The 117,439-nt window shown below is 37.3% G+C and overlaps 13 protein-coding genes, 3 long non-coding RNA genes and 4 pseudogenes across 37 annotated transcripts; 8 read left to right on the top strand and 12 right to left on the bottom strand.

Annotated features, from left to right (window-relative positions):
* Positions 1-6,075: 6,075 nt before the first annotated feature.
* Positions 6,076-6,468, top strand: LOC147944277 (uncharacterized). Its single transcript, XM_087512529.1, has one exon. The coding sequence runs from the start codon at positions 6,076-6,078 to the stop codon at positions 6,466-6,468; it is 393 nt and encodes a 130-aa protein (XP_087368655.1).
* A 1,959-nt stretch (positions 6,469-8,427) lies between these two features.
* On the top strand, positions 8,428-13,714 carry LOC109132898 (putative F-box/LRR-repeat protein At3g18150; annotated as a pseudogene).
* Positions 13,715-36,179: 22,465 nt separating this feature from the next.
* LOC147944278 (small nucleolar RNA R71) lies at positions 36,180-36,279 on the bottom strand (annotated as a pseudogene).
* A 9,098-nt stretch (positions 36,280-45,377) lies between these two features.
* Positions 45,378-47,700, top strand: LOC104787455 (uncharacterized). The gene is made up of 2 exons (XM_087450693.1): positions 45,378-45,708; positions 46,140-47,700. The coding sequence occupies exon 2, from the start codon at positions 46,426-46,428 to the stop codon at positions 47,512-47,514; it is 1,089 nt and encodes a 362-aa protein (XP_087306819.1). The 5' UTR covers positions 45,378-45,708; positions 46,140-46,425; the 3' UTR covers positions 47,515-47,700.
* A 418-nt stretch (positions 47,701-48,118) lies between these two features.
* Positions 48,119-51,534, bottom strand: LOC104787453 (uncharacterized). 4 transcript variants are annotated; one of them, XM_087450691.1, is made up of 4 exons: positions 51,205-51,494; positions 50,198-51,067; positions 48,781-50,104; positions 48,119-48,411 (listed from the first exon to the last, which is right to left on the bottom strand). In XM_087450691.1, the coding sequence occupies exons 2-3, from the start codon at positions 51,051-51,053 to the stop codon at positions 48,807-48,809; spliced, it is 2,154 nt and encodes a 717-aa protein (XP_087306817.1). In that variant the 5' UTR covers positions 51,054-51,067; positions 51,205-51,494; the 3' UTR covers positions 48,119-48,411; positions 48,781-48,806. The 4 variants fall into 4 exon arrangements, with proteins under 4 accessions (XP_087306817.1, XP_087306816.1, XP_010511344.2 ...); XM_087450690.1 differs by having other exon boundaries at positions 48,781-51,067; positions 51,205-51,534; XM_010513042.3 differs by having other exon boundaries at positions 50,198-51,467.
* Positions 51,535-53,493: 1,959 nt separating this feature from the next.
* LOC104787452 (uncharacterized) lies at positions 53,494-56,822 on the top strand. Of its 2 annotated transcripts, XM_087450694.1 has the most exons (4): positions 53,536-53,749; positions 53,899-54,744; positions 54,838-56,161; positions 56,547-56,822. In XM_087450694.1, exons 2-3 carry the CDS (start codon positions 53,913-53,915, stop codon positions 56,133-56,135), a joined length of 2,130 nt encoding a protein of 709 aa, XP_087306820.1. In that variant the 5' UTR covers positions 53,536-53,749; positions 53,899-53,912; the 3' UTR covers positions 56,136-56,161; positions 56,547-56,822. The 2 variants fall into 2 exon arrangements, with proteins under 2 accessions (XP_010511342.2, XP_087306820.1); XM_010513040.3 differs by having other exon boundaries at positions 53,494-53,749; positions 53,899-56,161.
* Positions 56,823-58,639: 1,817 nt separating this feature from the next.
* Positions 58,640-59,786, bottom strand: LOC104787450 (large ribosomal subunit protein eL21z/eL21y). Its single transcript, XM_010513039.3, has 2 exons — positions 59,369-59,786; positions 58,640-59,056 (listed from the first exon to the last, which is right to left on the bottom strand). The coding sequence occupies exons 1-2, from the start codon at positions 59,603-59,605 to the stop codon at positions 58,799-58,801; spliced, it is 495 nt and encodes a 164-aa protein (XP_010511341.1). The 5' UTR covers positions 59,606-59,786; the 3' UTR covers positions 58,640-58,798.
* Positions 59,787-61,881: 2,095 nt separating this feature from the next.
* Positions 61,882-64,486, bottom strand: LOC104787449 (uncharacterized). 7 transcript variants are annotated; one of them, XR_015557462.1, is made up of 5 exons: positions 64,112-64,486; positions 63,916-63,990; positions 63,235-63,357; positions 63,033-63,130; positions 61,882-62,168 (listed from the first exon to the last, which is right to left on the bottom strand). It is a non-coding gene; the product is annotated as an uncharacterized LOC104787449 (long non-coding RNA). The 7 variants fall into 7 exon arrangements; XR_015557466.1 differs by having other exon boundaries at positions 64,117-64,431; XR_767933.3 differs by lacking the exon at positions 61,882-62,168 and adding an exon at positions 62,625-62,884.
* Positions 64,487-65,544: 1,058 nt separating this feature from the next.
* On the top strand, positions 65,545-66,940 carry LOC147944279 (uncharacterized protein At3g43530-like). Its single transcript, XM_087512530.1, has 3 exons — positions 65,545-65,574; positions 65,815-66,563; positions 66,874-66,940. Exons 1-3 carry the CDS (start codon positions 65,545-65,547, stop codon positions 66,938-66,940), a joined length of 846 nt encoding a protein of 281 aa, XP_087368656.1.
* Positions 66,941-69,065: 2,125 nt separating this feature from the next.
* LOC104789499 (uncharacterized) lies at positions 69,066-71,324 on the bottom strand (annotated as a pseudogene).
* Positions 71,325-75,663: 4,339 nt separating this feature from the next.
* On the bottom strand, positions 75,664-76,286 carry LOC147944280 (uncharacterized). The gene is made up of 2 exons (XR_015558559.1): positions 76,149-76,286; positions 75,664-76,036 (listed from the first exon to the last, which is right to left on the bottom strand). It is a non-coding gene; the product is annotated as an uncharacterized LOC147944280 (long non-coding RNA).
* Positions 76,287-76,731: 445 nt separating this feature from the next.
* LOC104787447 (disease resistance protein TAO1) lies at positions 76,732-86,998 on the bottom strand. Of its 2 annotated transcripts, XM_087450687.1 has the most exons (4): positions 79,406-83,841; positions 79,111-79,306; positions 78,712-78,999; positions 76,732-78,488 (listed from the first exon to the last, which is right to left on the bottom strand). In XM_087450687.1, the coding sequence occupies exons 2-4, from the start codon at positions 79,225-79,227 to the stop codon at positions 76,947-76,949; spliced, it is 1,947 nt and encodes a 648-aa protein (XP_087306813.1). In that variant the 5' UTR covers positions 79,228-79,306; positions 79,406-83,841; the 3' UTR covers positions 76,732-76,946. The 2 variants fall into 2 exon arrangements, with proteins under 2 accessions (XP_087306813.1, XP_010511338.1); XM_010513036.3 differs by lacking the exons at positions 79,111-79,306; positions 79,406-83,841 and adding an exon at positions 86,859-86,998.
* LOC104787448 (putative disease resistance protein RPP1) lies at positions 79,411-88,317 on the bottom strand. Of its 4 annotated transcripts, none has more exons than XR_015557469.1 (3): positions 87,655-88,307; positions 87,079-87,539; positions 79,411-79,477 (listed from the first exon to the last, which is right to left on the bottom strand). XR_015557469.1 is itself a non-coding variant. In XM_010513038.3 (2 exons), exons 1-2 carry the CDS (start codon positions 88,173-88,175, stop codon positions 87,561-87,563), a joined length of 537 nt encoding a protein of 178 aa, XP_010511340.1. In that variant the 5' UTR covers positions 88,176-88,317; the 3' UTR covers positions 82,376-87,560. The 4 variants fall into 4 exon arrangements, 2 of the variants coding, with proteins under 2 accessions (XP_010511340.1, XP_010511339.1); XR_015557470.1 differs by having other exon boundaries at positions 87,079-87,576; positions 87,655-88,259; XM_010513038.3 differs by lacking the exon at positions 79,411-79,477 and having other exon boundaries at positions 82,376-87,576; positions 87,655-88,317.
* Positions 88,318-89,411: 1,094 nt separating this feature from the next.
* Positions 89,412-91,365, bottom strand: LOC104789498 (transmembrane emp24 domain-containing protein p24delta4). Its single transcript, XM_087450689.1, has 4 exons — positions 90,903-91,365; positions 89,999-90,211; positions 89,784-89,860; positions 89,412-89,695 (listed from the first exon to the last, which is right to left on the bottom strand). The coding sequence occupies exons 1-4, from the start codon at positions 91,113-91,115 to the stop codon at positions 89,551-89,553; spliced, it is 648 nt and encodes a 215-aa protein (XP_087306815.1). The 5' UTR covers positions 91,116-91,365; the 3' UTR covers positions 89,412-89,550.
* Positions 91,366-93,528: 2,163 nt separating this feature from the next.
* Positions 93,529-94,348, bottom strand: LOC147944281 (uncharacterized). The gene is made up of 2 exons (XR_015557472.1): positions 94,222-94,348; positions 93,529-94,123 (listed from the first exon to the last, which is right to left on the bottom strand). It is a non-coding gene; the product is annotated as an uncharacterized LOC147944281 (long non-coding RNA).
* On the top strand, positions 93,759-95,435 carry LOC104787446 (calcium uniporter protein 2, mitochondrial-like). 3 transcript variants are annotated; one of them, XM_087450702.1, is made up of 3 exons: positions 93,759-93,934; positions 94,212-94,561; positions 94,653-95,435. In XM_087450702.1, coding segments are annotated over exons 1-3 (864 nt in total). In that variant the 5' UTR covers positions 93,759-93,933; the 3' UTR covers positions 95,166-95,435. The 3 variants fall into 3 exon arrangements, with proteins under 3 accessions (XP_087306828.1, XP_087306827.1, XP_010511333.2); XM_087450701.1 differs by having other exon boundaries at positions 93,807-93,934; positions 94,122-94,561; XM_010513031.3 differs by lacking the exon at positions 93,759-93,934 and having other exon boundaries at positions 94,119-94,561.
* A 2,552-nt stretch (positions 95,436-97,987) lies between these two features.
* Positions 97,988-102,431, top strand: LOC104787445 (membrane-bound O-acyltransferase gup1-like). 6 transcript variants are annotated; one of them, XM_087450695.1, is made up of 19 exons: positions 97,988-98,315; positions 98,401-98,459; positions 98,552-98,733; positions 98,850-98,898; positions 99,093-99,196; positions 99,294-99,358; positions 99,459-99,529; positions 99,814-99,873; positions 99,962-100,075; positions 100,265-100,389; positions 100,477-100,528; positions 100,713-100,775; positions 101,030-101,139; positions 101,243-101,335; positions 101,425-101,506; positions 101,763-101,840; positions 101,926-102,001; positions 102,092-102,141; positions 102,246-102,431. In XM_087450695.1, exons 1-19 carry the CDS (start codon positions 98,198-98,200, stop codon positions 102,294-102,296), a joined length of 1,602 nt encoding a protein of 533 aa, XP_087306821.1. In that variant the 5' UTR covers positions 97,988-98,197; the 3' UTR covers positions 102,297-102,431. The 6 variants fall into 6 exon arrangements, with proteins under 6 accessions (XP_087306821.1, XP_087306824.1, XP_087306823.1 ...); XM_087450698.1 differs by having other exon boundaries at positions 99,301-99,358; XM_087450697.1 differs by having other exon boundaries at positions 98,401-98,454.
* An 828-nt stretch (positions 102,432-103,259) lies between these two features.
* On the top strand, positions 103,260-106,077 carry LOC104787442 (pectin acetylesterase 2). The gene is made up of 12 exons (XM_010513029.2): positions 103,260-103,516; positions 103,690-103,945; positions 104,027-104,109; positions 104,182-104,311; positions 104,396-104,469; positions 104,559-104,770; positions 104,864-104,924; positions 105,069-105,122; positions 105,231-105,308; positions 105,403-105,508; positions 105,609-105,754; positions 105,855-106,077. Exons 2-12 carry the CDS (start codon positions 103,723-103,725, stop codon positions 105,963-105,965), a joined length of 1,278 nt encoding a protein of 425 aa, XP_010511331.1. The 5' UTR covers positions 103,260-103,516; positions 103,690-103,722; the 3' UTR covers positions 105,966-106,077.
* A 345-nt stretch (positions 106,078-106,422) lies between these two features.
* LOC104787441 (exosome complex component RRP4 homolog) lies at positions 106,423-108,041 on the bottom strand. The gene is made up of 6 exons (XM_010513026.3): positions 107,780-108,041; positions 107,545-107,692; positions 107,368-107,457; positions 107,214-107,279; positions 107,069-107,137; positions 106,423-106,963 (listed from the first exon to the last, which is right to left on the bottom strand). The coding sequence occupies exons 1-6, from the start codon at positions 107,929-107,931 to the stop codon at positions 106,583-106,585; spliced, it is 906 nt and encodes a 301-aa protein (XP_010511328.1). The 5' UTR covers positions 107,932-108,041; the 3' UTR covers positions 106,423-106,582.
* Positions 108,042-110,920: 2,879 nt separating this feature from the next.
* LOC104789496 (putative F-box protein At1g57580 pseudogene) lies at positions 110,921-112,113 on the bottom strand (annotated as a pseudogene).
* Positions 112,114-117,439: the final 5,326 nt, after the last annotated feature.

The following is a 117,439-nucleotide window of genomic DNA, read 5'->3' on the forward strand; positions in this document are numbered from 1 at the left end:
CCTAAACCCTAAATTTCTAGAACCCAAAAATTCTATTGGTATCCACATGAACATGAACATATGGATTTGATGTTGTCGTTGTATCTTAAACCCTAAATCTCTAGAACCCACAAATTATATTGGTATCAACATGACCATGAACATATGGATTTGATGTTATCGTTGTATCCTAAACCTTAAATCTCTAGAACCCATAAATTCTATTAGTATCCACATGACCATGAACATATGGATTTGATGTTGTCGTTGTATCCTAAACCCTAAATCTCTAGAACTCACAAATTCTATTGGTATCCACATGACCATGAACATATGGATTTGATGTTGTCGTTGTATCTTAAACCTTAAATCTCTAGAACCAACAAATTCTATTGGTATCCACATGACCATGAACATATGAATTTGATGTTGTCGTTGTATTCTTAACCCTAAATCTCTAGAACCCACAAATTCTATTGGTATTCACATGACCATGAATAAATGGATTTGATGTTATCGTTGTATCCTAATGTAGAATAGTTCATCTAAAATATAGTAATATGGATATTAAAATATAGAAAATATAAAATCATAATTTATTGTATAAAAATAAATAGATAATTTTTTGATAATAACTACTTAAAGTGACAATAAAAAAAAAGTAAGAATAAAAGAGAAATAGGAGAGGGAGAGAGAAAGAGAAATAATCAATTGAAAACAAAATTATCCTCTACCAATTTTTGTTTTTACTCCCAATCAAATATAAGGTCAAAATTGTCCAAAAAAATAAGCCACATATGCAAAACACATCCAAAAGTAGCCCTGGGCATTCGGGTTCCCGAACCCGATCGGGTTCGGGTTTTCGGGTTTTTGGGTTTTCGGGTTTATAGATATAGAACCCGTTTGGGTTTTCTATACTTTCGGGTTCGGGTTCGAGTAATACATGTTCAGGTTTGGATAATTCGGGTATACCCGAACTCAATCGAACCATGAACCAAAAAAAAAAAACTAATTTTTGTTTTTTTATAAAGTTTAAAAAACTTGTATATATATAAATATTTAACATTTTTTCGTAGGACAGAGAAACTAAAGTGGCAAAATGGTTAAAGATGCACCTATAAATATTCAAGGTTATGGGTTCAAATCCCCTAAAATGCATATTTTTACATTTAATTCGGGTTAGTTCGGGTTGGCATTTATATATGCCCAGGGGTATCCAAAAGTACACCTTCCATTCAAAGTGGGTGTAAGTGTAAGAACATTGATCTAAAGTGGGTGTAAATGCAAATGACCCTAAATAAATTATGTCACAAATCAATTTTAGTAATTATAAGAACTATAATTATGCCAAGCACCATAAAATTTGTTTAATTTATTTAAAAGACATTTTATAGGTGGAGATAAAAAGCATACTTTAACAATAAAATAATTTAGGGTTTAGGAGCATATTTTTAATGGTGAAACATACAGTAAAATTATACGTGGTTACTACATTATATGTTGCTTTGATAAATTCTTTGCATTTAAAATATTTTGTAATAAGTTGTGAAAGTTTTTAAAATTTGACAATGAGGAATATTTGGCAAAAGTTTTGGTGGGCTATAATTGAATTTTAGATTATTGTAATAATTGTTATAATACATTTAAAATATAAAAATATAAATAAGTGTATGAAGGTAAATACAAATATGATTTTTTCTCTAACTAAAATTACTTATATATTTACTTCAAAAAATAAAATTTCTTTTCATATTTTTAAAAAATTGTTTAGGGTTTAGGGTTTATTTTCTTCAACGATTTTAATACCCACACATCATGGTTGCGACTCACGAGAGGTTTACGTTAGTCATGGTGCGGACGACGGGGAAGCTTTAAGCTCTTCAAGCAACTCCTTGAATTTGATAAGGGCACTATTAACCTTATAATTGCCAAGAAAAACATTACAGATGGCATATTTTGTTACCATGACCAGAAATCATTTTAAGCAAAATAATGTTTTTTCTACTTACCCATATGTTAGGAATGCTAGTTACGTAGCTAAAGATCAGCTCAGAAACTTCCTCATTTCTAAAATGGAATTGACCTTTCACTTTAAGGAGAAGCTTCTTCGCAACAGAGTCTGATATCGACCGTCCAAGGTACTCAAAAATGCTTGTCAAAATCTTGGAAGAACAGAATATGGTGTCTAGAGTCTCTAGTATCCTCAAAACCCCCTTATGCTGGTCTTTCTCACAAAGTGCAAGCATATAATTTTCTGTTAATAGAAATTGGTTACGAGACTGTTCAAAGTTTTTGATAATCATAGAACAAACTTCCCCAATCTTCTCTTCGTCTCCGAGTTGGATCCAAAGAAGCAATTCATAGTAACCAAGTCTCGCAAACTCTGGAGAAGAATTCGACATCCATTCACCATCTTTAATCATATCGAAAATCATATAGAATTTTCTACCAATTTTTTTTTTTATTATTATTTTTTTTAATCTTTTTTTTTTCTTTCTACCATGTTCATGTAGAAGGAAGATATGGAGCCTTTTGCGGTAGATCTCACGGCGAAGCTGACGAATGTGGTGATGAGGCTTCTCGACATTTCTTGAAAAAAAAAATGTTTGGTGGAAAAATATAGTAGTGGGATTCTTTCAAAACCTTCTGGGAACTAAGGGCTCTTCAAGGTCTGTTTCGGTGGAAGAGATTCAACAAATAGTTCCTCAGAAATGTTCTGAGGCAGCTATTCGGATTCTGGACAGCAGTGTCACACCAGAGGAGATCAAAAATGCGCCTTTCTCTTTGCCATCAAACAAGGCGCCAGGCCCTGATGGCTATTGTGCAGAATTCTTCACCGCAAACTGGTCAATAGTGGGAAAGAACGTAGTAGATGCAGTCTCTGAATTCTTTCATTTGGGTCAACTCTTAAAACAGTGGAACTCGACCTTACTGACCATTATTCCAAAAACGCCTAATGCCTCAAGGATGACAGAGTTTAGGCCTATAGCATGCTGTAACACCATCTATAAGGTTATTTCTAAACTTCTCGCGAACAGGCTCAAGTTAGTTTTTCTGGATCTCATTTCCAACACCCAATCTGCGTTCATTCTGGGTCGACTCTTAGTGGAGAATGTTTTATTGGCAACAGAACTGGTTCAAGGCTATAACCAAGTGAACATCTCTGAGAGAGGTATGTTGAAGGTTGATCTAAAGAAAGCATTTGACTCTGTGCAATGGGACTTCATGTTGAATGTCCTTGAGGCTATGAGGTTTCCTCCACACTTTGTGAAGCTGATAAGTGAGTGTATCACTACTACTAAATTCTCAGTAGCGGTAAATGGGGAATCATGTGGTGATAGACAGGTTTTCACCCAGGGTATCAATTCCCTATGCAGTTGTAGTACAAAGGGTTATCACTCCAAATAGTTTGTTATGCTAGCAGATAGGATGCAATCAGAATCAAGCAAGTCAAGCCAAGCAATAGTGGGGTTTTGGTTCTAACAGTCCTAATATAAACAAAGTAAAAGAATATAAACAAGTAAACCACACGACCTAAGCACTCGATGCAAGCAATCGAGTACAGGATCGAGTGGGGTGATCGAGTATGCAAGTTAACTATGAACAGCTCGAGGTATTACTCGATGCAGGTTATCGTGTACCTGATCGGGTAAGTGGTCGAGTAAGTAAGGAAAATGCAAGAAATGAAATACGAAAGTTCTTAAGGATGGGGGTAATCGAATCCTAAGTGTTCTAGACCAACACGGATGCCTTACTTGCCTCAAGAAATTATTTCCTAGACAATGAACCTCTAAAACCTTGTCACCACACTGTCGCACTAGCAACAATCAACCTTGAACATACTACCACACTGTCGCACTAGCAGTATGAACAAGCAGGCATTAAGAACAATTCATTTTTGTCAGTATACTTAGACTTATCTAATTTTGTCACTCAAAGTTAAGTATACCTCTAGCATTGACCTAATCAAGCATTTTATCTACTCCTTTCAGCCTGTAGCATTATAAACGCCCTAGATCTAATCTCAACCTTTCGGTCTGTTGACCGCATTAAGAACATCAACCTAGAAGGAAATTTATCAATCATAACAATCAACTAAAGCATCCTAACCGATCAAGAACACCTAATCATCTATCCCATCCCTAGAAACTTTGCTACACTACTCGGCCATAGAAACGAATGACAAAGCAATAGAAATAAACGAAAATAACATTATTAAAAAGATAGAGTAGAGTAGAAAATAGTATGGGATAAAGATCTAAGAAAAACTACAAAATAAAAGTACAAAAACAAGAAAATATGTTGAGTCGCTCAGTTCTCTCATAGAAGCTCTCGCTCTCTGGTTTGAGGGTCTGCGGCGTGCTCGTTTGCGAGCTAGGGAAAGAGGGGGTTTATATATGGAAACCCATTTGACCTAGCTTCCCAGACTTGCCCGATGGTCTACTTGATGGGGTACACGAGGCTTGATTCGGGTAACTCCTCGGGTGGATCTTCGGGTTGCTCTTCGATCATGTTGGGGTTCGGACATGTTCTTGTAGCTCGATAGCTCCTTCGGGTACATGCTTGAGTTGTCCTTGTTTTCCCCATTTTTGGCTCTTTAGCACCTGTTTTGATCCAATATATGCAAATGCAGAAATGCAACACCCTAAATGCTCTAAAACTTGATTTCTACAGTGAATGATCTAAAAATGCTAAGTTAGAGGTATGAACAATGCAAAATATGGACAAAAAAGGATGCTAAAAACATGTAAATTAGAGTGTTATCATGTGGCTATTTTTCTGGAGCCAAAGGATTGCGGCAAGGGGACTCAATGTCTCCTTATCTTTTCACTTTGGCAATGGAGGTCTTCACAAGCATGCTTAACCATTCATTCAACAACAACCTCATAGGACATCACCCCTCGGCTATGAATCCTCAGGTTACTCACTTGGCTTTTGCAGACGACATAATGGTGTTCTTCACACAAGGGAGTCTCTCGAAGGTATAAACTCAGTTTTGCAGGACTTCTCTCAACTCTTTGGTCTTGAAATGAACAGAGCCAAGACGGACTTATATCTAGCAGGGGTTAACCAATTTGAAACCAATCGGATCTCATCACTTGGTTTCAATCTTGGTTCACTTCCCATTCACTATCTGGGTTTACCTCTAATGCACAGAAAGCTCCGCATTGCAGAGTATAGACCATTGATAGACAATGTAACTGCAAAATTCACTTCGTGGTCGGCTCGTGCTCTCTCGTACGCTGGAAGGAAGGAGCTGATTTCCACCGTTATCTACGGTACAGTCACATTCTGGGCCTCTGCCTTCATCTTACCAAAAGGGTGCTTAAAAACCATTAAAAGTCTGTGCTCGAGATATCTATGGAACGGTGACATAACAAAGAAGACAAATGCAAAAGTTTCCTGGAAAGCCTTTTGTTTACCTAAAGAGGAAGGAGGACTAGGGTTCCGCAACTTCTCTCAATGGAATAGAACTCTACTACTAAAGTTGATCTGGAGATTGTTCTCCGCAAGAGACTCACTATGGGCAGAGTGGATAAGGAACAATAAGATCAAAGATGAAGTTTTCTGGGCAATAGATGAAAGAAAATCCAACTCTTGGACTTGGAAATCTCTCATTCACCTTCGCTAACTAGCAAGTCGATTATACGCTGCAAAGTTGGAACAGGTTTGAGGGCTAGTTTCTGGTATGACTGGTGGATCCCATTAGGACTGCTGATTCATCTATTTGGTCAATCAGGCCCATCTCAGACCGGTATCCCTCTCAATGGTTCTGTAGCTCGAGCATGCTCTACATCGGGCTAGAGTTTACGCCCTACGAGATCTCCACAAGCGGAACTCCTCCACATCCACCTGACCCTAATTCCCTTACCCACTACTACTGCAGAGGACGACGCATACTTGTGGTTAACAGAGGATACAGAACAGGCTCTTTTCAATACCAAGAAGACTTGGGAAGCAATCAGGCAAAGGTCTCAACCCCTCTCTTGGACTGATCAGGTATGGTTCAAAGGTTCAATCCCGAGACATGCCTTCATGATGTGGCTCACTCATCTAAATAGGATACCCACAAGAATCCGGCTAGCAAATTGGGGAATGCAAGTAGACTCAACTTCCTGCTGTATTTGTGGTATCTACCCTGAATCGAGAGATCACCTGTTCTTGCGATGTGATTTCAGTGAAAATATTTGGCTTGAAGCAACTAGGAGGTTGGGTTATAGACCGTTTGTGTTTCACATTTGGGATACTTTTTCAGCTTGGCAAGACATCAAAGACTCTACCTCAACCCTAACGTTGCGGAGATTAGTCTCTCAAGCAGTAATATACACAATCTGGCTTAAGCGGAACAGCAGGTACCACAATGGAATCGCCACACCAGCCCATGTCTTATTCAAGAAGTTGGACAGACAGATTAGGGATGCCATCCTGGCAAAGACTCACCGGAAGAAGTTTAAGAATCTTATGCAAAGCTGGTTAAGATTTCTCTAGAGTCCTGATTGAGAATCTTATGCAAAGCTGGTTAAGATTAAGGATGCCATCCTGGCAAAGACTTATTTTTTTGTATCTTTTGTATCTAAGCTATCGTAGTTTACTACAATTATTTTCATTAATGAAAATTCACATATTTACAAAAAAAAAAAACATTAGGGTTTCTAGAGTATTGAAATTATTTCTGCGTTACTTGCGAGGCAAGGCATTTCGTCACTAGTAGTCCCATTTATATAAAGTAAAGCTATTAAAATAAAAACTGCGTGATAAAAATTAACAACAAAAAAAAAAAAAATCAAAAACCCTTAAAAAAATGGTTCAAAAAAAGTAACCGACAGGGTCAGTTGGTAGAGCGGAAGATTGTAGTGTTAGTGACAATCTTTAGGTCGCTGGTTTGATTCCGGCAGGTCAGACTTTTTTTATTTGTTACCAAAAAAAAATGGTTCAAAAAAAATGTAACCTTACTCGCCAATTGAATTAACACTTTTAAGACGAGAATACTAATTAAAAACCGAATCAGAATTGTGTACTCTATCTAATACCAATTAAATATGAGAGCTTAACATAAACATTAAACATCAAATTGTCAATGATGTGTCTCTGTTCTTCAAACGCCGTCAAATATAACGTAACATTGATCTTGAATCTTGATCTTCGTCTTGTTCTAGCAATGTACTCTGTGAACTTGTCAAAGAACTTGTATAGGTCAAATTGTTCCGATCCCATATAACTGATCACGGCTTCTGTAGCTCCCAGCTGCGAAAGACACAATGACTAAGGACACAAATATCTTTGGTTTTCTCAGTAACGGATATGCAAAAGCAACGAATAGCAAAATCATAAATGAGTTGCTTCACTTATCGCATGTTTTCCGAAAAAATAATATGGATTTCACGTATAATTTTAACAAATATCATGTAATCATATAATTTATACAACATTAGTTTGTTTGGGTTTAATCACGCGCTTGAGATCATATAGTTATTTAGCAAATAAGTATTTTTCAATAATGTGTATGAGATGGTGATTTAGGCATTGAAATGATAGTAATAACGACATACGTACCCAATCAGCCCCATATATCTTCTTAATGGTGTTGTAAAAATATTGTCCCCCCGCCGAGTCTTCTACCAAACCATTTTGCCTCATTACTTTAACTATCTTTGCTGCAGATGGTTCCTAAAAGTAAAACCATACAAAAGTGGTACCAATCAAACACAACAACAACCAAAATGAAACACATATGGAAGAAAAAAAGCCAATCGAAGTTTCTAGCTCAACTTAGTTCTATATAATTTCCATTACTAAAGCGTAAAGACATAAAAGTATATACCTTACAATACTCTTCTGAGTAACACTCAAATGAGATTAACTTCTCAAAAAATTCCAGTGAAGGCTTAATACTTAACTCTCCATGAAGCCTTTCATACGTCTCAATGGCACCGCCACGCATATCATCCTGATTCGTACCAAACAAAATCAGGAAAGCCACTAATTAGTCTCAAATTTCTCATTTCAATATCACAAAATCAACAACATATAGCCACATTTGCTGATTCAATAGATTCTAGTAAAGTTTTGGTTCCATGGAGGCAAAAATGTATCCCTAAACAACTCAATACTCATAAGGTAACAAACTATAAGAGAAGAACTCTTTGGTTTGATTGTACACGAACTGCAGGTTATGCCTGAATTAATCCTAAAAAAGTTCCTCCATAAGTTCAAGCTATTGAGCAATCAAAACCTAAATCCAAGAAAACTCACCATGTCGTTGTACTCAATGCTAGTTGCATACAAAAAAATGAAATGTGAAATATACTCAAGCCGTACTGCAATAGATTTGAATATAGAATTCAATTCAGACATTGAAGATTATGAACATTTTATATTGATGTAACAAAGGATTAGTGTAATCATCTCACAATTATTATAAATAAGACAAGAGTTCGCAAAATAAAGATGGTGAACCGCCAGAATCCTCGTCGTCGTTTACGTCGCCGCCTCATAGAAAACAAGAGAGCAAAAGATGTTATCAGCTCTTTACCTGATGATATCCTCCTACATATCCTCTCCTTCACTCCGACCAAATTCGCCATCAGAACTTCCCTTTTGTCAAAACGATGGCGGTATATATGGTGCGATACACCTTCTCTCTACTTTGATAACTGTACACAACGACCTGCTTCTATTATAGAAACCCAAATGCACTACAGAGCTCCCAAGGTGAACCATTTTCGTCTTAAAACCAACTTGCAGAACAAAGTTAACTTTATCAAGAGTTGGGTCAAATACGCCATGTCCCGTAACGTGGAGAATATTTCACTCGAAGTCGATGATCCTGGCTTTAGAATTCCTGCTTCCTTTCTTCATCAATTCATCTGTCAAACAACTCAACGTTGAGCTAGCCTCTTCTAATATGGTCCATGGATGCTCGGTATCTTGGCCATCATTGAAAAAGTTGTCCTTGCGTTGGTGTGGATTCCCTAATGAATCCATTGCCAAGCTTTTATCTGGTTGCCCGAATCTTGAATGTTTAACGTTGTACTGCTGCAAGGGACTTGGGTTCCTTGATCTCAGCAAAAATTTTCACTTGAGAACATTAGAAATAAACAGCCACGTTGAGAGTTCGACGAATATTGTGGCACCACATATCCATTGTCTCAGATTGATAAACTCTCAGTTACCATGTACTTTAGTTAATGTCTCTTCTCTAACGGAAGCGAAACTGGACATTTGTATTAGATCAAGAGATAGGATCTTCAAGGATGATTTTCTTCAAGCAATGGTTCTAGGGATGCTGGACAAATTACAACATGTGGAGAAGCTAACTTTTGGTGGAAACTTTCTTCAGGTATGTTTAAATTTTGGGTTCATGAATCTTATATTCTCTAATTACAACATTTTTTTTTGCTTTCTATTAGATTTTATCTCTTGCTGAGGTTCGTGGTGTTCATTTCCCGATGTTAGAGGTCAAAACTTTGATTCTTGAGACAGTAATCTTTCAGTGTGTTGTTCCTGGTATAGAAAGATTATTACAAAACTCACCTGATTTAAAGAAGTTAATGGTACGGGCACGGGATTTTTTTTTTTTTGATAACTGTTAATTATATTACCAAAATGGAACTTGAGGTTACAAGAGTTTAATTAGAATCTATAGCCCAAAAAAAATAAAAAGCTATAGGTTACAAGTTATATAATTAGACCGAACTACTAGCCGGATCAGGTTCATGGCGAAACATGGGAAAGCCATTTGGAAAGCAGTCCCTTGCATTGTTTAGAGTGCTGGTGAGCAAGCAGAATGTCCCGAATTGTTCTGTCGAGAACCCGAAATAAAACAGCAGGGGAGATGAGAGGGCCTCCGTGGCAGCGAGAGTTTCTTTCTTTCCAAATCAGATAGACCGTAGCTTGGGTGACTAACTTCTTCAGCGTAGAAGGGAGGGCTTTGGAGTGACCTAGGAGCCAGTGGATCATCGTTTGCCAGTCCACAAACATGAGCTGCGGAAGTCCCAGTCTGGGCAGGACTAAGTGCCAGACCTGTAGAGAATAACTACAGTGGAGAAACAGATGGTCTCGAGTCTCAATCCCATTAGAGCAAAGAGTACAAATTGGATCAATGTTTGTTCCCCAGCTGATCATACGCGCTTTAACAGGGAGTCTGTTCAGGTTAGCAACCCAAAATGTGAAGTTGTGTTTTGGTATTCCACTCTTAAACTAAACCGCTTTATACCAGGCTTTGGTAGGAGCCGAGGGATGCAGAGCTTCCCATGTAATCTTTGTGTTGAAAGAATCCTTTCTGTTTCCCACTGGTCCCAAGAGTATAAGTCCTGGCCTGACGCAGAAGAAGGAGGTTCCATCGAAGCAAGAACAGCTCTGACTGTTTGGAGCAGATGTTGTCTGGTCCTTGCAGATGGAAGTCTCCAACCTAAAGAACCAGTACCTTGAGCTACATTAGCATCCCTAGGGATACCCATTAGTCTCGGGCCATCTTCGCCAACAAAGTCAATCAAAGGGCCTAGTTGACTCCAGTTATCAAACCAGTAGCTTACTGTATTCTCATCCCGCACTTTGCAACCAAGAAGAGCTTTTACCTGGGGTTTCAAGGAAATAAGATTTTTCCACATCCAAGAAGCACCTTGACCAATCTCTTTGGTCCAATAGTTACTACTCTTAACCATATGAGCCTTCATCCAAGCTACCCACAAGGATCCGCTATTTGTGAAAAGAAGCTAGATCAACTTGAGATTTAGGGTTGTATTCCAAATCCTGACATTTCGAAGTCCGAGGCCTCCCTCCTTCTTAGGTAAACAGACCGTTTTCCAAGCAACTTTAGCTGAGGTCCGCTTCTGAACATCCCCAGACCAAAGATAGGCATTGCACATCGATTCAATAGCTCTCAAACAACCCTGAGGTAGTGTAAAAGCAGAAGACCAAAAGTTTACAGAACTGTAAATTACCACAGTTATCAGTTGAAGTCTACCAGCAAAGGAGAGGGCTTTGGAGGCCCAAGAGTTGAAACGGGCGCGAATATTATCGAGAAGAGGAGAGTAGTCATTTTTCCTGGGCTTGCGGTGGAGGAGAGGCATCCCTAAGTATCTCACTGGAAAAGATCCTATAGAGAAGCCTTGCTGCTGCATTTGTGCCCTGAGATTCTCCGGGACTCCAGCAACAAACAGGGTTGATTTGTCACGATTCATGCTAAGACCGGAAAGAAGCTTGAACTCCTCTAGGAGTGAAGCTATTTCTTGCAGAGACGTTGCACTTCCATCAAAGAAAATCATGAGGTCATCTGCAAAAGCCAGATGAGAGACAACCGGGTTGATTCCAAGGGGGTGATAGCCGATTTTTCCTGAGGCAAACTTGTGTGAGAGCATGTTGGAGAGTAGCTCCATAGCAATGACAAACAGAGCAGGGGACAGAGGATCTCCTTGACGAAGTCCTTGTCCTCCTCTGAAGTACCCACATAACTCACCATTGATGTTGATAGAGAAAGAAGTGGTTGTGATGCATTGTTCCACCCATTTGAGAAAAACAGTTGGGAAGTTAGCAGTTTCCAGGATTTTCAGGACATACTCCCACTTCACACAATCAAAAGCCTTTCGCAGATCCACTTTAAGAAGCGCTTTTTGGTAGTTTACTAGAGACGCGTGTTAGGCAGCACAAGTCTCAGAAGTATTTTCAGTCTACTTTTGCGGGTTGGCAGTTAGAGACTAATTATGAGTTTGCAGAGCTTGGCAGAATTTGGGTTGTATGGCATCAATCAGTGAGAGTTACTATTCATTCCAAATCTAATCAAATGGTGACCTGTATTGTTTCTCTTCCTCATGAGGATACAGAAATAGTGGTGTCTTTTGTCTATGCAGTCAACTGTAGATACGGGAGACAACAGCTTTGGGAAGAGATGTGTTCCCTTTCTGGGGACACCTTGATTAACACTAGACCTTGGGCAGTTATGGGTGACTTCAATCAAAAATTGAGCCCTGCAGAACGCTCTTCTGGAGGAACTAGGGTTCGAAAAGGTATGGAGGAGTTTCGGGACTGTCTTCATTATGCAAGTCTTCGGGATCTTACTATCCGAGGGAACAAGTTCACTTGGTGGAACAATCAAGATCAAAATCCAATAGCAAAAAAGTTGGACAGAGTTCTTATAAATGATGAATGGTTAGATAAATTCTCCATCTCCTACGCTCACTTTGCTGAACCGGACTTTTCAGATCACAGTCCAGCAATTATAGATCTTGGTCAGAGACAGAGGGGTCGAAGGCATTTCATGATCAACCACTACCTGCTACACCATGCAGATTTTAGTCCCAAGACTCCTTTCGTTTTGGCATACTCATCAGATTCAGGGATCAGCACAGTATTCTCTAGTTAAGAAACTGAAGGCTCTGAAAGGAGAATTAAGGGATCTTACTCGTGAGCATTTCTCTGATCTAGAAAATCGCACTCGTGAAGCACAAGAGGCTTTAACCCTCTGTCAATCTCTCCTTCTGAGTAATCCTTTGCCGTTTGCAGCTGCTCAGGAGAAACAGGCTTACAAGAAGTGGGTTACTCTCGCCACTGCAGAGGAGAAATTTTTTTTCCAGAGGGCAAGAATCAAGTGGTTTGAGTGCGGTGATCTTAACACTGCCTACTTTCACCGAATGGTAGCCACTCGCAGAGCCTCCAACCAGATACATTATTTGATTAATGAGCAGGGACAAAGGCTTCACAAACCGGAAGACATTAAACTCCATTGTGTGTCCTACTTTGAGGACCTGTTAGGAGGTCAACCTCAGGCTCTTACCTCCACAGACATAGACCAAATTCGGGAGTTTACTACTTACAGACTGAGTGCTCATCTTGCTGAAGATTTAGTTAAAGATGTTTCTGTGGAGGAGATCAAGAATGCAGCATTTTCTATGCCTACAAACAAAACTCCAGGTCCTGACGGATTTACTGGTGAGTTCTACAGAGCAGCTTGGGATATCTTGGGAATTGACATTATTGATGCTGTTCAAGAATTCTTCTGATCAGGCAAACTCCTCAAGCAGCTAAATGCCACTGCCCTGAGTCTGATTCCTAAGGTAGTTGGGGCTGATAAAATAACAAACTTCAGGCCTATCTCCTGTTGTAATGTTATTTACAAAGTCATCTCAAAAATCATTGCTGGAAGATTGGAGAGTATCCTTCCATCAATGATCTCGAACACGCAATCAGCTTTTGTCAAAGGCAGATTAATTGTCGAAAATATTCTCTTGGCTTCGGAAATGGTTCAAGGATTTGGTAGGTCTAATATCTCTCCAAGAGCGCTTCTTAAAGTGGATCTGCGAAAGGCTTTTGATTGTGTGAAGTGGGAGTACGGGCATGGGATTGCAACACCATACCGGTAAATTTACTATAACCTTCTCTTGTTTTCCTTTGTCTCGCTTTTAACTATCATTCGAATAATCTAAAAATATTTTTTTATGTTGATCAGGGAAGTTTCTTAACAAAATGCTTCACCACACAAGGCTTGAATCCAGAGAAATGTTGGAGATCAAAAGATGGGGTCTTCTTGAACAAATCTCGTTGGAATGTAGAGTCAAAGCATGTGACCTCATTCATAGAAATTATGCTTAAAAACACAGAGAAATTAGACAAGATATTCGTACAGTTGGACGAACGTTACCTTAGTTTTAAGTTTAAAGACCTGGTTCCATTACTTCCTCCCAACAACAATGTCTCAATTGCGCTATCAAGCAAGCCGATGATATTAGGTGAGTGGTGAATCACAGGCTTTAGTTTTGATGAGTCTTATTGAAATTTCTTACATGGAACCACATTTTCATTTATATATATCTTTCTAGTTTGACAAAGTTTCATTGTAAGAGCTTTATTTATTATGACATTTTACACTTTTTACAAAATACCTTTATAATAACTAGGTTTTGAACCCATCCTATGCGTGGGTTTATTTAATATATTTTGATAAAAATTATATATGATTGATTGCGGTAATAAAATACTATCTCATTAAAAAATTAAAATTAGTACTAAGGAAAAAATAAATTTCATATACACAAATTTTTAAAATATAAAAATCAGTTCTGTTGTAAAATCAAATCTGATAAAAAAAATCATGAATTTAACTCGACGTCCAGGCGAGGCAAAACAAACTGATGACCTCATATATCCTAAATCATTTCTTTGACAATCAGAAAAATAAAACAATTTTATAATCATGAATTTAACTCGTTTCATATTTAATTGATCCTATCACCTATGTTTTCGTGTTTTTTATTCAATGTTTTCTTATTCTTCATATTTTTTCTTGTCATTTTCATTGTCAAATTTGTGTTAATTGTCACCGTAACTTTTACCATTTGGTTCTTCGTTATACTCTTTTTCTTCTTCTTCCTCGTCAACTTCTTCACATTCTTCTACTGAAAAACATTTTTTTAAACTACCACACAACTTGTTAACCCATCAAACTCCAAGAACAAAATCATTTCTTTTCTCATAACATTTGTGAAATTCATGAACACCAGCATAGTCAACACATGCACCCAATTATTGACAATTTTATCTATATACTTATTTGGTTTTAGATCCACGTGTTTAGAATCTTCTCAAACCAAAATCCTTACTTTGTTTATAATATTTTAAAACCATAATAAAATATACTAATGATTATTTATTTAATATGAATCATATGATATATAGGAATATGAGTAAACTATAAGAACATATTAATTATAAATATATAATATCAATTATATTATATCATCAAATAATATCAACCATATCATATTCTCAAATAATCGTATATAACCGTAACCGCTTGAACCGGAACAGTATTTAAACGTATCCGTTTAACCGTTTATTAAACGATTCTGGTTAAAGTTAAACAATATTTCTAACCATAACCGATGGTTAATAAACCATAACCGATGGTTAATAAACCATAACCGTGACAACCGTAACTCTGGTCATGCCTATGTATAGCTAATAAAACATGTGTGTTTGTTGTCCATTTTTCTTCTTTAAACTCCAAAACTTGACTCAAACATTAAATCAAGGTCTTGCGTTGTCAATCCTTCTTCCTTAGACCCAAAAATAAAAACATTAATGAAAGAATATCAACTCATCTATAAAATCATACACAATCTCATAAAAATTATATATGATTGATGACGGTAATAACATATTATCGCATAAAAAAAATTTCATATACACAATCTTTTAAAATATAAAAATCAGTTGTGTTATAAAATGATAAAAAAATCATGAATTTAACTTGACGTCCAGGAGAGACAAATCAAACTGATGACCTCACATATCCTAAACCATTTTTTTGACCACCAGAAAAATGAAACAAATTTATAATCATGAATTTAACCCGTTTTCATATTTAGTTGATCGCTACCACCTATGTTTTCGTGTTTTTTATTCAATGTTTTAGTATTCTTCATATTATTTCTTGTCATTTTCATTGTCAAATTTTGTGGTAATTGTCATCGTTACTTTTACCATTTGGTTCTTCGTTATACTCTTTTTCTTCTTCTTCCTCGTCAATTTCTTCATATTCTTCCACTGAAAAATATTTTTTTTAAGACTACCACACAACTTGTTAACCCATCAAACTACAAAAACAAAATCATTTATTTTCCCATAAAATTTGTGAAATTCATGAAGACCAGCATAGTCAACACATGCACCAATTATTGATAATTTTATCCATATACTTATTTGGTTTTAGATCCACGCGTTTAAAAACTTTTCAAACCAAAATCCTTACTTTGGTTTATAATATTTTAAAAACATAATAAAACATACTAATAATTATTTATTTAATATGAATCATATGATATATAGAAATATGAGTACACTATAAGAACATATTAATTATAAATAAAAAATATCAAATATATTATATCATCAAATAATATCAATCGTATCATATTATCAGATAATCGTAACCTTAGTAATAGTAACCGCTTGAACCGTAACCGTATTTAAACGTAACTGTTTAACCGTTTATTAAACGGTTTTGGTTAAGGTTTAAAAATTTCTAACCATAACCGATGGTTAATAAACCGTAACCGTGAGAACCGTAACCCTGATCATGACTATGTATAGCTAATAAAATATGTGTGTTTATCGTCCATCTTTCTTCTTTAAACCTCAAAATTTGACTTAAACATCAAATTAAGGTCTTGCGATGTCAATCCTTCTTCCTTAGACCCAAAAATAAAAAAAAATTAATGAAAGAATATCAACTCATCTATAAAATCATACACAAAAATATGTTTTACAGCTCATAAGAAATAAAAAAAATACAAATGTAGATAAATAAGATAATTTATGATTTACATAAATATTTATAATATTTTAAACTTTTAAAAGGTTTCGAAATAAAAAATTTGAACATTTTAAAAAGTTTCAATATTTATAATATTTTAAGCATCAACACCGTCCCCTCCTGCCACACTCACGGAATCCCCCGGAACACCCTGCGACTCGCCAACACCCTCAGCTGTCACACTCTGGTCCTCGGTCTCACTAACCACTGGGACTTTGCCCCTACCACGACCACGTCCGCGTCCACGACCACTTCCGCGTCCACGACCTCGACCAGCCACAGCATCCTCTCTAACCATCTGCACTACCATGAACAGAAGGCTAAACAAACAATTTCTATTATAATACAGAAACATAAACTCACCGTGGAATCACACACTCGGCTCGAAGAGGATGTTCTAGGACTCCATGCCACACACAATTGACTAACTCACATAATCAATCAAGACATGCAATCCCAAACATCTACAACAGAAACCTAGTGAACCCAAACCTAGAACCGTAAGGGCTCTGATACCAAAATGAAACGACCGCCCTTTTTTTAAAAAAATAATAAATAATAAATGTAATATAATAAAATAAACTACAACTAGTGGTCCCATACCCACTAGCCACCTAACCACAAACACATTCAACAGCGGAAATAACCAACCAATATTCAATAATAATCCAATAATAAAATATAACCATATTCCAACATAATCAATATCCAAAACAACAGGAATCATAGAACCAGTAACCTAGCAATGTTCTAATGACCCAACTCTAGCAACCTAGCAATGCCAAACAACATAAAACCGAGTCCCTAGAACATCCTGCTCTTCATTGCCTTGATTCCACGATCACACTTTGCCTTTACCTGCACCACAAACACATATTGCAATGCATGAGTATTTTATAAACACTCAGTAAGGCAATCCTCCCATCTACTGGGCTGTACACACAAGCAATAGAGACATCTCTAACCATCAAACAACATTCAATAATCAACAATAACAAACCAGGACTCTGCATCGACCGATACCAACATGCATCGACCGACACCATGTGGAGGTTGCGTCGACCGACGCAAGATCTGCATCGACCGATGCAAGGTTAACTTGCATCGACCGATACCAACATGCATCGACTGACACCATGTGGAGGTTGCGTCGACCGACGCAAGATCTGCGTCGACCGGTGCAAGGTTAACTTGCATCGACCGATGCAAGATATGCATCGACCGACGCATGCTCGACATAACACCAAAACCCTAGAGTTTAAGCACCGTCCTCGCATCTGCATCGACCGACGCACAAAGTGCATCGACCGATGCAATGCCGAGCATCGTTTTCCTCCAAAGCTTCTCGCCGGATCTTCGTTCCTGCAACCACGAAACTCGATCCCAAGCCACAAGAAAGCTTCCCAACGTCCCAAATAACAATCTAACCAGCCTAACAACACATAACAAGCAAATCAGAGAGATCTCTAGCTTAGATAAGCCATGGTCATGCACTTATCTTTGCCACAGAAGAATCTGAACCTTAAACAAACAAGAACAAGCCTCTAGGAAGCTCCTACAACGATCCCAGCTACAGATCTCTACAGGAACGCCTCCAATCTCCCAGAATTCTCAAGAACACTCAGGAACAACTTTTCTCTCTTTCTCTTTTCTCAAAAACGGCCACACAACCACGAATGAGACAAAAACTCGCATCTAAGGGTTTTTCTTAACCCAAAACGCACAGAATTGAACATGCATCGACCGATGCAACTCCCAAACCGGGATTCCGGTTCACGGATGTTACAATTCTCCCCCACCAAACTAGATTCATCCTCGAATCTCGAACAACCATCAGCCAAGGACTCCCGTTCAACCGTCTCCACGGCCCGCACTCCTCCGACTGATCCACAGAAGGTCACCTCTAGGCGATAGACTCACGCTCCAGGCGTCATTTGCTCTCGACTTTTGGACTTTTCTTTACTCATAGGCCTAAACCTTGAGTTTTTATTGGTTCCTCATCAGACCTAAGTCTGCATGCCATAATGTTGGCTCCTCATCGGGCCTAGACCCGCATGCCATAATATATAAGGAAAATCCAACTCGTCTCTCGGGTTGCCACCCTACAGCGCGCCCCCGGATCGTCATCCGAAGTCGATATACCAACCATATTCCCAAGTCACAAAGTCTCTGAATATGGCAGTACTAGGAGAACCTAAGTCCCCCAAGAGTCTCGATCAAATGATTCTGAACACGTCTGAGTCCTATCCCTATCCAGGTTTCCTTCCCGTGGCTCGCGTAAAACATCTCAATGTCCTACCAACCACATATCCCCTCACTGGAATACCACATGACCTCACAAGGATCATATACATGCTACAAGGGCCACCACAAAGGCCAGACAAATGTCCTAAAGAGGACCGCCACCAAGGCCAAACAAATGTCCTAAAGAGGACCGCCACCAAGGCCAAACAAATTTCCTAAAGAGGACCGCCACCAAGGCCAAACAAATGTCCTAAAGAGGACCGTCACAAAGACACTCTGGCTAAAAAGCCCGTCACAAAGACCATCTGTCCTGAAGGACCGTCACAAAGACCATCTGTCCCGAAGGACCGTCACAAAGACACTCTGGCTAAACAGCCCACCACAAAGGCCAAACAAATGTCCTAAAGAGGACCACCACCAAGGCCAAACAAATGTCCTAAAGAGGACCGCCACCAAGGCCAAAGAAATGTCCTAAAGAGGATCACCACCAAGGCCAAACAAATGTCCTAAAGGAGACCGCCACCAAGGTCAAACAAATGTCCTAAAGAGGACCGTCACAAAGACACTCTGGCTAAAAAACCCGTCATAAAGACCACACAATGTCTAAAAAGACTGCCACACACGGCATACTGACTCAAAATTCTGCCACTAAGGCCACACACAAGCCCCTCCAAGGCTCTCCACCGCTAAAATGGACAAATTCCAACTCCCGTAAAACTTTCCATATTTAGCACTTTCCATTTTTGGAAACTTTCCACTTTTGGAAACTTCTATTTCAGGAAACTTTCCTCCAAAACTCCGCCTCACGGAAACTTTGTACCCCGAACACCACCTCATCTTGTTACTGAGTCGCACAACCAACCACCCCAAGCGACCGAGTAACAAGAGAGATGGGCTGGAATACTCCATTCCCGCTCCAGCCACGGATTACAGATGGGACCAGGCTAAACAAGCTCAAGTAGCGGCTTGCTTCTCATACCACTTCTTGAACCTTGCCTTCATCTTTGCTTCAGGCTCCCAAGTCTGCTCCTCAACACCATCACAGTCCCACAGGACTCTCATTAAAGGAATCTTCTTCTTCCGAAGTTCCTTGATCCTCCTCTCGAGAACCCTCACTGGTCTCGCCTCCAAAGTCATGTTAGGCTGAAGATCCTCAGGAATCTTAGCCAACACCTACTCAACCTCACGGAGACACTTCCGCAACATAGACACATGGAAAACCTTATGGAATGCACGCATCACCTCAGGTAACTCCAATCTATATGCTACTGGTCCAACCCGCTCAATCACTCTGAATGGACCCATATACCTCGGACTCAACTTAGTCTCTGACAATGACCTGTTCGGACCCCGCAACATGGCCATCTTGAGGTACACTCTGTCTCCTACCTGAAACTCAAGATCTCTCCTCCTCTTATCAGCATAACTCCTCTGCCTATCCTGAGCCTCCTTCATATTCAGCTTGAGAACCCGAATCTTCTCTGAGGTCTCCTGAACAAAACTAGCACCAAACATGCTCCTCTCCCCCACCTGAGTCCAGCATAATGGTGGACGACATGGTCTCCCATACAAAGCCTCATAAGGAGCTATCTTAATACTCGCCTGATAACTGTTGTTGTAAGCAAACTCTACCAGGTTCAGGTGATCTGCCCAATGGCCACCCCAATCCAACACACACATTCTCAGCAAATCCTCCAGCGTCTGGATCGTCCTCTCAGACTGTCCATCTGTCTGGGGATGATAAGCTGTACTCATATGCACCTTAGTGCACATCTCTGCCTGAAATGCCTTCCAGAACACCGAAGTGAACTTAGAATCCCTGTCAGACACAATGCTCGTTGGCACCCCATGCAATCTGACTATCTCTCTCACATACTTCTTAGCCAAGACCGCTGCTCCATCAGTCTTCTTAATGGTCAGAAAATGTGCTGACTTAGTCAACCGGTCCACAATGACCCAAATAGCATCAAAGGTCCGTGACACTGGCAATCCTACCACAAAATCCATGGTGATCATATCCCACTTCCACTCAGGAATGGGTAAACTCTTAGTAAACCGCCAGGAACCTGATGCTCAGCCTTCACTAGCTGACACACATCACACCTCGAAACCCAACTAGCCACGTCCTTCTTCATCCCGATCTAATGATAGTACCTCTTGAGGTCACGGTATATCTTAGTCGCTCCTGGATGAATGGACAACTTGCTCGCATGAGCCTCTCTTAGAATCTCCTGCCTCAACTCCTCATCCTTAGGCACACAAACCCGACCGTGCACCAAGATAGTACCATTATCAGAGACCTGATACTCTGAATCCACATCCTTAGAGGCATTCACCAGCCCCAAATCCTTCTCCTGAGCCAACCGCACCTTACTCAGAAGATCTGCTCTATCAACTGCTTCCAAGCCCAACGGTTCCTGTGAAACAGCACATAAGCTCAAAGCACTGATCTCCCCTACCAGAGACTCAATCTCCTGCTCCTGAGCCGAAGCCACCCTCTTCCGACTCAGAGCATCTGCAACCGTGTTAGCCTTACCAGGATGATAGGCTATCTCCAAATCATAATCCGCCACAAGCTCCATCCACTGCCTCTGTCTCAAATTCAACTCAGGCTGAGTGAATATATACTTCAGGCTCTTATGATCTCTGAACACCTGTACCTTTGCACCATAAAGATAAGATCTCCAAATCTTCATGGTAAAAACTAAGCACCCATCTCCAAATCATGAGTAGGATAGTTGCCTTCATGCACCCGAAACTGCCGCGAAGTATAGGCAATCACCTTCCCATGCTGCATCAGAACACACCCCAAACCAACTCTAGATGCATCTGTATAAACCACATAGGGTTCTCCTTGCTCAGGCAAAGCCAACACTGGCGCAGTAGTCAACATCTCCTTCAGGCTTGCAAAGCCTTCCTCACACTCTTCTGACCAGACAAAAGGAACATCCTTCCCTGTCAACTTAGTCATAGGACGTGCTCTGCTTGCAAACCCCTGCACAAATCTCCTGTAGTAACCTGCCAATCTAAGAAAACTCCTGATCTCTGTGGCATTCTGCGGTCTAGGCCAATCCATGATAGCCTGAATCTTCTCTGGATCTACTGAAACCCCCTCAGCAGAAACAATGTGACCTAGGAAGCCCATCTCACGCTGCCAAAAACTGCACTTGCTCAACTTAGCAAACAACTTATGCTCCCGCAGCTTCTCCATAACTGCCCTCAAATGCACTGCATGCTCTTCAGGACTCTTAGAATAAACCAGGATATCGTCAATGAAAATGATGACAGACACATCCAGAAACTCCTGAAACACACTGTTCATCAATCTCATAAACGCTGCTGGCGCGTTAGTCAACCCGAAAGGCATAACCACAAACTCATAGAGCCCATACCTCGTCCTGAAAGCAGTCTTCCTCACATCTGCCTCATCTATCGGTATCTGATGATAACCCGACGCCAGATCTACCTTAGAGAACCAAGTAGCACCCCTCAACTGATACAACAACTCATCGATCCTAGGAAGGGGGTACTTGTTCTTCATAGTGACCCGGTTCAAACCCCGATAATCTATACACAACCTGAAACTCTCATCCTTCTTCTTCACAAACAACACCGGCGCTCCCCACGGTGATACACTAGGACGGATGAATCCCTTACTCAACAAATCCTCTAGCTGCTTCTTCAGCTCTGCCATCTCTGCTAGAGCCATTCTGTAAGGAGCCTTGGATAACGGTGTCGTCCCCGGTTCCAGTTCAATGGTAAAAGGATCCGACCGAGATGGTGGTAATCCCTGCAAAGACTGAAACACATCCTCAAACTCCTCCACTACTGGAATACCACTAACCGTAGACTTCCCCACTGACTCTGGCATAGATATAGTAACCAGATAAGCCTCACGGCCCTTCTCGATCATCTTCCCAGCCTGAATGGCTGAGATCACGAGACTCCCCGAAGTCGGTCTAATACCCTGAAAAACCAACTTCCCTCCTGAACGCTCAAACTCCACTCTACCCCGATAGCAATCCAAATGCACCCTATGCCGATGCAAAAAATCCATCCCGAGAATAACATCATATAGCTCCACTGGACTGATAAGTAAATCCGCTGGCCACGACTCTCCTGCGATCTGAATATCAATTCCTTTAGCCCATCCAATCACTCTCAGAAACTCACCTCCCGCAACCCTGACAACTCCTGCACGCTCTCCAGGATCCCCGCTGATCCCCGCACACTCTGCACACTCCGGAGTAATGAAGCTATGAGAAGCTCCAGAATCAAACATAACATGGGACTTAAACCCGCCCACCAACAAGGTCCCTTCACAAAGATTAAGTACCAGAAATTATACCTGTGATCGCCCCGGCACTGGTTCCACCAGTCTCTACTGTCGTGTAAGCATGTGGCGTCTGCTCAATCCGTGCCACCTGCTGACCTCCAGGCTGCACCTGCTGCAACGCTGCCACTGCTGCCGGCTTCAACTTGGGACAAAAAGGCCTGATGTGCCCTGTCTCCCTACAATGATAACATATCCGAGACCCTGTCGTCGGAACACTCCTCTTGGGACAACTAGCAACCCTGTGATCCTTGCTCCCACAACCGAAGCAACCCGCACCACTCGGCTTCTGCGTAGCCTCCCACTTCCTCTTGGTTCCCTGAGCATGCCTACCGTCCCTGCTAGAACCACCATGCTGCTGAGCCTTACTAGGCTGAACTGCTGGAGCTACCGCCACTGACTGTGCCCGGATATCCTCCTCAATCTCTGCTGCAGTCTCAACCAGCTCTGCACGCGTAGCATAACTCCGCCCTCTACAGTGAACTCTCAATTCATCACGTAGAGCCCTCAAAAACCTCCTGATCTAAGCCTCCTCAGACTCAAAAGCCCTGCCCCCATAACAAAGAAGTCGACTGAACTCCAAGTCCAGCTCCCGCACTGAACGTGTCCCCTGAGACAACTGAAGGAACTGCACCTCCAACCGATCCAATGCTTCTCTAGGAAAATACTTGCGGTTGAACTCCAAGACGAAGTCAGCCCAAGTCATCTCCCGCTGCACTCTCCTAGCAGCCACTGATCTCCACCACAACTCAGCATCACCACTCAAATAGTAGACCCCTATGTCCACCCAAAACTCCTCAGGACATCTAAGAATATGGAAGTTACGTTCCACACTCGTCCTCCACGCATCCGCAACAGTAGCATCTGTACCACCCGAAAACCTCTCAGTGAACAGATCCTTCATCTCCTTGAGCATAGAAAAATAACGTCTATGTGCTCCCACATCCGCAACCACTGGCTGCCGCTCCTCCGCCACCACTGGTGGCACTACCTGAGCCTGAGCCGGTACCACGGGTGGTAACCGCTCTAACACCTATGCTAGCATAGCCGCAAAGTCAGTACCAGGGACTCCACCCGCTGGGACTCCCACACCCGGAACCCGAGCATCACCGGCCACTGGAGTATCAACACCGCCCCCTCCTGCCACTCTCACGGAATCCCCTGGAACACCCTGCGACTCGCCAACACCCTCAGCTGTCACACTCTGGTCCTTGGTCTCACTAACCACTGGGACTTTGCCCCTACCACGACCACGTCCGCGTCCACGACCACGTCCGCGTCCACGACCTTGACCAGCCACAGCATCCTCTCTAACCATCTACACTACCATGAATAGAAGGCTAAGCAAACAATTTCTATTATAACACAGAAACATAAACTCACCGTGGAATCACACACTCGGCTCGAAGAGGATGTTCTAGGACTCCATGCCACACACAATTGACTAACTCACATAATCAATCAAGACATGCAATCCCAAACATCTACAACAGAAACCTAGTGAACCCAAACCTAGAACCGTAAGGGCTCTGATACCAAAATGAAACGACCGACCCTTTTTAAAAAAATAATAAATAATAAATATAATATAATAAAATAAACTACAACTAGTGGTCCCATACCCACTAGCCACCTAACCACAAACACATTCAACAGCGGAAATAACCAACCAATATTCAATAATAATCCAATAATAAAATATAACCATATTCCAACATAATCAATATCCAAAACAATAGGAATAATAGAACCAGCAACCTAGCAATGTTCTAATAACCCAACTCTAGCAACCTAGCAATGCCAGACAACATAAAACCGAGTCCCTAGAACATCCTCCTCTTCATTTCCTTGATTCTACGATCACACTTTGTCTTTACCTGCACCACAAACACATATTGCAATGTATGAGTATTTTATAAACACTCAGTAAGGCAATCCTCCCATCTACTGGGCTATACACACAAGCAATAGAGACATCTCTAACCATCAAACAACATTCAACAATCAACAATAACAAACCAGGACTCTACATCGACCGATACCAACATGCATCGACCGACACCAGGTGGAGGTTGCGTCGACCGACGCAAGATCTGCGTCGACCGATGCAAAGTTAACTTGCATCGACCGATGCAAGATATGCATCGACCGACGCATGCTCGACATAACACGAAAACCTTAGAGTTTACGCGCCGTCCTCGCATCTGCATCGACCGACACACAAAGTGCATCGACCGATGCAATGCCGAGCATCGTTTTCCTCTGAAGCTTCTCGCCGGATCTTCGTTCCTGCAACCACGAAACTCGATCCCAAGCCACAAGAAAGCTTCCCAACGTCCCAAATAACAATCTAACCAGCCTAACAACACATAACAAGCAAATCAGAGAGATCTCTAGCTTAGATAAGCCATGGTCATGCACTTACCTTTGCCACAGAAGAATCTGAACCTTAAACAAACAAGAACAAGCCTCTAGGAAGCTCCTACAACGATCCCAGCTACAGATCTCTACAGGAACGCCTCTAATCTCCCAGAATTCTCAAGAACACTCAGGAACAACTTTTCTCTCTTTCTCTTTTCTCAAAAACGGCCACACAATCACGAATGAGACAAAAACTCGCATCTAAGGGTTTTCCTTAACCCAAAACGCAGTGTTTGACTTAAGACAAAACGCACAGAATTGAACATGCATCGACCGATGCACCATCTGCATCGACCGATGCAACTCCCAAACCGGGATTCCGGTTCACGGATGTTACAACCTCACATATTCTAAACCATTTCTTTGACCACCAGAAAAACGAAACAATTTTATAATCATGAATTTAACTCATTTTTATATTTAATTGATCGCTACCACCTATGTTTTCGTGTTTTTTATTCAATGTTTTCTTATTTTTCATATTATTTCTTGTCATTTTTATTGTCAAACTTTGTGGTAATTGTCATCGTTACTTTTACCATTTGGTTCTTCGCTATACTCTTTTTCTTCTTCTTTCTCGTCAACTTCTTCACATTCTTCCACTGAAAAACCTTTTTTTAAGACTACCACATAACTTGTTAACCCATCAAACTCCAAGAACAAAATCATTTATTTTCCCATAAAATTTGTGAAATTCATGAAGACCAGCATAGTCAACACATGCATCCAATTATTGATAATTTTATCCATATATTTATTTGGTTTTAGATCCACGCGTTTAGAAACTTCTCAAACCAAAATCCTTACTTTGGTTTATAATATTTTAAAAACATAATAAAACATACTAATAATTATGTATTTAATATGAATCATCTAATATATAGAAATATGAGTACACTGTAAGAACATATTAATTATAAATAAATAATATCAATTATATTATATAATCAAATAATATCAACCGTATCATATTATTAGATAATCATAACCTTAGATAACAGTAACCGCTGGAACCGTAACTGTATTTAAACGTAACTGTTTAACCGTTTATTAAACGGTTCTGGTTAAGGTTCTAAAATTTCTAACCATAACCGATGGTTAATAAACCGTAACCGTGACAACCGTAACCCTGGTCATGCCTATGTATAGCTAATAAAACATGTGTGTTTGTCGTCCATCTTTCTTCTTTAAACCTCAAAATTTGACTCAAACATCAAATTAAGGTCTTGCGATGTCAATCCTTCTTCCTTAGACCCAAAAGTAAAAAAAATAATGAAAGAATATCAACTCATTTATAAAATCATACACAAAAATATGTTTTACAGCTCATAAGAAATAAAAAGCACAAATGTAGATAAATAAGATAATTTATGTTTTAAATCAATATTTATAATATTTTAAACTTTTAAAAGGTTTCGAAATATAAAATTTGAACATTTTAAAAACTTTCAATATTTATAATATTTTAAACTTTTAAAATTTAAAACTTATAATATTTAAAAGCTTTTTAAAAGCTAAGAACTTTTAAGAGTTTCAATATTTATAATATTTAATCTTTTAAAATTTTAAAATATTATAATATTTTTTTGAAACTTTTAAAGTTTTAATTTGATCAAATAAAATACCAGATCAAACCAAATAAAACTTTTAAACTTGGAAGCCTGATAAATCAAGCTTTCCTGCTTATTCGTTGTTGGAAGCATATTAATCTTATTTATACTGGTTCCGAACCATTGTCTAAAAAATTTCTAGCCGACGTGAGATATTGTGTATAGTTCTTTGATTTCCATAAATTTAAAATTTTCCTTTTTCTAAAAAATTCTGGAAATTTAAAAAATGTTAATGAATGACATGTCAAATCATGATAGATTGTTTAAAATAATTTTTAATATATAAAATTCTGGAGATTTTAGAAAATGTTAATTAGTGACATGTCTTATCACTATTGATTGTTTTAAATCCTAGGTGGACAGCCTTAGATGTTTATAGCTCCTACTTTTTATTAGTATAGATGATATCTAATACGAAATTTTTTTCTAATATCCTTATATATAATCAATTAAAATACATTAAAAATTGATAACAAATAGTTAGAAAAAATATGAAAATTTAGAATTACTCCTTTCATACATTTTATTATCTACACTTTCAACTAGAATTGCGCCAACTCTAAACTCTTTTGTAATCATCTACGCTTTTTGTACTGACCATCTCTTGTTTCCCCTCCTACTTACAAACTGAATGAACAAACACTCTTCCATGAGAATGCTATGGAAGCATCAAGCATATCATATTCTTACTGGGAAGTTATGTTTCATTGTTATCACAACTCATTTCCATCTTTCTTTCATCAATGTTTTTGATTAGGCGTTGTCATTATGTTTACAATTTATCGTGGTTCACCCGTTTATCCTCTATGAATCCGATTAGTTTATGTTTACTTTTTGTTTAAAGATTGAGAATCTGGTTTTAAGATGTTAGTGATTAAAAGCATGTTGGACTCATCCCGTATGTGGATTATGTATGTTGGACTCCTAATGATAGATTGGAAAATCTCAGCCGTTCTTAGAGAAATTCCGGCGGTGGTGGCGCAAGATGATGAGTTTTGGGATATTCGAAAGCGAAGCTGAAAAGTGTGCTCACAGTTTTATTACTTGCTGCTACCATTTTCATTCTAACCATTGCTGAGTGAAGAGCAAGAAGAGAGAAAAAAAAAAAAAAAACTTGGTGAACAAGGAAATAATTTGATGGAAGTAAAAAAGCCTAGGGTTTTTGGAAATCCCGAGAGGAAAAACCTGGAAACTATCAAACTACACTTTGTTATTTATTTCTTTTTCTTGCGTGAGTTTAAATATGAAACGTTTTTATAAAACTCCATTACTTTTTTTTTTTTTTAATTAATTAAGCTGTATCACCGTACACCCTAAAAAGAAGTTCGCAAAATTAAGATGGTGAGCCCTAAACTAAACGTATACGTCGCCGCCTGCTAGAAAACAAGAGAGCAAAAGATGTAATCAGCTCTTTACCTGATGATATCCTCCTACATATCCTCTCCTTCACTCCGACCAAACTCGCCATCAGAACATCTCTTTTGTCAAACGATGGCGGTATATATGGTGCGATACACCTTCTCTCTACTTTGATAATTGTAGAAAGAAAGCACGAGTTGCTTTGATTAATGAATCCCTACACAGCTGCCAAGATATGAAGCATTTTCGTCTCAGAACCAACTTGAAGAACAATAAGTACATAAAGAGGTGGATCAAATTAGCCATGTCCCGTAACGTGGAGAATGTTTCCCTCCAAGTCCCTGTTTTTGAGCTCATGTTTCACTATATATCTTTTTGTATATTCTATTAGACTTTATCTCTTGCTGAGGTTCTTGGTGATCCTTTCCCGATGCTTGGGGTCAAAACTTTGATTCTTGAGACAGGAAGAATCTCGAAGTATGTTGTTCCTGGTATAGAAAAATTGTTAGAAAACTCACCAGAGTTAAAGAAGCTAACAATACGTGCAAGGGATAGCGACACCATAGGGGTAAATATACCATAACCTTCTTTTGTTTTCGTTGGTCTCCCTTTTAACTATCATTCGAATAATCCAAGAACCTTTTTATTTTATGTTGAGCAGGAGGTTTTATTGACAAAATTCTTGATCTCGCAAGGCTTGAATCCAGAGAAATGGGGTCATTTTGAACAGATCTCGTCGGATTGTAGCGTCAAAGCATGTGATCTCATTCATAGAAATTATGCTTAAAAACAGAGAGAAATTAGACAAGATGGTCATACAGTTGGACGAACGTTACCTTAGCTGTAATTTTAAAGACCTAATGATTCCATTGCTTCCTCCCAACAACAATGTCTCAATTGCGCTCTCAAGCAAGCCGATGATATTAGATGAGTGGTGAATCGCATTGTTTAGTCTCGATGAGTCTTACTGAATTTTTTCGCATCGAACCACATTTTCATTTTTTATATATGATGGAAACATCTAGATTTGCACTTGCACCCAACATGGTGACAGTTGTATCTGTAAGGAAAGGCATGATTCCATTGATAGAAATTATTACAGTATATATAGTCATTTACATAAGGGTTTTGTACAATCATAATTACACATATATCCTCTGTTTTACTTCTCTTCTCTATACGCCCCCTCAAGATGGAGGCAATTTCTTGACTCCAATCTTGAAGTTCAAGTCCACAAACCGTGGCGGTGGTAGAGGTTTGGTGAGAGCATCAGCAAGCTGGTCATCTCCTGAGATATGAGCCACCCTGAGTGTGCCGGATTGGATGTTTTCCCGAACGAAATGGTAGTCTATTGCAACATGTTTCATCTTAGAGTGGAAAACCGGGTTGGTACAAAGATAAGTTGCTCCGATGTTGTCGCAATAGATTACCGGTGCCAGTGGTAGATCAATCCCCAATTCCTTCAAAAGTGAACAGATCCATTTAAGCTCTGATGCGGTGTTGGCAACGGCCCTGTATTCTGCCTCTGTGGAAGAGCGAGAGACACTTCTCTATTTCTTGGAAGACCATGACACATGACTACCACCAAAGTAGATGATATAAGCGTTTGTGGAAACATAATTGGCCTTGTCACGTCCCCAATCCGCATCAGAGAAAGCATGTATGGTTAGAGGTGCATCACGACGCAAGAAAATACCATGAGACTGTGTTCCCGCAAGGTATCGTAGGACTCTCTTCACGGCCTGCCAATGTGCATTTGTAGGTCGATGCATAAACTGCGAAAGCCTGTTCACAGGGAATGCAATATCGGGTCGTGTAAAGGCTAGGTACTGCAAGCTTCCCACAACCATGCGGTATTCTTTTGCATCTGCTAGAGGTGTACCAGAGAGAACCGTGAGCTGCGAGGATGACGACATTGGCGTGGGAACAGGTTTAGCATCCTGCATCTTGGTTTTGACCAAAAGATCTGTAATATACTTCCGTTGCATCAAATGGAGACCAGAGGACGTGCGTGTTGCTTCTATTCCCAGAAAATAGCTCAAAGGACCAAGGTCTTTTAGAGAAAAACGATGAGCGAGAGAGGAATTGAAAGCACTAACCAGCGAAGCAGGACCCGTGATAATGATATTGTCTACGTACACCAAAACATAAACATGAGAGGTGCCATGTTTATAGACGAACAAGCTATTATCCCCGACTGACGTCTTGTAACCGGATTGAAGCAAGAAGTGACGCAGTTCTTGGTACCAAGCACGTGGTGCCTGTTTCAACCCATAGAGAGCCTTCCGTAGTCTGCAGACGTGATGAGGACGGTCTCGATCAACAAATCCAGAAGGCTGTGAGACATACACCTCGTCATGTAGAGTGCCTTGTAGGAATGAATTATTGATATCAACCTGATGAATTACCCAATTCTTCTTCACAGCAATCTCCAAAACAAGTCTAATTGTTGTTGATTTAATCACTGGACTGAAAGTTTCTGAATAGTCAATCCCATATTGCTGGTTGAATCCTCAGGCAACGAGACAAGCTTTGTACATAGCAATAGATCCATCCGAATGATACTTAAGAGTGAATATCCACTTACAGGTTATAACATTCCGATTCGGAGCTGGAGGCGTGAGATCCCAAGAGTGTTCGCGGAGCTGAGCATTGATTTCCTCAACCATCGCAGCTCGCCAATGCGGATCACGAATTGCTTCAGCCACCATTGTTGGAATCGATGGGGATGATGTAGCAACCAGACTAAACTTTTGTTAGGCTTATTAATATTATTCTTTGACCGTGTCTGCATAGAGTGGCGTGGTTGTTGTACAGGCGGTGGAGGTTGCAAAGCAACAACCAGAGCAGAGGTCTCAGAGTTGACCCGTTCAGATGAAGAGGAGGACAACGAACCCGTGGAAGGAGTCGATTGTGTTGTTGGGTCTGAACGTGGTGGACTCGGAGATGGGCTTGGAGATGGAGAATCATTTGTTGGGCCTAGAGATGTTATTGAGGGAGGCCCATCATGAGCCCGTTTCGATCTGGTCTCATGAGCCAAATCGAGAGAGGCAGACGACGATGAGGAAGTCAATGACGACGACTGTGATGACGAAGCCGGTGATGACGACGACGGGTGAGGATCATTGCACGAGGGGGTGAGCGAAGGCGAGACCGGAGATGACACCTGCGACACCGGGATCAAAGTCGATGGAGAATGAGACATAGACGAGATCGACGTTGAAGAAGCAGGGGAGGTCACTTTAATCTCAGCGAACAGGAAACGCGTCTCAACAAACTGTACGTGGCGAGATGTGTAGATTCTCTCATTGACAACATCAAAGCATAAGTAGACGCTTTGTGTTAAGGAGTAGCCAAGAAACACACATGGAGCAGAACGAGGCTCGACTTTGTTGTGGCGATAGGGTCAGAGCCAAGGATAACACACACAGCCAAAAACCTTCAGTTTGAGATAATTGGGTTGCGTTTGAAACAGCTTGTGATATGGAGAATCACCGCCAAGCACGTCCGTTGGAAGACGATTAATGAGGTATACCACTGTTGCAAACGCATACGGCCAGTAGCTTGATGGAACAGAGGCGTGGCTAAGCATGGACAAACCCGTTTCGACAATATGTTGATGTTTCCGCTCCGAGATACCATTATGCTCAGGAGTATGTGGCGGTGTTGTGAAATGAGAGATACCATGGGATGCCAGAAACGACCGGCGAGCAATAAACTCACCACCATTATCAGAATACAAGGTACGTATCCGCGTTTGAAACCGATTCTCGACCAATGCCTTAAAGGCAATGAAAGCATCTTTGACTTGGGACTTGAGTTTTAAAGGGTAAAGCCATGTGTATCGGGTAAAGTGATCAACAAAAACAAGATAATACTTGAAATTTTCTGAGGATGTGATGGGTGAGGACCAAACATCAGTATAAACATATTCAAGTGGTTTTGTGGACAAGATTGTGTTTGATGAAAATGGAAGCTTGTGACTCTTATTAAGAAGACAATCAGAACAAGATAATTTTTTTGTGAAGAAGAAGTAAGAGGTAATGAAAATTGAGAAACAAGAGAGTTTAAAACGGGTAAAGACGGATGCCCAAGTCGTAGATGCCAAGAAGAGAGGTCGGTTTTTGGTGAGAGTGATGCGGAGAGGACGTTAATGGTATTGTTGTTAACCGGCCACTCATACAACCCGTTCCTAGTTCTGCCTTGGAGTAACCGGACCGCCGTGCTCAGATCCCTCACCTGAAAATAAGCAGGATAGAATTCCACAAAAACCTTATGAGCATTACACAACCGATACACCAAAATAAGATTCTTGCAAAGATCAAGAACATAAAGAACATCTTTCAAAGCAAGAGAACGAGAGGGTGTAGGGAGTAAGGCGGAACCCGTATGAGAGATCTTTAGACCGGAGCCATCAGCAATTTGAACCTCTTCACCACCGGAGTACGGCTGATGGAGAGAGAGGTTGGACAAATCTGATGTAAGGTGATGTGTAGCACCACTGTCCATCACCCAGTTGGCCGGATTGTATGACGGAATGGCAGCGACGTTGGCATGAGGACTCCCTTGGGAACCCAGAGAAGGGGTGTAGTTACCACCCGATGGTTGGAAACCACGTGTGGAGGCCGGCAACTGGGAACACCGGCGTGCACTGTGACCAAACACGCCACATAACTGACAGCGGCCCTGATATCCTCTACCGTGACCACCACGCGACGAGGACGAAGAAGATCCGCGAGAAGAATAGCGAGGTGCACGTGAGTTGTTGTTGGACTCGCAATAACACTTGTTGAAAGCAGCATTGGCCGTGACAGGAACAACAAAGGGAACCGAAGCTTAAGAGTTGAGATTGAAGCTTGAGCTCATAATTGATAAGCTTCTCATGAATGGCGGTCATGGTGGGCGGAGAATCACGTCCCTCAATCTGATCAACAATAGGCTTATAATCCTCCGGAAGACCACCAAGCAAATATTCAATTTGTTCCTCATGCTCGTAAGGCTTGCCCAACGTTGCAAGCTGATCAAAACGAGAAACGAGACCTTGAACGTATTCATCGATAGTTTTGGTACCTTTACGCCACAGCTTGATCTGTTCCCGAAGTTGCTTGATGTGTCCCCAGGTTGGTTTCGCATAGGTGGAAGAAAGAAGAGTCCAGATCTCCTTGGTGGTAGAAGCTTTGGAGAGGATGGGTTGGATCTCAAAAGAGATCGCACCAAGAAGACTAGCCACAATAAGTTGATCTTGACGTTGCCAAAGATCATGATCGGGATTTGGAATGGTGGTGCCAGCACTCAGAATAGTGGAAGTAGAAGCCACCGTAGCACCATCGAGATAGCCTGCAAGACCGTACCCGGCGAGCAGGACTCGGATCTGACGACTCCACATTAAGAAGTTGGAGGCAGTGAGCTTGGTAATGATATGTCTATATTTTGTCTCTCCTTAGCCTATTTTTATCATGCATTTAGCTAGGATAACTCATTGGTTTGCATCGTTTTCTAGTTCTTTCTATACACTTTTCACGTCTAGGTAGTTCTTGCATCATCCTTGCATATATTGTGTATTTTGGAGTATTTTAGGTATTTAGGAGACGTTGGAAGCCATTCTCGTCCGAGCCATTGTCACCATCTCCGTTTCGTCCGAGCCATTGTCACCATCTCCGTCTCGTCCGAGCCATTGTCACCATCTCCGTTTCGTCTGAGCCATTGTCACCATCCCCGTCTCGTCCGAGCCATTGTCACCATCTCCGTTTCGTCCAAGCCATTGTCACCATCTCCGTCTCGTCCGAGCCATTGTCACCATCTCCGTTTCGTCCGAGCCATTGTCACCATCTCCGTTCCGTCCGAGCCATCCGTTCGAGCCATCGCACTCGAGTAGGATTTAGCTTTCGACGTCTTCATCAAAGTTGTAGGGAATTGAGTTACCTTTCCAACGCCGTTTATTTCAAGTCAATCGGAGGTTTGGTTCAAGAGTTATCGTCGTTTTAGTGGATGCGTATACACCACGCTCGAGCCATGCTTTCCCGCCACGCACTCCAACTTGTTTGATCGAGCCATGCTCCTCAGCCTTCCGTCCGAGCCATGCTCCTCAGCCTTCCGTCCGAGCCATGATGACATTGCATTCCATTCGACGCACACGGACTCAATCCCACATGTCGGGAAGAAAGATGTTTGGTTTCACACGCTTCAGGAGATTACCGAACCGACGCTTTACCTTGTCGTTTTAAGTTTTAGGGCTTTCCATGTTGGACTACTATATATACAGTTTGTTAAGTCTTTGCAGAAACATCTTATCTTTTATCTCGTTTTTGTTCCCAGAAGGTTTCTGAACCTAGCCTCCAAAAAATGTTCTCAGACTTGTATTCCGATATCTTTGAGATTATTGAGATTTTGCATTTGATTCTTTCTACAAAATTGTTCACCTTATTTTTATCTACCTAATAATGCTTGTTTCAATGATTTTTGTTTTTGCATCCTTGACTATGATTTTCGGATCTGAGTAGTGTGTTAGTTCTTGAGGATGGGATAGATTAGGTGGAGGATCTTAGGATGTAGACTGTTTAAGCTTTGATTGTATGATTCTCTTCTGGACTAGAGTTAGAATTACTAGTTTCTCTCTGATCAATTGGAACTAGGTTCGAGACATTTCCACACCCAAAAGGTGTTTGATGAAATGTCTAACCAACTAGTGCCAGAGAATTACGTTCCTAGCCTAAGAGATTAGTTGTCTAGGATGTTTGTTGACGTGAATGAACTTGTTTCTCATGCCTGCTCGACCACGTTTCTCTAGCGAGAGCTAGGTATGGAAGTGGTTCAGTCTGAGTAGCTTTTGCCAAGAGATTGGATTAGCTAAGTTGTGATGTTCATTGTTTAGGGATACTTTGCTTGTGGTATGTTAAACACTCCTTAGACTAGGATACTCCACCGACATCAATTACCCCATCCTTAGGACTTCTTTCTTTCTGATTTTTATTACATTCCTGGAACTGTTTCGTTTGTTCATGTTAGAATCGTTTGCGTTTTCATTCACTTTCGCTTCTTGTCATGCATTCTTGTTTCTAGTTCTGTGACTCATTTCCATTTCGCATTTTGATCATTCTAGGACTGTTAGATAAAAACACTCTTTGAATTGGCTTAACTTGTGACTTCTTGATTGCATCTTGAGTGATAGTAAACTTTCCCAACTGGATTGACACCTTAAGTATTACAACGCATAAGGTTAATTGAGACCAACTAGGAGACACAAAAATCCTAGTATCAATTTGGCGCCGTTGCCATTTGGGATTCTTTTTGCTTCATTTCAGATTTCAAGTTTTGCAAGATTAAGTTCTGTTACACAATCATTCTGAATACTGACTTGCTTTGGTTTTCTGCTTGTTTGTTTTGCATCTCAGGTACCTGTTGATTGCAACCTTGCATGCACACCAGATCAAGAGGGCATCAGAATCTCGTTCCTGTTATCGACGAAAACAATCGGTTGCAACACCCACGACAAGCTCGTCAACCCACTGATCATCCCGCACAAGTCACTATGGAACAACAGCATGAACCACATCAGGGACCACGAAACATTGGTGCGGGGGATGCACCGGACACTCATACTTAGCGTGCTGGAATCGTCCCTCCCGCCATGCAGAACAACAACTTCGAGATCAAAAGTGGTCTGATCACCATGATCCAAGGAAACAAGTTTCACGGTTTGCCTATGGAGGATCCACTCGACCACTTGGACGAGTTCGACCGTCTTTGCAGTATTACCAAGATCAACGGCGTGAGTGAGGACGGTTACAAGTTGTGCCTCTTCCCATTCTCCCTGGGAGACAAGGCTCATCAATGGGAGAAAAACCTTCCCAAGGGATCAATCACCACCTGGGATGGCTGCAAGAAGGCATTCTTGGCCAAGTTTTTCTCCAACTCCAGAACAGCATGTCTCAGGAATGAGATTTCCAGCTTCACTCAGAAGAGCTCAGAATCATTCTGTGAAGCCTGGGAGCGTTTCAAGGGTTACAGTGTCCACACCATGGTTTCAGCAACGAGTCACTGTTGAGCACTCTATACCGTGGTGTACTTCCAAAAATCCGCATGCTGCTTGACACTGCTTCTAACAGTAATTTCTTGAACAAAGACGTTGAGGAAGGATGGCAACTGGTTGAGAATCTCGCTCAGTCTGACGGCAACTACAATGAGGATTATGACCGCACAGTTCGCGGAAACGCTGGGTCTAAGGAGAAGTACAAGAGGGACCTTGAGAATGTCAATGACAAGCTTGACCGCCTCTTGCTAAGTCAGCAGCAGACTGTCCATTTCGTATATGAGGATGACCCTTTTCAAGTTCAGGATGGGAAGGGTGAGCAGTCTGAAGCAATCAACTATGTCCAGAATCATGGTGGATACAACAAGGGTTATAACCCCTACAAGACGAACCCCAATTTGTCTTACCGGAGCACCAATGTTGCAAATCCACAAGATCAGGTGTACCCTCTTCAGCAGCAACAACAAGGTCCGCAAAAACCTTTTGTTCCTTACAATCAAGGATTCGTGCCTAGGCAACAGTTCCAGCAAGGTTATCACGCTCCTTCCGGACCACCACCAGGATTTTCACCTCAACAAGTTCAACCTACTCAAACTCCAGATCAAGAAATGAAGCACATGCTGCAACAACTTCTTCAAGGTCAAGCTAGTGGTTCTCTGGATACTGCTAAGAAGTTTGCTGAACTCAGTCAGCGGATGGAATGTTCTTACAATGATCTGAATGTCAAGTTTGAAGCTCTTAACTCCAAGATGAAGTATATGGAAGGCAAGACTGTTTCTACTTCTACCCCAACAACTGGCCAACTACCTGGAAAAGCAGTTCAAAACCCCAAGGACTATGCTACTATGCATGCCATCACCACCCAAGTTGTATATGTATGGCTCACTGAGGACACTGAGAGTTTAGATGGGGAGGAATTTCTTCAATATGAAGTTCAGATAAAGGATCCTGTCGAGGTACTCAAGGATCCAATTAAGTCAGCCAAGCAATCTGATCCTGAAGCTACTAAAGAATCCACTGCTCCCAAGGATAAACCTGTGAGATTCATTCCTCCACCATACAAGCCACCTCTACCATTTCCAGTGAGGTTTAAGAAGCAGCTTACTGAGAAGTATAAAGCTCTGCTCGAAAACCAAGTCAAGGAGATTGAACTTAGGATGCCTTTGCTTGATGCATTTGCACTTGTGCCTCAATATCAAAAGTTTTTAACTGATTTGGTAACAGAAAGGACCAAAGAGAAGGAGGAGATAGCTAAAGGAGCTCAAGCTAAGGTTTTGGAAGATGAGAGGGTAGTGCATGACAAAGGTGGGGTTATTCATGAATGCAAAGCTGTTATTCAGAAGATGATTATCCCAAAGAAGCTAGAGGACCCTGGTTCTTTCACCCTGCCTTGTTCTCTAGGTCCATTGACCTTCAAAAAGTGCCTATGTGACCTTGGTGCTTCAGTAAGCCTCATGCCCCTCTCTGTAGCTCAGAGGCTAGGATTCAATGAATACAAGTCATGCAACCTCCGCTTAATATTGGCTGATAGGTACTAGATTGCCTCATGGTCTACTAGAGAACTTGCCCATCAAAATTGGACAAGCTGAGATTCCTACTGATTTTGTGGTGCTAGGAATGGATGAAGAGCCTAAAGATCCACTAATCCTGGGAAGACTTTTCTTAGCTACAGCTGGAGCAGTCATTGATGTCAAGAAAGGGATGATTGATCTCAATCTGGGTAAAAACTTCAAGATGAAGTTTGACATCAAGGATTCTAAGAAGAAACCAACTATTGATGGGAAGACCTTCGTGATTGAAGAGAAAGATCATAAAGCTGGGTTTGACATCTTTGAGAGTGTGAATGAGGCAGAAACTGAGGTTTTGGTAACCAAAGAGAAAACTCAAAGTGTCATTCGACCATTCTCCAACTCGAGTGCAGTCGTTACCCTCCCTAAGCGTCAAGACCTGCTTCCTAAACCTCACCAACCGCAAGAGTCAAGTCCTCATGCGCTTGACAGTTTGTATGAACTCCAAAATACTCAGATTCTAAGGGATTCAGTGAAAGAGTTAACAGCTATGGTGAAGGAGATGAGTGGGCAGATCAAGAAGCTCCAAGGTACAATGAGAAGTTCTCCTCCAAGGAAATTAAGGAAGAGGTTTAGGATAATGAAGAAGAGGTGTTGCAGAGTTCAACCACCACCGTGCGTTCTCAACCATCGTCGACTCGAGCAAGGTTCAACCGACGGCATGGAATCAGACTCGACCCATCCTGAGAGGTTCATCACTTTGCACTCGTTCGAGCCACGCCTCCGCTGTCACGCTCGAGCCAATCTCACTCTGCACACGCTCCAACTACCACACTCGAGCCACTCAAGCCAACACCCGATCGAGCCCCTCTCTCGAGCCACACACAAAGTCTCCAGCGAGCCAACTCGTCAGAGAACACTCTCTCTGGTTCCCTCCCTAGCACGTCAATCTTCATATGTGTCACGGGAGCGTCCGCCTTCACTCGCTCCTTCACGCCACTCGTCACATGAGTCCAGGGAGAGAAGGAGATGCGGTTCGCGAGGTTCCAGAGCCTCTTCTAGTCACCGATCAGCGCGTTGTTCTGCAGCTCGAGATGAGCATGAGGTTGAGGTTGAGCGCGAGTTGAAGCTCAAGGTGATCATCAGGGCACGCAAGTGGTTGAGCAGCAAGTCGACCAACCAGCTGATGTCACACCCGCGGATCCCAAACAAGGCGAAGGACAGAGTCAGTTTCACGCTCCTCCTTGGGTGAGCACGGACTCCTTCTTCTACTACTGAGGTACTCCGACCTTTCCTTTGTACATACCATTTCATTCCTACATTGTTTCTGTTGTGATTCTTAAATCCTCCTGCAAATGTCTTACATAGGAGACTGTGTAATTTAAGTTTAGGGGAGGGTTTGAGATGATGTATCTAATGTCGTGTTTTGTGATTCTTATTTCAAATTTTTGCATCATATCATGTTTGAGTCTGCATCCATCTATTTGCATAGAAAAACCATAAAAATTTGAAAAAATTTCAAAACTTTCCACAAAAACAGAGTGTTCATAAAGTTTGCAATTGCATATTAGGATTGAGTCTGGGTTTATTCATATAGGGTTGTTGCATTTAGCATAGGGGTTGATGATGATTGTAAATGCATGATATGTCTATATTTTGTCTCTCCTTAGCCTATTTTTATCATGCATTTAGCTAGGATAACTCATTGGTTTGCATCGTTTTCTAGTTCTTTCTATACACTTTGCACGTCTAGGTAGTTCTTGCATCATCCTTGCATATATTGTGCATTTTGGAGTATTTCAGGTATTTAGGAGACGTTGGAAGCCATTCTCGTCCGAGCCATTGTCACCATCTCCGTTTCGTCCGAGCCATTGTCATCATCTCCGTCTCGTCCGAGCCAATGTCACCATCTCCGTTTCGTCTGAGCCATTGTCACCATCCCCGTCTCGTCCGAGCCATTGTCACCATCTCCGTTTCGTCCAAGCCATTGTCACCATCTCCGTCTCGTCCGAGCCATTGTCACCATCTCCGTTTCGTCCGAGCCATTGTCACCATCTCCGTTCCGTCCGAGCCATCCGTTCGAGCCATCGCACTCGAGTGGGATTTAGCTTTCGACGTCTTCATCAAAGTTGTAGGGAATTGAGTTACCTTTCCAACGCCGTTTATTTCAAGTCAATCGGAGGTTTGGTTCAAGAGTTATCATCGTTTTAGTGGATGCGTATACACCACGCTCGAGCCATGCTTTCCCGCCACGCACTCCAACTTGTTTGATCGAGCCATGCTCCTCAGCCTTCCGTCCGAGCCATGCTCCTCAGCCTTCCGTCCGAGCCATGATGACATTGCATTCCATTCGACGCACACGGACTCAATCCCACATGTCGGGAAGAAAGACGTTTGGTTTCACACGCTTCAGGAGATTACCGAACCGACGCTTTACCTTGTCGTTTTAAGTTTTAGGGCTTTCCATGTTGGACTACTATATATAAATTTTGTTAAGTCTTTGCAGAAACATCTTATCTTTTATCTCGTTTTTGTTCCCAGAAGGTTTCTGAACCTAGCCTCCAAAAAATGTTCTTAGACTTGTATTCCGATATCTTTGAGATTATTGAGATTTTGCATTTGATTCTTTCTACAAAGTTGTTCACCTTATTTTTATCTACCTAATAATGCTTGTTTCAATGATTTTTGTTTTTGCATCCTTGACTATGATTTTTGGATCTGAGTAGTGTGTTAGTTCTTGAGGATGGGATAGATTAGATGGAGGATCTTAGGATGTAGAGTGTTTAAGCTTTGATTGTATGATTCTCTTCTGGACTAGAGTTAGAATTACTAGTTTCTCTCTGATCAATTGGAACTAGGTTCGAGACATTTCCGCACCCAAAAGGTGTTTGATGAAATGTCTGACCAACTAGTGCCGGAGACTTACGTTCCTAGCCTAAGAGATTAGTTGTCTAGGATGTTCGTTGACGTGAATGAACTTGTTTCTCATGCCTGCTCGACCACGTTTCTCTAGCGAGAGCTAGGTATGGAAGTGGTTCAGTCTGAGTAGCTTTTGCCAAGAGATTGGATTAGCTAAGTTGTGATGTTCATTGTTTAGGGATACTTTGCTTGTGGTATGTTAAACACTCCTTAGACTAGGATACTCCACCGACATCAATTACCCCATCCTTAGGACTTCTTTCTTTCTGATTTTTATTACATTCCTGGAACTGTTTCGTTTGTTCATGTTAGAATCGTTTGCATTTTCATTCACTTTCGCTTCTTGTCATGCATTCTTGTTTCTAGTTCTGTGACTCATTTCCGTTTCGCATTTTGATCATTCTAGGACAGTTAAATAAAAACACTCTTTGAATTGGCTTAACTTGTGACTTCTTGATTGCATCTTGAGTGATAGTAAACTTTCCCAACTGGATTGACACCTTAAGTATTACAACGCATAAGGTTAATTGAACCTACTAGGAGACACAAAAAATCCTAGTATCAGGTAACATTCGACATGTTAACATGGTGAAGTTGAGTTGCAGAAGCCGTGTTGATGATAGCAGAAGTATTCTCAGCCATGGTAAGAAGAAATCTTGAAGAACAAGAAGAGGAAGAGAAGCGGCGAGAGCAAACACGAGAGGAGAGAAAAAAAAATTTAGGTCAAGACTTTACTGCTCTGATATCATGTAAGGAAAGGCATGATTTCATTGACAGAGATTATTACAGTATATATAGTCATTTACATAAGGGTTTTGTACAATCATAATTACACATATATCCTCTGTTTTACTTCTCTTCTCTATAGTATTATGCTATTATTCCAAAATCTTAATTATGTCAAACTAATCAGAATAATTTTTTTTTAGTTGAATATAAAATTATATTCAACCAAAAACCTTGCCTACAGTGAATGCTTCGGTTTATGTGAAAGTATTTGAAAAATGACATTGAGATTTGAAAGCATAGTGGAGATTTAGAGAAGTAGCCAAGATCTTGTTTACGGAGTTTCTCGAGTGGAAAACCACAGCTTTACTTTAAGCCGTCATCGTAGCGATGGTCACCATGTCTCTGATTGAGTTGATGCGGTTTCAAACACTCTTGACAATGAATTTAATAAGTCGAGTTAGCGGATATCGTAGTGATCAGTTGTTCACCGTGTCTTATATATATGTTATTCCTCTCCATAGATGATATAAAGTGAAAACAGATACCTAAACATAAAGAGACGGAGTCGTGGGATTGATTTGGTTATTACCATTTACCAACATACCCTGCAGGGACATGTAGATTATAAAATTGTAAATGCGGAAAAATGTATCTCTTGCATTCTTGGTTTCTCGATCGTGGACCCTCTTCTGTTGCAGTTTAAATATGCTTTGCTTCTAACAAATCTTATAACCACCTCTAAACTCTTTTGCCTCTCTCCACGTTGTGAATCCTTTCTTTTAAGGTTAGAACTTCTTCGCCAGGAAAACTCTTTGGCCTGTCACATAGATGCTTCTACGAAGTTTTGTCGGATTTTGGTTGGAGATTATATGCTTTTAATTTGAGACTGGGGTTGACGTTGACCGATGGATGGCTCTGATGTTAATTTTCTCAATACTTAGGAGGTCACTTTTAGCTGGTGTTTTGTTGTTGTCACAGGTTGGCCTATTTGTGTCATATGTTATAGTGCGCGCCATATATACATGTGATAGGTTTTCTATGCATATTATCAGTACTAGGTACCAACCCGCACTATGTGCGGGATAAATCATTTAAATAATATATCATGAATAATATTATTATTTGAAAATTAAGATTTGTTTGGGTAAAACATAATATGTAAGTAAAAAAAAATTCGTTTATTCAAGTTTGTATTTATTTTGTGTAAAAATATGTTTTACTCGTGAAATATTTGAACGTAAAAAAGTATTTTAACGTTGTGGAGAAAAGTTTTGATGTCTTTTTGTGTTTCTAAAATCAAATTTACATCATTTATGTTCCACATCACTATGCCATTAAATAGATAAGACAATATTTTTTAGACTAATCAATTTAATTTAAACTAATCCTAAGTTCAAAAATGCAATGAGAAAAATGTATAAAAAATGGTAAATAATCAAAAAGTATAGCCCTGGTGAAAAATTATATGATAAATGATTGTCTAGGATTTTCAAAAAATTCAATAACATGGATACTATGTTAAGATCGCTGAGTCACATATATTTAAATAGTCATTAGATTTTTTAAATAGGAGATAAAGTTTTTGTTTTTCAAAAATTTAAATTGGTGAATAAATTTAAAATTGTTTACGAAATGTGATTTATCTTTAAGATTATATCGTGATAGTTAATTTTTAGTATAACTGAATAGTCATCGGATTTTTTGAACCAGACAATAAGTTTTGCGTTTCAAAAAGTTAAATAGGTAAATAAGTTTAAATTGTTTGTGGAATGTTATTTACTTTTATGATTATTGTGATAATTCATTCAATTAAATTTTTTAAATATAGTTGAATAGTCATCAGACTTTTTTAAATAGGAGAATAAGTTTAGCATTTCAAAAATTAAATAAATGGTTTATAATTTTTTGTGAAATGTAATTTACTTCAATTAAATAGGTTATGAAAATAATAATTAAATTTATTTTCAGATTTAATAGTTGATTAAATCTTTCATTTTTAAAAGCTAATACAAAAAAAACATTGGCTCATAATATTTCAATAGCATATTTATGTAAATAATAATGAGAAATAAGGGTATTTATTAAAACATGTACAAAAGCTCTGTGAGCGCGACACCTCAGTTTTTTTGTGAGAGTGCTTCTCTATTAATATATAGAGGATTGTTATTGATAATGAATTGTTGATTTCAAAAAAATATTATAACACTTTAGAAAATTGTTATTAAAAAAGAATACATATATCGTTGCTTTCCTGTTTTCAACCTCCTGTTTGGTTATCACAAACTTTATGTAACGATTACAATCTTTCATTAATATAAATCTCTTTTGACGAAAAAAAAAAAATATATATATATATATATATCGTTGATTTTCTAAATTCTAATATGTTTTTGGTCGATTTTTAATATGTTTTCTTAAGATGTCTGGAAAAAAAGATTAATGAGAAACAAAAAAAAAATATCCTACTATATTAATTGGGAAGTAAAAATATGAACCTAACCTTAAATGTGTAAAAAATTACATTCAATTGCCATTAGAAAAACTTAATTAAGATTAATAAATTAATTAAACAAATATAATTAATTAAAAAACAAAAATCGGGGATACATTAAATAAAATAAATTGTAGAAAAGTAAAAAAAAAATATTAGAATCAAAACTAATCCGTATTAAAAAAATTAACAGCTAAGATTTTTAATCATAAACTATTATAAATAACATTATAATAAAATAAATTATTACAAATTTTTCTTAAAAAAATGTTCAGCCCGCGGTTCTCCGCGGGTTATTACCTAGTATATTTACAAACAAGAAAAGATATTTAAAAGTGAAAAGTATTATAAATGAATTTTATCCTACTATATTAATTGGGAAGTACAAATATGAAACTACATTCAATTGCCAATAGAAAAACTTAATTAAGATTAATAAATTAATTAAATAAATATAATTAATTAAAAACGAAAATCAGGGATACATTAAATAAAATAAATTGTAGAAAAGTAAAAAAAAAAACTATTAGAGTCAAAACTAATCCGTATATAAAAAATTTATAGCTAAGATTTTTAATCATAAACTATTATAAATAACATTATAATAAAATAAATTATTACAAATTTTTCTTAAAAAATGTTCAGCCTGCGGTTCTCCGCGGGTTAGTACCTAGTAACTAAATTATCTATACTTTCACACAAGATTATCTGTTATCTCGTTCAAGTATAATGACAGAATAAGATCTCGATTTAAAAGATAAAAAAATGTAAGACAAATTTAAATATAAATATATATATATATATAGATATATGTATGAATGTATATTTGTCCTTATAAATAATTTGGTAAATGTAATTTAAAATGCTTTCAAAGTATATATAACTTATACTCTCGAAATTTAATTTACCTTTCAAAATATATATACATTCAATCATTTTTCTGAACATGGATGAGAAACAATTTGAGAGGGTCCTCATCACACATTTATATCAATTAACCTCAATCCAAGAACACCCTCTAAATGGATATGTTAATTTTATGCAATATGTGAGATATCTCCATTTTTGTTCATATATATAGCCTCTCTAGTTATGATAACTTGTTTGACGCATCCATATATATCCTAAAGAGAGTTACAATACACTACACATGATCATATTACTTCTCTTTCTTAAACCCCTTCCAAACTCACTAAAAACCAAGAATTACTCTTTGACCATATTATATTTGTAACTATTTGTAATCTATGTAAAATACTTCCAACTCACACTCCTAGGATACTTTTTATATCATTGCCATATTTTAATTTTGACCTTTTTAATATAATAATATCTCACATATCAAATTTTACTTTACCATAATAAAACATAGACAAATTAAGTAAAAGACAAACGCCGCCAGGGTGGAGCCACGTATAAATTAAAAAAATTAAAAATAAACACCCAAAGACAACTCACGAAACAAAACCCGAACCCGGATCCGAAACAGAAGACAACTCACAAAAAAACCCGAACCCGGATCCAAAGGCTTTGGTTGTCACAGCTGGAAACAGCCTGTCACCAACGGAGAGTCTCTCTCCTCTTTTCCCTTCTTCTCTCTCTAATCTTTTTTTTTCTCCTCTCCTTCTCCTTCCTTCTCCTCTCCTTCTCCTTCTCTGTTTTATTTTTGCTTCGTTTCCTAATCTCTTCCTCCGATTCTTAGGTTTTTTTTTTAACCCGTCTCTCCGCTCAGATCTTCCCCGTTTCAAAACTCTTTTGGATCCAGATTCTCCTCCTTGTAAGCCTCTCTCTTTTTCCCCAGTTTCTTTCATAAATTTGGTTCCTTTTTTTTTTTTTCTGATGGGTCTTGTTGTTTCCTTTGTTTAGATCTAAAAGTTTTGATTTTTTTGTGTTTGCATTATTGGGTATTTGATTGTTTTGACTTTGTTTGTTCTGTGTTTGAAGTTTTGTGTATATAATCTCTTAAAAGGTTATGACTTGGCTTTTGTATTTGTCAATTTTTGAGATCGGTTTGTTTGGGAATCGTCTTAATCTTGAAGGTTGCTTAGAAAGGTTATGACTTTTTTTTAATTACCCGTGATGATAGAATGTATAATTTAATCTTTGAAGATGTTGTTGTCTTGTATTCAGATCTAGGGTAAGATGTTTTGTTAGGTCTTTGCTTCAATTTTTGGTAAAGGTTTTGATCCTTTTTTGGTTTTGTTTCAGTTTATGTAGGTAACACGCATATCAAGTGTTAAGGGTCAAGATCACAAAAAGTTATATCGGGTGATCTGGGCTGCTTCGTTTGTAATCTAAAAAAAGCTAATTGGTGGACTTTGATAGCTTCGTATGGTTGTGAGTTGAAAAGGTTCTAACTTTTTTATATTCATCGATGAGTAACTAATCTGGAAAATATTGTTGGGAGAGAAAGGCACATTTTTACTGCTGCTGCTAGAGGACTTTTCTGCATCCATGCTGGTAGAGAGCATGCGTGGATACTGTGTTTTGGGTGATGCCCCTGACAAAATTAGTTCCCGATGCATTCGGCGTGGTGACGATATGTCTAGTCGCTCTGCTAGTTCTTTTGGGTCTCCTTTGCATCGCTTACTCCTTCTACTTCCAGTCTCACGTTCGTAAGCAAGGCTATATTCAACTTGGTTACTTCAGTGGTCCCTGGATTATCCGAATCACATTCATTCTCTTTGCTATCTGGTGGGCTGTTGGTGAGATTTTTCGTTTGAGTTTGTTGAGGCGTCACAGAAGGCTGTTGAGCGGGTTGGATCTGAGATGGCAAGAAAACGTCTGCAAGTGGTACATCGTCTCCAATCTAGGATTTGCGGAGCCTTGCCTCTTTCTTACTCTCATGTTTCTTCTGCGTGCTCCCTTGAAGATGGAATCAGGGGCTCTGAGCGGGAAATGGAACAGGAATACAGCGGGTTATATTATTCTTTATTGTCTCCCGATGCTTGCTCTTCAACTTGCGGTTGTGTTATCCGAGTCCCGCCTAAATGGTGGTAGCGGCTCTTATCTAACGCTGCCACATGACTTCACAAGAACGTATTCCCGAGTTTATATTGATCATGATGAGGTCGCCTTATGCACATATCCTCTACTGAGTACCATCATTCTTGGTGTGTTTGCAGCCGTCCTAACAGCTTACTTGTTCTGGCTTGGAAGGCAGATTCTGAAACTTGTCATTAATAAGCGTTTACAGAAGAGAGTATACACTTTGATATTCTCGGTCTCCAGTTTCCTGCCTTTAAGGATTGTTATGCTCTGTTTGTCGGTTCTCACAGCAGCAGACAAGATTATATTCGAAGCCCTTTCTTTCTTGGCCTTCCTCTCCCTCTTCTGCTTCTCTGTGGTATCCATTTGCTTGCTTGTCTACTTCCCGGTTTCAGATTCCATGGCCCTGAGAGGTCTAAGGGACACGGATGAAGAGGATACAGCTGTGACCGAAGAACGCAGTGGTGCTCTGTTACTTGCACCAAATAATTCGCAAACCGATGAGGGCTTGAGCTTAAGAGGTCGGAGAGACTCGGGATCATCTACACAGGAGAGGTATGTGGAACTCAGCCTATTTCTTGAAGGTGAGAACTAAAAAGCGCCAAAGGCTGTTTCTATTTGGCTTTTGGCAATGTACAGCTTCCTGGTGAAACAAGCTGAGAGAGAGAGAGAGGGGGATAAAGACTTAAGTATGAGAATATGTTTGCGCAAAAAAGGCATAATTTCAGTTTTGTGGCAAAGACACTTTGACTGTAAAGGAGGGTTTAAGGGGGGTTTACTCTTTGTGAGGGTTTGTTGTTTGAAATGTTTTCTGCTTGATGGATCATATTTTTGTACCTTTATTATGTGATCAATTTTGATTTAGAAAAAAAAAACACACAAAGCAAAACTAATCAGCCTTTTACCCTCTTCTCTTCGTTCTCATGAACAAACCTCTTCTATAACTTATGATGACACCTATGATGTCCAAACTTTGGGAATAAAAAGTTTTGAAAGTATCTCTTATGATGGTATCGAGAGATCATTAGGCACCTATGATGTCCGAGCATATAACTTCGTTCTCATGACGGTTTTTTATAAGGTTTTAACAATCTTCTCATCTATATCTTTTTAACTTTGTCTCTGAAGAGCCACACGTTGGTAGTGGTAGCTTGAAATCAAGTTCCAATGGTGATCAAGTAAAATAAGTAACCCAAATATTGAACAAATTGACTACTCCAGATCACTTCCACCTAATAACCATTACCATCAGTGCACTAACATCACTTGGTTTAGTAACAGCAAATTAAATGTGTTCTCATCAGAAGACAAAAAGGGAACGATCTCTCTAACCTCCACAATCCACATTACTCGAAGAATTCTGGAACTTACAAGTTTTCTCATATTACACAGCCTACTCTACCTAAAGGATAACAACAACACAAGCAAGAGCATCCAATCCATTGAGCCACATCATCGTTTACTTCTCTTGATGCCTGCCAATTCTTTTCACCTGAAATACAAGATCAACCATTCTGTTTGAATCCAAACTCAATTTAGGACCCCTTATGAAGAATCCATACAATTCCCTTAAAGAAAAAGAATAACACAACAAGCAAAGACATGACCCATCACTTATTCTTTATGTATGTGTTAGGTCTTAACTTCCTACCTTGAATATACCGGGCTATTATGCACATGTCTCTAATCATTCTACCTACACTGAAAAATCTACACCTATGTTTATTACTACCATCCATAATAAAAGACAAAAACAGAAAATACTATGCATTCAGAGATACAACACACCAGCTTTCAAAAACCAGTAGGCTTTCTTGTATAGTTTTTAGCATTCAGAAAAGAACAAAGGAAGCAGATTTACCTGAACCATGCCTGAAGGGACTACATCTAGGCTGGAAGACATGGTGCTGCATCCTCCTCGCCTAAAGACACAACATAAGGCTTAACTTTGAATGTCTCAGTTATCGTATAGCTGAGCTCGTAATTCACCGCTTTCGTCCCAAAAATACTAAACCTTCCTGCGCTGTTGTAAGCAACCTTTGCATCAGCACCCTTCCTATAAACTACTCTAGCCCGGTTATTTTCCTTGTCAACTTCAGTTTGCGACTCCCTTATTGGTCCAAAATGCCTAAACATTTTACTCAGGCTCTTCTCAGGAGGTATAGTATCCGCTTCAGAAAACTTCATTACAAGTTCAGCTGGTGCATTCTCATCAAAGTTTGCCGGTTTGTCTGAGACTGAAAGAGGAATATGGATCTGAGTCTGTCGTCTTTTGTATGGTCGACGAGTTCTTTGAACCTGAGCAGGTTTCAACTCAACTGGCACAACTTGATAATTTCCTTTCTCGGTCGGTGGTGTTTGCTCTTCACCACCATTATGGATCACTCTGTCAGTCCAGTATGTGTCGCCCATTTCCTCAAACTCGAATGCTTCAGTTCCTGCTACATCAGAATTGGATGGTCTACCTCTTTTTTTTCCCACCTTTTCTGGGGGATCTTGCTGCAAAGCCGAGGAGTTTCGGAAATCTAAGAAAAAGCCAGCAGCAATTTCAGATACAACGTTCTCTTTGTCAGGGTCTGTTGCTGCACAGTGAAGCTGGGACACAAAACTCTCAACAGAGAGAGTTTCATCATCACAGTTACTACCACCCTTCAAAACTAAAGAAGATCCTGTCATCTGACTAGCAGCTCTGGCTATGCATGCACCAATCTTAAAGGAGGGCCTTTCTGCAAAAGACACCTTTGCCAAGGAGACAGTCTTCGTGCCTTCTCCTGGTGAATCCTCACTCAGGACATCAGCCTTTCGTTTCACACCATTGGTCTTAACATCAGAACCAGCTTCATCATCAGCAAAATCAGAATTACTGGGATCTTCTTCCATCCCTGTATCTTCCTTTCGGTTTGGATCAATACTTTGGGATTCATGAGTTATGATGTCCTCTTCCTCTCTCACTGTATCTTGTTGATCTGTCGTTTTCGTATCCAAGCATTCATGATCTTTACTTTCTCCAGATCCCAAAATTGCATCAGAGGCCTCTTTTGAACAATCTGTAGCAGCAGCTGGAGATTGTGCTCCAGAAGCAACAGGTGCTTCACTCGATCCATTTTCAATAGCAACCGTGGCAGCTTTCTTATCCTCTTTGAAAGATACATTCCTGGTGTCAGTTTTAAGGTCTTGTATATTCCCTGACCAAGATGATACACCACTGAAATCAATAAAGTTGGTAATATCAGAAGTTGGATCAAAAAGAGCATTATGATCCAACGGTTCAACTTCACCTGGAGCAGCATCATCAGAGGGACTGTTTGGGTTTGCTAAATCAGTAGATACGATTGTTTCGGTGGCCATATCAGCATTATCTTTCGGTTCGTCAATTGCCATTTCAGTTACCACAACAGCTTCAGCAACTGGAGGAATATCCAAAGCTTCACCTACTTTAACATCATCTTCAACCTGTTCCTCTGCCGCATAATCAATCTCCATGGCTTCTCCTTTTTCTTCTTCATTGGTTATTAATCCTTCATTATTAACTTCAGCAGCAGAACCAACTTCCAAAACAGTATCTTTAGTCTCTGATCCCACATTCTCTTCATTTTCTTGTTTGCTATCAACACCCTCTTTGATATTGTTTGTGGATTGCTTCTCTTGGGCAGACTTCTTTTCAGCAACAGAAAGCATCTCGGCAGCATCTACTGAAGTTAGCTGGGACTTTTCAGTAGTGTGCACATCACCATTATCCTCAACTTCAAACCTTGCATTGTCATCAGCAGTTACCTCATTCACACCAGAGATTACACTTTCCCCTTCTCCTGCACTCTTAATTTGAGACTTAGCAGCCGTCTCACCATTCATCTCCACCTCAGCATCTCCATCAATAGCAGCATCAGTCAGTGCAACATCGTCACCAACGCTATCTTTAGTCTCCTCAACATCATCATCATCATCATCATCATCAGCTTTCACATCAGAAACCAAATTATCTACATCTGAATCCGAAACCTGTACCGTGTTGTTTGTATCCTCACCATCATCTAGGGTTTCAGTTTTAGAAGATAAACCTAATCCCTTACCAGCTTCTTCTTCCTCCTCCATGGAATCACCAACAAACTCACTCTCCTCTCTCTGTTTCTCCATTGAAACTATCTGGGCTGCAGCTCAAAGATGGATCTTTTTAAACAAACAAATTGCGAAACTTGGGGGGGAATGGGTATTCACAATTAGGATGAAAAGTTGCAGATTTCGACGGAATTAACAACGAGGAAGCTCAAGTTTTTCTGGAATTGACCTCTTTTAAGATGTTGCGAGGATCAGAGAGTGGTAAAGAAACACAAAAGGGAAGAGCTTTGTGGTGAGAAGAAGAAGAGAGAGAAACCTTCGATCCGATTTACTCGAACCAGCTTAATTTTATTTTTTTGGAAATAACCACTCACTTTTTATCATGTTTCGTTTTTAAGATCAAACCTTTCAAAGCGTGCTGAAATAACCTTTTCAATTTTGCTGTGATTTTGTGCACTTTGAGTTAAAAAAAAAAAACTGAAAAAGAGGTCTAACTGCTAAAGTGCTAATAATAGACTTATATGTCTATGCATCCCACCATTCATCTTAGCTCGAATCTTCTGAAGGAGAGAATCACAATCAGAGATTAAAAAGAATGGAAAATCTGCAGCTTTCTAAAGATGATTTGTTGGGAATGCAGAAACATCTTGAAGAAAGTCCCACGTACGGTTCGGAAGCCGAGCCCCACCCATGTTGTAGTAAGGTAGGGCGGTTCGCTTGAGTTGCTCAACCGCCCCTCTCTTTTCAGTCGAAAGATCTAAAAAATTCACTAATTCACAATTTTGAATTATAAATGAAAAAAAGGATTTTCTTTATAAAAGCTTTCTAGAGCATAAGGGAAAACCCAAGTAACAAAATGACAAAGGATTTAAGGCCAATGAGTACCAGAGCAAAAAATGATGTTTTGTCAATATTAATAGTTAGCCCTGACATTTTCTCGAATTGTGAAAGTACCGTGTAAACCTCTGCGACTGACTTGTTTGTTTATTCCACAAATATTAAAAGATCATCAGCAAATGAGAGATGAGTAAGGAGTAAATCTTCACAACTGTAGTGATAATCAAAAATTATATTTCATTTGTTGCTGTCTTGTTCAACATCAAAGATAACACATTCATAGCTAGAACAAATAAAATTGGAGACAACGGATCTTATGGTCTTATTTATGTAAAACCTGAGCGGCCTTTAAAATAATCTGAAGTTGTTCCATTTAGAATAACAATGACTAAGGTGAGATCACTTATTTTATTTGTTATATATATATATATATATATATATTTAAATTTCTGGACTAATTGATGTTTAACCACAAGACTGTTTCTAGTATTTCTTGAACAATGTTCTAATTTTTTTCAGGTTATCGTGTTTGTTAGTGGCGTTAATACTTCAATAGAGAGAAAAAAATGAACTATCCTTCCCTAATACTGTATGTTTTGCACATTAATTTATTTCATTAAAGCTTTGTATGTATGTCTTTTCTAATCTTCATAGCTAAATATACTTGAACCAAGTTTTCTATTTTCTTCAGATTTGTTGTGTTTAGTGGCGTTGATACTACTGCAACATAGAAAAAATGAACTATCATGATTTAATAGGACATGGTATATCTTTTCTCTTTTACATTTTAAAATCATTATTATAAATATTTTATTAGACAATGCATATGAGTCACTCCATTATTTTCAAAATGTCAATGTATAAATCTAGTTTTTTATTAACATGTATTTTCAATATGTTTCGTCAAGGATGGTTGTTAAACCACTATTACAAATTTCTTTTTTTCTTCTGAATGAGTTATGAATGAAGAACACTATCTAAAATTAGAAGAAAGTAAAGTTGATTAAAATTGTTATTGAATTAAGAGTGCAAAGAATAGAAGAAAACAATTCATCAGATATTAAACTAAGACTTATAAAAGTAGCAGATCATTCAGTTTTTTATAAAATGCTTTGTAGGAATACTCAAAAGAGAATGGTTAGTATGCTAACCTCTATTTGGACAGCTTACTGAACTGAAGTTCTTGCTGTAAAACTGAGGCAGTAATATATTAGTATATATTTGATTGATATTACTATTACCTCTCAAACTTGAAATACATATAATGATGTTAAGACACGAGAGACTATGTTAAGCAACTATGCCCATGAGCTAGCGTTTTAATTTTGATGATGAAGTATAAATATAAAAGGTTGGAAAAGTATAAATAAAAACACCTTGCATTTCCACTATTTAAAAATATTAATATGTTAAAAATTAATATAACAATATATTTGTTTGTAACCTCTAATTTTATTACTATAGCAATGCTCTCACAATGGTGCACCAAAAAAAAAAAAAAAACTGAGAGCGTTGCATTTTTTTTTTTTAATGTTAAAAATATATTAATATATGCATTTATTCCACTTTTGTACTCTCTTATGTTACTATTGGTACATTATTTGTTTAATTATCTATAATATTTAAATTAAAAAGTGGATGAGGAAAATGTCTACGAAGCAAGATCATTCCAAAACAACCCATTTTGAAAGTACACAATTACAGTAAAATTGAAAAGGTTATTGCAGCGCCCTTCGAGAAGTTTAATCTTAAAAACAAAACATGACAAAAAAAGTGAGGGGTTATGTCTAAAAAAATAAAAGTAAGCTGGTTCGAGTAAATCGGATCGAAGGTGGTTTCTCTCTTTCTTCTTCTTCTTCTTCGTCTTCTCACACCACAAAGCTCTTCCCTTTTGTGTTTCTTTACCACTCTCCGATCCTCGCAACATCTTAAAAGAGGTAAATTCCCAAAAGAATTGAGCTTTCTCGTTGTTGATTCCGTCGAAATCTGCAACTTTTTCATCCTAATTGTGAATACCCATTCCCCCCCCCCCCCCCCCCAAGTTTCGCAATTTGTTTGTTTAAAAAGATCCATCTTTGAGCTGCAGCCCAGATAATTACAATGGAGGAACAGAGAGAGGAGAGTGAGTTCGTTGGTGATTCCATGGAGGAGGAAGAAGAAGCTGGTAAGGGATTAGGTCTATCTTCTAAAACTGAAACCCTAGATGATGGTGAGGATACAAACAACTCGGTACAGGTTTCGGATACAGATGTAGAAGATGGCAATAAGGATAATTTGGTTTCTGATGTGAAAGCTGATGAAGATGTTGCACTGACTGTCACGGAGCCTAAAATTGATGGAGATGCTGAGGTGAAGATGAATGGTGAGACGGTTGCTAAGTCTCAAGTTAAGAGTGCAGGAGAAGGGGAAACTGTAATCTCTGGTGGGAATGACAGGGCAAGTTGTGAAGTTGAAGATAGTGGTGATGCTGAACAAAATGTTCACACTGAGCAAAGTTCAGTAGATGCAGAGATGGTTTCTGTTACTGAAAAGAAAGCTGACCAAGAGAAGCAATCAACAAAGAATCTCGAAGTGGGTGTTGATAGCAAACAAGAAAATGAAGAGACTGTGGGATCCGAGACCAAAGATGCTGAGCAAGTATATCCAGGTACTGTTTTGGAAGCTAGCTCTGCTGCTGAAGTAAATGATGAAGAAAAAATAACCAATGAAGAAGAAAAAGGAGAAGCCATGGAGATTGATTATGCGGCAGAGGAACAGGTTGAAGATGATGTTCAAGTAGGTGAAGCTTTGGATATTCCTCCAGTTGCTGAAGCTGTTGTGGTAACTGAAATGGCAATTGACGAACCGAAAGATAATGCTGATATGGCCACCGAAACAATTGTATCTTCTGATTTAGCAAACCCAAACAGTCCCTCTGAAGATGCTGCTCCAGGTGAAGTTGAACCGTTGGATCATAATGCTCTTTTTGATCCAACTTCTGATATTACCAACTTTATTGATTTCAGTGGTGTATCATCTTGGTCAGGGAATATACAAGACCTTAAAACTGACACCAGGAATGTATCTTTCAAACAGGATAAGAAAGCTGCCACGGTTGCTATTGAAAATGGATCGAGTGAAGCACCTGTTGCTTCTGGTGCACAATCTCCAGCTGCTGCTACAGATTGCTCAAAAGAGGCCTCTGCTGCAATTTTGGGATCTAAAGAAAGTAAAGATCATGAATGCTTGGATACCAAAACGGCAGATCAAGAAGATGCAGTGATAGAGGAAGAGGATATCATAACTCATGAATCCCAAAGTATCGATCCAAACCAAAAGGAAGATACAGGAATGGAAGAAGATCCCAGTAATTCTGATTTTGCTGATGATGAAGCTGGTTCTGATGTTAAGACCAATGGTGTGAAACGAAAGGCTGATGTCCTGAGTGAGGATTCACCAGGAGAAGGTACGAAGACTGTCTCATTGGCAAAGGTGTCTTTTGCAGAAAGGCCCTCCTTTAAGATTGGTGCATGCATAGCCAGAGCTGCTAGTCAGATGACTGGATCTTCTTTAGTTTTGAAGGGTGGTAGTAACTGTGATGATGAAACTCTCTCTGTTGAGAGTTTTGTGTCCCAGCTTCACTGTGCAGCAACAGATCCTGATAAAGAGAATGTTGTATCTGAAATTGCTGCTGGTTTTTTCTTAGACTTCCGAAACTCCTCGGCTTTGCAGCAAGGTCCCCCAGAAAAGGTAGGCAAAAAAAGAGGTAGACCATCCAATTCTGATGTAGCAGGAACTGAAGCATTCGAGTTTGAGGAAATGGGCGACACATACTGGACTGACAGAGTGATCCATAATGGTGGTGAAGAGCAAACACCACCAACCGAGAAAGGAAATTATCAAGTTGTGCCAGTTGAGTTGAAACCTGCTCAGGTCCAAAGAACTCGTCGACCATACAAAAGACGACAGACTCAGATCCATATTCCTCTTTCAGTCTCAGACAAACCGGCAAACTTTGATGAGAATGCACCAGCTGAACTTGTAATGAAGTTTTCTGAAGCGGATACTATACCTCCTGAGAAGAGCCTGAGTAAAATGTTTAGGCATTTTGGACCAATAAGGGAGTCGCAAACTGAAGTTGACAAGGAAAATAACCGGGCCAGAGTAGTCTATAGGAAGGGTGCTGATGCCAAGGTTGCTTACAACAGCGCAGGAAGGTTTAGTATTTTCGGGACGAAAGCGGTGAATTACGAGCTCAGCTATACGATAACTGAGACATTCAAAGTTAAGCCTTATGTTGTGTCTTTAGGCGAGGAGGATGCAGCACCATGTCTTCCTGCCTAGATGTAGTCCCTTCAGGCATGGTTCAGGTAAATCTGCTTCTTTTGTTCTTGTCTGAATGCTAAAAACTAAGAAAGCCTATTGGTTTTTGAAAGCTGGTGTGTTGTATCTCTGAATGCATAGTATCTTCTTATTTTGTGTTTTATTATGGATGGTACTACCATCATGGTAGTAATAAACATAGGTGTAGATTTTTCAGTGTAGGTAAAATTAGAAGAGGCATATGCATAATAGCCTGGTAGATTCAAGATAGAAAGTTAAGACCCCATTAACACTTACATAAAGATTAAGTGATGAGCCATGTCTTTGTTTTTCTTTTTCTTAATGGGAATTATATGGATTCTTCATAAGGTTGTTGAAGAATGGTTGATCTTGAGTTTGGATTCAAAAAGAATGGTTGATCTTGTATTTCAGGTGAAAAGTATCGGCAGGCATCAAGAGAAGTAAACGATGATGTAAAGTATCGGCAGGCATCAAGAGAAGTAAACGATGATGTGGCTGAATGGATTGGATGCTCGTACTTGTGTTGTTGTTATCCTTTAGGTAGAAATTTAGGTTGTGTAATATGAAAAACTAGTAAGTTCCAGGATTCTTCGAGTATCTGTTATTGTGGAGGTTATAGAGATAGTTCCTTTTTTATCTTCTGATGTTAGGACACTGATGGTAATGGTTATTACTTTATTAGGTGAAGTGATGTGGAGCAGTCAATTTGTTTAATATTTGGAACTTGATTTCAAGCCACCACCTACTAATGTCACTTGATAGACATTTTAGTCCCTGACCAGACAAAGTCTCACAAAGATATAAATGAACAACAGATTGTGAAAACCTTATATAAACCCGTCATATTCTATTCGAAAAATTAAAATTATATATGCTCGGATATCATAGGTGCCTGACGATCTCTCAATGTCATGAGTTCGAAGAAAAGAGGGTAAAAAGGCTGATTAGTTCAGGGCCATGGAATCTGAAACCGGGAAGTAAGCAAGCAAGGACATGGATACCAGTGGAAAGCAGAAGAGGGAGAAGAAGGCCAAGAAAGAGAGGGCTTCAAATATAATCTTGTCTGCTGCTGTGAGAACCGACAAACAGAGCATAACAATCCTTAATCGATATTAACTCGGGAATACGTTCTTGTGAATCATGTGGCAGCTTTACATAAGAGCCACTAACACTATTTAGGCGGGACTCGGATAACACAACAGCAAGTTGAAGAGCAAGCATCGGGTACTTGAATTTTCAAGACGGGTACAAGCCGAGTAGCGAGTACGAAGCGGGTGACGAGTAATTATGCCTAGGCCTAACTATATATATCAGAAATCACCACCAAAACCCTGTGCACGCAAAAAAAAAAAATTAACACCTGATATCTTTTGAATCTTGGTTTGATAAATTTCTTTTAACAATTAAACTATAAACGGATTAACAATTTTCTCCCTGTTTTCTTACTCGAATTTGACAGATCCGAAGCGGAGTTTATGAATAAGGTTGTGGAAGTTTTAACCACCAACTCAATATGATGAAGCAAAAGAAGGCAATTGTGTGGATAATGTGAAAACATTTAACGCTCCACTGGCTCTGCTTTTGTCATGGTTTGGCTCGGCATTTGAGCTGAGACTGTTCAATCTGATGAAGGAAGAGAAGATGATCGTGTGAAGAAAGTGATAACATTTAGCATTCCATTGGCTCTGCCATGGTTGTGGTTTGGCTCAACGGTTGAGCTGATTGGTGCAGTGCTCGGCTTACTCACTGAGACTGCTCACAGGTTGCCTCACCAGCCATGGTTATTCTTGCTAGTCAAGCTTTTGTTTCGAGTTTGTCTCTTTTGTTTTTCTGTGTGGCTTCAATTGCTAATGGAAATCATTCAAATTTGCTTCTGTGTGGCTTCTCTGAATTCTATCTTTGGATAAAAAGATTATACAAGAATACGAATTAGCAAATTCTTCAGGTGAGTTTTTATCCAAGTATGTGTGTCATCTCTGTTCTTTTCCATCTATATCAATACCATTGCAATGAAAATTTGAACCCTTCTATCTTGACCAGTTTGAAGTGAAGCATCTGAGTTCCGAGAGGTTCTGCATAGATCTTTGGGTATAATCTGAAATGGGTGTTGAACACGTTGGCTTCATTTTCCACTCTATTTTTTGGAGAGCTTCAAACTATTTCACAGTTACAATACCAATGGTTGCTTTATTTTGCAGATGGTTTCTTTCTTAAGAGACTCTAGTGAAAGAAATCTTATCTAGATCATTGGTGAAGAAAACAAAAAAGATGTCTTTTATAGTGGAGATTGAAGCACTAGAACCATTTTTCTGAGTCGAGTATATAATAAGATATCGCAACTGCATTTCCTACGAGGATTCTAGGTTTGTATGTTACCATGGTGTGATTAATATATATCCAACATCGAGACAATGGTTGGTGTACATGGGAAAATGTCGAACACAAGACTACAACCAAACCAGTATCAAAATGTCTCGGTACTACCAAATTAAGAGACGAGGAACAAACAAAAAAGAATGCAATAACCAAATGGTAATGTAAACCAATCTCTCCTAACAAAATCTGAACTGCACTGTCATACCATATAGAAATCAGTCTTGTTTGATACAAAAGCATCATTAAGAACACAAAAGCAAGTGCAAAAATTCCAAGTAAATAGAAATTTAATAACCGCCCTTGAGATCGTTGACAACATCGTAAGGAATGGGAGTAACAGTCTCCAATGTCATACCTTCAACCATGAAACCCGGTTTAGGACCCTTAGGTTGTCTCTTGGTGCTGATTGTCTCACCTCTGGCTTTAGCTGCAGCCTTGAGCTCATCGTTCTGCTTCTTCCTCAGTTTAAACTCCTCAGCACACCGTGACTGCTGCACGTGCTCCACACGCACATGTATCCTCTTCCTTATGATTCTGTTCCCAATCTATAAACCAAACCCAAACGGATAAATAAGTCACACTCCAATTCAATTCTCCAAATAGCAAAACTCACACCATATAAAACCATAAGCCAAGCCCTAAGTTAGAGGCAAGACAGATACTAAGACATGGCAAAAATCTCAAGTCAAATTCCAAAACATGAATCCTCTAAACCAGTAGAAAACCTAACATTTCAGAACTGGAACAGATACGCAAAGAATCAAAATCAACACAAACTCGCAAGTCTCAACAAGCCATGAATCACAATGCAAACAGTAACAGATAATTAATAATCAACAAATCAACATATCACAAACCTGTTTGTTGACTTCAACACCAACGGCACGCTTGGTAACGTTCCAGATGCGACCAGTACGACCATGGTAGAACTTGTGAGGCATACCCTTGTGGATAGCTCCATTAACCTTGACATCTACGTAATCACCGACCTTGAAGGTTCTGAGGTAAGTGGAGAGTGGGATATAACCCTTCTTCCTGAACGGTCTCGCAAACAGATCCCTAGTTCTCGCTCTCACTCCGTGTCCCGCCGGCATTTTTACTCCTCTCTCTCTGTGTGGTGGCTGGAGCCCTAGAAAAGCTAGAGTGAAGATAAAAGCACGAAATTTATAAAGCGAATTAGGGTTTTCTTATATTTGGCCTTGTTGGGCCGTCGATTTGAGAAGTTTATAAGAGAAGGTAATCGTTTTTTTAATTACAGGATGCCCCTACATTCTTACAAATTAGGAGATTTGGACACAAGTATGTTTAAATAGAGCTAGGCATCTCAGTTTGGAATTGGTTCAGTTTAATTAATTTGGTTTTCGTCTAGCTAAATTATTTTGTGTTTGGTTCTGTTTAGTTCAGTCTGAATTTAATTCGATTTAGTTATAGTCAAAGACAATGTAAAAGGTCACACTTTTTTTTGTATATAGGAGACAAATCTATACATGCATTTTTTAAGTATATTTTGGGTTCTACTCTTTTATTTGTACTTATTTAAAAACTTATTTACAAAGTTGATCCCTAAAAAATTTCCAAAAATAGTATTACATCAGATTTTGTTTCTAAAATATTTTACATTACATTCTAACTAAAAAATATTATAGCAAAATCAATACGGAAAAAGAAACTATGATATATTTAACCACACCTTCTATTGTGATTTGAAGATATTCCTATAATCATTTGCAAACAAAGAAAACAACAATTTGATTTCTATTTTGTTTTCCAAAACATGTGAGCTTTGATTCTTAACGTTAGAAGAACTTCGATTCACATTTATTTAACTATTATAATTAATATATATGAACTTAATAAAATTTTAAAATATTACAAATATGTAAAATTAATAAAGTTTAAAATACTATATAATATGGTTATATAGTAGATGAGTTATAAAGAGTACATGTTGGAATTAATAAAATATCATTAAATTTGTGCTAACACGGGTTAACTCCTCATTTTATTATTTTTCAACACTATTAATATTAGAATATTTGACATAAAAATCAAATTGATTTAACTAAGATTGTGTAAAAGAATTAAATCATTAGGAACAATGTGATTTAATCACAGCGTATAAATGACTTATTATAAATTTGGATCTCTTATTTTTTTTGGTATATTAATTAAAAATCAAAATATAATCTCAAAAACTAAACAAAATAAACTAAATATAACAAACAAATGGTCATGAAGTATATTGCGGGTTAAAAAATTAATATTTACATTTAGCGGTATAAACTGCCGGAAAATTTTGTTATTCCTCTATTTACAAAACAACTAATATTTAACAAACAAATACAACATAAAATATAAATAATAACAAAAATTATATACACGCGGTGTACCGCGTGTTAAAATCTAGTTACAAGTTAAAATAACGAGAACAAAATTTTTACACTAAGTTGTAGTATTCTTGACAAAACACTACCATGGATGGATCACTCTTATTTAAATAAGCCTTCTTCCTTTCAAAGCATTGTTTCAAGTACAAAATCTTGATACCACAATGCATGCATATTTGGAGTGACATTGACTCGAAGGACAATCCATTTCAGAAGCAATTTGAGGGAAGAGCAGTGCGATTTGCTAGAAATGTAAATTGGTAGGTGATTCAACTTAATTATGTCATTATCCTATATTCTTGAATGGTAATGCGTTATAGAAACAATTAGCAAAATAGACATTAGTTGTCTTATTATTTGGTTTTACATTTTACTTATGATTTATTCAAGTTTTTATCTTTGAAATTTTATTAACATTTTAAATAATATTGTTAGATGAAGATATACATAAATGTTAGATGAAGATATACATAGTACAGTGGTTGGATAGAGCCAAATATACAAGAAATATATATCAAAGAGATCTAAATATATCGTATGAAGATTTATGTATATCTTCATCTAACAAATATCACATAAGTTTAATTTATATAACCAAACGCCAACTCCATACTCTTTGTCTCTCACTTCAAATTTGCGGATGGTTTAGGATTTGAGTAGAAAAACAGTTAACTTTTTAGTCGTTGAATTGTGTCGCGCGACTTAAAAACAGGGCTTCCTAGAATAGGAAAAAATAAAATAAAAACTTGACAAAGAAATTGTAATAGTTCATGACCAACAAAATAACACCATTTCATCACAAATAAAAACAATAAATTAGCATGTCCTCAGTCATACGGAGAACGTAAACGTGAAGCTGAAGCCACACAACATACTCTAAAAGACTCAGGACTATCTTAACTTTTGCTATGTTCTCGCTTTGACGTTACACAAACAGATTCAAACACATTTCACCGAAGTTACGAGTGATCGTCATATCCATCACCAAAACTATATAACCAATCTTTTACTTCACAAACATACACGGACGTACGACATAATTCATCAGACTATATTTCCTATTGAGGACATTTTTTCTGGTCGTTGTATAGAAAATCCAAAAGAGTACAGTGATTCAAAGGTTGTGCTCTAGTGTTTCTGATGAACAAGAACAATGGGAGGTACATTGAGAATGTGAATAGTGGCTTAATACTCTTTTTACCTAGCTGGATTGCTGGAACACAGTGTCTGATGAAAGCCTCGATCATATGCTTCGGCTAGCTTACAAATCCTGCAGAGCAAATCAATTATGCTACCATAAGTATAACAATTTAGCTTCCGCCCTTTCTGTTTCATTTTTGCAAAAAAGAAAAAGTTACAAAATTCTTGCATCCGAAGAAATCTCCTTAGCTTCATCAATGTTGTCAGATAAATTATATAAAAGGCTCTTCTATTACAAATAATACAATAATGTTTATTTTGAATTCGTACGTGTACAAAAGGGTTTATTTCTCCAGATTTTTTTCTTATTTTTTTGTTTTACACAGTCCTCTCTGTTTATACTATTCGACTTCACACCAACAGGAGTCCTCTGTTTCTCTCAAGTTAGAGTACAACTCTGATGAATGTTCAGTATGGTATACGCTCTACTAGATTAAGATCTAGACCAAGTTTGCAATTTGATACACACGAGTAACACAACTCTTACATTTATTCGATTGCATTCATCCTTAGAAAAAGTAAAAAATTCCAAAGAAATTTATTTTTATTTTATCAAAGAGAATTTTAGTTCAGATTCTTATAATTAGAGTCAAGTTATAAAGTCTAAGTAGAAAGTGACAAATTACAAGTTAACTAAGTGAAGAAAATATTTACACTAACAGTTCCAAAGAGAGTAAGAGAAAGAAAGCATGCAGAGGAAGTTTGGATCTAGTAATCTTCAACAAGAAACTAATTCATGATCTAAATAAGCTTCTTCTTTCCAAAGTACTGCTTCAAGTACAAAATCTGCAAACGACAATGCAAATCCCCAGCTACATTATACTGTGTACCATGCGACTCGCGAGTATGTATTTTCACTCACAATCCTCATTTTTAAAAAACTTAATTAACTGCTACATTTTCCAGTCAAGGTTGATGCTAATATCTTTGTTACCATGACTTTGGGCGTAACACGCCAACTAGGTTTCTGATTCTTGGCTTGTAAATGCAAACCGACAGTTTGTTGTATTATTTTTGTGGTGCAACAGTAACCTTCAATAAAATCATTAAAATTTCTGGTCATTTTCATGTTCAAGGAGTTGAGATCCTTCTTAGAAACCTACAGTATAACATGTGTGAACGAAATAAGAGCTTACTGAATTGTCTCGCAGATCTCGTCAGCATCCCAGGTTGATTCTAGCTCCAATAAATTTCCTCGATTTAAGGCATTTGAAATATCTATAGCAACTTCTTATCCATCAGGCCTGCTTTCATTGTTCCTAATGTGAAATATAACAGCCAAAATATTCACACATCACCAAACATGAAAGATAACAGACTCTTAAACTGTCTCAACTCACATGTTAGCATATGATTAGCCACTTCGTTTTCAGATAAAATCAACCTGTTGAAATTTCTTGTCAGGAAAATTAATTTGGTTATTAAACTCACAGGAAGTTCAATACACTTTGAAATGCATAAACACCTAAATTATTCAAGTTGATGTATAGGTCCCAATAAACCTCATTCAACCCATGCTATTATAAATGTTGCAGCAACATACTCTAAAAGGTCAAATATATGATTACTGAATTACAGGAGCCCAATTGTAGTAATATCTACTTACAATGTACATTCATTTCGTATATAATAAAACAGAGAACATAAACGAGAAAATGAAACCACACAAGAAGAGTCATGTTAGACTCACAAGCTAAGTTATTGCAACTATGCAAAACTATGAATCTCTTTGTCATGAAATGAGAAGACACAGAAACGAAACACATAAATCAAAGAATGTATCGATTAGCTAAGTTTTTTTTTTTTTTTTTTTTTACCTGTTTCTCTTAGGTAGGAAAAATTAGATCTTCATGGATGGCATCAACATCACCATCAAGACCCTTCTTACGTTCCTAAAAGATTGAATTGAAAAATCATGAGGAGTTTGCTGTTGTAGCTATGGTCGATATATACAATTCAATTGCCATTAAGACATTTGTTCGAGCAGTTGTTATGTAGGGTCCATCGACAAACCTGACCTTGATCTTCTCTTCTCTTTGTTACCATAACTATTGCTCTTCGGGTTCAAAACACGGCCAAGTAAGCTGCTGACTATTGAAAAAAACGCAAACTGACCTTGCAATTATCTCGTGCGCGCGGCTAGCTTCTCTCTGTCTGACTTGAGTTTCAGTGGTTTTGTCTCAGATCTCGATCGACGTCTCCATATTTGAAGCTTCAGATCTCTTTTTCACACATCTCTTCGTCGATTTTTCGATTTTAAAATAAAGTTTAAAATTTTCGATTTAGTTTTTGTTTTAAATTTCTGGGTTTGTGAATAGATCCCACTAAGATTTGGTCGGGTGGATATTACTAGGTTTTCTATGTAATTATCTTGATTTTTTTAAAAGTACCAATGTAAAACGAGTTTTCGTCTCAGAAATCCCTAAAACATTTCTTTGACAATCTCAAAAATCTCTCTCTTTTTCGGCATTTGTTTTTGAATTTTTTTAAATCGAGAATGTGTTGTTTTACACTCTTGTCTATAGAAAACTTAGATACTTACAAAAAATATCTGGGTAGTATCCATCCAAAAAACTGAATCGGATCTAAGACCCAAAAAAAAAAAAAACTGAATCGGTTTTTTCTCTTTCTTCGGGAAATTTGAATCGATTTGGGTAAAACTGTAGAACTAGGGTTTTCTCGTTTTCATTCAATCAACCAAAAATAGAGTAAGAAGATGGTGAAAACAAGGGGGGGTCGTGTAAGGAGGAGTGAGCGTTTGAAAGAGAAGAAGATCTCAGAAGGAGATGGTGGTTCGAAAGCAAAATCCGATTCGCCGGAAGTAGGTGTGTCGGGTTTGAGTCCGGCGACAGTAGGAGGAGAGAGAGCTTTGAGTACGGTGGCGGAAGAAAGTGAAAGTCGAGTTTTGGAGGAACCCAATCCGGTGGTCTGAAGAGAAAATGCGAACGAAGTAGAGAAAGCAAAATCCGTTACTCCGGAATCAAGTAATGGAGAAGAAGGAGGAGATAACGAGAGATCTACTTCTGTGGAATCAAGCGATGGAGAAGAAGAAGGAAACGATGAAGGGGAAGAAGGAAACGATGAAGGGGAAGAAGAAAAAGATGAAGTGGAAGAAGAAAACGATGAAGGAGAAGAAGGTGAAGAAGGGGTAGAAAAAGACGATGAAGGGGAAGAAGAAAACGATGAAGGAGAAGAAGGTGAAGAAGGGGAAGAAAAAGACGATGAAGGGGAAGAAGAAAACGATGAAGGAGAAGAAGGTGAAGAAGGGGAAGAAAAAGACGATGAAGGGGAAGAAGAAAACGATGAAGGAGAAGAATCGGAAGAAAAAAGACGATGAAAGAGAAGAAGAAGAAGAAGAAGAAGAAGAAGAAGAAGAAGAAGAAGAAGATAAGGAGGGAAGTTCAAACTCGGCAGGTAACTCGAGAAGGAGTACAAGCGAAAGTGAGATGGAGCACGAGGAGGACAACGATGCAAGTGTAAGTACAACAAGTCTGTGTCATTCGTTCGGAATATGAAAACTCATTGGAATTTGAAATCGATCAAGTAGAACTGGTAGAACTGGTGCAACTATTGGGTGTAGAACTAGTAGAACTGGTGCAACTATTGGGTGTAGAACTAGTAGAACTGGTACAACTAGGTGGTGCAGAACTAGTAGAACTGGTACAACTAGTTGTTGTATAACTGGTATAACTCATGTAAAACTGATATTGTTTCAGGAATCGGAGGAGGAAACAGAAGCGATGCAACCTTTAGGAATGCACTTCAATTCTAGTCAGTACAACAAGAAAATCAAGCTATCGACAAGGTGTCATATTTTAGAAACTTTGGAAACGCTGGATAAATTAGAGCACTCACTGACTAGTTCTAAGAGGGATTGGTGTGAGAAACATCCACAATTCAAGCACATTTTCCACATGCCAAGGGAACCAAACCACAAGCTTATGGGAATGTGGTTGCTCTTACTTCTAATGGCTAAAATCGAAAAAAAGAAGGAAGCATGGTTTGTTGTGAATGGTGTTCCAATCCGGTATGGTCTGAGAGAACATGCTTTGATGTCTGGATTAGATTGTCGGTGCTATCCACTTGATTATAAGGAAGCCGGCGGTATCGAGTTTCGAAGGAAGTATTTTTTACGGAAAAAAAAGATTACACTTCAAGATGTGAGGGGAAAGCTAATGGTAATGCAACCCAATGGTACTCGTGATAGGTTGAAGATGGCGGTTCTCTACTTTTTAGGAAGCATCATTGTAGGCTATACAAAAGATTCGGGGAGAGATGCCATGGGTATCGATGATTTTGTTGTAAGAGCAGTGAATGATCTAGGTTTTTGTGTGTCTTTTCCTTGGGGGAGATTATCATTCGAGAACATGCTTGAAGAGATTTCCCATACAATGTCGCATTTTAATGGGGCCGTGCATAAAGAGAATGTGATATGGCCTGTTCCAGGTTTCTGTATTCCATTGGAGTTAGTTAGTTTAAAATTTGAAGTTTTCTCATTTTTGATATTTCTTATAAGTGAAGCTGATTTTAGTTTTTTTTGTGTTGTATAGTTTTTACTATTTGAGGCAGCTCCAATTTTGGCGAACACTTATGTTGACCAAGTTCGTGAGGCGGATGCAAGTTGTCCTAGGATGTGCAGGAGGAAATTTAAGAATACCGGTCAGAAAGGTTTTCCTCTAAAGAATATAGGAAATACACTTGGTACAACAAAGTTATCCTAGCAATTGCCATTATTAATCATTTGAATAAATTGGTTTGTAATGTATCTAAAGTAGGTCGTTTACACAGGCAATTGCTAGTGTGATCCCTCATATGGATGAAGAAATTCCTCTTCTCGATTAAATCATGGAAGAAGCTGAGGAAGACGATACCCATGATGTCGTAGTTAACAGTTGGATGTGGCGCATTCGTAGAGGACTACCTGTACTTTTGGAGGAGATGTACACATCCAATGTGGCTTCTCGTTTGGAACAAAACGATGCGAATGAGGAAATAGACGGCAATGAACAACCGAGAGAAGATACTATTGAGTTGGTGGATCTTCTAAGGACCATGAAGCAGGATATGAAAACCCAGTTCGATAACATTTCGGCGAAGATTGATGGGCTTGAAAAAAGGATCGAACCGTTGGAAGTATATGTGAAAGAGCAAGAGAAACCAAAGGTAATCGTAATACTGTAGTAATACTTGATAATACTAGAAGGTGTTAACAAAATTTGGTTTCATGTCAGGCGCCTGTAGATGATGAGCAACCGAGTACTTCGCAAGAAGGAGGGAGAGGGACGAAGAGAAAAAGGTCTAAGAAGTAGTAAAACTTTGATTTGTCATCGTAGTACTAGTAAAACTATGTAAAACTTCGTTATTTTGTTGGATTTGTGATTGGTACTGGTATTACTAGTTAAACTATGTAAAACTACGTTATTTTCTTGGATTTTCCGTTCGTATTTATGGTAAAACTACGTAAAACTAAACAAAAACTAGAGAATTCATATAAGAAAAATATAGAACATGATTCAATTCAAGGAGGCATAATCCTAGAAGTCACATAGAACATCATGATTAAACAAGAGAAGTCACACGAAAGATAAGAAACTGATTCAACAAGAGAATTCAAGGAAAAGATAAGAAACAGAATCTGATTCAACAAGTTTTAAACCAACGTAGAATGAGATCGACTCAGATAATATCAATCGAAACACAACCTATCTAGGAGATCGACTCGAGTGGTAAGCAAGGCCAACTCCTCCTTTAGTTTGGCAATCTCGTCACTCTTCTCTTTAAGCTCCATCTGCAAATTATAGATCTTAGTATGATGGGGTTCAAATTCCTTCAATCTCTCCCAATGGTTATCAACATCTTTCCTTAAGGTTTGGGTTTCTTCTTCAATTGCATCAGCCCAATTTTTCCGCCTGTGCAATCCATCATCCTGCAAAATATATCAACGAACAGACATCAAACTCTGGTATCTCAATTGTATTTGATTAAATTTAATTTACCTTATACTTAACGCAAGTAAACCATCTCTTTTTCTCTGTTTCTGTTGGAGAGATCTCATTGATGATTCGTTTGCCACATGGGCAAATTCGAGGCATGCCAAAATCACCATCGGCTATGGCTTCTCGCCATGCTTATAACTTCCTCACCCTCTTCTGATCAGCATAGTATGGGTCGGCCTCAAATTGTTCCATAGTTTGAGAAGGAGAGAAATAGATCTAGGATCTTCGACTTTGAAGATGAGAGAAGGATGAGTCGGTGTACTTTAGGTTTCGAAGAAGAAAATGAATGAATGGCTGAGAATGAGCTGGAGTGAAGATAGATAAAAAAATAAACTTCATGCTGTCGTCAAAAAAGAAAGAAAAAACGAAATTATGGCCACGTGTAAAAGATGTGTGCGTTCACACTGCGTATTCACACTGCGTGTTCACACACAGTTTTACCGAGTAATGCGGTTGCACTAAACTTGCAAATAGTTGTACTTTAGAGGTTTCTCAGTTTAATTAGTTTTACTAAACCTTAGCATTACTTTTTTTAGTTTTACAGTTGATTAAACTTAACTAACATACAATTACAAGCTTTTTGCAACTTCATAAGTTAAAACTTATAATTCTATAACTTTTTCATGCTTACTTGGTAATTATTTACAAAGTGACATTAAAAGTGTAAGGAAACACTTGTTGAGATTCTTTAATAAATAAATAAAAATTGGTATATTTTCGAAATTTATTCATTTATAGTAGAAACCTATGTAGAACTTTTGTACTATACAATATGTATTATACAATATGTATTGATTTTAGGTAGTACCAATTTTATTATTTTTACCAGTTTTATCTTAGTTCTGCCAGTTCTACTCTCTCATATACACATATTTTGAAAGAAGAAAATATTAATAGACTTCAAATTAAGTTTCAAACCAAGTTTTACATTAAGTTTAAAACCAAACACAATTGATACATGAAGAGGTGAATCAAACATGAACATTATCTCCAAATAACAACCATTGGAGTCCTTGTCTCCGGCACCTTTTATTCTGCGTCCTAGGTTGAGTTTTTGGTCGTTTTTCCCCAGCAGATGCATACCTTTTTGTTTTCTTTCTTCCCCCTCTTATTTTCCGATTCAGAGGTATGATCTCCATATCTTGGACATCATCTAGGACATCCCATCGAGACTTATCAGGTACTAAATAAATTGTCCTGCAATATGCAATTGCCCACAGCTCCGTCCAATAATACTTAGAACACAACTCATGTAACTCGAAATCCTTACCTCCATATTTTTGGAATGTAATGAAAGACGCCAATGCATGCACACAAGGATACTTTTGTATATCGAAAAACCTGCAACTGCAACTTCTTAATCGCAACTTCACCAAATAAGGCTTTCCGTCACTGTCAATGACATTGTATTCAAGCTCGAAACCATTTAGCTTTATCACCTTTAGTTTCTCAGCAGTTGCCCTTAAATCATGTAAGTAGTTCTCCACTAAAGGTACCAATTTATTTGTGACTGATCCAGACACAGCATCTTTCCGATGTTCATTAAACCATTCAGAGAATTTTTTAAGTATTGCATCAAGCATGGGTATCAAGGAGTACCTCCTTGCATCTTTGAATACACTGTTCAACGATTCAACACAGTTGCTTGTGTCTAGGTTGTATCTATCTCCTGGAAAAACACATCGTGCCCATCTTTCTTTTTGGGTAGATTCTTCAAGATACTTGGCAGCAGAAGGATATCTTGTCGTAAAAGATGCGTAAGCAATGTTGAACTCAGCCACTGTGTAAAACCTACTACACTCCATGAATCTCCATGCAACAACATCTTTGTTCACGTTACGAGCATAACCTTTCACATTTTAGGATAAATGCCATATACAAAAACCATGATGAGCCAGAGGATACACATTAGCTATAGCTTTTATGAGACTTGTATTTCTGTCAGTCATAAACACTATTTCAGAAGAATCCCCAACAACGGTTTTCAACATCTCCAAAAACCAATTCCAACTTGCATCATTCTCACCATCAAGAACACCAAACGCCAAGGGATAATGGTGACTGTTAGGATCTTGAGCCGACGCAAAAACAAGAACACCCTTATATCCGTTCTTTAGAAAAGTTGCATCCATAGTTATAACTTTCCTCATGACTTTAAATCCTTCAATGCTAGCTCCCAAAGCTATGAACAAGTACATGAATTTATTATTCTCATTGCAATGCACATATGATCTTGTACCATGATTAACCTTCTCTAACATGTGCAGATAACATCGCAGCACCTTGTAGCTTTCTTCTGGGCTACCTTTCAAATCAGTAACAGCTTGATTTTTCCCTCTCAACGCCGTGGAATATGATATATCAACACCTAATTTTGTCTTGACAAGATCCATGATAATTTTCGGAGGTGGAGTTTCCATTTGCCCTGGATAATCACCATGTAAAAGAGAAGCAACTAATTGTGGAGTGCCTTGCCTCTTACTATTGCTTGAACTTTGACTAGCCCGAGAGCATGTATGCATCTTGTTGTGCCTTCTAATCGAGAAAATATCTATACCTCGAATCCTACCACCTCGTAAACCCCAGTTACATCCTTCTTTAGGACATTTGACCACATAACGCACCTTGTCCGACTTTACTATTTCAAAACTAAAACAGTTAGCGAATGAAGCTCTATCCACCACATCTTGCAATGCCTTCTTGTTTGGAAATTCTTGAAGTTTAGTCAGATCCAAACCGTCATCCCATGGTTCAATATACTTACACGGTTCTACAACAGGGCGTGGCTCAGTATATTCATCACCTTCATCACGTGATTCAGCTTCACCCTCTTTATTAGAATCACCCTCTACAGCCTTTTCTTTGCCTACGTAGACAACAATGGCGTTAGGTCCGATTTCACCATCCTTCGCATGTTGGTTTTCATAGTTCATACCAACAGAACTTTGGTCCACTATGGGCACTGTGGGCACTATGGGCACTATGGGAACTTGCTCAGGCTGAGGCTCAGAAGGGATGACATTCACAAACAACATACATCTTCGCTTATCATAATTAACGGAGTCTAGATAAACATTAACATCCTCATCATCATTAAGCTCACAATGCTCCAATGTTTCTACCAGTAGTGGCTTGTAGCTCAGCTGCAACTGAACGTTACTTTCAACAAACCCAAGCTTCCTCTGTATCCTTGCTTTTAACATCAACAATGTTATATTCCTCTTGAACATTATACTATACATGCGTCCTTCATATTTAAAATGTAGGCTGATGTTCTCGCATATTGTATCCTGCCAAACCAACCAATATAAAAAATCATAATTAGTACTACTACTAGTTTTACTAGTTTTACTAAAAATACCAGCATTACCAGTTTCACCACCTTCTCTCTCCTATCAAAATCAAATCGAATGGTAGACGAGTTCTAATCGAGTTAATTCACTGAAATCAAAAGCCAAATCCCTTTCATATCTAATAGATAGCTCAATCGACCCATAAACCTTTGTAAAACACCCAATGTGCTAAGCTTTCTTCGATCTAAATCCAATTAAATTTCTATATTTACAAATCAAAAACAAATTCAACCAAAAGAAACTCTAAAGTGAAGTAACGCACCTGCATTTTGAAGAACAACTTGATTTGGTGAAGAACGACAGCAGTAGGAGCTCCGACGACGGAAGAATCGCCGGCGGCTGGGTTGAGAGAGGTTGGGTGAGTTTCTCGGGTCGAAAGAAGCTGGGTTTGAGCGTTTTTGTTTTTTTATTTAAAAAATTTAATCTAATTCAGTAAAACAAAAAGGGTAAAATTGTCTCATCGAGTATTATTGAAGAAGGTGGGGGTATGAAGAATAGACAGGGAGATAGGAGATTTGTCAAAAAAATTTAAGGACTTCTGAAACGATTACTCAACACCCCTTTTATTTTATTTTTTTAAATCAAAAAGAAATTCCATTAAAGAGAAGGAGTTTTGAGATTATCAGAATTTTTTTTAGGGACTTTTGAGATGAAAACTCATCTTGGTCCACGTCTCTGAACCTCTCATTTAACATGATGCTCCAAGCGGTGGATTACCTTACCGTCTCTTTCAAGTCTCTCACTTGTAGAAGAAGTAATAACTGAGCAAAGGGTCGTGGTACTCTAGTTCTAAGAAGTAAATAGCAATTCAATGAAGTAAATGAAAGTCTCCATCAAAATCTGAACTCACGCATATGCAGTTTTGAAGCAATGAGTTCAGATTTGAACTCAGTCAGAGCTAAAAGGGTTGCATAGACTACTTCAAGTTCACACGTAAACTAATTATTTTTACTTCAGAATCATACATCGACGACATAATGCATCAGACTATGTTTCAGGTACAGAGGACATTTGTTCTGGTCGTTTTATAGAAAATCCAAAGAGTACAGAGATTCGAAAGTTGCGCTGTGTGTTTCTGATGAATAATGGGACTATGGGAGATACATAGCTGGAACACAATGTCATGTTATGTAGGAAAAAGAAAGTAACAAAATTCTAAACATTTACACCCAAAAAAAGTTAAAAATTTCTTAACATGTACACCCAAAAAAAAGTTACAAAATTCTTGCATCCAAAGAAATCTCCTTAGCTTCTTCAATGTTGTCAGATAAAATATACTTATATTCCAAATAATACAACAATGGTTCCGACCAAAAAAAAAGTAATACAACAATGGTTTTTTAAATTCGTGTACAAAAGGTTTGATTTCTCTAGATTTTTTCGTATTTTATTTTTGTTTCACACAGTCTCTGTTTATACTATCAGACTTCATACCCATTTCTCATCATACCAACAGAGTATACGCTATACTAAATTAAGAGACCAAGTTTGCAATTTGATACACACGAGTAACACCATCATCTAATAGCCAGACATCTTACAATTATTCGATTGCATTCATCCTTATAAAAAGTAAAATATTCCAAAGCAATTTAGTTTCATTTTTATCAAGAGAATTTTAGTTCAAGTTCTTATAATTAGATTCTACTTATAAAGTCTAAGTAGAAAGAGACAAATTACAAGTTAAATAAGTGAACAAAATATTACACTAACAGTTCCAAAGAGAGTAGGAAAAAGAAAGCAGAGGAAAGTGTTTGGTTCTAGTAATATTCGTCAACAAGAAACTATCCATGATCTAAATATAAGCTTCTTCTTTTCAACTATTGCATCAAGTACAGTATCTGTAAACTAGAGACCACAATGCAAATCCTCAGCGACATTATACTGTGTACCATGCGGCTCGCGAGTTTGTACTTTCACTCACAATCCTTATTTTTTTCTGCTCCTCTGCAATTATAACAAAGAGAGAAAGTGTTTTCACAATCCTCATTTTTACAAAAACTTAATTAACTGCTACATTTTCTAGTCAAGGTTGATGCTAACATCTTTGTTACCATGACTTTAGGCATCGGTCCCAAAAAAAAGCGAAGTAGGTTCCTGATTCTTGGCTTGTAAATGCAAACTGACCGTTTGTTGTATTTTCCTGGCAGGTGCAAACAAAACGCTGCCATAAGGTGCTGTAACATGCAATTACGACATATAATTTTCTGGTCATTTTCATCTTCAAGGAGTTGAGATCTCTCGTATAAACCTATACCCTTATGGCCTTATATAACATCTGTGCACGAAATAAGAGCTTACTGAATTGTCACGCAAATCTCCTCAGCATTCAGGTTGATTCTAGCTCCAATACGTTTCCTCGATTTAAGGAATTTTGAGATATCTATAGCAACTTCTTAATCTATCAGGGACGCTTCATTGTTCCTAACATGAAAAATAACAGCCAAAACTAGGATTTACCCTGTGGTATACCACGGGTCCATTTTTTTTTTTTTTTTTATAAATTAATAACCCCGTACATTCTAAAGAAATTAACAGTCAAATATTTCTAACTAATATATCCAAATTTAAGTTATATTTATGTGTTAGTTTTGTTTAGTGTAAAATTATATAATTGTATTTGACTGTTAATTGTAGGATTTAACCCACAGTTTACTACAAAATAATTTGTTTCCATACATTATCATAAATTACTAAACTTAATATATCTAATATTCTAATATTAATAATGTTAGCAAAATAATAAAATGATAAATTATTTGTGTAACACCAAATTAATGATAATTAAATTTATATTCATATTGATCCAAATCATTCGCATAATATAATTTCATTGTGTGTTATTTTAACTTTTAATTGTACATATTCATTATATATTAAAATAACTCAAATGTAAGATAATATATATCTAGAAATACTTGTTTGGTTACAAAAATCCTAAAACAATTTTAAAATATATATCCATTTATAAAACTTCAAATCACATCATATGCTAAAAAAACTAAAATTTATTAACTTTATGTATTAAATAGTAATTCCAAAAATTAAATATAAGATTAAATAAAAGTGAAAGGAGAATTTTATTTTAATATAACATATTGCTTTAAATTAGGTAGATAGATTTTAGGAAATTAATATTATCAAATAAGGAAATGATTGTGTTTGGTTTTAAGGATTGCAGAGAATTTAGTTCGGAGTTGTTTGGATACAAAGATAAGAGAGGATGACACAAAAATGTACTTAAAAAATGTTAAGATAGATATTCACACATCAATAAACATGAAAGATAACAGACTCTTCAACTGTCTTAACTCACATGTCACCCAATAAACCTCATTCAACCATGACGATAATTAAATTTTACGAGGCCAAAATTGTTGCAGCAAAATCAAGAATTGTGAAACTTGAAAGGCCAAATGATAATTGAATTCCAGGAAGCCAACTGTAGTAATATAATAGAGAACATAAACGAGAAACTGAAACCACACAACATACTATAAAAGACTCAGGAACCATGTTTAACTTTTGCTATGTTTTCACTTTGATGTTACACAAACCCATTTCAATAAGTTACGAGAAATCCGTAGCTATATCATCAGCAAAACTATATCTAACCAATTCAGGAATAGATTAAGATAATCTAAATCAGGAAACCTGATTATTCAAATCAGAAACAGAGAGCATTATTAACTTTTATTTTATTTTAGAATTTTACAAACAGTATATGTGAGTGAGTGATAACAGTAGTGACTAATCCAGATAATAAAAGAGAGGGAACCTTGATTCACATATAGCTTATATACTCAAGAAGAGTCATGTTAGCCTCACCAGTTATTGCAGCCTTTAAGTAAAGTTCCTGATTCTTCAGTAGTAAAAATGCAAACTGACTTGAGTTTCGATGTTTTTGTCTCATATCTTAGTTGTCTCCGGAGACAAGAAAACAAGCTGTTTGGGACTCCAAAAATCGTCCTAAAATGGTCGCAAATGCACTATATATGACTATTTTGTGACTGTTTTGAATAGTCGTTAAAATTTGGTCGCAAAATTTATTGGTCCCGATATAGTCACAAAATACTGACCACTATGTGACCTCATTTTATGTCTTAAATTTGCGACTACATTAAGATCAATATGTAGTCATATATTCCTGACCCTTTTGCGACAAACTACATAAAAAAAAGTAAAAAAAAAAATATAAAAAATTTATACAAGAAAATGAAATTAAAAGTAGTTTTTATTTCTTTCGTAAATTCATTATATATATACAATATATCTATATAACTATATCTATAGATTGGCAACTGCCGGAGATGTATTATTACAGCGACGGAGAACAAAACGGTGGCGGCGACCGGAGTGCCAGAGATGCGACTATGCAGAAATCGAGATGTATTGATGGTGAACTGGCAGAAGATTCGAAATGTAGTGGTGGTGGTAAACGGTGCGAGCAACCACCATCATCTCCGACATCGTTGACACTGGGATCTTCAGATCCACCACCTCTGACGTCGTCGTTGACAATAGGGTCTTCAGATTCAACACCTCTGAAGTCGTTGTTGACACTGATTCTTCAGATCTGTGGTTGAGACCTAAAGTACAAATCAAATAAATAATTAAAACACATAGAATTTCTCCAGATCTATTCTCAGCAACGATGGGTTCAGAAACAGATTAAGAACGGAGAGAGAAAAAGAGACAAACTTGTTTCCACCGTCTACACTGACGCGGTTGCTGTATTAGATCCGACGGCCGGTATAGAAACCACGTTTAACTCTGCTCCTTTGGTATCTTCAGAGGAGAAGGCGACAAAGAGAGAAGATGAGGAAAAGAGAGAAAACAAAAATTGATTTTCTTTAGAAAGAAAGGGAAAGACACGATGAGTAGAAGGGAAGGAGAAAAGAAGATGATTTCTGTCCGTTGGATTGACTTCATCAATGGTGGATAATAAACTAATGACAATCTTTGCCATTTAAGAATAGCCAATGAGAAATTTTCCCCTTTTTTCTTTGATAAATTTTGGTAATTTGATTTCATTTTATGTTATAATTTAGATATTGGGGGTATGGATTTATAAAGTATTAGAATTGATTTAGATTTAAATTTTGATCTATTAGATTTCAATTAGATTTATAAAGAAAACATTTTGGTTTTTTTTAAAGTGATGGATTTCTGTTTTTAATATATATATATATATATATAAGAGTTACATTATTCGAGTTTTATAATTATGATTAAAATAAAAAATGACTAGCAAAAATTGGTAACAAGCATTCAAAAGCACTTATAGTCCAAACTTATTATACATATAAAATTTTAAGTTGAAGGGCCACAAAGATTTACAAATGATTTTACAACTCAGATTAGAATTCTCAATGTAATTAGAAATTACATAAAAATCACAAATATTACATAAAAATCACATGTAACACTTATACATGTTATATATGTAAGTTGCAAATATATTTTCTAAACATTGGAAATCGGATCCGATCGTCATCTTCATCCTAAGCGATATTTTATTTTCTTGTGGAAAGGGATGTCTTTTCTTAAGCCGCCATAATCTATAAAAACGTCATGCTCGAGGTGGATTATTCCGCATTTTTTTATCTTCCAGGTTTTCCGAAAATCATCTCCGTAGAGCTCGAACTTAAAAATAAGCTCGGTGGAAGTCAGCTCCCATACTTCAAATTCGAATATGTACAAATGCTCCGTTAAAACTGGACATACGTAGAGACCATTTAATATACGAGCAGTGTGAGAATTCTGCTTTGACGTATTGGTACAAGACACTGTTATCTCTCCCATATTCTTAGCTTCATTTTCGCCCTTTTTGTCAAACAAGATGCAAACCTTAAATTGTGTTATAGGAAGAGGCTTTTGATTCAACTTCACTGTTATGGAACTCACATTAGCTCTGTAAGTGAAGCATGCAGGTATTTCTCCACCGGGTAAGACCGCTGATTCAAGATTTGATCTTTGGAGGATGAGATCTCTTGCTTCTTTATTTAGTTTGAAGCAGTTAACGAACTGGAGAGAAATATATGGAATGCAAAAGTAGCAATCTAGTTTCTCTAGAGACTCACAATTTTCTGCATATAGGACTAGTATGGATTCTGGAAGTTGTGGGAGTGATACCAGACTTGAGCAAGCATTGAGATTCAAAACTACGAGTTCAGTTGCATTCTCAATAGATGAAGGGAGCTCCATCAAACTTGAGCATCCATTAAGATATAATCTGCGGAGATCATCTAAATTTCCAATAGAGTAAGGCAGCTCCACCAGACTTGAGCATTCACTAAGAAATAATTTTTTGAGATAAGTTAAATTACCAATAGTGAAAGGCAGCTCCAGAAGACGTGAACAACCACTCAGATTTAATTTCTCCAGATTAGTTAGGTTTCCAATAGAGGAAGGAAGCTCCACCAGACTTAAACAACCACAAAGATTTAATTTCTCGAGATTAGTTACATTCCCAATAAAGGAAGGGAGCTCCATCAGACTTGAGCATCCATCAAGATCTAATTCTTTTAGATTAGTTGCATTCACAATCGAGGAAGGGACCTTCACCAGACTTGAGCATCCCCTAAAATTTAATTTCGTGAGATTTGCATTCCCAATAGAGGAAGGTAGCTCCACTAGACTTGAACAGCCACCAAGATTTAATTTCTCGAGAATAGTTGCATTCCCAATAGAGGAAGGGAGCTCCACTAGTCTTGAACATCCATAAAGATCTAATTCTTTTAGATTAGTTGCATTCCCAATGAAGGGAGGGAGCTCCACTAGTCTTGAGCATCCATAAAGATCTAATTCTTTTAGATTAGTTGAATTCCCAATAGAGGAAGGGAGCTCCACCAGACTTGAACAACCACTAAGATTTAATTTCTCGAGATTAGTTGTATTTCCAATAGAGGAAGGGAGCTCCACCAGACTTGAGCATCCACTGAGTTGTAATTTTTTGAGATTAGTGGCTGTTGAGAGGTTAGGAAGCTCCTCCAGGTTCTTAGAATTTTCTAAACTTATACGCTTGAGATTTCGAAGTAGCTGTACACACAAATAAAGAAAAAAATACACGATAATGTAATATATACACCTATCAAGTGAACACAAGAAAAGAACACGTAAAAAAAATACTCTACCATGCTAAACACGTAGTGGCAAGGTACATATATATAATCTCTTAAGTTAACTTGCACAAGAAAGGATGTTATATATTCAAAACAAGATAAAAAACGTAAATTCTTACAAAGAAATTTAAATGACTTACTTTAGTTCCGTCCCACAGCTTCTCAAGTTTGCTGTTAACCATGTTGAATTCGACAAGGAACTCCAGGTTATTGGTAAAATGCAAACATGTCATCGGAAAATACGACCAATCTAGCAACCGTAGATTTGGAGATGTAAAGCTCAGAGCTCCCAGAGAAGATATAATGTTTTGATGATCATCATTATGTTTGAGTACTCTTAAGAACTGGAGATTAGACATCCTTTCAAAAGCTTTCTCAGTTATATTTAACTGATACTTGGAGTATATGCCTACAACACTTATAGTCATCTGGAATAAAAGACCCAAAAATAATTAGAGATGATAACCAAAAAAAAAAAAAAAAAAAAAACCAAACTAAAAAAAAAGCAGTGCAACGAAAGACCAAAAGGCAAAACTTACTGTTGTACTATCAATCAATGCTTCACATATATCTTTACGATCAAGCAAAAACTGGCGGTGTCGAAGCTCACCAGATTGGACAATAGTTTTACCTAGTTGGGCCAACATCTTATGCATCCTTATATACTTATTATATTGAATAGATATGAGTGACTTTTCATCTAACACGTGAAGCCTTTGCTTGACATGGTCGAAACTTTTTTTTTTTTTTTTTTTTTTTTTTTTTTTTTTTTTTTCTTTTTTTTTTCTTTTTTTTTTTTATCTTATTAGGTTTATCAACAAACATGGTCGAAACTTTCAGCAAGATATTCTTCAACTTCCTCCAAATTCATATGGTTGAAAAAGCAAGCTATATGGTGAAGATACACTGTGTTGACAGAATTGTAAGATTGACAACAAGGCGTAAAGGAATAACTATTGAAACAGAAGAGAGAAGATCACAATGACAGAATCCTATCAATGTAATGAAGATGCCAAAGTTTCAGTTACATCATGAAAGCTTGAAGATCATCAAGTGCAAGAATAGAGAAAGCTTGAGTTCTATAACTCAGTAACAAAGGGAGAGATTGAAGATATATTGGTCTTGTTACTGGTTATAAGAATCAAGAGAGATGATCAAGAAGCAATGGGTAAACCTGATACAACCGAAAGTACAGACACAGATGCAGTGAACGTTGCAGTTAACAAGTCAGACACAAACATATGTTGAGAAACATAAGCATTGATCAAGTTGGAGCATGTGTAACCAGCTACAGACACAGACGCAGTAATTCCTCAGATAGAGAATCAGAGAATCTACCACAGCCAAGACAGCTCAATGTAAAGTCACATGGAATGAAGTGACTGTTGAACCTTGGAGTCTTAGTGAGAAGATCCAAGAAGTGAGAGCTCAAACAATCATGCTTTAAGCTCATGAGAACAAGTCTTCCATTAGCAGTTGAGTAACTCTGAAAGTGCAACAGAGCAGAAAGAAGGTATCAGCTGCATCATACAACTTAGCAGAAGTTTGTTTAGCAGTTGAGTAAACTTGAAGTGCAACAGAGATGAAAACAGAGCAGACAACTTGTAGTGGCTGTGTAGTGCTACAGAGCTGGAAACAAGAGATGAATCGTGAAGAGGTTGTGTAGTGCAACAAAGCAGAAAAGCGTCAAGTTGCAGCAACCAGTGGAACGGCTGTGTCAGAGAAGCATGCTTGTGTTAGGTACGACAGGAACAAAAGCATGGGTCAAGTTGACAAAAAGAGAACAAGCTTTTACCCAAAAGACAAGAGGAAGAAGCTTGTGGAATCTAGGGTTTGTGGAGAACTCTAAGAGGTATAAAAGGAAGAGGTGGTAGCAAAGAGAAGCTTACGCACCCTAAACCTAAAATTGAGAGAAGCACACATGTTGTGTGTGGTGTTGTCCCACCGACAAGATAGAGAATCTGTTGGTGGTTTTTGTAGAGGTTCACACTCGTCGGAAAAGACAAAGAGTGGTGGTTCCTTTAGTTCATGTAGATAAGAGTGGTAGGCACAAGTGTGTGCTAGATACCATTGGCAAATGTGACTTTTGCGTTCTTATTCTAGTGAATGATTCTGGACTTGGTCCTGGGGATGTAGGTTATCCGAACCCCGTTAACAAATCTCTTGTGTCGTCTCTTCACTATCCTTTCATCTCTCTGTTAAGCATCGCTCATACATATCTGTCATACAAGTCTGTAGATCTAGCACGAATCTCATTCTTTCAATTGGTATCAGAGCAGGAAACCGATTTGAGATTATATTGTCTCTAAAAGGTTAGATCCTGAGATGTGTCTAGATGAGGAAGAAGAGCTATGATCTTATTTGGAGAAAATCAAGTGATGGGTTCTATCCAGGTTGGTGAAAATGAAGAACAAAGAGATGAGAGAAAGATGACGACGGCGGATCTGTTTTCAAACTCGCCCGAAGTTGTCTGTACAGTTCATCGGATTTTTCAGTGTCATCTTCAAGATGTCTTGGTTCTCGTGCCGTGAGAAATTGTAGTCGAAGAAAGGAGAAAGGTTTTCTCACATGGGTATTTTGTGTTTTTGGTCGGCTTTCATCTAAATTCGTAAATCAGGCCCAATAAAAGCCCACAAGGAGTTGTTTTAAGGTGTTGGGCATGTGAAGGTTTTTTACCACGTGTGGATCTGGTTTTAAAAAATCAACAAGTCAACGAGAGTCTTCTGCTCCAGTTTGGTGTTTGCCATGAAATTAATAAAGGATTTGTTGATGCTCAGAGATTCTCCGTTGTCTGTGTGTTGTCACAAGAAGCTGGAAGCAACAGAAAGGAAGTGATTCTCGGCAAAGAATTATGATCTCTGAATCTGGGTGTCTATGGAAGTGAAGAAGAGCTTGTGTGAGGAATGAAGCTTGATCCTCACTAATGTTGAAGTTTGTCGCTGATGCCTCTTAAGAAAGATGAGGAATTGATCTTGTGTGGTCTTGTGTTATGTTGGGTTTCTGGTAACTGTGCAAAGGCCTAGTGTGGTATTATATCTAAGCCCATTACAGAAAATGGTGAAGATAGGTCAAAGCTGCAGGTGACTGTGGAGTTCGACATCAGCCACATGTTTGGGTTCAGTTTGAGCCTGTATGTATTCTTGAAGAAGCTCGTGGAGTGTTGCGATCTAATGGAGATAGAAACAGTATGGTGAAGAAGTGATCAGGGAAGGGCTGAATTGCATGAGTTGTTTTGTAGAGGTTTGTCTCAGCCTATCAAAGATGCTCCTAGCTAAAGAAGAAGACTTGAGGTCATATTGATTGGTTGAGATCACAAGAAAGGGAAGTATCATCAAAGGATAATCATTTGGATTATGGGTCTTATGAATGTTGCTGGCTTTTGAGAAGAGATCAAATGAAATATTTTTTTTAGATACTGAGATCTGCAGTCGTGTTATAATTTCATACATCAAGGAAATTGTGGTGTCTCTGGTATGTGTTCTTCTTCTACATTTTCCTTTGACTTCAGATCTTGGTTTCTAGTGCTGGCAGATCTTTTGAAAAATTGGAAATGAGATCTTCTCAAGGACATAAAGATCTCATTCTGGTTCTCTGTGATATTATTGGAATCTGCTTTTAAAGTTGGTTGTTTGCAGAGTTATCTTCTGGATATGTTTTGGGGATTTGGTCATAACTTCCAAACCGTAACCCCAAACCATGATATGCTTTCACATGTGGCTTTGTATCTCTGATGTTGATCTTGCGACCAAGTTGCAAAAGTTTATGGGTTGAGTTGCTGCTTCGTTTGTGTCGTGGATCAAGAAATGGTGAAGAATTTTTTATGATAGATATATCAAGGTCTTTGAAGTCTGCAAACAGATGAGTCTATGTTGATTGTGTGTTTCCTATGGAACAGTTTTTGGTTGAAACACATAATCAACATGGGGGAGAAAAACAAACTCATAATGTTAAAAGAAGAAGATATGAAGAAGTTATGAGTTTGATGGAGTTGCAGGCTCATGAAGCTGGGTTCTTGTCTGACTTTGCCTCTGCGTTTGACTTCGCTGTATACCTCGGATTTCTGTATTGAAGGATGTTTTGGAATTTTGAAAGCAGGATCTTCCCAATGATATAAAGTTCTCCTTCTGATTCTGTGTCATTTGATAGGAAACTGTTCTCAAATTTAGCTGTTCGCAGGGTTTTAGCAGTTTGGATCTGCTTTGGATTTTGGTCTTAACTTTCAATCCACAAACCCAAATTGTGATCCGCTTTCTCCCGTGGCTTCATATTGCTGTGCTTGATCATCCCACAACATTTTGAATTTTTCTAGGCTGTTTTGTTATTTCGTATATGCTCTGCATCAAGGCAGGAGAAGAAGCTCAGTTCAAGACCTCATGGTTGGAAAAAGAAACAGGTGTTCTTAATGTTCCTAGGTCAGGTAATCACAATCAAAGTATTAAGATCCATCAGTGAGTAAGACGAAGTTAATTGTGAAGAAGTGTGGAAAGTCATCTGATCTGAAGGTGAATATCTTGCACCAAAGTCTGAAGTGGTCAAGGCAGACATTCACCTCTATGTCACTACCTCAAACGTATGTCAATATATGTAAAATCTTCTGCGTGATGGAATATGTTTACAAGGAATTAATCTCTGCTGGGAGTTAGTGTCACGAGAGAAGTGTTACTATGGATATGTGAAACACATTTGTTTCTGTTGAAAATTCTTATGGGTCTTGGAGGTTTAAGGTTTTAGTGAGGAATGTCCTTGAAGCTCATATCAGTTGTTATTGGTTTTGTTCTCAGTTGTGCCTTGTATTGGTTGGGATTGTTTTCAAGTAAGTTGTTGCAGAATATTCAAGAAGACATTTGGGTGTTAGAAGAGAAGAGTAAGAGCGCTGGATTATTAAATTTCAAGAGAAGGATTCACTTTCACTAGTAGTATAAGATGGTCGGGATCAATCTGAGGTAGAATACTCAGAGTTGTGTAACTCCGGTTCAGTTCTGCAAGGTTAGCTTAAGTGACATCTGCAAGGAGATGTTGGTCGGGATCAATTTGAGGTAGAATACTCAGCTTTGAGTAACACCGGTTAAGTTGTAACCCAGGAAGCTGAAGTGTCTTGTTAGTGAAAGTTGGGACATCGCTTTTGAAATTCAAGAAGTTGTTGCTGCTCCAGGTTTTAAAAATCTGAGGATTTTATATGAGTTCCTTCTTATGTGTTTTTGAAGAAATACGTTCCAAATACTGAGATAACAACTGCTACAGAAGCTGCAATCATCTGTCTTATTAATTGGTTCACAGTTGGGATCACAAGATGTCGTTCAAAGGTTGGCTCAAGGTATGTTCATCTGGATTTATCTCAACGTTGCTCTTAAGCTGAAATATAGTTTTCTGGTTAAAGTCGGTGTGCACATGTGGTTGATATTATGGTCATGATGTCTTGTTCGGTGTTGCAAGAAACTGTTGTGTGCGTGCGGTTTTATACCCAATCTCTGGTTTGGTATATTGCTTGAGGTTTAGGAGGAGTTTCAAGAAAAGCATAGGTGTGTTCTGTATTGTAACTAGTTGATATGGAAGAGACCTCTACTTCATGAAGTACAATATCTGGATATCTGATCTGACTTAGTAAAGAAGAGCGTTTTGAAGCCTATATTTGCAAAAATGGAAACAGCTCTAAATCAAGGCTACTTGAGCAAGCAAGTCTGCAAAAGCTGAGGCTATTCAGTCAGTGCTACATTTCACAAGATCATCATGGTTCGAGAGAATTGTCTATGTTTCCGCTGTGACTACAAAGGTATTAAGTTTGATGATCATGTTAGTTTCCATTGTTCAAAGGCTGAACTTCAAAATGAAGCACAATGATTGCTAGTACTAAGAGGTTCTGATCAAGTTAAGATTCATGAGGTTCAAAGGGGATTTTAAGATGTTTGACAATTGTGTTCTCAAGGAAGTGTTCTCGGCTCAGTACTGATTTGTGTTTTTGTCTTCAGAAATTAGCTGTTCTGTGCGTACGGCAGGCTTTGATCCTGATCCTATTGGCGACAGCGGTACATTTCTGAAGATGGGTTAACTAGTTCTGAGCTACTCTCATCTGTGTCATTGTAACCAAGTCATCATTGTCATTGGTTTGATGGCTGATATCATGTTCTGGTTTTATGATTTTGGTATGTGTGAATTTTCTGCAGTGTTCAGGCAAGTCTGAGCAGACTCTTAACATCAAAGCAAGAGGAGGATCAATATTTGCTTAATGAGTTCCTTATTGGACTATGCTCTTGATATCTGTTATTTTTTACCTTAGTTATGCACTCAAGCAGGGGGAGTTTTTATGGTTGCCTTGCAGGATGAGTTAGTGCCATTGATTGCTTGAGTATCAAACTGCGCTAAAAAGGGAGAGTTCTTGTATTTACTCCCATTTGATAGTTGTTGGGGCTGCTATGCTTGTGTCATTGCTGCTGTCACAACTTGAAGATGTTTGATAAATGCAGAAGATGGTATTAATGTCAAGTCCAAGGTTTGATGATGACAAGTTGGTTCATCGTATGAAGTTGAATATCAAACTGAGCTTTAAAGGGAGACTCTCTGAATTACTCCCATATGCTAGTTGTTGTTGTTGCTATGCTATGTCGTGGTTGCATGCAACACTTGGAGGTATTTGATATTCACTGAAGATGTGATCAAGTCAACATCAGGAGCTTGATGGGTTATGATTAAGGGAGAGCTAGAGTCCTTCAACTCAGTCAACAAGGGAGAGATCGATTTTTGTGTTGACCGAGATTGAAGTTGTTTGAAATACATATGCCAAAAGAAACAAGAACATGATATCTAGAGGTTGCAGATAATCAACGTTTGTCAGTCCTACAACTCAGTCAACAAGGGAGAGATTGAAGATACACTGTGTTGACAGAATTGTAAGATTGACAACAAGGCGTAAAGGAATAACTATTGAAACAGAAGAGAGAAGATCACAATGACAGAATCCTCTCAATGTAATGAAGATGCCAAAGTTTCAGTTACATCATGAAAGCTTGAAGATCATCAAGTGCAAGAATAGAGAAAGCTTGAGTTCTATAACTCAGTAACAAAGGGAGAGATTGAAGATATATTGGTCTTGTTACTGGTTATAAGAATCAAGAGAGATGATCAAGAAGCAATGGGTAAACCTGATACAACCGAAAGTACAGACACAAATGCAGTGAACGTTGCAGTTAACAAGTCAGACACAAACATATGTTGAGAAACAGAAGCATTGATCAAGTTGGAGCATGTGTAACCAGCTACAGACACAGACGCAGTAATTCCTCAGATAGAGAATCTACCACAGCCAAGACAGCTCAAGGTAAAGTCACATGGAATGAAGTGACGTGTTGAACCTTGGAGTCTTAGTGAGAAGATCCAAGAAGTGAGAGCTCAAACAATCATGCTTTAAGCTCATGAGAACAAGTCTTCCATTAGCAGTTGAGTAACTCTGAAAGTGCAACAGAGCAGAAAGAAGGTATCAGCTGCATCATACAACTTAGCAGAAGTTTGTTTAGCAGTTGAGTAAACTTGAAGTGCAACAGAGATGAAAACAGAGCAGACAACTTGTAGCGGCTGTGTAGTGCTACAGAGCTGGAAACAAGAGATGAATCGTGAAGAGGTTGTGTAGTGCAACAGAGCAGAAAAGCGTCAAGTTGCAGCAAACAGTGGAACGGCTGTGTCAGAGACGCATGCTTGTGTTAGGTACAACAGGAACAAAAGCATGGGTCAAGTTGACAAAAAGAGAACAAGCTTTTACCCAAAAGACAAGAGGAAGAAGCTTGTGGAATCTAGGGTTTGTGGAGAACTCTAAAAGGTATAAAAGGAAGAGGTGGTAGCAAAGAGAAGCTTACGCACCCTAGACCTAAAATTGAGAAAAGCACACATGTTGTGTGTGGTGTTGTCCCACCGACAAGATAGAGAATCTGTTGGTGGTTTTTGTAGAGGTTCACACTCGTCGGAAAAGACAAAGAGTGGTGGTTCCTTTAGTTCATGTAGATAAGAGTGGTAGGCACAAGTGTGTGCTAGATACCATTGGCAAATGTGACTTTTGCATTCTTATTCTAGTGAATGATTCTGGACTTGGTCCCGGGGATGTAGGTTATCCGAACCCCGTTAACAAATCTCTTGTGTCGTCTCTTCACTATCCTTTCATCTCTCTGTTAAGCATCGCTCATACATATCTGTCATACAAGTCTGTAGATATAACACGAATCTCATTCTTTCATATGGAGGAATAAATATTTATCTTCAGCACTTAAAGCATCATAACTGAACTTCAAAATGCTCTCAATACCTTCATGAAGGTTAGTCCTTAACCTTGATACTTCCATTGACCACTGCTCCTTGGACAATCCTCGAAAGTGGGATCCAATAACCTCTAGTGCTAAAGGAAGTTCACCCACAAGGTATGTAATTTCACGAGCAAGTTCATTGAAACCATCTTCAGGGGTCTTTTTTTAAAAAGCATACATGCAGAACATTTGAAGAGCCTCATCATTTGACGGAAAATTCACCTTGTATATATGCTCGATCCCGTGTGCCTTCAAAAGTCTTGTATCTTCTGTTGTGATGATAATCCGACTTCTAGGACCAAACTCCTAAATGAGAAATCACGATATCTTTCTGGTCTATCATCTGAGACAACATTTCTCCTTGTAGTTTCAATTTTGCATTGTACTCATCAAGACAAGGTCTTGGATAGTTTACTCTGATATTCACGATGAATGCGCTATTTTGGAAACTCCCGGAGAGTTGGTTAAACAGAAACCTGGCGATGGTGGTCTTCCCAATCCCGGGCGGACCCCAAATACCAATCATCCTCACTTCATCCAAATCAGGGCGTAGAAACTGATGCATCCTTCTCATATGAGCTTCCATCCCAATTAAACGGTCAAAATCACGTGATGGTGTCAAGTGATTAAGCTTGTTCGAAATATAAGCGGCGATGTCTTCAATCATGGTTGCTTCATCATCCCTAACAAAGAGGAAGATCAACTTATACAGTTCCAATGCTACAAAGATTTATAGTTTGATGTGTTAGAAATATTAAAAAAATTAAAGCAAATGAAATTAAAGTCAAGAACACGAACCAGTTTCTTGAATGGTAACCTGCGATTGTGGCCACATCCTCCAAAGCTTTCCTCCATGTCTGAACCTTCTCCTTGCCTTTGCCTTTACAAGTTTTTTTGAAGACCTTCCCAAAGTCTCCCTTCTGCTTCTTTACATCAGTTGGATCTACTTCATAGAAAATGGTAATCACCACCGTTTGACCCAACTCTTTTTTGTACTTCATGATCTCCACCAATTCGTCAAGACACCACAACGAAGAAGCATAATTCTTGGAGAGCAAGACAACAGCAATCTTAGATCCTCTGATCGCCTGTTTGAGTACAGGACCAATGAACTCGCCTCTCTTCATCTCGTTATCAAGAAAAAATTTGATTGCTTTCTTTTTAAATTCCTTGAGAACGTGGCTGAGAAAGGATTTTCGTACATCTTCCCCGTGGAAGCTCGGAAAGACATCGTGTTCCCAGGTTGGTGACAAAGAAGATGAAGTAAATGAAAGAGATAAAGAAGAAGAAGAAGAAGAAGAAGAAGAAGAAGAAGCCATTACTGCGATAGAGAGAAGATTTGAGATCAGAGATCTTAATAATAGAGCTATGTGGGAAGTATGGACTAACAAAGAGACTTTGTATGTGCAATGACTTAGAACGTTGACTCCATTGACTCAGATGGTTCACACAATTTTGGATAAGAGATAACTTAAGCTTACTGTAAAATAAAGTTTATATTTTCACAGTCTTAGCTGTCTAGTAGTTTGTAGGTTCCACCATTCTTGCAATTTCTCTGATATTTCCTCTCAGAAATTTAATTGGTCCTTCAATTTTCAACCGAAATTTCTTTGTATAGTTCATAGAAGAAGACATACCCTACCGTCTCTTTCAAGTCTCTCACTTGTAGAAAAAGTAATAACAATCGGCAAATGGTTGTGGTACTCTAGGTCTAAGAAGGAAATAGTAATGAAATACGCAAACAATTTCAGTGAAAGTCTCCATCAAAATTCGAAGTTCACACATATTGAGTTTCGAAGCAGTGAGTTCAATGTTTGGACTCAGTCAGAGCAAAAAAAGGTTCCATAGACTAATCTAAGTTCACACATAATACACGGTTCTACTTCACATCCGCCGACTAGATACCTCAACTGTTTCGTATGGAGGACATATATTCATGTCGTTTTATGAAAAAATCCAAAGAGTATAAAGATTCAATGTTGTGTTTAGTGTTTTTTAATGAACAATAGGAGACACATTGAGAAGGTGAATAAATGGTGTGATATTGACCTAGCTGAGCAAAGAACACAGTTATATCTTGCGTCCCAAGAAATCTCCTTATTTCATCAATGTTGTCAGATAAAAAAATATATAAAGGCTTTGCCTTTTATATTCCAAATAATACAACAATGTGTTTTAAAATTTCGTGCACGAAGGTTTGATTTCTTCAGATTTTTTTTTTGTTTTTCACACAGTCCTCTGTTTATACTATGAGATTTCATACCAACAGAGTGCTCTGTTTTTCTCAAGTCACAACTCTGTCTGTGAATGTTCATAGTTTGCAATTCAATACACACGCGTACCACCAGGAGTTTATAGCCAGACATCTTACAGCACAGTAAGTTTAATTTTATTCGATTGCATTCATCCTTGTTGCTGTATGAAAATTTCATATTTACTCGAATGCATTCATCATCCTTACAAAAAGTCAAAAATTCTAAAGAAACTTAGTTTGATTTTTATCAAATGAGTTTTAGTTCAGATTCTTATAATTAGAGTCTAGTTAATAAAGTCTATGTAGAAAGAGACAAATTACAAGTTAAATAAGTGAACAAAATTTTACACTACAAGTTCCAAAGAGAGTAAGAGAAAGAAAACAGAGGAAAGTGTTTGGTTCTAGTAGTAATATTCTTCAACAAGAAACTAATCCATGATCTAAATAAGCTTCTTCTTTTCAAAGTATTGCTTCAAGTACAATATCTGTAAACCAGAGACCACAATGCATATCCCCAGCGACATTATACTATACCATGCCACTCTCGAGTTTGTTTTTTCGCTCACAATCCTCATTTCTGCCTCTCTGCAATTGCGAAAACAATAGAATGTGTTATTATTTCTATTTCTTTTCAGTATCTTCAAAGAATGTAGCACTTAGTTAAAGCTTTTACTTGTTTCTGAGGTAAATTAGATTTTCATGGATAGCCTCAACTGCACCTTCAAGTTTCTTAAGCTCCAGCTCCACACCCTACGGATTGAAGGCATAATCGGGTGTCATATAGAGAGACTAACTTTGTTGCACAGCCTATTCATCGATGTGTTGTGAAAGACTTTTTAAGTAATTTGAAGACTATTATCTCAGAGACATGAAAAGTAGAAAGCTGACCTCGATCTTCTCTTTTCTAGCAATGGAGTCCCAATCCTTGGCTGCGATTCCGGTTTTCCAGTCAAGGTTGATGCTAAAATCTTTGTTACCATGACTATTGCCATCGGCCTCAAAACACGCCAAGTAGGTTCCTGATTCTTGGGTTGTAAACGCAAACTGACCATTCGTTGTGTTTTCCTTGTGGTGCAAAACGCTGCCATAAGGTGCTGTAACCTGCAATTACAACATAGAAATTTCTGGTCATTTTCCTCTTCAATCCCTCAACAACCTATAAGGCATGTAATTTGTACACGTCTGACGTCTCCATAACACATGTGTTTAAGTTTTCCACAAAAACTTGAGGTCATATGTCAACAAACATATGAGCGTTACTAGAAATGTGTTGACATAACACACATGTGAGTAAACTTTCTAGTTTCTACACCAATCTATCAAGCAATGTCGTAGCCGCAGTAGAGTCAATGGCTACAATCTAACTAAGAAACTATTAGGGAGAGTTGGATTTTAGATAAGATTACATAAACATTTCCATAGGAAGTCAACAAGATCACATCTTTGGAAGCAAATAGAGAACTTGTAGTAACACCAACTCCATAACACACCAAGCCATTCAATTAGATCTGAATCAGTGCTTAAGATCCAAAACTGAGTATACATAACAACGACCTCTTACCATTGTCCCAAAATCTATTACTCTTTATCACATTCACAAAACAATCTTCAATTCTATGAATCAGCTACTCATCTGTAACATTGAATGCACTCGAGCATCAATGCTTCAATCAATGCTATACCCAAAATCCAAATGTGGTAACTATTGACAAATTTAGAAAGTTCCAGATTTCCAAATCTACAGGACAAGGCGAAGAAACCAAAAACGATTCGGATCCAAAATAGTTCTTACCTTAATGGAGACAGTAGGGAAGACTGAATGTTCATCGGAGATAACGAGGTAATCAGCTAAAACGACGATGTTGCTTTGTATCTCTTCGGAGACGCATTTTGATCCGGTGTGAGGTATGGTAAGCCACACGGCTTCACAGATCGGTGATAGGAAGATAATTAGAGCTGAGAGTATGAGCGTCGTCGGAAAGCTACGATTCATCTTCTTCTTCATCGAGCTTTTTTTTTTTTTTTTTTTTTTTCTTATTTTGAACTTTTTCCCCCGATTTGTGTATTTCGTCGAGATCGCTCTCTACTTCTCAAGTCTCTCAGATCTTGTTGTTTCCGGATCCTTAAAATTAAAAACCGGTTTGATAAAAATTGGTTTAAATAATTTATTAATTTTTGATAATTTGATAGACTAGATAGCATAATTTGATCACATATAGGGGTTGTTGTGAAATGAATGGTAGAAATTTTGGTTGTGTTATGTGTGTGTTTTAAATGTAATATATTGTGAGTTTTTAAAATATTACATTAGCATAGAACAAAATAAATAAAATTTTGAGTTGCTAAAGATTTTTAGATTTGTTAATGATTCAATATAGTTAAAGTTTGATTGGCAAAACTTTTGGTTGTAAAAGTTTCCTAAAAGCTTTTAAAGTCCTAACAACTTTAAAAGCTACACTACCAATCATTTAAAAATAGTTGTTGTTTAAGAAGTTAATTTTTGTTTTAAGTTTTTGTCATTTCATGTTTTCAAAACAGATTTTTTAACAAGCTTTTCGATTATATTCTTATATTTTTAGTTCATTAGTTGATGATGATATTGATACGTTACATTAATTAGAAGTAAAAAATAATACAGTATGTGTGAAAAAACTTACACGACAACTAATTTGAAACGAGGGAGTATTAGTTACTTTGATACTTCTTGTTTTTGAAGTAATCCATTCATTTTGTAGTAATTACAAATTATAGATGAGTTAAGATATTTCAACTCCTGGACAGAAGCATATCTGGTATGTTTTATGTGGGCAGCAGAAAGCATGGCTAGCCACAGATTTTCTCGGATCATTTTTGGTCTAGAAGAATCGATCCTGGTCAATGCTATCAACAGACCAAAAGCTTGGCCGTCTTATAGATTTCAAGTCTCAGAAATGAAGAAAGCTCTTTCCCCCTTTTTGTTTTGGAAAGTAGTTTCAGAATCGAGAGCAACTAACAGAGGGCCCTATCTCATTGCTCAAAGCGTCACCAAAACTGACCGATGCCATTCTTATGTTCAAACGGGCTTCCCGCTTTGGCTCAAGGATATCTTCATCAGTGAGATGTTGTTTCCCTCTCCTTATTTTATAGGTCTAACCGGGGTGGTTGTTTAGACTATTTTTTGTAGAGCTGGTTCAGCTATGACTAATACCCAATATTTTGTATATCAGAACCTTCAAATCTAATATATATATCTTTCAGATGAAAAAAAAAAGATGAGTTAAGATATTTTTCTTGAGAACATGGTAGACTTGGTTGCCTTTATATGATTATGCTAGAGTTCTTTGTGATTTGGTACAAGGTACATTGTTTCTTTCTTGAGCTTTATACAACATAATTATATTGACAGTTTATAACAATGTGTGTTTAGATAGATTTTGTTAAACTGTTTTCAAAAAATATATATATAGTACTAATAAAAGTCCTAAACATAAAAGATGAAGGAAGTTTCTTGGGCGATAACACTTCTACATTTCATAATTATTAATCAGCCATGAACGGATACCTTTTTAAATGTGTGTCATTATTCTACAAAGTTATACCCTATCTCTTCCGCATTTATAGAAATGTTAATCTGTCAACAAATTCCAGCTACAACTTGCAAGCATACTTACAAAATCTTCTTGAACAATTATTGGAATTTTGCTCGCAATATGTGATTTTGATGTTTTTGTCCATCTTGATCTTGAATAGAAATTTGCTTATTAATTAGTGCTTTTTTTGTTTGATAAAAGTCTTAGCTTAAGTTTAATTAGTTAGAAGAAATGTCCAATCGCCATGTAATTAGTTAACGTTTCTTTAGTTGCAGTCAAAAGTTTTGTTAGCTGAAGAGACGTTAAACTCCTGCGTGAGGTATTTAATCTATCTTGTATCAGTGTGAACTTTATAATATCAAACACTTTTTTTTTTGTCGTGCAATATCAAACACTTTTTGATTGGGAATATTCATAAATGTTACGTGCAGTCTTTTTTTTTTTTTTTTTTTTTTGTTGTTGTTGTCTTTGTTAACGTTTCCGTTATTTTTGAGATTTGACTGTAACAAAGTGGACTACACTACACACATTCGCAAACTGTTCTGATTCTTATATTTCCTTTGTCAGCTTGCTTATTTTTTCTCTTATTTTTCTCTTCTCACCCTCACAATTTTATGTCGGCAATGACCATTACCTATGATCCAAATCAGATTCCAATTCGACAAATGTTATAGCTTCTCTTTCTTAATGCGGACGACTTCTCGCATCTCTTTATCCTAATAGATTCACCACTTTATTATACGCGTCTATTTCGAAAATTTTGACTATCATTAAAAAGGTCAAAAACCAAGCTCAATTTTGACTGTCTTTTCCGGTTTAGCTAAAACCGAACTAGATCAAGTTTACTTCGGTGTTTAAAGATAATTTACTTCGGTGTTTAAGAGAATTTAGGAAAATTTACATTTCTCTATTCTCTTATGTTACGACAAACAAAAAAAACAAAGAGGAATCAACCCTCAAAAAGGCAAAAACCAAACGCCAAAATTTGAGTAAAAAGGTAAAAAACCAACCAATTTCTCCGGTTGAACTAAACCGAACCAAATCCTTTATTTACTTTTTCTGCAATTTTCTTCTCCCCCAGGCCGGCCTGCCCTAAGTGCCCCTCTCCTCCAACTTCTCTCTGACTCGACTCTCTCCTTTATTTGTATTTAAAGAGAACCAAAAATAAACGAAGAAAAATAAGAATTAGGGATTTCGAAAAGCCATGGCTCTTAAGTTGTCAACAATGGCTACCTAACTTTTCTGATTCCTGAAAGTAAGCAACTTTAAGCTTCTTCCTCCTCCTTTTTCTCAATTACATTAGCATTTTTTAAAACCCTCCACGTTCTTGGTGGAGTTTTTTTTAAAATCAGTGCGTCAGAATCGAATCTCACACCTTTTTTTTTTTGTTTCTTCACCACTATCTTCAAAAACCCACCTTTTTGATTTTTACAAAACTCCAGATCTGATTTCATATTAGAAACAATTTAGTGGGTCACTTTAAAAATTCGATTTTTTTTGATCAAAAACGATGTGGTCGGTGGTGGGTTTAGTGAGACGTACGGCTATGTCCGCAACGGTGAGTAAAGCTTCTCCGGTTAGGACTTTGCTTGGTGGGTATAGGTGTCTCAACGTTGAATCTAAGGAAGATGATGAGAAAAGGGTGGATATGACTGTTTCTGAAGCTAAGAAGCTAATGAGATTAGTGAATGTTGAAGATATGAAGAAGAAGCTTATTGGTATGGGTGATAAAGAGATGGTTACTTACAGTACACTCATTGAAGCTTCTCAAGGTTTAGGTATCGCTAGATCTCTTGATGAAGCTCATGCTTTTGCTCGTGTTCTTGATGATGCTGGTGTGATTTTGATTTTTCGTGATAAAGTCTATCTTCATCCTGATAAGGTTCGTGAAGAAAATAAAAGACCCCTTTTTTTATTTTGTTTAGTCTCTTGATGTTTCGTTGTTGAATCTGTTTTTGTGAATCTGTTTGTAGGTGGTGGATTTGATTAAAAAGGCAGTACCTTTAGGTTTGAATCCAGATGCTGGTTCGATTAGAGATGAGTTTGATAAGATGAGAAGTATGAAAGAAGAGATTGATGTGTTAGCTCATCAACAAGTGAGGAAGATTCTTTGGTGTGGTCTTGGTTACGGTGTGGTCCAGATTGGAATATTCATTAGGCTAACTTTTTGGGAGTTTTCTTGGGATGTGATGGAACCAATCACTTTTTTCACTACAGCTACTGGGATTATTGTGGGTTACGCTTACTTCTTGATGACTTCAAGAGACCCAACTTATCAAGATTTCATGAAAAGGCTGTTTCTTTCTAGGCAGAGGAAGTTGCTCAAGAGTCATAAGTTTGATATTGAGAGGTTTAAAGAACTTGAGAACAAGTGGAAGGCAACGTCTTGCTCTTCTTCGTCGTGCCACGCAAACGCATCTATTCGGAATCGTGTTGGTGTTGATCTTGATTTGGAGGATTCTTTGCAGAGTCGTCACAGAGATTGATTTGGCTTTAATCATCCCCATCAGTTTCTGGTTTTCCTAACCATTTTTCACTTTTGATTTTACATACTTGACCAAAAATTTCTTCTCTCAAAATTTTATCAAGTTTGATTATTTGGTGTTAATTGAGAGCCAAAGAAGGTAGTAGTCATTTTGATAATCTTCAGCTACTGTTATCTACATCAGCTGATGTTTTAATCTTTTTTATTTATTTATTTATTCTATGGTTCAGGATTTTTGATGGATGATAATAGTAGTTAACTATGATTTGAAGTTTTGAACTCTTACATGATTCTTTTAAGGAATTTATGTTACCATATACAATCAATTAACCAAGAAAACAATTTCTTAGCTTTAATATTGATGTTTGCAAAAAAAAAAAAAAAAAAAGCTTAGTTTAATAGTATTGATTTGAATTCTCGTTTCAAAGGTTTAAGCATTTGAGGGTAAAATGGTACAAAGGAGAGTGAAGGTTGATAATATGATTATTGAATGTCCAACTCCAACACATGGATCGATTATTCAATTCGTAATTACTACCTCGTGTCCACTAAAAAATACACGCTACAGTCTTCGGTCAATGTGCCATTTGACCGACCACCAAAATAAACAAACTGAAAAAACCTTTTAAGAATTATTATTATTATTATAAAACGTTTAAATTCTGAAGTTTTAATTGTGTGATTTAATAACTGCACTTTCTAGTTTCTATGCTCACGGTTTCATAACTAAAATTTCGATTTGATCTTTATTATTTAAGCTAATTATTTTTTAAAATGACTTGGCATTCATTTTAATTTTATTTGGAAAAAGATATTTTTAGTTATAGTTTGTGTTTAAATATAAGTGTTCAAAACTAGAAGAATTACAAAAAAAAAAAAAAAATTGTTGTCTAAAAGAAATGTATTTATTTATGTATGAATATTTGAAAAGATACAAACTATTAAAACTTGTGCAAAAGAAAAATACTAAATCTTAGAATCGTTTTAAACTTATAACAATTAAAATTATATTTAAACTAATACAAAATATTTTGTAGTGTAACACATCTTTTTAATCTCATTATTTATTTAAAATAAAGATCATCAAATGTTCTTATCGCACTCTTTCTTCCTCGAGTTTCAAGAAGTCCATTTAAGAAACAAAATTGATTCTTCTAATGGATTATATTTTGAATTTTCCTATATATTTTTGGAAAAAACTATATCAGAAAATATTAATAAAATTATCTTGTTATTAAAACAAAATTTTAATGTACACACTTATTTTATTACATATTAATTCTTCATTCATTCTTCTGATTCTTCAACTTTAACCCCAATTTCTTCTATTTCTCATATATTTTCTGTTATTTTCTTTGATAAAGCAATTCTGCTCTATTAAAAAGATAATATTCATTAGCAATAAAAGATATCAAGTCATTTTGATTGAATGGTACGCAAACCTACAAATAATCTTTAACAATAATCTATAAATAAGTTTATAAATTGCTTGATATCGTTATAATAATAAATTTCTAAATTGAGCAATCATCTAAGCTCATGTATTTTGGTTGATTATAAGAAAAACTTATATCATACTCCCTCCGTTTCATATTAAGTGTCGTTTTAGGATTTTTCACACATATTAAGAAAATCATTAAATTTTCTATCTTACCCCTTATTAATATATGATACAATTTTTTCTATTGGTCAATACATTAAATCAGTAGAGATAAAATTGGAAAATTTACCAAACATCTACATTGGAAATACAAAGTGACACTTATTCTGAAACAAAATTTACAGTATAAAATGACACTTAATATGAAATGGAGGGAGTATATTTTAGCTTAAGAGGATATTTGTCCCAAATTTGGCCCAACTGTTTCGATAACATATTTGAATTTCAAGTAGAAAACACTTTTCATAATTAAATTATGTGAAATATCTAGGTTTTATTCACATAATTTAAAGAAAAAGCATATCACTATTTTTAGTAAAACTAATAAAAAATATTTATTATTTGGTCATGAAAGTAGTCTAAACCACCATAATAAATGTTCTCAAATGTTTTAGAACTTTTATTTTGACTTTGATTTATGATAGAAAGCATAATAAAATTAGTTTGCTAATAGTTCATTCACGTCCACAAACTTAGTTCGCTAATAAAAAGAAAGCATAATAAAATTTATTGACTCACAAAATCATCACACATTTATTTTCTTAATTTATTATTATTTTTAAATTACTGATATCAATTTTCAAAATCTACAAAAAAAACTGCTTGAAGTTCATAAAGACCATTGAAAGGAACAACTCTATTTGGAAGAAAAACTCCAATAATAGTAATTCAAAATCAAACCAAGTGTGAGAAAAAAGAAAACAATAATAACTTTGATTTTGAGACGACAAAAAAATATTATATGTGTTATACTTGGACTCATTCTTAGTAGTAGCCTTGTGAAATTATGTATTTTATATAATAAATAAGAAATAACTATATTATTAATAATAAAGATATATTAGTGTAAAATAACAAAATTTAAGCATTTATATTATTACATATAAGACGGGAACCATAATGAAAACTGAAGCCAAAAAATCTTATAATTCTATAGCTTTTTTGCTTAATTCTAAAAAGCCTTATTCTTGTAATCCAACAAAATATACTATTATACATAATTAAACTTTTGATGAAAATATATTAAAAAAAAATTGAACAAGTAAAATTAATTAAATTTAAGAAATAAAAACAATTGGGCTTTGGTGACTAAACATAATTGGGTTTGGGCTTATGTGGCTAAACATTAAGAAACCAAATAAGATACAAACAAAAAAAAACCTAAAACGCACGTGGAGAGAAGCAGTCGTCTTCTTCGTTTGGATCTCGTTTTATGAACCCACCGGAAGAACCCAACTACGTTTCTGTTTCCGATTGGAGCTTCACCGGCACTTCAGTGCTCGCTTCTCTTGTCGGTTAAAAACAAATTTCTCAAAAGTGTGAGCTTCGTTTGATGATTTTTTTCTGGGGTTTGATTCAATTACAGAGAAGCCATGAACACTCACAATAGTCGAAACGCGAAATGGAAACAGAGAGAGCTCGTTCTTCTACTGTTATACGCCATCGCCTTCTATGCTTATGTAGTATGGAGATCGCTTCGTCTCTCTCACGGTAACTCCAATTTTTTTTTGTAAATTTCTAAAATCTGAGTCATGTGATTGTGATTTTTTGGTTGATGAGAATTTTGAATTATTAGATCATTACTTCAAGCTCTATGGTTTAGCTCCTGGCTGGCTCATTCCTAATCGACGTAATGTAATGTGTGATTCCTTAATTTTTCATTTTTTTTTTTTTTTCCAAATTATTCTTATTGCTTTGAAGCTCATTATCTGTGTTTTTGGCTGTAGGATGTTTCTGATGCTCAATGGAGAAATTTTCGTGGGAATTTGCCGATTCTAAGCTTTGTTTTCGCGGGTTTCACTGTGATTGCAAATGGTTTTAGGTCTTTCTTCCACTTGAAAGCTAAAGGAATGGCCATCTTGTGGCTTTCATTATCGTTGATATACTTGGTTTACTTACATGGAGCTTGGTAAGTGCTGATTTCCATATCTTTTTTTTTTTTTTTTTGTTTGCTTCCTAGCATCACATTGTTTGTTTCTTAACTTTTCTGTATCTAAGCTGAGTTGTTTCCGCATTCACTTCCAGTGTCATTTACATTCTCTCGATTGCAACAGCCAATTTCCTTCTTGTTAAGGTATGTTTCCTTTCAATTTATCTCTTGATAGTAATCTTGGTATATTGGTAGTTTGGATCGTAAGAGTATGTTAGAATGAAGGGTAGAGCATATCTTGGCTTCTTGTGGCATATACTCATAAATAATGTCTACTTCTCAGTTTGGTATTTTTTCTGAGATGATCAGAGTTCAGTTGATATACATTAATAATGCAGGTTTTTGCAAGGACAAAATACTTTCCTTACATGCTTTGGACATTCAACATATTTTTTCTCTTCTGCAATCGCATTTATGAAGGATATTCGTTTTCCATTTTCGGGTGAGTCATGTACATCTCATATTTGACATGTACAGTTGTAGTTATTGTATGGTTGCTGTGAAGCCTAACTCTTTGATTGTTCCTCTCTTTGTCCAAGGCAACAGTTTGAATTCCTGGACAACTTTAGGGGCACATTTAGATGGCATATATGCTTCAATTTTGGTATTTGATTTATCTAGTTACTCTTGACTACATTTTTGCTCTCTATCTAGAAAAACAAAGTCTGATTGCAGTATGTTGCCCACTTATAATTTTGTTGCAGTTGTTCTGCGCATGATAAGTTTTGGAAACGATTATCACTGGGGCCAACTGGACTCTCATTTTGATGAGGAGGTGTGTTGCCTTTCTTGATATGTATTGTCTTCCTTCTCCCAGTAGTTTTGGAATAGGTGTTCGTGGTAATCATGCATTGTTTTGAGAAATAAAATATCATCCACAAAATCATGTCCATATGTTCTCCTGGCATATATAGAAAAGAGCTGCTGATATTCGTAGTTGCTTGTTAATTTCTCTAAGTTTTATATCTTGTGTATTTAAACTGTTTCCCTGGATCAATGGTTAACAGCATATGGTGTAGCCATCTCTTATTTTGTTATTTTGTTATTTTGTTATTGCAGAAACATGTAACACGCTGTTCCTTATGTAAGTTGGGGAAGACATGCTACGTACTTCGACAGGTTGACCGCATGGCACCACTGTTTAACTTCTATAATTAATCTCTTTTTCTATTGCATAACTCATCTCTAACATGGTATAACTTATTAGGAGAGAGGTCTTGCTAGTGACAGCTGCAGCTTTTCTCTATACCTTTGTTATTTGGTGTATGCACCATTGTACCTTGCGGGGCCAATCATAAGCTTTAATGCATTTGCTTCTCAGGTCTGTGGTTCTTGCCATGCCTTCATTTTTTTATTCCTTTCATGTCTTCGTTTGTTTTTAGAATCCCGAACTCTGATTCTCTTGTATAAACTTCCATTTACTGTAGAAAAGAGTTCATAAATAATCAACACCGTTTTTTCATAGTGGGTCGTCTTCATGATCTCTCACTACAAACCTAAATTTTTACAGCTAGATATGCCACAGAATACTCATTCATTCAAAGATGTTGCTCGCTATGGAGTGCGTTGGTTATTCAGCTTCTTGCTGATTGAACTTATGACACACTTATTTTATTACAATGCCTTTGTGATCAGGTGAAACTCTTTCAGGACTAAGATAATAATTACACTTTTCAAATCTTTTGATTATACAAAATGCTAACTTCTTTGTGTTTGTGACAGTGGTCTGTGGAGAGAACTATCTCCTGTGGAAATATTTATTGTCGGATATGGAGTAAGATATTATTAATATTTGTATTGTTATGTTTTTCGTTGGCAGAACAACCACTTCTTACTAGACAATCTAATAACAGCCCAAGAGGCTCTTGGAAATTTTAGTCGTGTGCTTTGACTTTTTTTTTATTGTAGAGAACCGAAATACCTGAAACTGATCTGTAGTGCTATTTGTATTGCGGCAGGTGCTAAACTTCATGTGGCTTAAGTTCCTTCTTTTATGGAGATATTTCCGGTTTTGGTCTCTGGTACGCCCGTTCAAAGTCTTGAGATCGTTTTATTATCTTATGATCGTTTAGTGGAATAAAATTCTAGTAGTTGTAGGGTAGTTAACTTAGTCCTTTGTACTGATGACGTTCTGGTCTATGATCTTTCAATAGCAAGCAATTTTCAAAGTATTGTTACTTTCATGGCTACAAAGCTAGAAATTCCGAGAAATATTGCCGGATAAAAAGATTACTACGCTGTTCGGATATGTAATAATGTAAACATTTTCTTTTAGGTGAATGGCATTGAAACTGTTGAGAACATGCCGAATTGCATTAACAATTGCTACAGCCTGGAATCGTTCTGGAAAACCTGGCATGCTTCATTTAATAGGTGGCTTATCAGGTGAGAATGTTTAACACTACACTCCTGGTTTCAACTGAAATCGTCGCTACATCATTTTCTTTTAATATCAGCTCGTAAAATGTAAGTTAACATGTTCATTTAGGTATATGTATATTCCTCTTGGTGGGTCACGAAGAAAGTTTCTGAATGTGTGGGTTGTATTTACTTTTGTTGCCATGTGGCACGATTTGGAATGGTAATCTGTTGCCTTCCTATGATTCCTTTGTGTTGTATGAATTATTTGATCCAATTTCTCATATGGTTGACTGTTTTATTTGCAACCAGGAAGCTTCTTTCATGGGCATGGTTAACATGTTTATTCTTCATGCCAGAAATGTTACTGAAATCAGCATCCAACGCATACAAGGTCAGTTAAACAATCGTTGTTTTAGTCTCTCTATAAGTTACAAGTCTTTACCATGCTAACATTTGAAGAATGAATGTGATATATTATCGCACATTATTATGATGGTAGAGACTAGGCAATGCGTCTGACTAGCACATGATATGTTTTGGACCCGTCTAGTTATCATATATCCCAAAGAAAAATAGAACCTCCTTTTCCTTTGTAATTTGGTTTCATATCCGTAGTAACTGTAGTAACATGAAAAGTACTGTTGCAGGTTGAGAGTGCTTTAGGAGAATTCCTCCTACGTGAACTCAAGGCGTTGTCTGGTGCCGTCACAATCACATGCCTCATGGTAAATAGATTTGTGGAATATTCTTATGTCCCATTGTTGTAGTCCCCTTCATGCTGACAAATAAGATTGAGTCTCTCAATTGCAGATTGCAAATCTTGCTGGCTATGTCATTGGACCATCAGGTATAAACTGGTTGGTCTCCAGCTTTCTTAAGAGAGAAGGTATATGGAAACCCAACGGTTATCAGTCTTCATTTAATGTTCTTTGTGAGACGCTGCTACTCAATAATGTTCATTCATTTGATATCACAGGAGTACCTGTTCTGGGCGGAGTGTTCTTTAGCTTGTACGTGGGTACAAAGGTAGTGCATTAGATATTCTGCTACGCTGAATGTTTAGCTTACTTTTCTCCTGGAGCTTTAGATGTTGTTTGAATGTTCCCAACTTTCCTTTCTTTACTTTGCAGCTGATGTTCCACATCCAAGACTTGAGAAGTAAAGCGCATAGCCCGAAGTAGCTGAGGCAAAGAGTTGTAGTCGCCTCAGTTATAATCAAGTAATGTCATTATTGTTATATTTTGTATAAAATTTTGGTCGGGCTAACTGAGTATGTCCATGCTGGAAGAATCAAAAATGAAATTAACTTTGGCAAAGGCTTTTGGATGGATGATCACAGACCACCTGCAGATGATAAAAGCATATTGAATGCTGTTGAAAGGTATCTGGTAAATGAGTGACGATCCATTTATTATCATAACCAAACCAGTTAGTGCGTGAATCCTCTGGCATGGACGCAGCCAAATTGGCTTAACTGACAAACTTCATGCATTATGAATGATTTTGTGCTGACTCAGGCTGCATATTCATCAATTCAGCTCCTTACTGGTACTGTCTGCATTCCTTAGATAAGACTTCTTAAATATATGATATGATAGCAATCAAATTCATCATCACCACCACTTCGATTAGCTCATATATCTGCGTTCTGCAAAAGTCAAGCAAAATTCTACATAGGGCAGGATTTTCCTTATCTTAACTCTGATGACTAGAACAACCAGGCGTTGTGGCGGTATTCTGTTTAGCCCAGCCAAAGGTTGCGCATTCCGGAGATGTATAGATTTGCCACGGTTGGTGTACATACTCTTTGGCTTTTCTGTGTAGCTAAAGACTCGTCTTCAAGGCACCCATGTGATGTTAAGACACCCAGTCTCTTTGTGGTTCGTAGGCGACATAAGATAGGTCTGGTAGGTTGCAAGCAACATAAATCCAGTTTCTGAGAAGCTGGCGAAAGAGAGATGGTGAAGAAGAAAGGAAATACAGAAAGAAGTGCGAAAAGTGAATACTGAATCGACAAGTGAAGAAGACCATCAATGTCACAAATTTGTCCCTTCCCAACCCAACAAAAACAGGTTGGGACAAGACACTGGAGGATTAAGACACACATCTGCTTTTTAATCATGTGGCTCTAAACGGAAAATTTCAGTCTTTCAGACGTAAGGGAATTGTATAAAGTAGCGATAGTGACGATGTTTAACACACTGAAAAGGATTGTCGTAGGAAGATACACGAAATAATTAACACTAATGTCCAAATAATATAATCACTAGTAAGGACAAAAATGATGGCAGCTTCAGAAGAATCTAAAAAGTTAATAATTCTCTAAAAAGATATCTTAACCATTGGTCAGCTCTGAAATAATTGCAAGCAGTCTGCAACATTCTGCGATCTGATCTCTAAGGTAAACAAAATTATATTTTACTTTGTCAAGATCTTGATCTGGAATCTTTTTGTTTTCTTTGTCAAAAGGCTACTTAACTATCTCAGTTAAATCACACCTTATAGTCTGGTAATAAATATTAAATATAACGTTTGGTAATTAATGTTATCTCTCTCTCCTCCATATAAACCAAGGTTTGTGATCAACAAGTCTGAAACCATCCATCCATGATCAAGAGGTGGCAGATGAAGAACCATCTATGGAGTTTGTTTGGGATCATTCTCTTAAACATCTCTGTGAATGGTATGATGATGGAGTTTGATGAAATGGAGTGGTTCACAGAGTTCAATGGAACAAAGATGTTTCAGACTGAAAGTAACGTTTACTCTGAAGCTAAGTTTCCTATGGTTGGACTCACTCTGATTCAATCCGCTGCTTCTAAAGGAGCTGGTAACATCTTCTTCTTTATAACTTATCTCTTCCTTGGGATATTATATGTTTCTTGTTACACAATTTTGAATTTCTTTGTAGTGTGTCTCGATGGAAGTCTCCCCGGATATCACTTGCATCGAGGGTTTGGTTCAGGAGCAAACAACTGGCTCGTTCAATTGGAGGTTTGTGCAGCTAAAACATTTTCTGGTAATATAGATATGATAATGTTTAGTCACTGACATGATGGTTGATAGGGAGGTGGATGGTGTGATACCGTTAGAAATTGTGTATACCGTAAGACCAGTCGCCGTGGATCATCTTCGTACATGGAGAAGCAGATACCTTTCACTGGCATTTTAAGTGATAGAGCAGCTGAAAATCCAGGTTCATTTTTCTAAAGCTTTCTGACTAATACATCACTCTATTTGATATGGTGTTTATGTTTCTTGGTGATGTTCTGCTTTGCAGATTTTTATAACTGGAACAGAGTAAAAGTTCGGTACTGTGACGGTGGATCGTTTAGTGGTGATAGCGAAGATAAGGTTAGTTTTTTCTTGGAAAACATTAGTAAGGTTAGCTTGTGTTACATTGATTGTTATATAATTTTATATTTTTTTTTGCTATAATTTAGGCTGCAAAACTTCAGTTTAGAGGAAAGAGAATTTGGTTAGCTGCTATGGAAGAGTTGATGGGGAAAGGAATGCGTCAAGCCAAGCAGGCTTTGCTCTCTGGATGTTCTGCTGGAGGTCTTGCCGCGATTTTCCGATGTGATGATTTTGGGAAATTGTTTCCTCCTTCCACTAGAGTGAAATGTCTGAGTGATGCTGGTTTCTTCCTTGACGCGTGAGTGATGTGCTAGTTTCCTTGACTAACAAGTATCTATCAGTCATGACTTTGGTATAGGTATTGACTGGTTTCTCAATTTCTTAACTGAAGCATCGATGTATCTGGAGGCCGAGCTCTGAGGCGTTTATATGCCGGTGTGGTAAAATTACAGGTAAGAGCACATAAAGTTTTTACACACTTTGTCTCAAGACTTGTGTAATTTTGTTAAGTTTCGACTCAAAACAATTTGGCAATGAGTGTTACTTTATGTCGCTTCTAATTTTCGATAGATGGTCCTAACAGTTTTTAATCACAGAATCTTCAAACCATGCTTCCTCGGGACTGTGTAGACCGTCTTAATCCAACTTCGGTATATATTCTTTTCTTATAGCTATCTTAATAATGAAGCAATTCCAAATATAGTGAGCTCGATTGCCTAAAAGGCTAAAACATGTACTACATGCTTCAATACTTGCAGTGCTTTTTCCCACAAAACCTAATCAACCAAGTTAAGACTCCATTGTTTATTCTTAATGCTGCATATGATTCGTGGCAGGTTAGTTAAAGTCTCTTCTTTTAATCCTCAGCGTTAACAATAAAGGGAGAATATGTCTTTTTTAATAGTATATAATATATTGTAATTGTTGCAGATTCAAGAGAGTTTAGCTCCTAAATCTGTAGATCCAAAAGGAAGTTGGAATGACTGCAGACTTAACTACGCCAAGTGCAGTCCATCTCAGATTCAGTTCTTGCAAGGTGAACCACGAGCTATAATTAATGTTCTTGATTATTTTGAATAAACCAAAACTGAGTTAATAATATATATGTTTTGTATTGAAAATTTTTGTGTTAACAGGATTTAGGACGCGTATGGTGAATTTAGTAAAAGGTTTCGCGATGCCAAGAAAGAACGGTGTGTTCCTTAACTCGTGCTTTGCTCATTGCCAAACAGAGAGGCATGACACATGGTATGCTAAAAACTCTCCTGCCGTTAAGAACAAGGTAAGGCAAAACAATAACCAAATACAATGCAATTATGAAAATGTGTAATATATTGTGATTTAATCCCAAATGTTATTGATGTTTGTGTATATCAAAACAGGGTATAGCAGTAGCTGTGGGAGATTGGTATTTCGAAAGAGGAGGAGCAAAGCTCATAGACTGTGCTTATCCTTGTGATAAGACTTGTCACAATTTGGTCTTTAGAGAATAAATTTAGTTTTTTTCCTTTGGTATAAAAATGCTATTTTTTTTTTCCTTAAAAAAAAAAGCATTCATTTATTCAGGCAAACAATGAAATAAAAATAAAAACCCATTTGATCACTTTTTCTCCTCTTACATTTCTCTTAACTTTTGTGTCTAAAAATCTGTTACTTTTCTCTGTTTTGTAAATTGGAGTAACACATTCTGGTTTGAATCAAATTGTGAAATCATATTGCAGAATGGGATTATTAGTGGTCATGACTATGAACAATGAGCTTATTTCGCCTTATAAAAGGATCTTTTTAAATTCTTCTGAGTTTTAAATTGTAACAACAACACTAACTGTCTCCTTAATTGCTGATGTTTGGATCTGCATGACGACTTAACATGGTACCATAAATAGAGCATAATAATAGAAAATATAAACATAAGCAAAAAACAACATTGGTAAACAAGATGATTACTTAGAATAGAGCCGGTCTTCACAAATGATGGGCTCCAAGCACCAAAAAAGTCCAATAATGATTTGATCATAAGTAAAAAAGAGTTACAAATCTTTAATTTGTCGGATCAGTAACACATAGACAAAACTTTGATGGGGGCATTTCACATTTTTCCTCTAGCAAGTCATCTTCTTCTTTCAGCTTCGTTCTCTGCCACCAAAACGTGAAACTCTGATCCAAGCATGTCATGTACGTCAATATTATCCGTGTTGCTTAACTTAACAGTTTCCATAATCACTTCTAGAGTCATGGTGAAGCCTAGATTAGACAAGACCCGTATCGCATTCCCAATTCTGAGAATGCTTTGTCGAGTCTCGAGTGGCGTATAGCTTTTCTCGTTTCCTGTGTTCTGGTTAGGATCTTTGACTTGGGCGTGTTCCCCGACCCAAATAAAGCCATTGCGGCCAAGAATCAAATCGATGCCAAGACTTTCTAAGTAATGAAAGTGATTCATGCTTTTCTTAACCAAGTAAGGATCAACCTTGAGTAGCTCTCCGTTGTCGAGCTGTAGAAGGGATTCATGGATAGATTAGTCTTATTGTTTAGAGAGGAAGAGACTAGCAAAGTTGTATACTTAACTTAGACTAATGTGCCAAATCATATCACCAACCTTTCCATACTTGTGACTTAAAGCTTTTAGCTCCAATCTACCATCACGGTGAATACATCCCACTTCGGCCTAGTAACAAAGAACGAATCAGGTCATGTGTTCAAAGATGAAGGATAATTAGAGATGGACCATATATAGGACTTACACAAACGACATCATCTTCTACAATAATGTCGCGCATATTGAGTTCATCCACAGACCTTTTTCGCTTCTGCCAAAATCGAGAAACTCTTATATCATTGAACCTTAACAGACAATGTGAAAAAAAATACCAAAAAATTGAAGAATCAAATTGTAACCTGAACAGCATCAGACATATTCGTGGAAGAAAGCTTTAGTACTCCATCTTGAGTAGAGTTTAGCTCCACTCTCCAAAAGCTTTGAGAGACCTAAATAAGAAGAATCATTCAAAAAAAAAACCCTAATCTCTCTCAATCTGATATTCAAAACCCTAGTCACCATTACAAAACTCTTACCTCAATCACACGTCCTACCACAACATCGTAAACCTCAGGTTTGTACTTGGCTCGCAAGGTTCGTACGTAGACAAGCTTGTCCACATGAACCACAACTCCACAGACCGTCGCTAGCAACTCACCATCTACCTCGGAGGTTCCATGTCCCCTTTTTTCAAAAGAAAAAAAAAAATCAATACGAAGAAAACAAAACTTCAATCCAGAAAACAGATAAGCTGAAAAAGAATGAGATTACTTAAGGAGGAATGCATCTTCGTTGATGGAGTCGGCAACGATTACAGAGTTGTTTGTGGTTGACGACAACAATTGTAGCCGCTCCATAGATCTCTCAAACCGGACCTTCTGCGTCTGGTTCAATGGTAGCTCTAGCTGAAGCTTTCTCATCATCCACAAACAATAGTGATTAACAATTTGAGAAGAGCAAAAACGACACTGAAGGATGTTCAATTAGGGTTTTGGAGAAAAGTAAGAAGATTCTTCTCACGTCTGCTGGACTCAGGGAGTTTTCTGTTTGGTTTGTACTATAAATAGTTCATTGAACCGGCCGGTTTACTATAACATCAGTTTAGCGTTTGGTTAGTGAAAAAAAGACTAAACCAGACTTTCTTAATCCCATATCTCGCCGTCCGGTTATACCGGGTTTGCTAACTCCGGCTTCCGTCTGACATCCATCAGCTTCTAAAGTGGTGGTTTGGTCAGCTTTCTTCTAACATCCATGATCAGCTTCTAACGTGATGGTTGGTTAGATTTTGTCTGGCATGTCTGATTTGTTTTTTTCCGGTGACGGCTAGCTTTTGTTATCTCTTTCAATATCAGTTTTTAGTTTTTGAGCTTAATAATCTCATCCTATCGGTCAGTGTAGGGTATTAGGCGAGATTCTCGCTTTTAGGCGAGATTCTCGCTTTTAGGCGAGATTCTCGCTTTTAAACTCTCTCTTCTCCGACTTTTTTCCTTTTGAGAGCAAAAGGTTTCGTGAAAACATGTTCTATAATTAGCGATTAAGATGAAAGAGCAAAGCACTTTCTGAAGCTTAATCCATGTATTTCCAGTAATCGATGAAAAACAAGATTCTACGGTCAATCATCGGAATCGTAAGCTTAACGGGAAAGGTTGTGATCGTTTCGACTTCTTCCATCTTTACCGACTCAATGATGGACCTTATCTTGGGCCTTGTTTAGTTTTCATGTAAACTAAGATTTACCCATGATACACCACGAATCTATTTGTTTTCATAAATCATTTGAATAGGTTAGTATACTAATATAATCAGGTTTTTTAGTTAGTTAATATAAATATTACAATATTATATATATGTTGTTGTATATGCAAAATTTATCCCATAGTAAATTTCTTTGTTTTGTAATATCAATGTTACACTATTTTATATATTTTGGTGTTTTTACAATAATTAACAATACTTGTTAATAAAATCATATGGATAGCGGAAGAGGAATCAAAACTTTGGTCTTTAGCCCAAGAGGATCCCTTAGGATCCTTACCTCAGGGTGGCTCTCGCTCTCTATCTATGTCTACGGTTCATACTTGTGACGCGGTTAACGGATATAGATCTAGTCATCGATGCTTTGTGGATGGATCTTGAAAGGCGACTGACCAGTTTATCGGTAGAGGATGGCATTGCATTTCTCCTGAGGGAGAATCTCCCATTATGGGTGCATCTAATTCTCGCCGTAGCTTGTCACCCCTCCATGCAGAAGTGGAAGCCCTTATATGGGTAATGCGTTGTATGATTGGTGCGGATAATGAGAAATTTGTTTTTCTCACGGACTGTTCTGATTTGGTGAAGATGGTGTATTCGCCTTCCGAGTGGCCTGCTTTCAAGATATATCTGAACGTTATTGAAGAAGATAAGGCTGAGTTCCTATCATTTTTTGTAGTTCAGATTCCCAGATCACATAATGGTAGTGCGGACAAACTAGCGCGTCGAGCTAAAGTGGAGTCGCATCCAATTACTTTTGTGAACAATTTTCTTTCTAATTGGTTCGTTTGAGCTAATCTTGTACTCTGCCGGCAAAAAAAATAAAAAAAATCATATGGGTTGACTTTGGAAGAACAATAAATATGTGTACTTTCAAAAATACAATGAACTATAATTAAAATCAAATTTGCTAAAATAACTATATGAATAAATTCATCTGTATTTGTAAATATATTTAGATTTTAAATAAATATAAGTTTTTGTATTGTTAATATATCTATATGTCTGTAACATTATTAAACTATAATAGATTATATTTAATTTATAAGGAATGAAAACCTTTATACAATTTTTACAAACACAAAATACAACAAATATTTGTCGGTTCTCTATTCCAAATGCATGATTGTCTCCATGTTAGTAGATCCTAAATAGTAACCAACCATGTATGCCAACTTCAACGGGTTGTCTTGTCTCCAAGTAAATAATCCACCTACCATACACAATTCAGTTGATGGATCGATTTTTTTGGCTTATAAATAGATTTATTAGAACCAGAATATTACAGTATCTTTAGTATATCTTCAATATTGTTTCTTGTTTCGACTAACATAATTAATAAAAACGACTGCGACATTTTTGGCAATAATATACTTTTGGAATCTAAATATAATCCGAGTTTTAATCATTTATGTTTTAGATTAATGAAATCCGATTCACTAATTTCGGGTTGTACCATATAAAATTAAACCGACCTGTTTTTGATAATTATAGCTTCTCTTCCTCCAGGACGGGATACTCTCACGATTAACCTTAATGATTTTAGACTAATAGTGTTTAAGACCATGATTTTTTGGAAAATCGTTTCAAAAAAAATTATTTCACAAAAATGTACTTCAAAAATGTTAAGATAGATTTTTAAAATATATATCCGTTTATAAAAATTCAAATCACATCATATGCTGAAAAAAACTAATATTTTATTAACTTTATGTGTTAAATAGTAATTCAAATAATTAAATATAAGATTAAATAAAAGTGAAAAGAGAATTATATTTTAATTTAACATATTGCTTTAAATTAGGAAATTTGAAATTAGGAAATTTGAAATTTGAAATAGGAAATTTAAAATTATAGTTTAAATTTTAGGAAATTTGAAATTAATATTATCAAATAAGGAAATGATTGTGTTTGGTTGTAAGGATTGTAGAGAATTTAGTTGGAACTTGTTTGGATACGAATATAATAAAAGATGTCACAAAAATGTATTCTAAAAATGTTAAGATAGATGGTTTGTCATCAATAAAGTTCATTTGTAATGGAGAAATAAAATTATTCATTAACCAAAAGATACATACATGTTCCCACACATATAGTCCACACTCCATAGTCCACACATATTATTAGCTTATTTTGTTCAACCAGTCTTTTCCTAATTAGCTAGTTTTTCAATTTTTCTTTCGGTGATAGAGGTTCCATTAATTCCATAATGGGGTTTATAAAGGAGATTTGTTTATTATGATCACAAGCCAATATCTCTTGCTTGTCATCAAGTCCTATCACCGAACACGACGACGGTGTAAACTGATAAAAGTCTAGAACTGAATGGAAATACACTGGAGTCGAACCTATGACCTCCCACTTATTAGCTAGCTCTCATCTCGTACCCATGACCTTGAACCACTTGCTTGTAATAGCCCTTCTTAGACACTACCTCGCGGCGCAACACTAAACACTTTCCATCGTAATCCTCCGGGTGCCACCTAATTAGCCTCTTCACGTCCAGTACTCCGTTCGGAATTTGTTTAACGAGGACCCAGTTGGGATCACTAAGAATGTTCTCGAGTGCATAAACGTAAGTTACTTTTTCCGTCGCCGATATCAAGGTTAAATGATTATCTGCGGCTGTGAACAACGTTCTAGGACGAAGTTCTTTGGGAAATCTGATCGGAATCAGTCGTGCTTTCTCTGTTTTATGGTTGAAAGCCACGATGCTTCCGTCGGTTCTTAACCAGTGAAGAGATCCCTCCAAATAAGCAGGTGTTTTCATACGGTAATCGAGATAACTTGTTAAGCAAGTAATTGCCGTTTCCGATAATTTCCATGAATCTCCTGCGTTAATCTCAAACTCATACGTTGTTTCATTGCCACTTCTCACCTCGTTTATAATGAAGATTTTGAAACTCTGGGTGGTTCGATCAATCTGATCAACCGCGAACCCTAGCTTTTGTTCAGGACCTCGTCGAAGATCAGGGACAATCGTTGACCTACAGTTATTCAACAATCGAAATTTTTTTTGTGAGAGGATTTACGACGAAGTGACAACCGTAGAAGAGTAGAAGAAGGCCAGAGGAATAGCCCGAAAGATGACACTTCATCAAGGTTTCTTTTCTTCTCGGTGACCTAGAATTGCCGTAAATGTGGTCGTAGCAGAGAAAACGGTAGCCATAGTTTCCTGCTACGCAAACGCATAGCAAACTGGATCTGATCCGAGAGAAGTATTCGGATTCAAAATTAGTGTTTTTGGATATATGAGACTGAAGAGATCTATTTGTGCATTGCATCATGGCCAGAGATCTGTGGTCTATTCTGAAGAGAATCTCTTCGAGGAGATGCCGAGGTAAGCTGTCCATGACGGGAAGAAATTAAGATTTTTCTTATTTCCTTGATGTCATTTTTTGTGAGTTTTTGTATTGATGCATTTATAGACGTAATTAAGGAGACAGATTGAGCAAAGATATGTATGTGCCACATAATTAGGGAAAAATGCCAAAAAAAACTCGAAGGTATTTTTATTTGGACGTTTAATACCCAATGGTTTTGGATTGGAATAAAAATATACCAAAAAATAAAAACGTGTCATTTAAAACCTAAAATAGTAAATATTGTTATTTTCATACCCACAATTTTTCAACAAATTCAAAATTTCACTTTTACCCTGGTTATCTAATTAATTATTAATTTCTAATTAAAAATTCTCGGTTTTCTGTTAACCATGTCATACCAAAAATTAAAACCGGTTATCTCTCTTCTTCCTCTTCCTCTCTCTCTAATCGTCGTTCCTCTGATTAAAAACCCAAAAACCAATGTTGACCCGTGCTTAAACCAAGATTAAAAACCCAAAAACGACGATTAGAGAGGGAAAGAGGAAGAAGAGAGATAACCAGGATAAATTTTTGGTATGACATGGTTAATAGAAAACCGAGAATTTTTAATTAGAAATTAATAATTTATTAGATAACCAGGGTAAAAGTGGAATTTTGAATTTGTTGAAAAATCGTGGGTATGAAAATAACAACACGTATCAGTTTAGGTTTTAAATGACACGTTTTTATTTTTTGGTGTATTTTTATTCCAATCTAAAACCATTGGGTATTAAACGTCCAAATAAAAATAACTTCGGGGTTTTTTGGCATTTTTCCCCACATAATTATAAAAAAGGTTTTTTCTAGTTTTAGGTCTCCATATCAATCAATCATTAAATACATAGACACAGAAGTATTAATTTCAATTTAGTTAATCTTTATTTGTACTTAGATAAGATTTTGACATTATGTTAACATAAATACGGAAAACAGTAAATCTTATTTATACTTAGATTTAAAGAAAAGGTAAATAAATATCTCTTTTATTTTCATTAAAATTAAATAAATTATGAAATCAATTGCTAATCTTAGAAAGATAAGGAAAAAACTAAAAAAAAAAGAAAGGAAAAGGAATTCAATTTAAATTTATTTTATACAGTAAATAATAAATCCTACAAATGAAAAGATTACATTTAGAAGGGGTAATTGGCTCATGAAGTTTAATGGATTTGAAAATACAAACAAAAAGCATGTGTTATTAAATTATTGGTTTTAAAATAATTATCAAAATCATGGGTTATTGGTTATATGATTTATAAATACTTATAAAATCTTATGTTATTCATTTAATGATTCCTTTTTGAATTTCAAAACCCTTTTATGTTTAAATAGATTTGAAAGTAAAAATAGAAGGATTCAAATCCATAGGTAAAAATATTTTATTTTAAAATTTATATACAGTATCTTGATTTTCATAATTATTAAGGATTTTCAAATGAGATATACCCTAAAATAACACTAAAACATGTTTTATATACAAAATAGCACACACTCCACACATTTTCAAAATAATACTATTTAACACAATTGTAATATTTTAAAATTAATTTTTTAATTTTTTTTTAAGTTTGGGTTCTTAATTTTTTACATTTAGTGTATAGTTTTGAGAGGGTAGGATTTAGTATTTAATTTTGAAATATAGTATTATTTTGAAATTTTAGCGATGTTGTATTAGATTTGGAAACAGAACATTTAATAATTTCAAGTACAAGTGCTGTTTATGAGAATTGAATACTCTATAATGGCACCACTACACGAAAACACGGCGTTTGTGACCAACAAATTCGTCTTAAATCAGTCGCAAAGTCGCTATGTATGACTGTTTAAAGACTGATAGAAACGGTCGCTAATATTTGGTCACAAAATATTTTGGTCGCAAAACCGTCGCTTATGTGCGACACTCTATAGACAGCAGTTGTAGTCGTTAAATAGCGACTACATTGAGACAACACTATAACGTCGTAATTACCGATGATATAGTGACCAAATGATTCAGTCGTATATTACGACTCATTGTAGACGATCTAGTAGTCACATTGTGCAACGTTTTGAAGACTGAGTTAATACTACAATTTTGAGGATGAACTTTTAAAAATCTGAAATTTGGTCGTAAAGTTGTCGCCATGTTAGTCACAGAAGTCGCTAAATAGTCTGAATCGTTTGTGACTGACTAAAGACTAAGTATTGGTGTCGCAAAATTGTGACCTGTTTACAACGAATTTGTTACATGGTTTGTGTTTTTTATAAATGTAAATGGTCGCAAATTAGTCTATCTTTCGCAATTCATTTGTGACTATAGACAATTGAATTTGAAAGAAAAACCAGAAATTAAAATTAAATCCCGAGTTTGAATGATATTAAACAAAAAGATACAAATCATTCATCGATCCATCCAGAAAATAGTTCTAGTAGTTAGAAATCTTAGAACACAACCCAAAAAATAGTTATAGAGGCTTAAGAGTGAAATATTAAGTTAAGTACGAGAGGTTGATGCTGACAAAGGAGAAGTGGTTGGTGGAATAGCTGGTGAAGTGATTGGTGAAGTGATTGGTGAAGTAGCTGGTGAACTAGCTCCTGAAGTGGTTGGTGCGGGTGGGTTGACATTAACTGCTGTGGCTGGAGTACTGTTGTTGGCTGCTGGGGCGAATGGCGCATGGGTTGGTGCTTGAGATGCCATGAATTCTGCAACACCGGGATCACTGCTCTTCAAGTAGGAGACGAGCATCTCCAAGGTTGAGATGCGGTTTTGAGCATTACGTTGCTCCTCATCACGTCGAGCATCTTCTCTGACACGTCGAGCATTTTCTTCTTCTTGATCAGCGAGGTTACGACGAGCAACCTCAAGTTGTTCTTGAATCTCTAAGAGTGAAGTAGGAGTAGAGTTTGAATCACTTGCCTTTCTCCTCCCTTTGCTGATTATCTCATACAGACTTCCAAGTCCATAGGGGGTTCCCTTGGCATCTATTACAGTACACTAAGACATAGAAAGAGACAATCATTCACAAAACCAATTTTATGAAAATAAAAAGAGATAAGCATTCACAAGACAAACATAAGGCAAGAATCATGATTATAAGTTTTTATGTCAAAATCTTACACTAGATTATCAACATCAAGACTCACTTTAAGCATCAGTCAAAAATATATCAATCAAAATCAGATACATAAGTTAGCTAAATAAGACAATCAACATAGGCAAAACAAAGACAAATGTACAAGTAGTTACCTTCAAAAAAATGTCATTTTTATCTTGAACGGGGATGGTTGCATAAGTAGAGTCTGGCGACGAGTGGTCTGTAGCATCAGGACCATCAACCTCCATTTGTACCTTGGTTTTCCACAGAACTTGCAATGCTCTAAATTCCCATCTTCTTTCCAGAAGAGCATACAATTCTCTATACATACATCAATTGTATGGTATGGCAATCCTATCTTTCGCACTAAAGTCTCTGTCTTGTAGTATGAACCAGTAGCTTGATTACCGTCTGGTAAAACCTCCGTAAACAATTCAGCCCAATTGTCCATGCATGCCTCAGACAAATTATTGTCTACCTTGATGTTCATGAACCTAGACGTCAACGATAGTTGCGAATGACCTTCATGACATCCATCATAAAGTGGAGTATTTGCAGCATCTAACATGTCGTAGAACCGTTTCGCCTCTTGAGTAGGTTCTTCATGGATATGATCATATCCATGATCATATCCACTTTCATATTCATGATACTCATTAAAAGGTGTGGTACCATGAAATGCATCATTCACCATCTCAGCATATACATTTCCCTCAAATCCTATTGGCTGACTACCATGTTGACTACCATGCTGACTACTAGTACTAGTATAATTTGTATTAGGATAATGACTACTAGTTCCTACCCCTAGCACGTCATAATCTTCACCATGTTCAGACCATACATAATAATTTAGCATAAATCCTTTACTATGCAAATGATTAGATATTGTCGTACCATGCAAAATAACCTCGTTCTAACATTTAACGCAAGGATAGTGAAACCTACCTCCACTGCTTTGTGCTAAAGACTGTCTGTTTGCAAAATTCATGAACTGCTCCACCCCCGCCAAAAAATCTTTAGATATATTATTTGTTCTTCCATCGATCCTATTATACATCCACTCTCGAGATGAATTCCACATAGCTTTCCTTTTTTTTTCTAAAAATAAATCTTTTTTTTTCTTCTCTTCTAAAAAAACCAATCTTTTTATTTTTTTTCTTTCTCTTCTAAAAAAAAATATTCTTTTTCTCTACTTTTTTTTTCTTCTGTCTCTCTTCTTACAAATGAATGAGAGTGATATGAATGGAATAGTGAGAGCGATGTGTTATATATAGTATAAAATTTGCGACTGCTTTGCGACTACAATCAAAAACGTCGCAAATTACGACTCTTTTGTCACTCATTACCACATAATTGAGACAACTTAAAGCTCGAAAAAGTTCAGTACAAACGCAAACTAAACATTTATCACGTTTTTTGCCGACATCACTAACCGACTGTTTTGCAACTCTTTTGCAACCACCACAAAAAGCGTCGCACATTACGACGCATTTGTCACTCTTTTACCACATAATAGAGACTAAAAAAAGGTCACAAAAGTTCAGTACAAACGCACACTTCCACATTAACCACGTTTTTTACCGACATCACTGACCGACTGATTTGTGACTATTAAACTTACAGCAAACTAGAAGTGGCAAATACGTCGTTATTTTAAAACAGCTTTGCGACTAACTTTACTGACTTAATCTTCAATCTTTAAGTGGTCATAAATTGCGATTATTTTGCGACGCTTTATTTATTGTCGATAAAATGTCCCAACGTAGTCGCATAATAGCAATGAATTAGCGACTTCATAGAGGCGTCGTAAATTTGCGACTATTTTACGTCTAAAATATTCGTCATCGTTAGTCCGTCGCAAAAGTGTCACAAAATAGTCACAAAAGTTTGCGACTATAAATTCAGTCACAAAAAGTAGTCCCAAACGCCGTGTTTTCGTGTAGTGCACTAATCCAAGTTTTTATTCTAAACTTAGCACACACTCTCGAATGTTTCAAAAATAGCATTTGTGAATATTGGAATTATTATTATATATATAATCATATTAGATAAATCCCAAAATTTTGATGCTTTTGCAATTTCGTTCTAAATAAAGTACTTGTAATGAACATGCAAGAAAAAAAATACGAAAAATGGAACGCCTAGTAAAAATAAGAAGCATGTGCATGTTCACGAAAATATCATATAATGGAATTACTCGAAAAACTTTAGTGCCAAGTTTGTTTGAAGAGAGATTA

This window comes from Camelina sativa, chromosome 5 (genome assembly GCF_030686135.1).
Source record: "Camelina sativa cultivar CO46 ecotype springtype chromosome 5, ASM3068613v1".
NCBI lineage: Eukaryota > Viridiplantae > Streptophyta > Magnoliopsida > Brassicales > Brassicaceae > Camelina > Camelina sativa.

Excerpts from the sequence above, each read along its gene's own strand:
- LOC147944277 (XM_087512529.1), top strand. The coding sequence starts at position 6,076 with ATGCAAGTAGACTCAACTTCCTGCTGTATTTGTGGTATCTACCCTGAA.
- LOC104787455 (XM_087450693.1), top strand. The coding sequence starts at position 46,426 with ATGCCCCTGACAAAATTAGTTCCCGATGCATTCGGCGTGGTGACGATA.
- LOC104787453 (XM_087450690.1), bottom strand. The coding sequence starts at position 51,053 with ATGGAGAAACAGAGAGAGGAGAGTGAGTTTGTTGGTGATTCCATGGAG.
- LOC104787452 (XM_010513040.3), top strand. The coding sequence starts at position 53,913 with ATGGAGGAACAGAGAGAGGAGAGTGAGTTCGTTGGTGATTCCATGGAG.
- LOC104787450 (XM_010513039.3), bottom strand. The coding sequence starts at position 59,605 with ATGCCGGCGGGACACGGAGTGAGAGCGAGAACTAGGGATCTGTTTGCG. Across the intron at positions 59,057-59,368 it reads GTGTTGAAGTCAACAAACAG|ATTGGGAACAGAATCATAAG; the intron begins GTTTGTGATATG and ends TTTGGTTTATAG.
- LOC147944279 (XM_087512530.1), top strand. The coding sequence starts at position 65,545 with ATGGAGCACGAGGAGGACAACGATGCAAGT. Across the intron at positions 65,575-65,814 it reads AGGAGGACAACGATGCAAGT|GAATCGGAGGAGGAAACAGA; the intron begins GTAAGTACAACA and ends ATATTGTTTCAG. Across the intron at positions 66,564-66,873 it reads GGTTTCTGTATTCCATTGGA|GTCGTTTACACAGGCAATTG; the intron begins GTTAGTTAGTTT and ends TATCTAAAGTAG.
- LOC104787447 (XM_087450687.1), bottom strand. The coding sequence starts at position 79,227 with ATGCATAAGATGTTGGCCCAACTAGGTAAAACTATTGTCCAATCTGGT. Across the intron at positions 79,000-79,110 it reads CATTGATTGATAGTACAACA|ATGACTATAAGTGTTGTAGG; the intron begins GTAAGTTTTGCC and ends CTTTTATTCCAG. Across the intron at positions 78,489-78,711 it reads AGCTGTGGGACGGAACTAAA|CTACTTCGAAATCTCAAGCG; the intron begins GTAAGTCATTTA and ends TTGTGTGTACAG.
- LOC104787448 (XM_010513037.3), bottom strand. The coding sequence starts at position 88,175 with ATGGCTTCTTCTTCTTCTTCTTCTTCTTCTTCTTCTTCTTTATCTCTT. Across the intron at positions 87,540-87,654 it reads GGTTACCATTCAAGAAACTG|GGATGATGAAGCAACCATGA; the intron begins GTTCGTGTTCTT and ends CCTCTTTGTTAG.
- LOC104789498 (XM_087450689.1), bottom strand. The coding sequence starts at position 91,115 with ATGAAGAAGAAGATGAATCGTAGCTTTCCGACGACGCTCATACTCTCA. Across the intron at positions 90,212-90,902 it reads TCCCTACTGTCTCCATTAAG|GTTACAGCACCTTATGGCAG; the intron begins GTAAGAACTATT and ends TTGTAATTGCAG. Across the intron at positions 89,696-89,783 it reads CTAATTTACCTCAGAAACAA|AGAGGCAGAAATGAGGATTG; the intron begins GTAAAAGCTTTA and ends TCGCAATTGCAG.
- LOC104787446 (XM_087450701.1), top strand. The coding sequence starts at position 94,190 with ATGTGGTCGGTGGTGGGTTTAGTGAGACGTACGGCTATGTCCGCAACG. Across the intron at positions 94,562-94,652 it reads TCTATCTTCATCCTGATAAG|GTGGTGGATTTGATTAAAAA; the intron begins GTTCGTGAAGAA and ends ATCTGTTTGTAG.
- LOC104787445 (XM_087450695.1), top strand. The coding sequence starts at position 98,198 with ATGAACACTCACAATAGTCGAAACGCGAAATGGAAACAGAGAGAGCTC. Across the intron at positions 99,874-99,961 it reads CATGCTACGTACTTCGACAG|GAGAGAGGTCTTGCTAGTGA; the intron begins GTTGACCGCATG and ends ATAACTTATTAG. Across the intron at positions 100,076-100,264 it reads TTAATGCATTTGCTTCTCAG|CTAGATATGCCACAGAATAC; the intron begins GTCTGTGGTTCT and ends AAATTTTTACAG.
- LOC104787442 (XM_010513029.2), top strand. The coding sequence starts at position 103,723 with ATGATCAAGAGGTGGCAGATGAAGAACCATCTATGGAGTTTGTTTGGG. Across the intron at positions 104,470-104,558 it reads GTGGTGATAGCGAAGATAAG|GCTGCAAAACTTCAGTTTAG; the intron begins GTTAGTTTTTTC and ends GCTATAATTTAG. Across the intron at positions 105,509-105,608 it reads TCAGATTCAGTTCTTGCAAG|GATTTAGGACGCGTATGGTG; the intron begins GTGAACCACGAG and ends TTGTGTTAACAG.
- LOC104787441 (XM_010513026.3), bottom strand. The coding sequence starts at position 107,931 with ATGATGAGAAAGCTTCAGCTAGAGCTACCATTGAACCAGACGCAGAAG. Across the intron at positions 107,458-107,544 it reads TGGTAGGACGTGTGATTGAG|GTCTCTCAAAGCTTTTGGAG; the intron begins GTAAGAGTTTTG and ends CTTCTTATTTAG. Across the intron at positions 106,964-107,068 it reads TAAGTCACAAGTATGGAAAG|CTCGACAACGGAGAGCTACT; the intron begins GTTGGTGATATG and ends TCCCTTCTACAG.